Source organism: Pungitius pungitius, chromosome 20 (genome assembly GCF_949316345.1).
Source record: "Pungitius pungitius chromosome 20, fPunPun2.1, whole genome shotgun sequence".
Lineage (NCBI taxonomy): Eukaryota > Metazoa > Chordata > Actinopteri > Perciformes > Gasterosteidae > Pungitius > Pungitius pungitius.
In genome coordinates, this window is record NC_084919.1 from 9633612 (window position 1) to 9742217 (window position 108606).

Consider the following 108606-nt stretch of genomic DNA (forward strand, 5'->3'; position numbering starts at 1 on the left):
AGTAGGTGCTTTTATATTTGTCATTTCATGTTTGCTTTGGTAAACTCTCAACGTATATGTTGAATTGTCTGTTTGGTCATGTTGTGAGAAGAGGCCACATTTGTTAGCTAGTCCTGAGAGCCCTCTCTCTGCTTCCCCAATACGATATAATAGCCTAATGAACTAATTTCACTATAATGTCTGACACTTTGTTGTATTTTAGTATGTGTGTGCTACTCATAGCTCTGTATTTAGTCTTCTTCATGTCACAACCAACTTGTCATCCAACCTGTCATTATGAGTCAGCGGCTTCACATCCTCAGGTCTGGTCGGGCGTAGTCGGTTTTCTTGTTTCTTGTTATCAATGCCTTTTGTTGTGTTTAATACAAGGTTTGGTCTCCGGCTGTTTGTACCTTTTATTTATGGCTTAACTCAGGAGGTCCATCAGTAAATAGACTTGGATTAGAAGACATGACCATCAGACAGTGGAAATATGCGTTTGCCATTGTTAGTTTGCACATAAATGCTAAACAACTTTACTCAACACAAAAGGTTCCAAGCAATCTGACGACTAGAGCCCATCGATACTGGCTTTACTGATCAATACAGGATTTACTGCAAGCTGACGCCAATATCAATAGCTGAGAATGAAAAAAGAAATCCAATAACAATATATGACCCAATATAGTATACAGCACTGCAATTGTATTTTATTGGCTTACGCACACCACTTAATTGACACCAGCAGTAAGCTAGTATCGGTTGACACACACGGTTTGCCGTGTAAGGCCAGGCGCCGAGTAACTGGTGTCTGTTTAGTGTCTAGTTATTACCGCGACTTCTTCTCCCGTCAGGTGATTGAACACCTACTTCTGTGGTCACGCATCCGTCATAAAGGGTGAAACTGTGACTCAGTCCTGGACCACGTGACAGAATACGTCACCACGCGACCTACGGCGCGTTGCATTGTTCGCCTGATTATAGAAGTCTGAATCACTGCACATAACTCTTGTTTCGCGTGTCAAACGCTTCTGGTGTTGTGCGTCTGTCCCTCTAACAGGTGGCAATTATCCAACAAAGGTTAGAAGGGAGGATGGAGAAATCCCTAATTCATGAAGTCACGTGACTGGGAGATTGCTTTGCTTCGAAAAATCCAAACAACAAACAAGACATAAAAAAACGTTCTGGTTCTGATTCGATGGTCATGCTGCAGTACACAAAATGACACAACGCTACCATGTCCTGCATGCACACAGAACCGGTGTCCGTGCTTCATGAGTTCCAGGGTCTCTGAAGTATTTTAGTGTGAGTCAGCTGCATGCACGTGATGCAGGTGGAGTGATGACTACTGATACTACACAGTGTGTGCTATGAACAATAAATAAAACCCACTGAAATGGAATAAGGCGCAGGCGAATAAAACAATAAAATGCGAGTGCAGATGAAGACAGCGGGCGAACAAATAGAAAAAGTTAACCTCGACATGGCAGGAAACCTGCGGGCGCGGCAGCAAGCCGAATGCAGGGGGCTTATTTCACCGACTGTAAAACAAAATGACCGTATCAAATGTAAAGTGACAATTGGAAAGCAGCATTTAGTTTTATGTCAACTTAAAGTTAAAAATAATGCATATGATTTACCCGGCCGTTGGCTCAAACTCACTGTATTTTGAATCTGGATGTAGTTGCTCTAAAATGGAAGAGTTCAGAAGAGTTTCCAGCCGACCAGTGACCTCAGTGAACCCACATGGACTAACGTGACTGCAGCCAGACCAGACAAGTCACGGCTATTGAAGTGCGGGTTTGGTTGTAGTTCCTTCAGTCATGAGGCATGTTTGTTGATTTTGGAGTCTGCAGTCGACTCGGAGCTTGTGCAAACGTCTGTTTGGGGGAGACATTTTCATTTCTAAATGATCTTTACATAAAAAGAGTGCTTGAAGATACCAAGTAAACAGAGATGACATTTTGTTTGTTTGAGGCTCTTTTGTGTATTTGGGAGAAAAATGAAGCGGTTGACCTAAAATACCTGATACATGTCGTGGGTTTGGAAACAATGACAAACAATGTGGTTAGGAATGTAACATACTGCATACGACGTCACACAAATCATTCAGGCTTTTCTTTTTGCACTGACAAAGTGAATCAGAGGACTGTTTCAGCGCACCAGAGTTGCTAGGCAACCCTTTGGGTCCATGTTTATTTCCTATCAGGTGATGTCATTCACAAACAATGCAACACGGAATATCTAAAAGAAGGAATTACATCAACCCAATTTTGCATACGGTACGTGCTAGACTTTGATGCTTGAGTTCTGTTGGCCTCTGCTCGAACGAGGCCATTCTGTACCTATGATAACAAAAACGCCTCGTCTCTGGAACTAATTTGTCCATCTGGACGAATGTTGCTGTCAGGATAACGGGGAACATCTGTGAGTGTGATCTGATGTGATACATGTTACTGGTTAAGAAATAAATGAAGATGGGACACAAAAATAAAATTTCCCAAAACACACCCATCTAAGTGTGTGGACAGTATTTGTGTAACGTTTTACTTAGTAGAGGGATGACGGGCTCTGATCTACTGTTTGTGTAGGCGTCAGCCATTGTTTTATTTGTTCGTGGTGAGTGTCACTGAGAAATGCCTCTTCCACGTAGAAAATATTCAAACCATTATCTGACAGATAACAATTATAACCAGATAAATGTACTATTGGTTTTGATTATTACAGGATCATCTGGCCCAATGTCTTCATGATAACAGGCCTGACCTGTGGCAGAAGGGAAAGTGACCTCTTGGCTCTGCTCAGCAGGCGGGAGGTAAGAGGAGCGGCCTCGTCCGGGTCTGAGTTACAATCTTAGACATCCGAGTGACCCCCATCTATGGCTGTTCCCCCTCTCCCTTTTGTCTCTAATGTTTCGCAACAACCGGAGAAAAGGCCCCCGGCCTGGTGTCGGGTGTCAGGAGGGTTGCTGTACGTCTGCTGTGGTTTAATGCAGCCTCACACAAAACAAACGTTGTGCAAGAGGACTTCCAGGAACTTGAGAGGAACACAGAGTTGTTTTGATGTTTGGATCCCTCCAGACAAGGAGATTTATCTCCTGGGGGGAGGGTGAGGCTACATTTGCTCACGCTCACGTGCTCACACACTTCTGGAAGACACTAGGCAAGATAACTAGGGAATTGACGTCACATGTAAGGCAGGCGAGAGCTGTAACGCGTTCTTTACGGGGCTGAACATCTGTCTCGCACTCGTAAAAATGACGTGGCTCTAATACCTCCATATCTAAATAACGCAAAAAAATCATTTCACAAGCACATGGAATGGGTGTGGAGCCTCACCAAGCTTTATTTACATGCGCACCATTTCTTATACAAACTAGATTACAATTAAAAATGGAATACACAGGAAAAATACCAACTAACATCAAGTTGAGAAGAAGCAAGATTAATAAAGGAAAAAGTTCAGAGGACGTAAGGAGGGGAGCTGGCCTGGGCCTCTAGAGAATTATGAAAAGTTCCAAGAGAAGTTAATGAAAAGGGAACATCGAAGGTGATTAAGGTAACTAGTGGTATGTTTCTTCTACTTTTTTTTTGCTGTTCTTCGCTTTAAATTAGCACGTGACGTGCTGCAGGTGTGTGTGTCTCTGTGTGTGTGTGTGTGTGTGTGTGTGTGTCGAGCACGATAGGAGATAATCTGTGCATCAATGAAGCAGTAGCACTGAGTGGTTGTGTGGAAGGCCTGCTCCACTATGACGAAGTGTAAACTATCTCCCCGAAAGAGCCGAAACATACAAAATGTCTGGAACACCTTCCCGCGATTGAGATTTGTTTTTATCAGTGATCAATAACCCCTCTTTCAATAGAACGGAATACAGGGTTTTACGTTGTCAGTCCTGTTCACAGGAGTAGTTAAGTGCTCCTCGTATTTAGTCCTGTCACTGCGGATAAATCCAAATGCCTAGCGGTCCAAGTGACGGCTCGGGGGGGTTTTCCCATGCCAAGACGTGTTATAAATGCTTTGCAGGGTGAAGGAACCTCCAGCTCGTTGTCAGATGAGGCTTCTACCACATCAAAAATCACGACCAGACACTCTGCGAGCACCGGGACGTTGACCTGCTGTACTCCACGTGGAATAAAACAAGTGTGAAGCCGAGGAACGTCCGTTAAGGAGGCTTTCCCTGTGTCTGCCTTGATGTCCACACACTGGTAACAATAAACCCTTTAATGCGGGAGGACGCAGCTCTGTTAGCCCTGATTAAAAAAAAAAGAAAATAGAAAGTGTGTCTGTGTGTGCTTAAGTGCAAAAGACACAGGGTTCCTCTGTGATTTACAATTTCTGTCGCAGGACGGCACCATTGGAAGGATCTAGGGGTACGGCCAGGTCATGCACTAAGCCTCAGATAGCACGGTAGATCATTCCAGTCAAGCGTGCACAACACACACTCCTCGGCCTCAAAGGGATATACACACATCTGTACACTATTATACACAGCGGGGCATACGCTTCATGTTGCTACCCCAGACAGAGAGAAGGGATACCAGGGTGCCCAGATGCTACAACAACGGTGCTTTCCACCATTTAAAAAAAAAAAAGAAAATCTGGTTCAACAAGTAAATCGCTGGTAACAGTGTTCCCTCCTACGGGGCGTGTAACTTTGTTCATTACTTCTTCAACTTTACCTTCAGAGGCATCATAAAATCCAAAGGGGTCAAGTACTACATGAGTATATAAGGACATACAGCGAGTATATATGCATTTCACACGTTTTCATAATGCATAAACACATGCGTGCATACAGTCGGCTGTGCTGTTTGCACCATGAGGGGTAGTGAGGGATTACACATCCTTGTGAGATTAATTCAACAGAATTAAATTCCACAGATAATCACGTACACACACACGCACATAAACATGTACTCAGGAGAAAGGGGGAAATCACCTGGAGGAGCACCAGGCGTGTCCACGAGAGGGGTGTGTGTGTGTGTGTGTGTGTGTGTGTGTGTGTGTGTGTGTGTGTGTATGCGTGTCACAAGTCCGACAAGGTGGACAAAAATAAAAGCCATGACAGCGAAAAATAACGGGCCGCGTGATGTCTTAATCCGGACGTCTTTCTTTGCCTCCTTCATCTTGACGGCCAGAGTTCACAGGTTACAAGTTCACGAGCACAAAGCATTGCTGTTTTCTATGAAGAAAAATGTTAAAATACCATTAGAATGTGACTTGATGTTACTTAAAATGGGAAGCCTCCCTTTCCCCCCTGAGTGATTCTATATATGCATAAGAAGCCTCACACGCCCGCAGAGCGTAACACAGATCCCTGGTATTATTTCTTCTATGTGTGTGCAACAAACGTGTGTGTGTGCTTGTGTGTGTGTGTGTGTGTGTGTGTGTCGTGATTTGGCTGCCAGCATATCCTACTGTTTGTTTCAAGTAATTTGGCAATATACAGAGATAGCTTATTATTCTTGTACTCAAGAAACAAATGGCTTCTAGAGGAATGAGCCGGAAACCCTGTCCCCGCTTCCCACCCAACCCCACCCGCCACCCACCCGCCACCGTCTGCAGGTTGAGCTACAAATGGCTGCAGCTTTGGGCTTCTGCAGAACGAGGGTAGAGACAGAAACGAAAAGGAACAAACGAAATGCACGGCTTGCTCTGTGGGTCGGGCTCAACACTGTTTACATAGCACCTGTAATGGTGTGGAAATGTTCACAACCCTAGGACACAGGTAATCATTTTGGCTACATCATATGCAGTGATAAACAACCCCAAGTAATCTGACAAAAAGACAGACAACATCTTTACCTGTCTTTTTTTTTTTTTTTAACTTTACACCACTCTGGACTGTACAAATATCCATGACAGAGATTCTCGTTCTCTTGTCTTTTTTCATTTTTTTTTACAGTTAGATTACAGATTTACAGATATTTCCTTTCTTTTTTTTATTTATTTTTACAAATGATAGCAAATACTATTTTAAATATTCAGCTAATGGTGATTATAGCCCTCAGTATGCAACTTAATTTGATTGAAGCAACAGATTTGGAAGTGCATGGCATTGATTGAGCAGTTTTGACTTGTAAGGGTCCTGGCGACTTGCAAACTGGGGCAAAGAGTCGGTCTGTTGGTGTGTTTGCATGTGCTGTCTGCGTGGCCACTCAGCGAGTAAAGATGAGTCAAGACTCCATGTTCATCTTTCCATTTCATCAACACAACCGAAGACATGTATGATGCGGAAAAAAATGATAAGACAGAAAATCCCCAAAACAAACACTGAACATTTAAAACACCAAAAGAGAACAGAGGGATATTGTTTTTTTCCCAGGAAACCCCTGGATCGGATTTACACCACGTCACCTCTGGATTTTTCACTCTACACTTTGTTTTTGTCTTTTTTTTACTTTTTGTTTTCAAAGGAAACAACTCCTTCAAACTTTGCTTCATATTAAATCCTTGAATATCACCTGAGACCCCTTCTGATGAATCTGTGTCTCTTTGATGTCAACAGACCGGGCGTCAAAGGAGAATTGCATAATTTGTGAGTTTGACATAGCCTTCTCCTTGTTGTTGTTGTTGTTGTGGTTTCACGGGAGGCTTCGGAGGATGACGTGCAGTGTCTCTGGAGTTTTTGTTTCGGATCGTTCATGGTTCGTCAGTGTGGGAGCCGAGGTAAAGCTCTCGTGAGAAAATCTTCTTCTGTAAACACAGGGTTCGTATTTTTACGTTGTGCTGATGGCAGGTTTGGCAAAGAGGATGTTGTGTGTCTGATCTTCTTTTGCACTACATAGTTCCGACCTGGAGACATAAAGAATGATATTATTACGACTTCATTTCCATGCTGTACTAACCGAAAGCAAGAAAAAAAATCTTTTCTGTTGCAAAGTCACATGTTTATTAACCAAATGTCACCAATCCAGCTTTTTTTTGTTGGGTCTGCTCACACGCTGCAATAGTCTGCTGAAAGCTACCACTGGAACTTTCCTCATGTCCCTCACAATATATGCATTTTTAGGAACTTTACTGTGAAACCATGAGTGTTTAAATGAACTGTTGCAGTTTCCATAAACAGTACGCACATTTTGTGGGAGAAGCTTTGTTGTTTAGCAAGTCGGTTATGGTTTAAGGAAACAGTTGAAGTGGTTTCGGGGAAAAGACTCAGAGTCATGTAATTATGCAGAGAGAACTGTTTCCATGTGGATTTACAGCACAATGAGTGTAAGCATTGACTCTCATTAAGGTTTATGACAGTAGTTCAGAGCTTTTTTTAAGGTCTGTATCTGTTTGCACCACCAGTAATTGAAATCAACACAGATAATATAGATACCATTTTCACCTCCAGAAAGCTTGTTGGTGCACTTACAGATATGTCATTTTTTTTTTTTTTAAAGGCATCGAATCTCTTGGGATACTTGGGATTAGTTTAAGTTTCGTAATTCAATGAAAAAAAAAGTGCATCGCCAGTAAAAGGCTGCCACGAGTTTCGCCCCTTGCACACACACACACGACACCCGGGCGTACACACCTGCTCTGCTCGCCCCCGGGCCCGAGCCTCTCAGCCGGGCACCCCGCTCTGAGAGGTCTGCTTGGTGCCCACTGCGTTCATGTTGACCGGAGAGTCAAAGTTAAAGTCCAGGCCGTCTGGCTCCATCAGCTCCTCCCTGATGATGGAGTCCATATCACACTCCAGGCTGCTGCTGCTACATGTGAACATGTCCAGGTCCAGGTCCGTGGGGAAACGGTCCTGGCACATCCCTCCGCCGCTAATTGTCCCGTTTAGGAAGATTGAAGTGTCGATCTGCATGGAAGAGGAACCATTTCCTCCCAGCGGGGAAAGCAGGAAGTGCTGCTTGGCATTAGCCAGAGCGTTAGCCTCGTTGACTAGGTTCAAGCCTCCGTTTAGAGACCTCAGGGAGCCGTGGTTGTGGTTGTTACTCTGGAGAATTTCCACTTGGCTACGTTGAAGTCCGCAAGTTATGCCGAAGGTCATGACGGGATCATTACGGAGCAGGGGGCCCCGGCGGGAGTTCTGCGAAATGACGGCGGCGGCGCTGGCCTGCGACATCAGCGGGTCGGACTGGGTCATCATGACGTCGCTTCGGCTGTGGCTGTCCGAGTTGAGCAGGTCTTGTAGCGTCTGATTGCCGAAGCGAGCGAGGCTGATGCCCGAGAAGGACGTCTGCTTGTTCTCCTGGATGGTCTGCATGGGGGCCGGACGCAGCAAAGAGCCTGCTGTGAGGGGGCCAAAGATGGAGTTGGTGAAGCCATTACCTCCACCGTTAGTAGACGAGTTGGTGGAGGGAGAGGAGTGGGTGGAAGGCGAGCCCAGCCCGTTGGGTTTAGACACAAAGTTGAAGACGGAGGAACCGCTTGGAGCCGCCGGCCCCGTCACGGTTGGCACCAGGTCGATGTCATCCAGCAACTCGTCCATCAGGTCGTCCTTGAGCCCGTCGTTCAGGTTCATCGTACCTGCCAGGTCGGCGAGGCGCGGGAGCTCGGCCGGCGCGGGCTTGGCGCCGGCCGCGGCGTTGCCGGGAGACAGCGCCCTGCCGGGGCTGGAGTACAGCATGGGCGACAGAGGCGGCTCCTCGTCGGGCACCTCGTCCAGCTCCGGGTTGGCCAGAATGGGCGACAGGCGACCGCTCACCGTGCTGGCGTTGGAATTGGTGCGGGAGCGGAAGTCGGTCCAGGCGTCCAGCTCCTCGCTGCTGCGCGACGTGGGGCTACCAGGCCACTTGGAGAGGCCCGACGGACTGTCCCCGACGCCCCCGCCGTCGCCGCCGGCGGCAGCGGCCTGCAGAGCCGCCTTCTTCTTGGCGGCGCGGCCGCGGGCCGACTTGGTGTACTTGTTGCTGTTGTCCATGGAGACGGCGCGGCGGCGCGGAGCCTTGCCCCCCTTGCCCCCCTCCGGGTTGATCATCCACCAGGAGCTCTTCCCCGTTCCCTCGTTCTGTACCCGGATGAAGCGGCTGTGGAGGGAGAGATTGTGCCGGATGGAGTTCTGTAGCGCAGAAAGAGAGAAAGAGAAGAGACTGCGTCAAGTGATGTGTTTGAAATGACTTTAAAAGCAATCTCTTTAAAAAAAATGACTTGAGTATTGATTTGTTTCTGTTATTCTTTCCTTTTAAAGACACAATATTCAAAGAATACTCTCATTAACACCAATCCATAAACAACCCACCACTGTAGATTCTGCAGCAGTGTAAACAGTTGCTCTAGTGATTAAACACATGCAAGTTTGAATTGTTCATCCCCTGAATAGACAGGAACACGTTAACGAATTGCAGCACTTGGCACCGATGTCCGCGTTGCTCCCCTGTCGCTTTTGTGTGGCGCTTATAAAGGAGACGGTGGTCTATAATCAAGCGTCTCCTCGATCATGAATGACACGCACAAAGAGCCCTTCTGTGGCTTAAGGAGCTCGTTCTGTGTTGCATCACGTGTGTTTGCGTGCAAGTCTTGTCTGGTTTGCATTGATCAACTCGGAGCTCCTTGCTTGTGTGAGGCCCCAGAGGCTCACAACGCAGATCCCTTGCTAAAGAAGGCGAGAGGCGAAGAGGTGGCAATGTCTGTTGATCGCACCACCACTACAAACTGTTTGTTGTTCCCAGATGATTGAGCTTAATGCAATACTTGGTTTATTAACATCGTAAATGTATTTGATGCATGCAAAGTGAGTTCAACATCAGCATGTTAGCCTTATCATTGTGAGCAAGCTTACGTTAACATCACCAGTAGCGTGGCCGTAGTCTCTTGTTGACTTATGGTGAAGGGATTTTTATAAGGCCTATTTCCATAGGAAAATATTTTGAATGTGAAATTGCCTCTATTTGGATGTAACCTGTATAACCGTTTCAGTCTCACAAATGACTGCAGTGCTAATATACGACGTGAAAAGAGCTGGACTTCATTAATGAACCAACAGGGATTTGAGATTATTTTAGTAGTACGTTTTATTGTTGAGGGCCTTTATTGGTTCCTATCTGCACAATAGAAAGCAACTCTGTCAATACTGTTCTTTACTAATCAATTAGTGTGGGTTCAGTGGCAGATGTACAATGTAAGCTGTGGCTTTGCAGTTATTCAAGATTCAAAACCACATTTAACCACATTTAGTCTTGATCTTTAAATTAGACTCGTGCACATGATCATCCAGACAACCCTCCGTTAATTAATTATGTGACAGCAGAATGATGATACAAAAATATTGACACAAATACACACATTCATTAGACATAATTATGAACCGTTTGTCAATTTTAAGAATGTTTTTTTTTTTTTTATCTCAGCCTCCTCTCTTCATACCTCATTTGCAGTTTCTGTTGTTTCACGAACACGTTGCTCTTGTGAGCCCCGAGGTACTGTGGGGCGATGCTATATCCTCCCATATTAACAACCCAACCGCCATCCACAACACGCAACGCATTTTTCCCTCTGTTTTCCTCCCTTGTATATTTTCACTCCCTGAAATGGAAAAGATTTCTGGGTTCCAAATGACGAAGGCCAAAATGGTTGAGCTGTTTTGTGGGAATCACAAGGTTGTTTGGCATGAAGCGGCCCTGTCTCTCCTGAGCAACGCGCTGCTGATAGTTTACTGACTGTTTTTTCTGGTCAAAGGCAGTTCAATCAGAGAGGAGAAAGAGAAGCTTAAGTTACTGTTGTGAACGCTGCGTTGGCAGAGTAAAAACTCTGATCTCTGGGGCCCAACTGAACCTACGACCCTGTGTGAGTGCTCATATTTCAGCGCGCATCCGTGGCGTTCTGATGGTTATTTGGACATGCCTGGGTTGTCCATTTGCAAAGTGTTTTGAGGGACGTCGTGCTTTTTCGGACCATTAGCAAACCCATGAAAGTTTGCACGTCACCATGAATGGTTTGTGCATGTGTGAATGTGCATTCCCCAACTGTTTGTGTGCATTCTGTGCAATGAGGTAGAAGAAGAGACACCAGGGGGACCCGTGTTTATCCTCTGCCTGCATCTCTGGAGGCTTGACGCGATGTCGCTATATTACGGGACATTTTACACACAGACGTGCACGCAGCACACACACACACACACCGGCTAAACTGTTTCCAGCTGCCAGAGAGAGAGATGTAAATACAGGCAGTAGATATTTTGTTAAAGAAAAAGAGAACTTTTGGAGGGATGAGTGGGAGCGGAATGAATGGAATGTGAGTTTCCTTCTCACGCTGCTGTAAACATTTACCTGCAAGCTGCTGACACTTCATCAATCGTTCTCCCGTGCTTCATCCGTCACCACCTTAATCCGTGCACCCCCCCCCCTCCCCCCACACCCACCCACTCCCTCCACCCAACAAAGCCACTTGTTTAATGTTTCTCTTTTCCGTGCCACTGATCGTATCTTTCAAATGTCAGGGAGGATATTTCTAACTCGGTTTGATGGAGCGGCAAAGAAGGAACCGGGACATCTGCAACCGAAGGTAGTGATGAATAGAAGAAAACAAAATGCGAGAGCAAGTGAAAATGTGTGAGTGATGGTGAGGCAGAGGGGGGAGAGGACGATGGCTGCAGATGACAGAAAGAAAACTGTCCCTGGTATAAGTGACTCGAGTACATGGTAATATTAGATCCTCACACACACACACACACACACACACACTCATCCTCACAAACCGTGTGATTGTAAATCCAGACATTTCCAAGATATGATTTCTGTAAAAGAACATTTAATAAAATGTAATTCTCACAGGGCTTGAGCACCATGAACTAAAATGTGTTTACCTAAATGTAATTGGGATAAAGCACAAGATGTTGCCAAAGCGAACAAACACACTTGTGGTTTCGTGAGTTGAGCTTTATTATTTCAGTGGCCCGGGCTGTTGATCTTTCGTGTTTTGACTTTTCCTTTGCTTCACATTTCATGGAGACATTCAGGCTCTCCTGCAGACCACAATGTCTACTTTCTGGCTGTTCTGACTAATGACAAAGCCAAACATATTATTCACATTCTAGGAGTTCACTGAACTGTGTGCGGTCATAATTAGCGTTACGGTAAGAAACTCAACATTCCTAATTACTGATTAATTAACTTTGCACCGCCTGGCACGCTTACCGACACGCCCAACATGTACCAGACCCATTGAGACGGGTCCCGCTGCTCAGTGCTGTCATGTTTGTAGATCCCCTGTTACCACACATTGAAAGCAGCGTCCATACTTAACTGTAGTTTACTTTACTAAAATGTGCGTGTCTCAGAGGTAGAAGAGTCTCTCTGTGTACAAAATATTTGGTCTCGTCTCGTAACTGAAGTAGATGTAACATCTTCTGCCGCAAACTAAAGACACACCTTCAGACTGTACCTCGACTAAAAACACTAACAAATCGTAGCACTTACCGTATTTTTGCGACTATACGGCGCACTGAATTACAAGGCGCACCTTCAATAAATCGCCAATTTTAGAACTATTTTCATATATAGAGCGCACCGGATCACAAGGCGCATAGAAGTAACTGCAGTAAAACGTTTGACTGGGGCTGCGTTATGCATCCACTAGATCGGGCTGTGCTAAATCAAACGTTATTAAGCGTTCTGAAAACTCTTCACTCCCATGGTAACGTTGTTCAAACGTTAATGTGGATATTAACAATATCTCTTTCGTTATTGGTTAATGAAAACATTCTTGGCAAATGCTTTGGTGCATCTTGCACCGAGAGGCAGCGCTGGAACAGACGGTGGACCGTCAGCGCGATCCCAACATCCAACTACGAGCTTTAATGCACTGTAGCGACTCTCGCTAATGAATCTCTGGACAATGTGCTTATCTTCTGCTTTTATTGTCGAGAAACAGGCTCCTGTCGGCCGTAGCCTACGCCGAACAAAAACACACCATCGCTCTCCAAAACGACAACAATTCCCGCGTCCCCATAGGTGGCACTAAGATGAGTGACGTCACATTGTGCGCCCTTCACTGACCATCCCAAAACTCTGTAAAGTGCAACGCCGCTCCAGAACATGAAAACACAGTCCGTTACAATACGCTGTTGGAGCTGGAATTACCGCGGCTGCTGGCACCAGACTTTCCCTCCAATGGATCCTCGTTAACCAGTATGGATCAACCAATTGAGCCATATAAACGGCGCTCCGGATTACAAGGCGCACGTGCCGTTTTTTTAGGAAAAAAAGGATTTTAAGTGCGCCTTATAGTCGCGAAAATACGGTAAATTGTACTTATAATGGCTCTTGTCTATAACATGTTTATTTGATGAAATTGCACTTTCTTGTTTCTTGCTCTTCTGAGTTTGTATCCCTATGGCTGAAATGAACTTATTGTGAGTCGCTTTGGATAAAAGCATCGGCTAAATGACATGTAACGTAATGTAATAGCTGAGATAAAAAACAATATTATCTGGAGAAGTGCTGGAGGTAATTGAAGTTGTCTTATGTTTGGTTATTTGGCAGAATATATGCTCTCTATGGGTTTGTGTTTGTTCTCGTCACGTCTCAGTGCGAGAGGGATGCTTAGTGCTTACTGCTCCACTGGAATACTCCCGAAGCACCGCGACTCTCAATCATTACTCCTTCCATGCTGCAACAGGAGCTCAGTAACACCTTTTTTTCCCTTTATGACCTAATTAGTCACTTAATCTTCCTGTTTCGTCCTCACTCTCGCCCAGTTGAGCATTTACCTGCCCTGTCTCACTGTATGTCAGTGAACTACTAGTTGCATGGCAGGCTCACAGCAACAGAACAGAATACAAGGCCTAACTGAGCTTGGCCATCAAATGTTTTTTCTACCAAATAAAATAATCAAGAAATAACATGTCAATTAGAGGTGGATTTTGTTACATTTATACAGTTGGAAAAAATGTTTTCTTTCCGGATTTTGTGCAAAAGGTAACTCGCTGCAGCTGTAGCTACGTATTGAGTGTACACAAATTAAAGTGATTTTCTCATTGAGTTCCCGGCATGAAAGCAAACACACGAGTTTCCCAAAATGTCAAATGAATTCTTTGTTGGGTCTGGAAAAGCAGTGTAAAGAGTCAACTGATCAGGTTGTGCAGCTTCACCAGCGTAACATTTTTGAAGCAAACACACTGAGAGAAAGCCAGTCAAAGCTAAACTTCTAGAGACAGTCCCCAGCTCTATGTGTGTGTGTGTGTGTGTGTGTGTGTGTGTGTGTGTGTGCGCGCCCCAGCTGCAGCCTAAGCTCAGGAGCACAGAGGCCTTTTTGTCCGTCAGCAACATGTGGGAACAACTAATCACTGTCAGCAACCACGCTAGGAATCTCTCCCTCCTTTCCCTCATTATTTTCATATTTGAAGGTGCGTTGGCGGGAACTCATAACACTCATGACACTCATTGGGTCAATCTAAAGGAAGAAAATGTGTTTGTGTGTGCGTTGACTTTTTTGTAAGAGAGTCTTAACAAGATTCTAAAGTGATGTGAGGGAACGATATATACCCCGTATGCATGTTTAAAATGAATAGGGATGAATACCTCAGACCCCTGAGGTTACTAGAGCAGGTTCCTCTGATTGGAGGAGATGATTTTCAGGATGCTTCCTAATTGGTTGTAGCTGTCCTCGCTCCGTCAGTGCTGATTGGTGGAGTGAAATTGGCTTGCGTAGCCAGGCAGCACAGAGAAGGGAGGGTCTGCACAGTGTTGCAAGTGTATTTCATCACCCACCTACAGCATGTACATGTACGGTGTGGGTCAATCTCCCTTTGCCTGGTTCCTGTTCTCTGTGTGTGCCCGAGAGAATATTTGTACTGGTCAGACCAACCCAGAGACAAATGCAGAGAAAAACACACAACACACACAAACACACGCACACACACACACACACACACACCATTACAGCTCTAGTGTTGTGCTCCAGGAAAGCGCTGGGTCAGAGGTTACAGTTTCACAGAGCCAGGAGACAGCAATGTGTCAAAGGTCAAAATACTTTGAAGTTGCATCCCTCGCCTCAAACATGTTAGCCCCGCCCCCCTTGACCCTGCTTCTACTGCTGTGATTGGACCCACTGTGGGACCTGAGCCTCACACTTGGTGTATTTAACCATCCACTGACTGTGTTTAGTGTGAGGCAGGGCCAGACGTAACCACACTTTCAGCCATTATGTAAACCAGCTCTAATCTGATTCTAATGTCAACAGAGACCTGCTGCTGGGTCACGTTGACACCTTGTGCAACATTAGTTACCATTTAAGTGAAAAAAAAAATGATTATGAATGCTGAAAACGTTTTTCTCTTTCTTTAAAGAATGTAAAAAAAAGTGATGATTAATTTGTGAGGGGAAGCATTTGAAGCAGACACACCATGACTTGGAAATGTCCAAAAGAGCAGTTTCCAATGTACTTTTCTCTGGCTACGGATGTGTGTTGCACGTTCCCCCGGCGGCCACGAGGCGTACGCCGCGGAGCAGAGCGGTGGAAGGGTAACGAGGTGGTGTGAGGAAGAGCTGTAGACTTCTTTGACACGTATGAGGCGGTTTATAAATCAACTGCACCGGCTGGTCTGGGCGAATGAGGCCGACAGAGGATGGTTATTTATACTGTGACCCAACACTAACACACAAATGCACACAAAAGCACGGAAACACACACATACAGGTCCAGGTTCCAGAAACCCTGAGCTCGGGACTGCAGACAGAACATTCCATTCTCTTCTATCATATGTGCTTAAGTTTAATTCATGCACGTGTGTGCGTGTGCGTGTGTGTGTGTGTGTGTGTGCGTGTGTGCGCACTGGCTGGCGATCTGGAGCTCGCTAGAAGCAATCCTTTTCCTCTCATTCTGCTCTACTCTCATTGCCCCTCCGCTCAGGCTTTTTTTTGTGAATAGATTAAGGTCTTCATTGGATAGCAGACCCCCCCCTCCCCCCCCCCCCCCCACACCACACACGCACGCACGCACACAAATCAAATCAATTCAGGAAATGCATCTCCATTTTCTGTTATGAAAAGGATATATCCAATCTAAGATGCCTTGTTGAGACTGATAAATCCACTGCTATGGTGTGAAGTTGCGCTTAGGATCAAGGGAAACGCACACAGACAAATATGCACACTGCTTACCAAGAGTCGTGACCTTGTTCAAAAACAAACAAAAAAAAACTGGTCACCGAGAACTTATTACTGCAATGTCAACCTCTACTTTTTTTTTCTCCATCCCTCCCATCTGTCTCCCTCCCTCTCTTCTCCGTCCTGCATGCGGCGTGTCTGGTGTTGTGTAAGGCCACATGCTACAAGAACTCAATGTTTACCCTTAAGTATCCTCCAATCAGTTGGCCTGAGGTGGGGTAGCCAGCCAACCCAGCCCCCCTAAAACAGCCAATCGGTGCAGGCCCGGTGAAAAGGCACGGCTGGTCACGTTACCCGAGTAACCATGGCAACGTGACCGGCGTCCGCGCCGGGCAGTCCCCCTCTGCTCCGATGGAGCATTGGTTCACGGTCACGGTGGAAAGTTAAGCACACAGACCCACTGGAAGGAAAATCAAGGACACAAAAGCAAGAAGAAGGAGCAAGAAAATTAACTACCGGCCGAAAGAAAAGTGTCAGCGGTTGTTCACATGCACACTGTTCGTTACGCCTCAGCACGGGACGTGCACAGTTTACTTTGGAACAATACAGGACATCCCCGCTGGATTTTATCAACCAGAGTTCCAGGACACGGCGTCCTTAAGCTGTGGAACGACTGTGCCTGCCAAGAACACACACACACACACACACACACACACACACACACACACACACACACACACACACACGACAACAGACACTTTTCAGCAGAGACAAAGACGACGTATTCAGACGGAGAAACAGAAGGAGACACAAGCTTGCAAGAGCTGAGCCGCAGTGAGGGAAGTAACTTCCAACGTGTCCAAACACAACAACAATGCTTTCATGTTTGTGTATTCCCTTTTTTTAATTGTTTTACCAAACACAAGTGCTGGGGAGGAGGAGAGGACTCGCTGGCATCACTGGCAGTATAGAAATGGGATTTTGTGTTTTTTTTCCTGGTCACAATTCTTTCCCACATTGCTCCTATACAAGTACACTATATATATATATATATATATATATATATATATATATATATATATATGCAATGGGGCCCACAATGAAATGACCATGAAAAAGAAAAACAATTATCTTTAATCTAGAGGGGCGTTCTGCACATTTATGAGGCAAAATGCCTTAGATGTATTTTTCTCGTCACTTTCGATCTGTTATGAAAACAAAAACAGCCTCTAGAGTACAGTACTGAAAGGAAACCATGTGCCACTCAATAAATAGACTTTTGGTTATAAACCGCAGGTGGACTTGCTGTGTGACATTAACGTTGCTTGAGTTTGACCGATCCTTTGCCTCTTCATGAGGATGCCGCATGTGGCTTGCAGCCTGCCCTTTTAAAGAACTTCAACTATTTCAACATCTGACGTCTAAAAATAGCCGGGGACCAAAGAGCAAGTCTGCTAGCGACGGTTATCATATTCATCCCGGCGTGGGGGCGTGGCAATGACAGATAGTACACAACGTGCATGAGCATATAGAGACAAGGGTAAACAAGACGTGGGGGAGGCCAACCATCAAATGATCCCAACGGTGTGCATTACAGAGCTTTTTAATGGACACAAGTGATTAATGAGACCTTCGCACTGTGTGTATGTGTGTGTGTGTGTGTGTGTGTGTGTGTGTGTGAGCGGCATTGAGGGAGATAGAGTGAGATAAATACTACAGGGGGAAGAGAGAGAGAGAGAACAAGAGGGCACCCTCTGTATTAAGTATAGCCGTGTGTCTCAATGATTAATTACATCTCTGGACGATACGAGCAGCCCAGAGGAGTGGAGGCAGAAAGGGACGAATCATTCACAATTATCGGGAAGAGGAATCTTGCTATTCCCGCGGGACGGGGCGGTGCGGGTGACGAGAAATACCTTTGGGAAATGAGCCAGCCGTCTACACCTCAAACCCACAGAGCTATTTCCATAGCAGTAGTGGGAGCATTGGTTTTGGGAGGTTTTTCAGATTAAAATGTTTGTTTTCTATGTGGACACAGAATGCCTTGCTTTTTGCCACTATTGGTGCCTGGCTATTTGGGGTAGAGGGCATCTCTATACCTCCTCCAGCCTAGAAAGCTCTGATTGGTTGGTTGATTGCTTCCTCAACCAGAATAAATAGCCATCCAGGAGCTCAACAAAACAACCAGTTTGATTCCCTTACTTGTGGATTCTGGACCACTCGCTAAATCAAATCGAAACTCGTAAAAAGTTCAAACATATTTCCACTCTGTAACTGCACTGGATGAAGCAAAAGTGAAAACTTTGTACGGAGGGAGAGATGATTTATTTAATTAGTGTAAAAGGAGAAGCGGGAGATGGGGAGGTCAGAGGACAGAGGGAGGAAATGAGAGAGGACAAAGTGGTGTTTTATGTGCGTAGCTTGGGTGAGGGGTTGGTGAGGTCATTGGCCTCCATTAATGCCACTCTGCCCTTGGTGCATACTTTTAGGACCGGCGTGAGTTCAGCACAAGCTGGTCCTTGATAGTGTATTGATTCTTATTAAATATCCCCCAAAGTAAGTATACTTTTACAAAAGGTTTCAGGGCCCACTGCCTTACATGCAGTACCAGACCAAACTGTGGACACATTTTCTCATTTCAATTCAATTCAATGAGAAAGAGCGTTGTGTACACCTTCAATGGAAAGAGAACTAGTTCATACATGTGGAGCCACAAATCTGCCTCTGGCGATAGAGGTGTTGATTTCAGGCATGGTGTCACGGTTAATGACACAACTTAAAGCCAAGGAAATGTCCTTCGCTTTATGTAACGTGTGCAAACCTCCAGCAGCGTACTCGCGCCTGTCTCTTGAACTTTTATGGGACACACTGACACTAAAAGACACATACACCTTTGTCACTGACTTTCCCGCTTTGCATTTCTGTGTGTCCAAATGTAATCCAATGGTCTACTAGATGTACCTTTGCTCTGGAGTGTGTGTGTTGGCATCTGTGTGTGTGTGTGTGTGTGTGTGTGTGTGCTGTCCCTTTGACCCTGTGTTTCCACAACACAGCCTTCTCAAAGCCCCGAAGGCTCTACCCTGGTCACGCCCACAGGACTTATTTTGGCACGCAAAGGCGTTGTCTCGTCCGTCCACGTACGCGGTTTAATGACCTATCAAACCCTCACTTAGCTTTGCTGAAGGTGAGCTATGATCTCATTGAAACAGATTACAGCGATAATAGCATTACGCATAATCGCGTTGGCCGGCTAAACAGTGGGAAACAGATCTAGTTGGAATTTGAGTGTTTGGAACCCAAGGGTGACCGTTCTTGTTTGTAATGAGGGCATTTGTGCGTGTCGTGTGTGTGTGTGTGTGCGTGTCGTGTGTGTGTGTGTGTGTTTTGAGTTCTGGTGCAGCGGTGGAGTTCACATCTGGGCCGGATTAGTGTCGGAGCCCCGCTGGTGTTCATGGGGCTCTTTGCTCTAATAGTGCTGGAGACAGAAACACTAAAACAGGACACACCATGACACGGACACACACGCATACACACACAGGCTTTGCTAATTCTTACCGCATGTTGCACCATGACACATATTAAAAAGATAATTCCTGTTTATTACAACTTGGGATGATTTTCTTAGTGCTGGCCATTATTACCAGTTGTGCACGCCAGGTTAATTTCTGACATATAAGAAATCTGACTTTCCTAAACATACACGGGAAATACAATGAGACAGTTTAGACAAACTTAATTTGGACTGAAATCCAAGGCATTTATTTTTTTTCCCCAAACTGTCCACTTTAAACATTGGTCTTAGTTTAGTCAGCCTTCTCGTTCAACTTTACCTGTAGTTGTGGGATGAGGAATTATTTTGAGTTCACTTTCCATCCAAATTAGTAGTAAAGTTGGTTAAATTTCTATAAAACAGAAATGTTCCTTTTTCACTTTCAAACTGAACCGTAAGTGCTAAGTGATACTCACTGTAGAGCTGTCTGTGAGTTTGAGTTAATTCAATACTCAGCTATTAGTGCAAGCGAGAGCACCTGTGTAACAATAAAATAAAATTGGACTTTGTTTCCATTCAACCATCTCTCAGAATCTATAGGTCAGTTTAACTTGATTGACCTTAATACCCACATATCTGAACTAGAAAGTGTAGCTGTTTGACCCTGTATTTGTCTGGTGTTTATGTATGTATGTATGTATGTATGTATGTATGTATGTATGTATGTGTGTGTGTGTGTGTATGTATGTGTGTGTGCACCTCATTCTTAGCTGATGTCAGCACTTCCAGGCCTGTCAGCCCGAGCAGCTGGAGAAAGGGAGGGAAGTGGTGGTGGGGATTTTTGACACACATACCTTCACTCAGTGTAGCCGTGTCCCAGAGTGTTTATTTTATGTGTGCTTTAGCATGGGGCGAGAGCCTAACCTTTGCAAGGAAAACACTCAATGGCTGACACACACACACACACACACACACACACACACACACAAAGCCAGATAGAAAGCCAGACAGACATTGAAGACACACACAAACGCTCACACTTTAGGAGTTTTCTCCCAGCAACAGCGAGCCTCTTCCTCTCCAGGGTCCGCCCCTTGAGGAGTCACATGACCTCCTGCTTTGAGATAAAAAGGAAGGAGAGCAGCAGGATAGTTGTCCTTCTCTCTGCTTTCTTCTATTGTTATTCTCACCTGGGATTGGACATATCTTTTGTAGTTAGTAGTTTGTCTTCGGACTGGTTTTCTCACGTCTCACTGTGAAACTAACCCGGGCTGTGTGCCTGCTTGTGTTTGCTTGTCTCTCCATTATGAATATGCTTGATTGATTGACATCTTTGGAGCTTGTGTGTGTGTGTGTGTTAGCTGAGTCCAAGCTTTAGTTTATACATGTCCACCTGCGTGTGTGGAGTACGCTTCTGTTAAGCTTTTTAATGACTGCCAAAGGAGACGATGATGACGTAGCCTCCGCCCTGCTTGTGTCATCTTATATCTGCACACACGCCTCGCCTTAATTCAGCCATTGTTGTGTATGCGTTGGTCGGTGTGACAGGTCTCTGATCACAATATAGGACTTTTCATCTCCATGTATCATGTTTTCATGTGAGGTAAATATGTAGTTCTCAGCATGCATTGTTTTGCACAATTTATACTTTGATTGAAAAAAAAATGTCATACCAAAACACCAATGCCAATGTTGACAGAAGTTGTGAGTGTCCCCAGAAGGTGTACTAAACGCTGATATCATATGTAAATGTGGTTGGTCAAAACAGGATTACAAACAGGGATATTAAGCCAAAGCAGAGGGTGCAGTGCTGAGCAGCACATAACAGAAGCTTACATCGTTATGTTGAGGAATAGAAAGGTCCAGTTTTTGGGATTCTTTGTATGCCACCTCTCCTTTGAAATATTTATCCGTCATAAAGACCTTCTAGTGCGCAATATATCTGCATGAATGCTACATGTTGAGATTATTTACTGGAAAGGTTATGAGCAAGATTGCAATGAATTTTTAAATAAGCATCTTTGTCCAAGGGGCCCATTACTTCTTCTAATTTCTCATTCGCCCACTCTATCTTCCCCTTCGCAGAATGTTCAGCCAACCACTTCACCACTTGGAAACGAAGCGGTTTGTTCTCTGAAAAAAAGCATTTAAGCAAAACCCTTGTGTTTTTGTTTATATTCTGGATTTCATAGCAGTTTTATCCCATGGGTAAATTCATACTCCACACACCTCTTTTCTGTCCCCGTTGCTTGAAGTGAACTTCAATGCCATGGGGACAGTGTTGGAATTTCATTAGTCGAGCAGACTGTACATTGTTATCAGCTCCCAGTATTTATTTCAGGCCCAAGGGCGGAGTGAACCTAAATACCCCCATGCTATAGGGGGCTATTTGGGGGCACGGCTATGGGCATCTGGGCCCCAGTTTAGCTTGAGCACAAGGGGTTCAGTGGGGACACAAGAGGCCCTCCTGTGCCCTCCATCATCCGTCTCTTTGTCTCGGCTCTGTCAGGCGCTCACAGCTTAGAGCTCGGCTTCATACATGACGACGCACACACAAGCCCACTTACTACTGTTCCCAGGTCAGGCTGCTATTTCCTTACAGCCTCTAGCATGTTATGCACATCCACGAGGATACGCAAACACACAGACAAACGCACACCCACGCTCTCCCACACACTCACAGACCGTCAGTGGCCTCTGCTGAATCAGTGTGCCCTCCCTCCAGCTGAGCTCTTTTCCCCACATGCAGCACTTTGTATTTATATTACCCAGCTATAATTAGACCACTGGCAACCACACTGCTACCCCTTCAGTCTCCTGTGTTTGTGAGTATTTTTATTTTGCATGTGCGGCCACACACACCAGTTCCTCCTTTTACATTTTTTTTTTTTTTACCCAGGCCCATGTTTAAGTTTGGTTCTGAAGGCTGGTCTCTGTGAGATGTGCGTACATGACTTTTCTGTTGGCATGGCAGGATCAGGGTACTTCCTCTGACCTGAACTGGGAAAATAAAACAAGAGTGTGTGAAGGCCAAAGGACAATGTAAGTGCAAGTGTTTCTTCGTGAGATTTTCTTCGTGAGACTAGACTGAGTTTGGGGAGGGAGGGAGTGATGGAAGGATTTAGCTGTGGTCTGATCTCTTTAATCTACTGGACAGGCTCATGAATTAGTTTTTTCTGCTTCTCTTCCTTTCTTCCCATTCCTAAATTCTCATTATTTGTCTTTCCTGTCCCTTACAGGTGCCCTTTGTGATTATTTCTCCTCCTCTCTCGGACTTCATCTCATCGCCCTGTGTCTGTACTTTTCTGTCATCTCCCACTCTTTTCTCTCCCTGCCTGGAAGCTCCTCTTTAAGTCAACCCTCTGCACAAAAGCTGCACGGTGGCCAAAACGCAGCTCTCTTCTCCTCTTCTGTGTTGGAGAGCAGCAATCACAACTTCTTTCTCTCCTCTTTCCCTTCTCGCTTGTTTTTTCTTTTTTTCGCTTCCACTTTCTTTTCTTGAATGCTCAAATGTTCACTTTCAAACACACACACAAACTGTGCGGCGAGTGAGGAGCTGTAAGGCTTGGTCCTTCTAAGAGGGTGTGCCTGGTAATCTTTTGTAGCTTCTGAACGTCGGCCTTTAAAACTGGAGAACGGAGGCAAAAAACAAACGGGAATAAAGAAGGAAGATTGGAGGGAAAAAACAAGGGAGGGAAAGAAATCACTGACAGGCCTCTCAGCCGAGAGGGCCTCTTACTGATAGTAAGCTCAGCGCCGCTGCTCACATGCTAAAAAAAAAAAGAAAGGAAAAAGCACTCATGTGTTCACACAAGACGCTGACCTTAGAGTGTGTGAACCTTTCTCGGAGGAAAACCAAGCATACAGCGAGGCCTGCACAAGCGCCGGGGTGGCTGGTGACCAATGTGCAACGTCGGCGCAAAATTCAACTTTTCAACTTTTTCCGGTCACTGCATTGGGGCACGAGCAGCGGGAAGCCTCGAGCCTCAAACTGACTGAAATAACCCGAGGAAAGGGGAAGTGGTGGCGTTACATCGGGGCATCGTTCCGCCGCTCGCTCCACTTGTCACAAGATTGAGCTGCAAAAAAGAGGCGATAGCTGTGGCCCCTGTGCCGATTTTAGTCAGAGGTCCCTTTGCCGTTTAAGTTAAACATTCTGTGCTATGGGGAACATACGCATTGCATCGTACTCAGTGTGCTACATAATGACCACAGAGTGTTCAAAGTTTCAAGGTGTGGTTTAAATGATTTGCTTTAGGGTGTGTTTGTTTTTGTGTGTTGCTAATTTCTGATCTTTCCAAAGAAGTAGTGAGAAATTAAACAAATAGTCATTTTGAGGACTGCTCTTACTCACTTTCTTGCAGAGAACAAGAGGGGTAGATTGCTACCACTCGTACTTCTTTGTGTTCAATATTGAGTCAGCGGCAGGTTAGCTTAGCTTAGCCATGAACTGGAAACAGCAAGCGTGGCTGAGTAGAGGTAACTAAATTTGTCAACCAGCACATCCAGAGCTTATTAATTAACATGTAAGGCAATGAATAAGTGTATTTCCCAAGATGTTGAACTATTCATTTAAAAGAAGGGCACACGGCAGGAAGCAGGGACTAGGTCATATTTAATAAGGCTCCTTGCATTAGTAATGTAGTTTACCGACAGTCTGCATGTATGGGTGTTGCTGATGTGTCTGGTGATGACGTCAGTGGGCCAATCAGTATGCAACTTTACCTGATGGCACCAGAGCGTGCGTTCCATCCGTCTGCATCACCAGACCTGCAGTGAACTCGTCCTTTGTGTGCATGCGAGTGTTCATGTGAGCATCCATGGGAATCTTTCGTAGATTTTAGCTTTGTTTTCCAAGACTGCCCCCGGAGTAAAAAGCCTGCTGTCTGTCTGGTGTTCTGTACCTCGCTAAGTGGGTCAGTGGCTGGCTGAGTAAGAGGGTAAAGTCAGACTGAACCCACCCACCCACCCACCCAGTGTGTGTGTGTGTGTGTGCAGCACGTACTTGTGTAATTGTGGATAAAGCCACCTACATCCACCAAAATCAATTTCAAAGGTAGTGAAGAGTGAGAAGAAAACCGACAAAAACTATTAAGGATATTTAAGGAAATCAAGAAAGCCAGACTTCCAGGAATGTACATTTACCTCATGTTTGCAAGGCTGCCTTTAGAATGCACTGCACGAACATTTCTTTTTTATTTTTAAATGCAGGAGGGTTTAAAAGGGCAAGATGTTTACATATCGAGACAAACATTCAAAGGGAGGGCTGCAGAGAACACAAATTGCTGCGGGGCGCTATTATTGTGAAGCATGCAGACAGATACTGCTGCACAGGGAGCAGTAGAGTGAAGAGCACGAGACTTTATTTTGTCTGTTCCACAGTCTGCTCGTCTGGGTTAGACTACTATGGGCAACGCCTCGGGAGCACCACTCGCAGTGGGTGCTCGGGTACGTGTGTGTGTGTGTTTTCTGCGTATGCGTGGGAGCACTTAGGGGGTAGAGTAAGCACTGTAGAAGGAATTTGGGTTAGCGTGAATTATTCACTCGTGCAGCCGGGTACGGCAGTGCGGAGCGAGCTTCTCCTCGGGGCGGCACACTCAACTTTAAAAAGCCGCAACAGCGGCGCGGCTCTGCTGCGCGCATCAGTGGCTTCGCCGTGTGTCCACGGTCACAATCCTGCAAACTAGTTAATCAGTCAATCTTCTGTCTACTTGGTTTGGGGTCTGCAAGTCCTGCGAGGACACCCGGTGACGATCGGCGTCTTGGGGGGGGGGGGGGGGGGACGGAGCCAGCAGAGGAGCTAGGAGACGAGGAAGCACCAAGGTGTTTGAGGTGGTGGAGGAGTCAACAATAGAAACCGTTTCGGCCTTTATTCATTTACCCATTGCCTCGCCACCACATCTCTCTGTTTGAATGTACAGGGAGAAAATAAAAATCCTGCAGTGCTTTAATAGCAGCACACACTCACACACACTGTACTATTGCACTGTTGAGTGCAACAAGGCGCCCCGTGTTAAGTCATTCCCCCCCGCCTACGCTCCTCTGCCCTCTTCTATCTCCTCCCCCTCGCCTCTTCAACTTCCCTTCCTCTTTTAACCTCCCTGCTTTACTCCCCCCTTTCCTCTCTTTCCTCGGGTCTCGCTGGGTTTCAAAGTTGGATCATGGCCAATTAACACAACAGCCGGCTGAGGTGGTGGAGGAGGGGAACAGAGAGAGAGAAGGCTCACATCGCTACACACTGACCTACATACACTTCCACCCAGCTGATTGAATCTTACGTTGAGGCCCGCGGCCAATCACGAGTGGGGGTGGAGTGCCAGCCAGCCAATGGCATCCGCCGCTCTCCGCCAAGCTCTTGCACTGTCTCCATACAGTTTTCAGTAATCACACAGGGGCAGAGAGAACGAGGGACACGTGGAGGGAAAAGGGCGCACTCCACGGGTGAGAATCGCAAGGAAAATGAGCGGAGGAAACGGACAGACAGGAGTTTTTTGGAGGCTGAGAGACAAAATAAATAATTCAAGTCTGGAGACAAAATGTAGCTCGAGAAAGACAAATATAAACCTTGTTTTCTTCCTCGTCTGCTCTCAGCAACAGGGTCTTGTGGCGCTACAAGAGTAGACGGATGAAGGCTAATACTGGCTAATGTAAAACAGTGGATTAGTGCCCTGTATTTGCTTCTTTCCCAGCCCGAGGCCCAGGCCGGCCTTTTGGGAGCCTGAGAATTCTAAAAACACCCCCCGGAACGTCAACGAGAGGCGCACAAAAATATCTAAAAGGGCAGAATGTTTCGCTGCTGTTTCTCAAAAACCTTGTGACTAAAGGCTTTGGTGATTACCGTAGCTCAACTCGGTTTCATGGCCCTTTGGCTTGAATTAAAAGTCAGTCAAAACATTCTCGAGAGTCAACTTCTTCCACTAGGGTTGTCACCTCTTAGTCGATTAGTGGAGTAATCCTCGTGGTCTCGGTCCACGCCGCTCTCTGCAGTCAATTAGGTCTCTGTTGTGTGAACTCACAAGCACATTTGTGGAAATCACAAGATTCAAATTTGTGCATTAGCATGAAAAAAGTTTTTTTCAGATCTGTCTGTCACATCACCTCAATGATTAGTCGATAAAGTTTGTTTGAGTGTTTGTCGAGTAAGAATTGACAGGACAACCTTGGTGTTTGTTCAGAACCGGTTGTCCACGTTTAGTATACACCGGATACTGCATTTGATTTTGCAAATGATCTGTACTATATTGTTACTCTTGCACAGAGAAATCCCGCATGTACTGCAGGTGGACTTATAAAAAGGTGCACATCATTTACTGTGGATGTCTGCGACTAACAAAAGGAACCCTGAGCTCATCCAAACACCGCCTGAAGACAACGATACAGAAATAACTCTTGCCCACAAACGCGCACACACAGACAACAAACGAGCACTTGCACACTACTCATGTACAGACACACACACCTTTGACAGCATGATGCCATGACAGAGAAAATGAGGGCATCCCTGGGACCAAGCGAATTGGAAAAATCAACCCGCAGCCAAGTGACCGCAGGCTCCGAGAGAAAACCTTACGGGAGCGATTTCACGTAAGTCGCCTTCACATCCTTGTTCGTCCTATGTTTCTCGGCTTTGCCGTTGGGGCAAACAGACTGCAGATGGAAAAAGGGTTTGTAAAGCGAGACGATAAAAAAGCCGAGAAAACTAAACCAGGGCCAGCGGGGGGAGGAGGAGGAGGAGGGTGGGGGGGTGTGCAGAGAAGCAGTGTGAGGCACACTAACCCATATTTACAGAGATGGAGGCTTATACAGCCCCCACAACAGAGCCGACTCACTGGAAATGATGGATCAGGAGAAGAAGAGGGAAGACAAAAAGCTATAATGTGGGGCAAGGGGGACAAAAGGCAGAGATGGGATTTGAATCATTAGGTGCATGTGCAAAAATAAACACATTCAAGCATGCAGACATTCATGCACTAAGCTGAACAATATGTATAGGCGCTCACATACATTCACATTTAAAAACGTGTATCTGGTTAGCACACGCACACCTTTGAAAAAAACACACATGCAAACACACACTGTACAATTATCAGACTAAAAGCCTTTCAAGCTCACAGTGATGTCACTGCTCGGCGATAATCCATCCCAGAGGATACAGCGGTCAGCACAGGTCTCGCTCAGGTCTCGCCCCCCCCCTCCCTCTTTTTAGCAGAGAGACGGGTCTTCATGAATAATTTGACTCCGTTGCTCGTATGAAAATGGATTCGTGACCAATATTGACCCGTCTACTTGAAACCAGAAGAAGACGAGCAGCACTTTAAGGCGTCTCCAGAGGGAGGTGTCCAGGATAATTGGACTGTGTAGTGAAAGTGAGAGGCCTGGTGTGGCCGTCCAGTTGTAATGCCCCGCCACCAGAGAGCACCCTCACAGTGATGCGAGGCGGTGGCCCCCCGTAGTGGTTCGACTGTCCGCGTCGACGGCCCTTTTTCTCATTCTTAAAAGACGCTGACTCAGGGCCGTGATCACCTCTGCTGCCGCCTCAGCGGCTGAACAAGAGAATAGCGGAATAATGGCAGAATATTCCCACCTTGAGCAGGCTTTGTAAAAGTGGCCTTCACATGTGGCCAAATAGACCAGCTATAAATACTTTGATGACATTTATAAAATCGACTTCATTTAAAACATATCCAGGGCTTACAAGAAGAGGATGCTGAGAATGTAGCTCCATAGCTGTGGGTCAGCAACAACAAGCAGGCAGATATCAGCTCTTTGCAGACATGTTTTTTCAAGCATTGCCCATAATGTACGGTTATTGCTGATAAAGCAAAACGAGAGGAGACCTTAGTCTGCAAATGCATTACTTTTTCTGGCTTCTATGCATTCTGTTCCACTAAGCTGCCTCCAATGACCTCCTTCTATGTGATTGTTAAACACAAACCTTCAAATTACTAAGCAGTTATGCTTCAAAACCACCTTTAAAAATGCCCTTTAGAGATCAACAATTTGCTTAAGACCGTGTTGAACCTTCAGATGACTCCCTTTATCAGTGTAATTACACTCGGTTGCAAGTGTACCAGGGTGGGACCACTTGCTTGACTCTCCAGCCAGATCACATGAGCCCCAGCACTGTACACACCCATCCCCCAACACCAATATGCTGTGGGAACGACTAGAAGAAATGGAGGGAGATAGACAAAGAGGAGGAGAAGGCGAGAGGCCCACTTTCTTTTTCTCAACTCCGTTGCTCGAAGTCCTCACACATGGAGGTGACATGAAGGCTTCCTTCAGAATGGAAAGCAGGAGAGAAAGTTGGCTGTGGGGGGGAAAGTAAAGATATCAGGGGGGGGGGGGAGGGAATGTACAGGACAGGGCTTTTCCCTGCATTAGCCAAACCCCCTTTACATGCACATGTGCCTATATCATCACAATGCACACAAAGCCCTTCTATACTCAAACGCCTGCAGCAGTGAAAAAAGGGGGAAAAAAAGAAACTTGAACTAAGGAATATTTCCCTGGCAAGCTGCTTAGTGTATTACTCCACTTATGCACGCGTGTTAGATATGTATAATATTTTCATGCTTGCTTCCCTCCAAATGCACGTGTGCTTCTGTGTGTATATTTCGGCTACCCTCGTTGTGGAGACATTTTGAGACCATTCTCGTCTCGTCCTCAGCATCACAGAAGGACTAAGTGATTGATAGACAGATGGTCCGTCGGTTGGGACGAAGGTCACCGTGGTAACAGAGGGGTGAGCTACAAGTTGAGAGGAATCACACATGCATTCACCCATAATGCCCACAAACACACAACGAAGACGCGGGAAGGGCTGAGGGAGAGTGTCTAAAGCAGAGAGGAAGCCTCTGTGTCTGGGCAGAGCGGTACTCAATGTGCCTTTAGGGGTTTTGGAACGATTTCATGCCCCCATAAGCAATGAAACGCTAAGTTACAGACACAAACCACAAACACACACACACGCACACACATGCAAACACCCACCCACTGCAGGGCATTCTCTCTGCCCAGCTACCCGCATCAGATCAGTAGAAAAAAAGAAGAAAAAAAAAAAAGCATTGGCACGTGGTCAGAGGTGAAGACAGAAGAACAAAGATAAGCAAAGATGGAAGTCTGCTACAACACGCCTTCACTAATGGGTGCACCAGAGTGCTCAGACTATCCACACAGCATTTTACCTTCAAAGTTATTAAAATAAAGTAATTCAGCAGTCTCAGTCAACATGACGAGTCTCCAGTTTAGATCTGGACATCCGATGCGACACTGATGTTGAATTTCTACAGAGGAGAATACATGGTAGGAGCTGAAAGAGGATCATTGCTCTCGGGGAGAGGTCCTAAAGAAACAGTTCTCTCCGCCTAAGGTAAATATGCCCCTGCATTCAACCCCGGAGTCACACCTTACTAACTCCCAAACCCCACCTCAAATTCATCTGCTCAAATCAGCAATGTTAGGTTATTTTCTTTCCCAATTAAAAAAAAAAACTAAAAGGTCAAGTCCGTTTGTGCACTGTCAGCAAACGCATAGGTGCATGCTAATTAGATCCACCCAGGTCTGCTGCTGCTGTTCTCTGCAGGCATATCTGCTGATCCTTATAGACTCCCCCACCTCCCCCCCACTCTCTCTTATAAAACCCAGGTGTGCAAACACAAAGGTTTACCTAGGCCTCATAAACTATAACAGATCACAAGAGAGGGGGGGGAAAGAGGTCCAGCTCCTCGGGCAGAAAGGCAGAAAAAATCCTTGCACAGATGCAGACTGAATGTCCCAAATGTCTCCAACCAATACTGTTAAAAGAGGTGACTGAATGATGTTATCTATTTGGTAATAGGAGAGACAAGACATAGAGGCTGCATCTTTGCAAATCAACAGTGGGGCTTCAAGCTAAAGTTAAAATGTTGACCTGGTTAACACTCCATCAGGTAGATGTTGAGATATTATACAGAAAATGTGAAGTTATAATGTTGAAAATAACGTGGAGGAGATGGATCTCGGATCCAGTCTCCCCGAGCAGATGGTATCCACCTTTTAAAGGGCGGCTTAAGAAAGATAAATAGTCTCATTGAAATTCTTTGCCTTGCGTGTTTACCTCTCTTGCAATAACATCTTTGCATTTGATCCACGTGGAAAAAAACACAGATTTTCTGCATACTTAAACAGAAATGAACACATATTGACACACCGACACACACACACACGCACAACTCTTTGTAACTTCAGCTGCTGCAATCAGCCTCGTCTTTCTGTTTTGGTGTTCAGTGGCTAAAGCAAGCTCAACAATGGCTTGCCTTCTTCCCACAGCAACCCGCCTATATATGCACACGCACACGCACGCACGCACACACACACACACACACAATCTGAGAAGTCCAGGGCCACAGTCAGTAGTGACTTCATGAAGAGAAGGATTAGTACTAAGAGGCTGCTGTGTGTGGGACCTTGAGGCAGTCTAACACAAAGGACTACAAATTGCCAGCTACATGCAACCATTGCGTGTAGCACACACACACACACACAACGCTGCAATAATTTAGTTTTGGACAAATCACCACAAGGAAATGATGGAAGCAATTATCAGATGTCCAGAAAGAACTGAAAACATCATTCCGTTGTTTTAATGGTGCATGGAGGATGTGGAACATTGGAGCCCAGCTGTGTACAGCAACAACATCTCAAGCCGTGTAATTCATACCAGAAAACTGACACGGTTTGCACGTATTACTCCGACCTATAGGATTTCACAGAGACAAGAGCATCCAAAGTGTGTCCACACAGAAAGCTGAACCGCTGGCTCGATGGCGCTCTCATACTTTGCTTATCAAATCTGGGAGTGTCGTCTCTGTGGTTGGAAAGCTTCCACCACAGTAGTTGTATGGGAGTCAAAGGTTAAAAAATGTGATAGGAATACTTATATCGTAAGGATTAGACTTGTTGTTTAGACAAAGGAGAAAAAAAAGCGGTGTGTTGAGTCGTTTTGGGGATATTTGTTGATGGCAGATTCTCAAATGTGAGGATTTACTCCCCAGAAACCAACTGTCAATCAAGCAGCGTGTTGAGGATTACATCACCATGTCTTCATCCCTTCTCACTGCCACTACAGTTCTTTGTGTTTTTTTAGAAACATAAAATGCACCATTCCTGTGTGGTTTACAGTATTTTTCCGTGGAAAGGCCACCTGGCATTAGAAGTTAGACATTAGAGAAGCCCTGTTTTGACAAGCTAGGAGTTAAATGCTAACCATGTAGCCCCCCTTTCCCATCTCCGTCTTTAGCTCTACCTTTAACTAGCTAATAAATGCAAAAATGGATAATAAAAGCATTTTCAATGTGCATTTGGTGTACAGATAAGACGTGAAGGAGCTTGTTTTCCATCAAGATATGTCAGTAGCACATCTCTCACTACCGACCCCCATTCCCCAGCTTTCACTCCCTCCTCTGACACAGAAAGCTTTATTAAATGTTAATCAGGAACAGTAGCTCAGCCCGTCCTTTGCAGACTCAGCGATGCCAGACAGGTGGAGTGGTGCAATAGAAAGAGACAGGCTCTCCAGAAAACAAATTAAAGTTTGAAAGCCCAGAGTCGCAGTGTTGAGCCAAATTCAGAGATGATCTCTTCAAATCAGCCATACGCTGATGACTGCTGATAGAATTCAGAAGATGACAGAGGACAGAGAGGGAGACGCTCAGATCTTCACCCCCCAAAGTACTTTTAAACAACATCTTATTAACATATACACACAATCATTAACTAAAAATATGACCGTGGCTGTGTGGTGGGGTGGTGGGGAGAGTCAATGACTTGGCCCAGAGGCAAGGGGCCCACTTTAGCAATGTGGTTATCAGAGAAACTGAGAAGCAAGGCCAGAGAAGGGAGGTACGTGCATTCAGACCATGTGTGTGTGTGTGTGTTAGAGCAAAAGGCATGGAAAGATGTGCGTTACTCTGTTATCAGCTGTCACACAAACTGCAAGTCCTCCCCCCCACCTGCTTAACAAGTTATCCGTTGCCATGGAGAAATACAAGTAACAACCCCCCCCCTCACCCCCCTCCCCGGCCTCCACCACGCCTGTTGACACAAGTATGCATTACCCTATGCATGTATGTACACATGTTGAGCTGAGAAAACAGCAGTTAGTGATAGTCACTCTATCTCTATGGAAGACTACCTCTCTACCCAGTGAGACTACCGCTGCTCCACTGCTCATTTTCCTTTAGGGTATAAAACAGAACCATTTCCTCCATTGAATTCCAGCAGACTGTTCTGTGCGCTGTATCAGTACATAAATGGGTTGGATGACAAGAAGGTGGAGGAGGAAGATGAGATAAAGAAGAAGGGAAGAACGTAGACGACACAGTTAATGAGGTGACAATTACGTGTCATCTGTCAACGTCCCACCAGGTAGACAGACTCACTTAAGGAACCCTTTGACGTTTTGGGAAAGGCAATTATTTGCTTTCTTGCCAAGACTTAGAAGAGCAAATCAATATCAATCTCACTTAATACATTGTTAGCTAGCAGACAGTTAGCTAAGAGACTGGAGACAGCTTAGAGACTGTGCCAAAATTATTATCAGATTATATTTAGGTCGCTCTACCCACTATTTCTTATAATCTTTAACCACACTGTGTGCAAAGATAAACCAAAAAAAGATCTATTGGTTGCAGTTCTGGTTATCTCTGGACAGCGGTTTTTATCTGATTGTTGTTTGAAAGGGAGGCAAGTTCACCAAAATGTCATATTATTCTTTTAACATTTATTGTAGGACAGACAGACAACATACTACAGTAGTATAAACTCTTCAGTCCTCTCTGTGGATGGTGCTAACATCTGGACAGTGGTTGTTCCTGCAGTGGTGCTGTCATTATTAGTAGCAATAACATGCTCTTGCTGACACCATTAGTACTTTTGTTATCATTGTTAGTCCACTGACTAAGATCCTCCTTGAGGTTTCTTCCCTTTTCTCCCTACTGAAGGGTTTTTATTTTGAGGGGAGTTTTTCCTGTAATGTGATGTGAGGGTTCTGGGACAGAGAGGCACGTGTACAGATTGCACAAGCCCTCTGAGGCAGAATTTGTTATTTTGGTTCTGTACAAATTTAATTGAATCACTGTTGAAGCTGCTTGTAATTCATAAAATAATAATCCATTGTGCAGACGCATTAATGAAATGCTAAAAAAGAAATCACTTTGAGGAATTGTCTGTAAGCATGTGCTTGGTTAATAAACATTGGTGCTGTTTTGGCAGGATGATTGAGACAGAAATACATTTCAAGTCCAAGTTATGTTTTTGGTCAACATTTTTGTCTTTTTTCATTCCTGTTTTTGGAGGTTTTATGAATATACCGGATTAAAAGCATGACATGCAATTACAAAATGTTCCTCGAAGTTTTATTTATGGTTCCAGGGGTGGACAGACTAAGTATTCGCAGCATGCTTTTCCAGTCAGACGGTATTTCTGTATTCTCTCTCACATAAACAAAACTTTTCTGCCACTTTCAATTTGACTGCTGGAGAAAGTGGTTCTTTAATGGACCCTTCTCCAGAGAGTTCAAAGGTCGCGCTCATCTACAATAAAGAAAGCTTGGAGCTGGGAGGATTATCCCTGGTGCTTCAAGTAAAGACCGGTTTCAAACCACAGGACAAACCACCGTCCTCCTCTGCTCTGGAACACTGAGCTGGCGCGTTGTGTGTTTGTCCTAATGTTAGTAACTTCCTGTATCCCCTTTGTGTTTCCAGGGAATTCACTGCATGTCTTGTTTACCTACCAGTTTTTCGATGAATTCTTGTGACTTCAAAATGCGTCCTTTGCTACGTTATCTGGCACCAACAGATCAGTGTAGTCGGATGTTGTGTAAACTACTGAACAATTGTTTCGTAGCGTGAGGGTCATGTGATATCAGGATAAGATGTGTTGGTGATTCAACGACTCTGATGGAGAACTAAAATGTGATGTTATGCTCTAGTTTTATACTATAATTAACTATTTTAAGTAGATTTTTGAGAGGGCTAAGCATTGTATTTAGGCTGGAAACTAAGCTTGCTGTACACCATGTACAGCAATTCTTACATGTAAGCAGCTGGGCCATATCAGGGTTTTATAACTTATTATACAATCTGCATATTTTCACAGCAACAACAACAACAACAAAAGAATGGCCATAACCTCTCAAGTGTCTGCTAACGCTGCAGTGTTACCATGACGGCCACAAAAATACAAGTAGGCAGAATGGCCCCCAACAAGAGCACAGGCCCCAGATTCAACTTCATTAAAGCCCACCACTGATTTCAAGAGCAGGGATTCAGAGGAGTAAGCTACAGGGGGACAGCTCACCGCAGTGTTTCACATGCAGACAAATGAGGGAGCTGGCAGGAAACGAAATGAGGGATGTGAGAGAGAGAGAGAGAGGAGTTAGAGCAATGAAAGAGAGTTCGAAAGAGGGTTAAGCTCTAAAAAATTAATACAGTCATCTGAATTCATCCCGAGCACATTGAATAATTGAGAAGTGTCTTTGAAGGGAACAGATATTGCGGAGTGTGACATGGTGGGTTGGTGAGGACACAGAAATTACTGGGAAAACCTGTTACGGTTTGTCTGCAAGTTTCAACAAATTTATGACGGAAAATATGACGCGTCACATGCTTCCCGATGCAAACAGAAGGACCAGACAGTGAGATAGTAGAAAGTGGACAGATATAAAGACAAAAAAAAAAAAAATAGAGGAGCATATGTGTGAAGAAAAATATTTGTTAATTGATTGAAAATGGAACTAGAACAGCTCCTGGGGGTTTGACTGCTCAGTGTAACACTATCAAGACTTCCAGGGGTGTCTGGAGCTGGTGTTTTCCCATAACCCAGCGACCCTTCAGCCTCACACAACCACAGGCCCCTCCATTGGGAGTCAAAGCCACAGGGCAGTTGTAATAAACCAATTTAGAGCAGACGTTGTTTATTTACCCCTCACCTCCCCCTCCCTTCTGCTGCTATTCTGTCTTCTAACCCCCCCCCCCCCCCCCCCATCACTCTCCCTTTTATTGCCTACTTTTCTTCAGTTCCTTAGGTTTTATCTGAGGGGCCCCTGATTGCGTTCCGATTACTTGACTGTACACACATTCTCAAAGACAGTCCATATTTCTTCAGCATATCTTTTTAGGTTTTTCTTGAGTATTATAGGATTGTGCTTAATGGTTAGGTATCTCATGCTCCTAGATAATTAGCAGAGGTTAGAACTTTATCCACTGGTAGCCGTGGCTTGCAGGGATATTAACGGCTGACCACTCTGCGTTGGGGGACGGCCATGAAAGGATTTTGCCGGCCTCTTTTCTTCTCTCAACCTCGTCCCGCTTTGATTCGGAACAATAAATCACTGCAGCCCCAAAGAATCAACACTTTCACCATGCTAGGCTTTAAAAAAATACGATTATCAACATGGAGCCTATACCTTCACACGGCGACAGATGGGGGAGAGCAGAGGGGTTTGATGGTTGTGCAATGTATGCAGCACTTTTTCTATTTGACTTGTGTTTAACACGTACGGTTGTCGTGAGTCACTTTTGGGGATTGTACTGCATGGGAAGTACCTGCAAATACCCATCTGTCAAACAATATAACACATAGTGACTAATTATCTACACATATTTAACCACCGAACTTAATTTTGACTGTTGTTACTCGTTGTTGCGACCAGACGGGAATCTTTGATTCTGACAAGTGAAGCAATGCGGAAATCTCTCAAAACTCTAATTCTCCCAATTCTCTACCAAGGCGCGGCTCAAAAAGAAGTCTGATGGCATACCAGTCAATAAGAAAAGCATTTCTCACTTGATTTATTACCTAAGGAGACATTGTAAACTGTAACTTTATTGTGTAAATTATTAGTTGTGTTCAATGCAGCCTCATGTTCATTTAGATGAGAATCCCATTTAGAGTATAATAGGCCATAAAGTGGGGTATACTCTGGGGAGGGGGGGCTTAGAGTGATTGACAGGTCCCCGCTGCTACCAAAGCCATTAACAGTGTCTCTGCTTCACTCCCACAAATTCCAAACATGGTCATTCCCTGTTTGCAAAAGAAAAAGGATGGCGACAGGCAGACAAATCGCCCAAATTCAGAGCCTTAAAACATCGACTGGTTGCAAACCTCGGGGTCTTAAAGATTAAAGTAATCTCACGAATGAGTTCTAATGAGGTAAACTCTGCAGCGGAGGCTCAATGTCACAAACCCTGGTGATAAGCCTGAACATGACCGGGCAGACGCACTGTACATGTCTGGGCGCGTCTGTCTGTGAGGCAAAAGTAGAACACGTTTAAAAAAAACGTCAACGCTCAACTTCATCCAGGTAGACAGAACTCTATGTACCCGTAAATGTGAGTGTGAGCCGAGTCCGCATAACCTTAAATGAGAATATCAGACGTGTGTGAGTGTGTGTCCGTGTGTGTGTGTGTGTGTGTTTATGTGGAGTGTCACCGTGACATAACTCGGTCTGGGATGTGCAGCTGCTGGGAACAGGGAGCCTGTTACAACAGGGTTAAGTAACACCGGAGCCCAAGGTTCACTGCTGCTGGAAATATTTACACACACGCACACACAAATACACCTGCCTGACACGCAGATAAGACACAAGTGCACCTAATCTCTCGATTATGCAAAGACACACCGGGGGAAAGACGCGGAGGCACTTACAGGCATGTTTACGGGGGCTATTTTGAGTTGCAGCTCGTCGGTCCCTCGCCATACCAAAGCTTCCCTTACTGCACATTTCACAAGCTCTTGCTACCATTTGTTCGCACCAGCTTATATGTTGTCCACTCCAGTCAAAATTTAAATCTAGAAATAACTCGTTCCAAAAAAAGAATTGTAAGCGTTGACAGCACTGAGGTTTGGTAAATAGCCATAAAAGAGATTTAAAGAAAGTAAAAGCAATGTTAAATTATTGTTGATTTAATTATGTAAGAACAAGTAAATGACCAAACATTGTGTTACTTTAGTCAATGGCGACCTAAGGTGAAATATTGCCCAATGTTGCACTTGGCGGTCTAACTTTCACCAGTTTTAATGGCTGACGGACAAATATATGAAAAATAATGACCCGAGTGGGAACCGGGGAGAGAAACCACGGAGGGATTACTTGGATTTGCTCAGCAAATCTCCTCCACAGAGGAGCCCTGGCTGCATGAAGCTGTAGGCGTTCAAACCAGGCTCCCTGTGAGGGTGAAACGCAGGAACCTCTCACAGTGACATGAAGAAAGCACCTCTACGGAGGTAGTCCTCCGAACACCTGGCTGTGCAAATGTCTTTTTTCTTCTTTTTTTTTTTTAAACAAAACCGAGCTGCCGCTTCTAGCAGGCTCGATCCTCCACGCGGAGGGGTTCGCCTCGTCGGTTTGGAGCTGTGGAGAGCTGTCATCCTGGGTATGTATGCCTCGCCTGAAGAGCATTAACACGTGACACGCCGCGTCTCCACGACTGCGAAGACCAAACAACTACAGTCTGTGATGAAGAGTCTCTTGTAAGGAAGAAAAAAAAAGGCCGCGCGCTGCAGCAGAGATTTATTGACAGACTTTGGGTAACACTAAACCACTGACAGCTTGGCCCTCATGCCCGAAATTCCAGGAGTAACAGCCCTGAACAGGGACAGTGAACCCGGCCTTGACTTATACCACCCCCCCCCTCTCCCCCGCCCCCTCTTGGCTGCTCACTGAAGCATATCGCGTCGCAAAACTTGAGAAGCACTTACAAAATATGACCTATAGGCTCCACGCCCCATGAAACTGGTCCTTTAGCCTCTGATGGGTGTTAATCGCTGCTCTCCGACCCTCTGCACCTCCACTCCTCCCCCCCGGTCCCTTATGCTTCACGGGTGACCGGATAGCTGCTTTTAACAAAAAAAATTAAAATGAAAAGCATTTGCCTTTACCGCCCGCCTCTCAGCATCCAGGTAGGTCTGTGATACACACCCCTCCCTCCCTCCAGCAGCATGACCGGCAACCTTGACCCTGAGAGATAGGTCCCTGCCAAGGGTTACATAACAAATGGCCCACTGTGGATACAGTAGCAAGATGGAAATGTAGCCTCTAAATATTAGAACAAAAAAACATGGTGCGACTATAACCTCTGTGTTCACGACCTCAAAAACACAGCGTATCACATGGATTTATTTGTATTTTTTACTGGAGGGGTCATGTCTTTGGCAGAACTATTTAACCACACACTCATGCAGAGAGCATGTTAAATCGTGTTGTTTACATCCAGTTCCTCGTCGTATTAATGGATTAGCTGGAGTTCAGTAAACTGTCTTATGTAATTGTATCGTTCTCTTAGCTCTTAAACAGGGTTGCATCACTCAAAATAGCCTTCTGTGTTTCCAGACAAACTGGTTACAACCTTCCCCGCTTGCTCTAAATTCCAGCCGTATGACATGTGACTGTGGCCTCAGAGGAATATCATGCATTTACCGAAACGCCAAATGAAGAAAAGACAAAGGACATGCATTGGATGCAATTTCAATCCCCAACTCCACAGCCTAATTTGTCTATTTAATGTCTGGGATTATGTGCAGGGTGTCACATTTCGGTCAATTTATGAGATAAGTATGTGTAAGGTCACCAAACCTCACGCTGCTTAAAGAGATTACTGATCCTGATGATGTGATCCCCTCACCCTCCCACATTTGCTCAACGTTTTCAGACGGACTTCCATCCGAATGATAATGAGAGGTACAATGAGGGGCAGGCTTTCCAAATAAAACGCGACTGCGCAGCAATGTGTCTGCCTGTGTGTGTGTGTGTGTGCGTCACTGGGTTTACAAGCCACATGCTTTTTTTGTTTTTGTTTTGATGGAGGAAGGAGGGGGCCCTGGTGGGTGAGCGGGGGGGGGGGGGCTCTTACCTTCCATCCTGCGGAGCTGTTGCTGTCGCCTTTGTCTTTGAAGTAAGGGATGGATCTCACCATCCAGTCATAAATCTGAGACAGTGTCAGCCGCTTGTCCGGCGCGCTCTCGATAGCTTTGGTTATCAGGTCGGCGTAGGACAGATTCCCCCACGCGTTACGGCGAGATGACACTTTCCTCGGGGCCTGCTGGGCGGCCAAGCCGCCGGGGTTCAGCGCGCCGGAGGTGGCCGTCGGCGAGTGCGCGGAGAACGGGGAGCCCGCGCTGTCCTGGCCGGAGGAGGAGAGCGCGCCATCGGCCGCGGGGCTGTTGCTGCTCTGGTCCTCGGCGGCCAAGCCCGACGCGTTGGCGCTGATGGACGCGGGGTTGGCACCGTCGTCTTCGTCGTCCTCTTCCTCGGGTATAATATCGGCGTCATTTCTCTCCGGTTTCGCCGCGTTGGAGTCCGGTCGCGGCAGCGGCCAGGTGCACGACCTGGGCCGCGTCTGGGGCTCGAAGTCCGGGTCAATGACCACGTCCAAATCCGGAGGCGGGTCAGGGTGGGAAGCCTCAGCCATTCTCTCCGATAACAACCTCACCCCCGCTGCCAGGCAATAAAGTTAAAAGACGAAAGATGGGGAGCTGTCAAAGTCGGGTCCCATGAATGCGCGCTCCCGTCCTTTGTTGCTATTCCACAACAGCGAAGTCGCGAACGGGCCACGAGCAACTTAGTTCTGATCGCCTGTTGAAGACATAAAGACAGAAGAATGAGCCCCGTGAGAACACAGCGCTGCGCAGGCGATTAATGACTTCTTGAAAATAACGTGGATTCAAATCGAGGCAATTCGCCTCCCTGCGCGTGGAGTTATTCTTAAACACTATAGGTTTACGATTAGAAGCCCTACGCAAAAAACAACAACAACCCGTCCTGGTGCAAGCGTCTGAATCCACCCACTGGAGTCCGATGGCTGAGGAGAAAGTGCTCAAAGCTCATCACCATCCCTCTTGGGAAATAAATCCCCCTCTCAATGCTTTAAATGACATACCTACCACGGCCAGTTATGTGCTGCGTGGAGCCGACAACAATATAAAAAGAAAAGAAAAAGAAGAGAAAAAAAAGCCCCCGAAGAGAGATCAGACCCCGGGTCGTTCACAGACACGTCCAGATGCCATCTTGACTCTTTCCTCCTTCGCTCCGCGATGCCGGGACGCGCACAAAGTACGCAGCGCGAGTCAGTGTCGATGCAGAATAAAAAAGGCTGCCACCTCACTCCGGGTTACTACTGTATCTCCGCGCAGCGTGCGCGCGCGCACACATTCATACACTCACGCGCACACGTTCACACGCGTGCAGACACGTACATGCATACGCAAACACGCGCATGGAAGTCTAATGAAGGGCCAGCCCCCTGGATACTGCGCATGGGATCGCCTTTTAAAGAGACACTACAGTCCAACAGGACGGAGCTGGGACACGTCTTGACATGTTGGTGACATTTAGTTTTTTTCATTATTTTTATTTCAGAAAGTTTTTTTTTTTTTTACCGAGGGGGCACAATGAACCACTGATGTTGTGTTACACATTTGCTGTGCTATACTTTATACTTTAAGAATCCATTTAGTACTTTTTTAAGCTACTAAGAAAGTAAGAGGTAAGTAAGAACACCTGCCATTATCAATTAATCAATAAAAAAAAGGAAATGTTCATAACCGTTTCCGAGAGGCCAAGTTGAGCTATTTTATTCTGAAAGGCCATAATGTAATTTCTTAATGACTAAATTTGTATCTGTGCGTGTATGTGTATTAAAATATGTTTCATGTATTTGTTACTGACATGACGGTGCTTTAAAACATGTGATAGCATCACCTGCTCTGACTTTAGCTTTAACCTGCAGTGCCACTCAGACGTTTGGACACATTTTCTCATTCAATTCATTGACCACGTGTGTCCCCCACGTTGTATGATCGCGTCACCCTCTTGTTGATTGATGATGGTGCCTTTTAATCAGCGCACCAGTTTGTCAATCAGGACCTTCACGGTGCCCAGACCCCGCCCCCCTTTCTGAAGCCTTTCCCACCTAGATCAGCATGACGTCATCCCCTTCATTAACCAGAGCTGAGGGGAGAAATCCTAGATGCTCCTCCATCCTGTAAGTGATGTTCCGGACCCCCCCCCCCCCCTCTCCCACTCCCCGTCCCACTGATCTAAAGAGCCTCCTCCAGGTCTCCTTTGTTTCGAGGGCTGCCATGCAAGGTGCGCGTGTAGCATGCGCGCGCTCGTGATATATGTGCTGGAATGCGCGTTCGCAGCTGATCGTGTTAAAATATCCCTTCTAAATGACTTCATGGATTTATTTTATGTGTATGATACTTCTATGCATGTGGTCTTTGCGTCTGGACCATTTGACATCACAACGATATATAATATAAATTCAGGATAACATAGTGGTTATAGTTAGTTGACAATTATTGCAGTTTTATTTCCTTTTGTCCTTATTTCCATGATCTCTCAAATAGTCGCACATTCTTGTGTTCAGTGACTTCCATTCAACCAGGGAGACTGGCCCAGAACACACACGCTCATGCACAGAGTCTGGAGCCATGTGCACGGTACAGGATTACAGCCAGAGAGTCAGTGGCTGTGCCACATAGTGCGTGCTGCTTTTTGTTCCCCTTCACATCAAAGAGAATACCTGATGCAGCAGTTTGTCTCCCACAGAGAACTATAGAGTTAACCGCTCACTGCATGTACAGCGGGAGGTTATGGTGTCTGAGAATGTGTGTGTGTGTGCAGAAATCTGTTGTGTAGCCAACTGTATCCGCCCCAAGATTATTTTAAGTGTTTTTTTAATATATTGTTTTTAGTAATTATTCAGAAAAGAATTGGATTTGTTTTATTTCCTTTTAAACAAAAAATAAGCAGACCTGTAGAGTTTGAAACTATTTTTAAATCTGTCTGTAAAAAATCCCATTGCTATTGTTTCTGTACATGGGGCTGCCTGCAGTATTCTTTTTGAAGAGTTCAACCCCTTTACTTCAAGAGCACCGGCTTTTGATTGTTGAGTGCATCCCGTCGAGCGCCCCCTCATTGTCTCAACTCTGTTGGGATATTCTTAGTTTCGTACCTGCACATTTAAGTTCGTAGGCTTGTTATAACTGTTTTTTCGAGCTGTTCGTGGTCACATGAAGCCAGACGTGCACCATCGATACCCTGCTGCAGTGTCCCTGGCATTTGACCACTATATTTCACACCAAGGTAAGATGGCACCACCTTAGATACCACTTTAAGAGCCATAGCGTAGTGTTGCTGCAGGACCCATTCATATGCAGACATGTGCATGCATCCGTGCACACACCCACACACTGAGCCAATTGCTGTCCCTTAAATGTAATAAGATGTAATCTTTACTCTGGGGTGCTGCTTGGTGTAAACCCAATATCTTCTATAATGCGCATGGTTTTGAATGATGTAGGTGTTGCTGGCTGTTGTGACTGTAGTTATCATGGGCTGGACCAGGCTAGAATGGTGCACTATAATGACCTCATCCTTAGATGGACGCAATAACAAACCTCGTAGCAATTGGTTGCGCTCTGCTGCCACCTACAGTCAATCAGCAGGAATCTCCACAACGACACACACAAAGTATCTGCCCATTGTAACCATAGATGAAAAATTCAGATGTTCCAATGTAAATGTTGTTTGTCATATATATTTAGAATCCTAAAACACAGAAACAGAAATTCTTTTACCTTAATAAAATTGTGAAGTATCAAATACGTCTGTAAGGCTCCAGTATATATACACACACACACATTTCTTTTGTAGCATTACAAAAAACAAATAGGAAAGGCTCCTCCAATATGGAATCATTTAATATGAATACCAATTTTCTTATTCCACAATCCTCACATCTTTTACACTTAAAAGAAACATCTACATTTTGTAACTGTGGTGAAGTTTGTGTCTGTCTTACGTTTTAAAATCACGGACCAGAGAACAAAATGGATCTGAAAAACAATTCCCACATTTGTCCACTAGAGGGAGGTAGCCAACTGCTTTGAGGGACACTGTCCCAGTGAAGCGAGAACACCCGTTTCCCTTGTAGTTTGAACATGTCGGGGAAATATTCCACAAGGGGGAGAGAGCACTCCTCTTAGAAGGGGACCAAACAGTAAAACGCTACAACACACATGCATGAGATCAGGGGAAGTCGGATCTAAATCCAAAACAGGAATCATTTTTTTGTTGTTGCAATATTTAGTGCGGATATCAAGTCTTTTTTTTCCCCCCTGCTGATTCTGAACTTCTCTTGAGTAGCATTCAGAGTCGGTGAGGCACTGCGTTGTCCGGAGGTGTATGTGATTACGAGGCGGTCAGCCGTGGGTGTTGCTGGGTTTCTTGCTGTGACTGCGGTCTCCCGTCATCCAGTAGGACTCACTTTGCATCTCCGTCAGTCTGGAGACGGTCCGTTGGAAGGCAAAGATCTCCTCCTCGGCTGTGAACAGTGTGAGGCGCTCGGCGGCCTCCTGAGGAGAGGAGCAAACACCAGTGTGAATGGCTGACACACTCAAAATCAAACTCAAAATCAAAGTCATTTCGGTTAGAGGAACGGGATAGGGGTGAGTCAATCTTCAGACCCCCAACGTTATGTGTTTGTATGACCTTTATTCAAATTAAAGTGCAGCTAACTATGACGGCAAGTGAACTGAAAAGTAGGAACTGAAAGGAGGTCTATGTACTTTACGTATGCATTTCATTCTATTTAATGTCATCTGCGACCATCAGTCTGAAATAAACCTATATATCGTTTAAACAGGGAAGTGATTTACAGATGTTGTGGTTTTTATCGTTGGTGATGGGAAGTGATGGTTCTAGTTTTACCCCGCTGAGGCCCAGGTCATCCAGTAGTTGTCTGTCCCTCTCATCGTCCCCTCCGGTGTGGACAAACAGCCGCTCTAGAGGCGAAGCTGCCAGCAGCACCACTCTCACCTGGGGCCATGCAGGGGGATAACGGAGCCAGAGCAATGTCCCACTTATTGATCATTTCTCTATTATTAATGATTAAAACAAAGACACATGCAGCACATAGGTGGCTCCTAAACATATGTGCATCCGTGCGATGACCTTACTGTGCTGCATTTTGGCTGATCCAAAACCACACACACTTTCAATTGGATGGAGCACCTTGTTGTCGTAGAAGTTGTCGATGAGGGTGGTGAAGCGCCTGGCCTGGTCCTTCAGGGTCAGCGTCAGGACCGGAACGTGGCGAATGAATACGGTGTCAAAGAGCCGCGCCATTTCCAGGTAGTCACCGGCCCCCAGAGGCTGAGGAACAAGTGAGCGCGTTACAAGCGCTTCTGAACCACATCGCGGGTACGGCACAACGGGTGTTGCAGTACGGCTGCATCAACTGTATGATGGGGCACCGTGTGCAAACAGCCCTCGGGCCGATGTTCAGACCCCGTCCTTGGTGCTGTGCCATTCAGGATGAGTGCTCTCAAAATGAAAGTGGAGATGCCAACGGGCGGCATGTCGTCGGATGGAGGAGGAAGCCTTGAAGCTTAGATGCCTGCAAAAGCTCACCGCTGTCCATCAGGCTTGAGACTTGAACGCGCACAGGCAGATTGATGTACCGCGCTGCTTTATTTGAGACACAACAGGCCGAACCATTCACTAAATCGTCAATAGACTGCTTTTTGACATTGAGCAGAAAATGGGACTGGGATTGAGGGAAGGTGATTCATTTTAAGAGCACTGGCTCGGACAATAAGTACACACAGGCGGGAAGAAACGGCATAATAAAGTGGCAAGAGAAGTGCTTTGAATTTGAGCAGTTTTGATTAGTGGATCTTGTCTGTGAGAATGAACTGTGTCGGTGTGTCTGTGTGTGGGAGTGTGCGTGTAAGTAAACTCTGTGCGCCCTTCCTGCGTTGGAACTGCACCTTTACTGCAATTACTCATGTATGTCTTTTTCTTGTAACAGGACAAATGTTGAGGACAACTATGCTAATTATCAGTTTTGTTTTACGATTAGAGAATTCTGAGAAACCAGGACGAAAGACTCACTTTGCCACACAGCTCATCAAAACTACAGTCAGCGATGGAGCCACAGGTCTTTTCCAAAGTCACGTCTCTCCCCAGAACTGTGAGCAACCGAGGGCCTGTAACTATGGAAACACACACCCAATAATATAAATATCGTCAAATTGTACAGCTTTTTTCATCACATTAACAGTTGGATCCTACTAAGAAATTAATAAATCTAAAACATGGGTCAAATCCTCCTCATTTCCTCCCTCTTTTATTAACTCAATAGGCAGGTTTCACAGGTTTCCTACAGAGTTTTTAGATGTATCAGTACACGAAAAAACAGTTGTAGTCAATTTGTAAAATTAAAATGTATCCGGAAAAAAACTAAGAAATGGATGATTTGTTACGTTTCGGAGAAATTGGCTGTAGAGATGACTACCTTTCTCCACTTACTGCGTTCAAATTGGCGTTACACCCGGCAACCATATCGCAGTGCAGACAGAAGCTCCATCTACTCTGGTCTCTAGTAGCTCCCCCTGAGCTGGCCAACCATTCAGCTCGCCCGTTAACGCAGACTTCTGCTGTTAGGAGCGCGATCCTCTCGCTTATGAGTCCATGCGTCAACTTTTATGTTTAAAAGCCTTTTTTTCAAATAATCCCACTTTGCATCAAGTCATTTGTCTGCCATCACTGAACAAGGTGTGTTCAAAGAGTGTTATCGATTTGGCATAAGAGACAGTTACTGACGGACACACACACAGACACACACACAGTATGAAGGTGGCGCTCCTCGTTAACTTCCCTACCGCTCTTTTGACTCGAGGCCAGCTCCTCAAACAGCGCATCCAGGCAGGCCGCCGCACCAGGCTCCCCCGAGCTGAACAAGACACACACGCGGCACAACGGAGAAGACAAAAAGGAAAGGAAATTAATAATGTTGAAGTGGCCACATCAAACGATGGCGGAAAAGAGTGCGCTGGAGGATGGGTACTTAGCTTTTCACTCCATCGGTTAAAAAAAATAGGATGTCGGGGCTCTAAACCTGAGCATTAGCCTGTGAATACACGTCAAATGAGATTGTATAGAGCGCGTGTTTGTGTCTGTTATCGGGATTGTGTTTTAACTCAATGTAAAAATGCGTGTTGTGCTCTATTTACATACAGTGAAAAGACGAAAGCACTTGAAAGCTCCAATACAGCGATGAGCCACAGCAGTGCCATTCATACCTCGTTCCTAACAGCGTGCGTGTAATGACGGAGATAGAAAGCTACCTTTTAAATCTCTACCTTTTTCTCGTGTTCTATTGATTCCTCTTTCCTCTTTTCATGGATCTCTTGTGGTAATGAAGGTCTTTATACATCTCAGAGATTGTTTCTCCCCATTTATCTATCTGTTTGCCTTCTCTTTCTGCCCTTAAAAAAAAAAAATCTCGATGATGTGCTAAAACATTTTGTGTGTGTGTCTGTGTGTGTGTGTGTGTGTGAATGCGTGTGTGCATGTTGTGGATGCAAGTTAATGTTGACTCTTTACCAGACCTCGGCTCAGGTTTAGAGTTGAGCTGGATGCATTATGAGTGTGTGTGTGTGTGTGTGTGTGTCGTACAGGTAGTAGAGTTTTCTGGCTGCAGCCCTGTTCAGCCTCCTGTAGTCGGTACCCGAGTCGAGGCGGACGGTGTGGCAGTGCTCCTGCACACGCACACACATCAAAACAAAACACGAGACATACAGTGGGACATATGAAAAGTCACTCATATTCATAGTAAATATTAAAAGTAAGCCAGTCTATATTTAAAAGCAATGCTTGAAGGAAAGACTTTTCTACATTCTGTATTTTTATTGTAGCAAAGTATAAATAACAGAACATACATAAGTTTACAATACACTTGTTTTGTATAGTTAATTTGATTTTTTTTTCATTTAAATTATAAATACTCTTTATAATGTTCTGTTTTTTCTCCACACACCCACCTGCATTTATTGAAATGGTCTATTTTACATTTTTTCTCAAAAAATACAATCCAACAATGCTTTTGGTTTTCCTCAACACTTCCCTTCCTTCAGTCAGAAGACCAGAGACCCATACACCCATTGGCTCCCCCTGATGATGAAAATCATAAATAACGGGAGTTTTTATATCCGGCTTTGGTAACAGACCATTTTTTATTATTATATCATATCATATGATCATGGAATATGCAATACCACCAACTTGTGCCTCTAAGTACTTCTGTTATTTCAGTGTGGCATCGAATTTCACTCAAATTCAGTGATTTGGGTGATTGTGATTGGGTTTCATGTTTGGACTTTTTTGTGTGATTAATTTCTTGTAGTAATATATATTAAAAACTTAGTAATCTAACTTAAGGCAATTTGTTGTTGGGAGTATTGAACATATGGAAAAAAAAATAGTGAAAATGTGCACGATTTGAAGGAAATAAACCCTGGAGGTTAAATGCTGTTTTCCCGTTCCGATCGATCACCTCGTGGAAATCAGTATGTGCAGAGGTGTCCATTTGTTATTCTTAACATGGCAAACTTTAGTCCGCGACGGCATTATAAAAACACTTCTCTACTGCTCATCTGTCGAGGACAAAGAGCAAATAAGAAAAAAAAAAAGTTAACAGATTCAACAGCAAGTCACTACCATGACGCTTCTTTGTGGTTTATTGAGCCGATCTATTGTTCCTGCAGCCATTCAAGTGCGGCTTGAACTTGTGATGCAGAGTTCAAACTTTTCCACATAGTGTAAAACGTCAACAGGATTCATGTCAGGGAGTGCACCACAAACTATAATCATCATCTCCGCCATTCTATCAAAGAGAAGAAAGGAATTGAATATCATCCCATCAAAGCCGGCTGACTGAGTAACGACAGCTCAGGGAAATTATGAAATCAGCGAATTTTACCACGGGCCCTCTTAAGCTGCAGGATAATTAGCAATCATCACAAAGCAAGGGGACGGAAATACTCTATTCTTCTCCGCTGTCAACTTTTTATCTCCGTGTCCGCTCACACAAACGGGGTTCCCACTCTGAGCCAATTGGCTGAATCAGGCTTAATAACAACCTGACAAACCCGCCCTCCCCCACGCACAATAGGGAGGTGTCATTTCATCAACCTGCCGTGACCCCGCCAACGGGTAAATAGTCCCTCAGAGTCGGCGGAAAAGAAAAAGAAGAAGAAGAAGAAAAAAAAAACTTGTCACTATCGCAGCCACATCATTAGAGTCTCAGTTTGTCTTTTTCTTCCGACCATCTCCACGGACGTCTCCACCGGCCGTAGAAGGCGGCGGATGCATTTCGCCTCGACGGCGAAGACGAGGCGCAAATACGATACGAGAGGGGGAAAGACGGGAGGAAACACAATCAGCGGTGATGATTCCATTGGTTATTAATCAGATAGGGCCGAGGCCTCGCAGGTCATTACTTGATTATCCGTCTTGAGGGGATTGTCAAGTTCTCACTCCTCCAAGATTTCATCCGCCTACGCATTGTGATCCCCCCCACCCCCTCTCACCCCCTCCCCCATCACGCTCCTCTCACAGACTCACTCAGTCTAGTTGGCCACTTAGTGTCTCCCACTCGGCTTATTCTGTATATATCGTGCTGTACAGCAGGAGAGCAACAATGGGATGTGTAGCTATCTATCTACCCTTTCATATACGCTGTAGTTGAAGTCACTTTACCAACATCAAATCTAAATGATGCTCAGTGAATTCACTTTCTCCAATACGCTAAAGCCTGTGTTGACTTTTGTCATTCTAAGGATGTCGCTAGTGGCTCAAGATGAATAATAAATAATGAAAGTTGAAGTGAAGTCCAACTGAATTGAACTCACAAATAAATTGTTGAGTTGATCAACAAAACCTGATTTGACAGAAACTTCATAATGGACCGATTGCCCCTCCAAAAAGTAACTGCATCGAAACTGGCTAATTTACTTTTTTTACCTTCTCAAAAGATAATGTAATATTTTCATAGCAAATGGAATATTTGGGGGTTTTGAACCACTGGTAGCACGATAAAAGCAATCTGTAGTAGTCCCATTGAGCATTTTTCAAGGGCATTTCTCAATTATTTCAACGCTAATTAAAAAATGAAAAAATTGGTACAGAAATAAACCAACGGTCCCTTCTTTTTGTACGAGTGGTGTGAAAACAAGTCCCGTACGCAGCCGGCCCACTGAAAAGCAGCGTGGAAGAATTAAGAGTTCCACCATGCTCGCCCGACTGCGTTATCACAAACTCACGGACACAAGAGGGGCTGAAGAGAGAGAGAGATGACAGACATGAGAATCACAGTCTCTTTGGAAGAAAGTCACCCAAACACATGTAGCTCCAATCATGTCATTGTCCAAGCTGTCCACTGCTCTCTGTGGACAGCCGCTTAGCATAAAAACAGAGTGGCTTTTTCTTTTTTTTCTTCTTGTCACTGCCCCCCCCCCGCTGCGCCTGCTCCCTCTACACGCCATATCTTTCTCTGTCCTTTACTCCTCAAAAAGTTGCTTTTGAGTTTTTCAAAGAGCGCGGTGCTATTGAGCTGCAACAAAAGCCAAGGATAGCTGACTATTGGGCCCTGATGAGGTCCACTCCCTCATTACCCGGCAGCAGAAAACATTTGATGCTTTTTTTTGTTTGGCCCAGAGAATTGACCAGGCCTCAAAGAAATGCGGGGTGGGAAGGCTGAAAAAGAGACGAAGGGGGTGGGGGTGGGGGGTGGAGGGTGGAGGGGGAGGAGGGGAAAGGTTGTCGTCCATTCAACCATGTGTGTCTTACAGCCTTGTGTGGAAGGACAGAAGAAAAGAGGGAGGGAGGGAGGGATGGAGGGGTCGAGAGAGAGACGGGGGAGAAAAGAGAGAAAGCTTAAAACACTGCCTTTATGCCGGCAAGTTCTGGACGACTCTTCTGACATCAAAGTGTTTTCAGTAACTCGGGAGCTGCTGTGTGTGTGTGTGTGTGGTTGTGTGTGCGAGTGGTGGGGGTATCTAGTGATTTTATTCATTTTTGGGCAGCCGGGGTGGAGGGAGGGGAGAGGGTGGGGGGGAGGGGGGTACGTGACAATGTGAACACCCTAATTACACCTAATGATCTATTCCCTTAAAGTGTGACCGCCTTGGGCCAGCCACGGTTTGTTCTGAGAGGTCGTTCTCACAACCTCCCCCTGCCTCGGCTGCTCCTCTTGGGGAAACATCTTTTGAGTTGTAGGCCCCACCTTTGGTGACCCAGGACCCCACTGGACCCCCCACCCTCAACCCCTCTCTCCAGCTCCAATGGGGCCCGAAACCAGACCGCCCCGATTCTGTGTGGAGTCGTCGCCACCTGCACCGGGCCAACGGAGGCGAAAACTACCTTCGCCGCCTGAGGGGGAAACGCCTCAGGCGCTGAACTACGCCAATGGCTACTGGACTCTAGTGCGGCATCGACTCGATCAACCTTCAGAGGAGCTCTTCACAAACTCGCGTCCCTTTCCATAAGCGGTCCGATTAGCGATGGACTGTTGAGAAATACAGCAGTACTCGAGACACCCTCGACTGTCGTCTTCCTTCCGTCCAAATAGCCCCCCTTTCTGTTGGAAATGAAAGAGCAGCGGGCTGATTTAGAGCCGCTGGCCTCAAGCAGAGACCTCAGATGCTTTATGAGTTTCAATCTGCAACAAAACGGTGAAACTGTGTTATTGTATGTTAAGTATTCCCAACAACTCCAACAGAGTGACACATCTTGCATCTTAATTAGGTGATTCATTTTTACTACTGTTTTAATAATCCACACTTTAAATTACCAATCTCTTTTCTTTATTTTGATTTATTTGTTTTTGCCCGCCACTAAAATTCATTTCACTTCATTTCAGTCGTCTTATGCGAGTACTAATATCACCAACAATCTATTACAGACATAAAAAACCCTGCTTGTGCTCCTGTAAACGAGTTTATCTTCACAAAAAGAGAATCTCTTTCCATTCACAACATCTGGAAAGCATTTGTCTATTTTCATAATATTACAAATGTGACAACAAGGCAGAACCTGGAGACGAGCGGGCTGATCAGGAGTCGGACAGACTCCGCATGTGGAAACGGTTTTAAATACACATGCTAATGAGGCCCAGCGATGGCGACGTCTCTGAATTAAGCGTTGCCTTCACATTGCAGGTGGTCTGCTTCACAAATGAACACATACTGGAGCGGGTGAAGCACCTCGTGCTGGATCAAACACACGTGCACATGCACACACTTAGAGTAAAACATCAGTTATGTGGCAGGTAAACGGATCGATCCCAAATCAAGCGATAAATACAGAGCCGGAATTAATTCATTGTGATCAAACGGAGAAAAACTGGATTTGCCCAACTGTTCAGTTTTGCAGAGGCGAGGCACTAATATGAAAGAGTGAGGTACGCCCTCGAGGCATAATGAGAGTGGCACTGCCCCGCCATTAAACGCTGTGGAAGACAACGAGAGTCATCAAATATCAACATTCATTTGATTTGAACTGGCAGGCTCTTTACAGGCAGTCCTTCTCACCAAGGTCTTCATTGGAGGACCACAGCCCTCTCAGTCTTCACTTTCCTTTCTTTATCATCCCGCTTTTATTTATATATTTTTTATCTCATCAGCAACCGCAGAGCACACAGCAATTATTAACAATGACACAAAAAAAGGGGAAGGAGAGCGGATCAAAAGAAAGGTTAAAAACAGCCGGAAACACAGATACTCGAAATGGCCTCAGGGTTGTTGTCATGTTTTCCTCCCCTCGGTAGCATTGTAAAGTCACTATTCTGCTACCAAAATACAGAGACCTGACCTTGGGTAAGTAAAGCCAGCAAGCAGGGATAGTAATAGAATAAAGAGCGGGGATGGAGGGCTAGAGAGAGGATGGGCGGCGAGAAGTGGAGTGGAGAGGGAGGACAGTTTGTGAGAGAGAAAGAGTGTCTTAGTTACAATACTCGCGGTATCCATTAAAAAAAAGCCCTTAAACCCTGTTTTTTGCCGAACTCTGAGGTTTGCCATGGCTACAAAGAAGAAAAAAAAGCCTCAACAACTGAATAGGTTTTTCTGATGTAGTCTACACAGAGACACTAAAAGGACAAGAAATGACAAATGACTGAGTGGATGGACAAACTAGAAAAGGTACTAAAAATCGAAGAAGCAGTCAGAGACTTTTAGGTTTAGGAAGAACATTTCTACTCGATTGAACTATTTCCTATTGCTAAGGTAAAGGAAACTAGATAACTTAGGGGGATGGGGGATTTGAGAGGAAAGGGGGTCCAAACTACCCAGAAGTCAATAGTTAAACAGAGACGTCAACCCAGGCGGACACAAGCAGCAGATTAACCTCTCGCACTCCAGCTCAGGTGATAGGGAGGAGAGGTCAGAGGCTATTTTTTTACTCTTTTTTTTTTTTTAAACACCCTCATTCACTCCGTCGCCCCGCTATAGAAGCACACATACGAGCGCGGCATCGTGGAGGAGGACCCGCACCGCCGGGCCCTGCGAGCATTAATTCAATCCATCAAGGGTCAGCTAGTTAGCGGCGTGACCTCGCTAAAACACGCTTTAACTTCACAGGACCGGTCCGCGCACCCCCAAAAAAACCCCAGACCCCCAAAAACCAGATGGCCTCACAAAGGGGAACATGGAACCCTGAAAGAGAGGAGGTGGTTCGGGGCAGAAAGGGACAACAGGCATTCAGGACCTTGATAAGGGTGGATTAGAGAGGGCAAGGGTGCTGCCGGAAGGGTGGGTGGGGAGCAGCGTGACTCCAAGTCCCCCCCCCCCCCCTCAGTTATAGTGCGCTTACGTTGGTGTGTGTGTGTGTGTGTGTGTGTGTGTGTTTGAAGATAAAGTGGAGCTCTGATGACCATGAAACTGGCACAGTTCAACTATGGTGTTGTTGTCAAAGCATTAGTGCTTCACTATTATTATTTAAATGTTAAAATCATGTAGCGGTCATATTTTATTTTTGGGAAAAATCTAATCCAAAAACCAAAATAACAAAACATATTGGTAGAGGTGTAATCCTTGTGTTTATTGTAATGACATGTTTTTATTGTTTAATAAGTCATTCGTCTGAAATGAAAGTAGCACATTATCATTTTTAACTTCAGTAACAACAGATGGTTTTTCTACTGTATTATATTGGTGTAATTCAGCGAGACCTTTGCTGAAAACGTGCATGTCTGTAAAGAGAATGTCTTTACACACATTATAGATTACCTTGCTTTGCTTTAAGTCAGTATTTCTAACATACAGTCTAAGAATATACGGTACGTTTGTGGCCTGATACACTTCACATGGATATTGCTTGCCATTACTATTTAGACTAAATACCAATAAAAGGTGCAAGAATGCTGCCCTCATCTGTTGCAAAATGCATGACAAGAAATTATTATGCAATTATTTATGATCATGATCACTCCAAACACATCAATGATCATCTGAGATGCAGGCGGGATAATGGTGCTACCTGCTTAAATTGCAAAGTAGATTTTTTGCTGGAAATGCTAACCACTGCCTCGCTCATCCCCCCCCCCCCCCCTTTACTTTTGAAATGCAAGCAGTCTGGGTCAGTCACTCAGCCCATCCGCCTGTCCCTCTTTCACATTACCTGTGCTCCCTCACTCCCTTTCCATCTTCCTCTACCTTTCTCCCCGAGTCTTTCAGCGTGCCCTGGTATGATCAAAGACAGCTTTGTGACACTGCGCGAGGCGCACAACATCAAACCACTAAACACCAACTTGCAAGACGGAAACAGAGGGATGAGGCGCACATGCAACGGTGTGTGTGCGCGCGCGTGTGTGTGTGTGTGTGTTTGTGATAGACAAATGAATTAATCAACCAGACAAGAGAGAGGGGTGACTTTGTCTCTACCTTTAGCACGTCGATGAAAGGTAGGAAGGTGTCCCTCTGAAGTCCGTTTTTGTACAGATCTGAAAGAGGAGGGAGGGCTTGTATTAGAGCTGCTGTTTAGCCTCCTAATAATGTCATTCCCCCGCCGCAGATTGGCAGATAAAGTGGCTTTTGATGAACTGAAGGATGGGTGGGGAGGCACGACAAAAGGACTGGGACCAGGAGAGAAAAATGGATTTCTCTACCGGCAGCGGCAGCAACATAAAATTCATTACATTCCCAAACAATGGTGGCGGGAGAAAGGACTGTCGCCTTTTCAGCGCGGACAATGTCCACAGCAGCTCCCTGAATAGATGTTTCAATTAGCTCGGCTGGAACAAATTACATCTGAAGTAGCATCCCTGATAGACGGATAAAACAGATAGGGATTCACAGACTCACAAACACACACAGCGCGCACAAAGACACACACGCCCACGGACACACGGCGAGGCTTAAGCTTTCTCCGACTGAGACCGTAAACAAGCACTTGATGTTGATGTTTGGGCTCAAGCTTATTACAGACAGTAGACCCGGAGCCGAAGCACTCGTGGAAAACTCCGATTTTGCGGTGGACCCGGCTGTCCACGACACACGCGACTATTGCCAGGAAATAGTTCAAAACTTTCAGAAACCCCACCCCCCCCTTGTTTTTCCTTCCCGGTAAGAGTTCTTTCAGGAGACGCTCTGATGTCTGGGCAGTAAATGGGCAGCTGGAGACAGAGGACAGAAGCACAAACACTGGACAAAGCTTGCCAGCAAATTCACAGATGAATATCTTATATAGTGTGTGATGATCATCACTCAAAGTGTTGAATTGGTCAGTTGCTTTGTTTCCTGGAGCAGGGAGCTAGAGCCACATCCTGTCAATTTACACTTAGAGGTATAAAGCATAGCATATAAGCACATTTTCCAAAATGTCAAACTTTAATCTTTAATACAGTAAAAGGTGTAAGCTAAATAAAGCAGCCATGTTGTGTTTTAAAAGACTATCATGATAACCCCAGAGCGGGCGATGATGTGGACAAAGACACTTATTATTGGTTAAATGACTCAATGATTGAACCGCCTTTAATGTAAACTACATGTGATCCACTGCACCGAGGGTGTTCTACTCCAAAAAAACATACCATTCATTAATCTAACCCTACTAAAACTAATTAATCTCCTTTATCGTATAAGAACAATAAAATTCTACTTTAGCCGTTTTTTCCTAAATATCCCCTCCAAACACATCCAGGGCCGTTTGATACCGGGATCTCCACATCAATAAAGATGGGAAATGTATGCCTTTCATGTCCAGTTGTCTCCATTAACCATGTAATTAATACCAAGTAGCCTCTCTATCAAGTTTGCGTGGTTTTGGCGCTTTGTTCTTAATAGCTGGTAAGTATCAGAGCCGGCGTCTTTGTCCCACAGAGCCATCTTGCTGCCATCCACTTCTACCCACTCAAGACTTTGAGACAACAACAAGAAACAAAGACCTGAGATAGCACATTGTGCATTTACCTCCACCTTGATCACCGCCTTGCTCATTCTTCCTCCGGCCTTGCTGCACTGGCAGTAAATGCAACATCAAAGCTTGTTTAAGGGTTGTTGTGATGCCTCTAAAAGTGAGCGCTGTATCAAATGCTCAGAGCCTTTTTCCCTCGGCGTGTGGGCTGTTAACAGGACGTAGCTGGCGTGGTCTTGTGAAACTCAATTGATCCTTGCTGGAGCCAAGCACTTTGGAATAAATGAATTAAGTGAACATTAAGTGAATAATGTAGATGTATGCAAAGTAGCTGAATAATGTGCCGGCTTAAGAGGAGGCGAGGCCAACGTTGATTTTCCAGGAATATGAACTTGGTGTTTCAGCTGCAGGTAGATGGGGAGTGTCATCGCTAAAAGGACCTTCAGGATGAGGCATCGTTACTTCCTCCAAGGCTCCAAAGTTCATGCTTATATTAGTCGGAAAACGACTGTCTGGATCTTTTACCAATAATGTCGGGAGGGCGGCCCACGAACCGACGATACACCATTTTGGAGCAGATTGACCTTGCTGGGGGCCTGACCTCTTCTAGCCTGACAATGTTTCACTGCTGACATCAACCAAGATTTCCATAGATTTCCATTATTGAACTGGTAAAAGTCTTGACAGTAAGTAGTCTGTTGTTGCAAAAACAAATTTCATTTTGATTTTAAGCTAAAATCTGTACGTGCTTTCAAAAACGTATTTTTTTATTAACATTATTTTAACTTAATAGGGGGGAAATACCCTGCAGCTATAATTTGGTTTGTTACTTTTTCTGGCATAGACAGTCACGATAAAAAAAGGATAAGTGGACAATTGCCTTCATTTTCCCAATTCAGTATATTAATGGCATGAATTTGGCTGATCTGCATGCAAAAGAGAAAATAACCTTCTGTTCCATTATAACTCATTTTTATTATTAATGATTTGACAAATGAGTTGAAGGGCGTCTTTATGCATTTAAATTGTTACTTGGTGCTTGATTGTTAGTCAGCAACATATCAACAGATTAAAGAAGGTGTGAGTAATCAAGGCTGAAGGTCAGAGTTGGAGCGGGTTGCCCACTATGAACCGTCCGCATGTCAAAGCGTCGAGATACTGAATCCCAAAATGCTTCCGAAAGGCTCTGGCCGTGTGAAGGATTATTAGTTTACGTCCTGATGACGTACGCACGGATTGGAAGGCGACTAAAAAAACTCCCTGCAAGTCCATTCAACAATTCTAAGTGTCGTATTTGGTCAAAATGTACCTTATTTATTTGTAAGAATATCTTCAGATGTCGTCATTGAACTACTTAAGATTCTGCACCGTTATGTAAATGTCTTATAAGTTGGACTATGTGTTTGGTAACAAGAAAAGAATTCATTAGCAGTGCTGCTTTGATGCGCTTTGGGCACCAGTGGTCCTACCATCAGGGGGTCTGTTGGAGGTGGCCACCACCACCACTCCGGTCTTTAACAGCGTCTCAAACAGCTGCTTCAGGATCATGGCGTCGGCGATGTCGGTCACCTGGCAGAGTGGAACCAGAGAAGAAGAGAGACATTCATAAACTGTATAATTTACATAGTTACTGTGCAGCTAAGGTCAAACCGCGCCATCAATGCTCCACGTTGATTAGGGTCGTTCAGGTGTGCTCACTCCATCCTTTGTGTCTGGTCACGGCCCTTCACGCTGGCACGCATCCACACACACACCTACACACACATGCACACACCTACACACGCCCAAACCACTTGAATTGACTGCAAATGGTCACGAAGCGGCTTTTCTACTGAGGACAAGTAGCTGATGCATGGCAGCGGCCAGTGAGCTAATAAACTGAGGGGACGTGACGAGGTTTGAACGCAAGAAAACCAGTGGAAGAATAGGGATGAAAACTCTGTGATTCCAGATCAGGGGTCACGATGGCTGCTGAGGCCTCTATGCAAGTGACCGTACGAACTGCACACGGCTATTATACACAAATCCAATTCAACTTTTTCCATTGACATTATTTCCACGAGTCCACAATGAAAAATGGTCGTTGACAACACTGAGGCCGCTAAATGAAGAGCTCTGACCTTTGTAGTAGTGATCCGGTGCTCTCCCTTTTGTTGGTTATCACTCATCTCTCTGTTGTTCTTTTGCACAGTAGTCAAAGCAGTATGTACACGCCTGATTGAGCAGGATGTATGTTACGAGATGGGTGCATTGAAAAAGAATAGAATTATTTCTATTTCTATTTTTGCCCACAGCCCCCGTGCTAATTGTCATCTATACATACATCAATGTCACATTTCTCTTTCAATATGACACACACACATAGACTATATAACCTTCCCTTAGAAAGCATTATTTATTTTAGGAGAAATATTTCACAGAACACCATCCACATTTCCAGTTCCTTGGCTATTATCTTAATAACTGGGATGTCTTGAATAAAGGGAAGACGTGTGTCCCGCCCTCTCCTCTAACCCACTCTCCTGTATATAACAGGTACTTCTGATGGCTATACTCACGCCATATGCCTCTTTTCATACTGTGGAGAGTCTTCTGCTTTTGCATATTAGCCCCACTGCCCTTGCCAATACTTGATTAACATTTGTGTTAAAGCCTTGATTTTGCTGGGAGGAGGTGGCTAGGGGCATGAAATTAGTGTGTGTGTTGGTAATGAGAATCAACAGAAAGCCAAGGCTCGGTGTTGCTCTGAAGGGGCCCCCATTTCCTCCGACCGCAGGATTTTTATTTTCATTTCAAAAGAATCATTTAAAAAATGACCTTTTATACAACCTGGATTTGTTTATTCATGTGCCCTCAACATGGGCATAGTATGAGGGGCAATATTGATTGCTGAATGAGTTGGGGGAGAGGGGAAGAGAATGGGTACCCACAGAATGAGGAAGGTGGAGGGGACTGATGTAGCACTTGTGGAACACAAAAAATAATGGCGCAATCTCCGTCGGCCAATGCCGATATTTAAATGAGCATCCAATTACTCAAGCGGCTGTCAGTTTACAGCGAGGCACACGGGTGCCAAATTAAACCTCTTTTGATGTTACACCTCTTTATGTACACAACCTATGAGCAATTTGCCAGAGGTTGCACAGTGACCGAGGCCCTGAGACAATGACGCTCAAGCGGTTTCTTCTCACTCTCTCGCGTCTTACTTCCTCGCTCTCTTCCCGTCTTTCCATCTCGGACCTCTCAATGGCGAGTATTCATTAGGGGAGCAGGTTGGGGGCTGTAAAAGAAGGGGGGGGGGGGGCTACAAATTACTGATAATGGCACGGCGCTAATGAAGAGAATGGAGAAATGTCATTAGCATTTAAGAGGATAAGATCCATCTGACCCGCCGCCGCCGCCAGTCGCTTTCTAGCTCCACTCACTTAAGGAAGCGGGAGAGAGCGACTGATACCCAGAGCCTCATTTGCATGGCTGAGTGGACGAGGATGCTGATTGGTATAGACCCCCCCCACCCCCCCCACCGCCCCCCCCAAACACACCAACTCTCCCAACCTCGCCAGCCTCTTGTTTATGCATCACAAACAACGTGCACATGGCCGCTTGTTTCCCCTCCATTCACCGGCAGCAACAGTCGGCACGCGAGAAAAACAGCAAAGCCGGCGACGGCAAACAAAACAAATCAATGCGAACGCACAAACAGCGCGGCGGTTTAAAATGAGAAAGACGAGTGGATGAAAGGAGCAGCTCTTGATCCTTACAGATGCATAGAGAGTGATTAGAGAGAGCAAGCGCACCTTCTGTGACCTCTGACCTGCTGGCATTAACTGTAATGATGTCAGTGAGAGGAAGAACATTGTGCCGCTAACAGATGTGTTTGGCTGGGTAATAATGATGGAGCCCCGAAGCACACATCTGTCTCCCCTCAGTGAATGACCAGCTATCGGCTCTCTCTCCTTTTGACACCGGCGAGTGAAATAAGGACATGTCCTGCAACGCTAATGGCTGACGGTGCCTTGCATTTCTCTGAATGCTATTTTTAAAAACTACTGGCGACTCTGTTTTGACGGTTCGGGAGCATAAACTCGACGGAGTGCTGCGGTTACACCGTCATGACCAGGATGTGTTGTTCATCAATAATTGCATTAATCATATATTTACCAAATCACTATTTCACTTCATACTAAAGGAGAGAGAATGTTTTAACGTTACTTGAGGCCGTTTGCAATTTCTTAACATTGTTACATCCAAAAAGGCCACTAGGTGTCCCCAGTCCTGTTTTTGTGGGGTTATCGCCCAGTTGTTCAGACACTGGCTTTCATTTAATTAAAAACACTCAAACTCAGAATACAAGGAGGGCAAAATTCATTATTCTGATGCATCAAGAAAGAAAGGAAAGCGATAGAGCAGTTAATACTTTCCACGAGGAGACAAAATATTAAAAATCTAACTTCAGAATGATTCAATCTGTTATTTATATATGCCGCAATTCCTGTGGCATTCGACTAATTCTGGCTTTGTGTTCTAATCTCATATAATTTAATCAATATATTTAAAATAATGTTCATTATAACATTCTAAGCATTACCATTTATTTTCAATATAGATTTTTACTAGCAGTATATTTACCAGTATCACTTACATAGCACCAGTGTCAGAGTAGAACAGTTTAATAAACTGTATGCCTGTATGATGATGTGGTTTGCTACTCGCAACTAAAGAGCAGGTTTTAAGAACACACACAAAAACACACAGACACACACACACAGTAACAAACTCGCTCACCTGAAACTCATCAAAACACAACAGGCAAACTTCATTGCTGATCTCCATGGCAACCGGTAGTATGGGGTCAGAGGTGAACCTTTCCCCTAGCCTTCTTTTTGGCAGGCTTTGTTTCCTCCGATGTATCCCTTTAAGCAGTACACAAGTGTCAGGCACATCTTCAAGCACACCTGCATTGGCAACCCAGACCCAATGACAATACTGAATAAAGAGGTAATTTCAGTTGTATACATAATGGTAGACAATTAGCAGCGGGCTTCAGGACAAACAGAGGGATATAAATATAGGATTTGCGGCGCGCGAGGAGTCATTAACTTCTACGAAGTCAAGCTGGCAAATCTTCAGCAGTTAGAGCTGTGGAGGGGGGAGGATAATACTCACTTTTGTGGATCTCCAACATGAAGCCATTGAAGTGGACTCTCTTTTTACGAGTGCTTTCCACGTGGGAATAAAACATATCCATGAGCATGGTCTTCCCTGTGCCTGAGAGGGATTAAAGAAAAAGCAATTGTTCATCCTCCTTGTAGAATTTCGAGAACACCATGGTAATATGTATCTCTTTTGTGATCCTACCAACATCTCCATAGATGTAGAAGCCTTTGGGAGGTGGTGGTGGTGGAGAGGGTTCCTCCTTTGGGGAAAAAGATGGAAAAGAGAACTTGACGAAAGTATTTTTAAATTAAATATTTTAACAGCTGCTTGTCATCACAAACAATAGTGTAACGCAGTTTAATATAAATCACCCTGGTTATACAAAATAAATTCCTGATTTAAAGGACCAACCACTATAGCCGGTGACCTACATAAACTACGTCAGATTAATTTACATATAAGGCTGATCCATGGTTTAATAAACAAAGTATGCAGAGGCATTAAGCCACCACTACAGTGTGAGGTTTCACATTCTCCAGACTAGCCCACTGCAGGGGAGGAAGACAAAGGGGATCTAATCAACAAGACAAGCCAGGGTTCCCACGAAAGAAAAGCATCATCAGAGGAACAATGGGGGGATTTGTCAGACAAAACGGAGAGGACTGGATGAGGCTCCATACGAGATGGAGTGGACTTGTCTGTGCAGCCTGTTTAGCGCTGCTAATTGTGATACGGTACTGTTGCATTGAGGTGCTGCTGGAAGTCATTGTGCTGCCTGCCTCGTATGATCAAAAGGTCCCCGCTTTAAAAAAAAAAACCCGTCTTCTCTGTGACCAAGCTGAGAATATCAAGTATAGTGAAATATCTCTAAGCCATGAAAACACATGTGCACTCAGTTTAATCATGACATGCAATGCTAACTTGGAACATATTTGTATATAAGAGAAGAAATGATAATTGTTAAACACGGGGTCTATCAACAGTGCGGTCGAGAGGTGTCCATCTGTGTAACCGGGCAACGGTAAATAGCTTTGGAATTAACTAAGCACCAGATAGAAAGGTTTGTCCTCTTAAAATTCAATTTAGAAACTATTTTATGGAGACGGTAACCAGTGTCCACCGCTCAAGGAGCACTTGACTCTGGTAAATGCAGACAAAAGCCAATTGAAAACCAAATGAAAAAAAACAAACTTGTTACCCATCCTCGCTTTCTCGCTCTCCCTCTCGCTCTCCCTGCTCCTCCTCCCCCCCCCCCCCCCCCCCCTCCGCGTCGCCTGTCCTGTGCCGGAGTGAAATCCTGGAAGAGCAACAAGCCTTTCCTGTCTGCTCTGGCATAACAGTGTGTGACTTCTCCCTGACTTCCCAAGCTGCCCTCTGTCATGGCGGGGTAATTGTCAGCGGTTGCTGGAAGCCATTCTGCCACGGAAGAGTGGAGAAGGACAAGACTGTCCCACAGCCACTCTGTCTAGCTGAGCTCTGTGGCCTCGTCTGGCCTCCTGGAGGAGTATATAGACTGGCACGTGAGCGGAAAGTTCACAACTAGGACCATGATAAGTCACTTTTAGCTTTGAAATGACTTTAGGAAAACTTAGCTTAAACGTCTACAGCCAGAGACGTGATGTCTCTCAGTGAAACAGTCTCAGTGTCTCAGTGTCACGACCATCCCGCCAGTGTACAGGAGGACTCTGTGATGCAGGTCTGACTTGTAGAGAGCGGCTCCCTCCAAACAATGGCCCATTGTTAGCCGACCATCCGCAAAAACACGCCACGTCGGGTCAATATTAAGTCAATTGTATTCTCCTTACGGCCTTGGTCAGTTAGCGAGGACAATGGCGGCGCAACCAAAGGGAGAGCAGACACCAAAAGGACATTGGCATGACCTGATTCAAACCAGATGAATTGCATAAGTCCTCCAGTCAGAGTCTATGTGTGTGTGTGTGTGTGTGTGTGTGTGTGTGTGTGTGTGTGTGTGTGTGTGTGTGTGTGAGAGCGAATGAGGTGGAGAGGGGGGCGGTGGTGTTGATAGCCTGACACCAAAGTATTTGTCAGAGTCCCGAATCAAAAGCAAAAAGGACAAGAATGGCCCAGACAATGGGGATCCCCTCATTACTGCATGGAGATGGTGAGAGACTGAGAGGAGCGCCGGGACGGGCCCAGCGGGAGGTCTGCCCTGCTGCCTTCCAAAATCTCTGCCTAACCCTATTTGTCTGTGCCAGCCAACCAACAAAACAACTCCCACCACCGAATACTAGACAGTCAGTTCCCCTGACCTAAAAACTAACAGCAGCCCCGTACACTACGCCCTCCCAAAACTCACGTGCACAATACACTTCCCAGACCCCTACCCTCCCTTTGACCCGAGCCCCGTGGCCGCAGTCAGTGAGACGACTGGAGTGCAGCGGAGTGGACTCTGAGAAGACCTGCGTTAGACGTCAACAAGACTTTAGAACAGAAAGAGAGTCATGAAAGAGGACCTGGACCAAATCGATGCATCGCTCAAATGGTTAACATATAATCACTCACTATTTTCCAGTATTTTCACCTGTCAATTGTTTTACTGTGGGAGACTTCTTATCAAAAAGAAATCCCTTAACGCTAGAAAAAAAATGTTTCCACATCAGGGACACTATTTTTGTTTTGATATGCCAAATATCAATGATTTAAAAGAGCACAACATTTTAAGTGATCACTTTTGCTGAGTGTATATTATGTAGAGAATAGTGAGAGAGTGAATGGGTGCATGATTTCAAAAATTGGTTCAGTCAAGAGCACGAAAATTCATTGAACAGGATATAGTAGATTGACAAACTTTCTGTCTTTTTCTTGTAATTCCAACCAGAGTTTTCTCGTTGGTCACAGAGATGAAGCTGTTGGCCTACAGGTCCAGTGCCTCTCTGTGAGAACTGAGCAGACTCCGCCCACGAATTAAGACTTTTGCAGAAAACGAGCTGTTATGTGTACGGATGGTTTGGTCAAGGCTTTGATCTCGATTATGTAGGCCTGGTGGTCATGTAATGCTCGGTTTAATCTACAGATTGAAGATGAAAATAATCCCTTTCCCACACAAACGAGGACACTGTTGATTTTTTTTTCCAGAATTGTGCAACTTCATTGTACTTGTTTTGAAGACCAGTATCATGTAAAATATCTATCAATAAGGACTATTCAAAATCACAAGGTTAATTAAGCAAGTAACAATTGGTCGGCTCTATTACTGTGTTTCTATTGTAGAGTGTTAAAGATTTAATGATCAGATCAGAACACTTCCTTGTCTATAATGCATCTTAAAGATACTCCTGATGTGTTATAATCTCCTTATAACACTGTACGAGAAGAGTTATAACGCCTAATACCAAGTTTTATAACACATCACAATGCATTGTATCATGACTTATAGGGTAAAGTGGCATACAATTTTGTGATTGCTGCTCACTTACTGAGCAAGGATCATTGTCTATTATTCCCATTGTAGCTTTAAGTTAACTAAAGATGAATTGTACAACAATATGGGACTTGTTCTTGCATAGATTTAATGCCATTTATACTTGAACAAGGCTCACTCAGTGTAACTCTAATGGTATTATGATTATGATGCATGATCGGTGTGTGTAGAGTGGTTTATAGACATTGCAGCGTCATAGAAAGCGTTACCATACCTCCTTTACCTCAGTAGCAGATCCCTTGTTTTCAGCTGCTGTTACGTGGGACCCTTCCTCATCCGTCAACTGATCTTTGGAGCTCGGCCCGGGTGGAGGTGAATTTAAGTAGATGCTGTTGCTGTAGTTCTCCATGGTGTGCTGCAGCTGAGCCAGGCGTTGGAGAACATGTTTCTGCTGAGCATCTTTCCTCAGCGACCCACACTTCACAAGGAGACCATAGTGTCCCCTGAAGGCACAGGTATCTGCTGTGGGGGGCTCCGAGGAGGAACTGGATGATGTCCTCCAACTAGTATAACCTTGAGGCATTATAGCAAAAGCACGCTGTTAAATATGACACAAAGCTTACACCAATCCTCATTCGACACACAGTGAGAGGCAATTAAACAGCTGATTGGAAATAGAAGTCGATTCCAAAAGGTTATGGACGATGTAACTTCGAGTCAGTTACCCAGGAAGAGGGTTTAATAGACGATATCCCCCCCAACCTGAAACCTATTGACCCCTAATATAACGGAAAGCCACGAACCGTTTCCAGAAGAAATAGATGACAGTCGGTAAATGGTCCTCGGGGACAGAAAACTGTCTCTGAGAAAAATAAACAGTGAGTATCTGGAGGCTGCGGGGAGCATGCACGCCGCCATGATGTTTCAAAATGCCCAAAACTTTATTGACAATCCTTTGACCAAAATGAATCACATGACAAGCATGACAGTCTTGAACACAGTTTAAATCCAATATTATCGTATTTTCTATCAATATATTTAAATAAAATAGTGTAATTAACGGGGAATTCTAAGGAAAACAAACGGTTGCACATTTTGGCCGAAAATCTCTGTTGTTTATTTTGTAATATAAAATATGTATTAATCCAATACCTATTCTGCTTGTCGTTTTCCACGTTAAGTGTCTTTAAATAAATAATATATGAGTATTAAATTAAATTTAACGGCAGGTGAGCTGTGTTCTTATATCTTAGCAGCATGTATTGTACATTGTGAAGCACACTTGGTCCGATCAGACTTAAAACGATTAAATATGTATATGTATGTACTGCGTGAACCAACAAGTTGATTATGGCCAATGTGCCAACTGGCAGGTTGTAAACAAACCCGGAGGCTGTTCGCCGACCAGCGTCAGCTGAGCTTCAGCTGATCGGAAGTGCAGCGCGCTGGCCTTTCAAGCTAGCTATAGTGAGATACGGAGCACTGTCGGAAGTTGCAAAATTTGCCTTCAACATTAAAGTTACTGTTAAACCTTTCACACGGGTTAGCGTTTTTTTAATTTGAAACGTACGTATTCTAATATATATCACTTATAAATTATGATAATTCTTTGATATAATGTGCATCTTCGTTTTTGTTTGTTATTACGCGCAATTCAAATTTACGGAATGTTTTATTTTGAAGAACATCAACGGGACGTAACTTTTTCTATTCTGGCCGATTTAACTGACTTTTCCTGCTGCTCGAAGGACAGGGGAGAAATGGCTGATACCGTAGCTGACACAAGAAGGCTCTTTTCTAAGCCTCAGAACTTAAATGATGCTTATGGACCTCCAAGTAATTTTCTAGAGATTGATGTGAGCAACCCTGAGACCATCTGGGTTGGCAGGACCAAATATACCACGTATGAAGTGAGACTGAAGGTGAGCATGCAGTAACAAGTGCTAATGACGTTAGCTTTGAGCTAGCTTTTTTGAGCTAACGTTACCTAACGTTTTTCCTGTAGTCAAAGAAGGTGATTACCTCTTGACATCAGGATTGGTACTGTCAAAAAGACGTAAACATAATAATGATGTTGATCTTTAAATCTCGGAATGATGCTTATTTAAAAAGTGTAGGCGTTTAGTGCAAAACGAGTTGGCCAACAAGCGGGCTAGTAGCTAGCATCTCGTTACCCTAGCTAACACTGGTTAGCTCGCTGGCATTAAGCGTTCATTACTGACGTTAATTATAGGTCGACGTTATTTAACTAAACGTTTTAGGCAATCGAGAGATTTGGACAACAGTATCAACAAGTACAAACACTTCATTATCGTATTGTTTACTGGCAACAGACATGTTGCTACTGCCTGGCTAGTGAAGAGAAGTTGTTTACATTAGCCTCAAGTATTGTTTTCCCCCCAACAGTGTCGTGACAGTGCATCTGTTTTACATCAAACAAGTCACATGTCTTCAAATAAAAGTTATAAAGCCCATGCAGCAAGCTAAATAAACCGTGATGTAATAAGCCTTCCTGAACAGTTTAGAGTTGAACTGCAGCCACACCCCATTGTCTGACTGGAAAGAATAGATAAGAGGATTTGTGAAACTTAACTTGATGACCAGCGTAAAAGGTCTGTTTAGCTGGTGTATATGGAAGGAGCAAGAAGAGCATTTGGCCAATGTTATATCAGTGAAGATGTTTGTAGGTTTAATGAATGTTTTATTTTGCCCTGACTCTACTGGTTATTCATCAGAATTCCTCCAAAGGGGAACATAACTCGGCAAGTCAGCTTTTCTGCAACTGTCGACAGGATGTATTATGCTGCCTGGTCCTTTCCAGTCTCTCCCACCCCCCTTAACTCATTTCCTTCCTCCTACTCTTCTGAAGAACTTGTACTGGAGAACACATGCAGATGCCCATGCAGCACTTCTTTGCTACCATCATCTATAGGTTGTAGTTGATCAATATGTCGATTCAACTCCAGATATATACATTTCTATTTGAAACTTTATTTTGTACAGTGGACATACATTTTTTTTAAATTTATAACATACATACAAAAAATGAGAGAAACTGCCACATCTACTTAAAGAAGCCATGGTAAAAGCGAGTAAGAATTGAATGTGTATTATGTTTTACAGGGCATTTCTGCAGGTGACTGCATGTACATTCCTGTTAAGAAGCATGTGGATCCTGTTTTACCCGCTAGGTTTTGCCTCATGCTATCCAGATGTTTGAGATTATTGAGCAATCGGGAAGGGGAATAGCAGTTAGACAATCTTGGTTATTGCAAAACCCGGACCCTGTGTTTTTTTGGGTTGTTCCATCTGTGAATGATCATACTAAATGATTGCCCCGCAAAAACAAACATTTCAAGTTCCACTTTCCCATTTAGCCCTATCTCAGTCTTTATCAGCAGATAAGTTTTGCTGAGTTGTCATCTAACTGTAGTTGTCAAATTACACGGAAACCTGTCATCCTGTTGTATATGACCATCAAAGTTTAAACATCTGCAGTTTAATGACAAAAAAGCAAACTGAATTTGTTGAAGCTGTACGGTTGAAGTCTCCAGAGCAATGTCACTTTGAGAAACTTGGACTGAACATTTTTTTGACCCGCTGTTCTAAGATCAAGAACGATATTCAAGCTTGAATGAGGGCCTTCAGTTTTCAACTATAAAGATCCGCTATAAGAGTCTTTATTCTATCCGTGGCCACTACAAATCTACAAGAAAGTATGATTGTTTCATATTTTGCATTATCAGGACTTGACAGATAGAGATCTGGATTCAATTTTAATCAAATATAATCTTGCATAAATTAAGCTATTCCAGTACTCTGCAGTATGTACTTTTAATGTGCAGGCGGCATTGAGTCTGAAATTGCCAGACAGTTACTAATCACATTTGATTGCCCAATCTCTTATCTTTTAAAGTGTCATTTCAGTTGATTGACACCCCTGTAGTTAGTGGCCTGACGTATTTAGATTGGTGAACATCTCTTCAGTATTTATAGTTTCGCTTTACCTTAAAGAAATGGGTTGAGGCAAGAGAAACCGTCTCCAGGCATTATTCTCGAATATAAGGCTACTGTACGTGATTAGCGTGTAATAATTAGCATATGCGTGTAATCACCATTATTGTGCACCTCATAGCCCTGTGTGACCCTACTTTGCATAAAACCACAGAAGAAGCGGCGCATCCCTCACTTCTCAACAAACATGGTGTCAACTTAGCTTTGCATCTCTCCTTGTTCTTTCTTTGGGTTTCTTTAGAAGCACTTTACCCCGTCTCCAGCATGTTAAGAGCGTTAGCCACAATGGCTCGACCTGGAATGCATAGACTACGCTTTGTTTTTGTCTGTCTACATTGTACTTACAATATTTATTTAGATTTTAAAAATGAATCCCTGGTTTATGCGGGACAGTTTCTGTTTGTAACGTGTCCCCTTGTCTCTTGTTCCCATTGCTGTCCTGCTATCGGCTTCGAAATCGAGAGAGCCCTTGTGGCGGCACGGAGAGAGTCTGCCTAATCCCCTCATTGAGAAAAGAGAAGAATGAAGCGGGCCAGGGTGTGTGGGGGAGCCAGAGTTTATTCCCCATCCTTACCCCCACACCCCCCGCCCACCCCCACCCATGGGGGGGCAGAAAGCCACCCCCTCACCAGCCTTCGTCCCATTTCCCACTCATCCCGTCTCCCTCCCAGCTGTGTGCAGTCAGTTTCCTGGTTCGTAATGTGTTACCGAAGCCCCTTTTGATAACTATGTATAGTGGAAACACCCCAGCTGAGGCCTGTTCCTGCTGGGAAACTATATTTAACTAAATGTCACCTTATGCATTTTGCCTCTCACTCATTAGCAGCGTTTGAATCTTCCTCAAGTTTAGTGGTGAAACAAAAGCGTATAACGATTGGCTCGTCGTGTGAGGGGGCCCAACTAGTTGCACCCGGCCTTCCGTTGGTGTGTTTAAAATCAATGGGACAAATGTACTTATTTTTGCCGGGCTTTTAAAGAAGTGGAAGCTAAGTTCTTAGTGAAAGGAGGCGGATATCTCATTCTGCCTGAGCGGACTCGTAATCTCCAGAGTCGTCGTGCTGAAACAATGGATTTTTGTTCTCACCCCAAACCCTTTGTTTTTAAGGGTTTGTGAAATGGTTTATAGACCACAGGATGCCGGTGGCTTTGCTGTTCTTTCTTTTCTGCCTTTGCAGGTTTGTCATGTTTCTAATGGACTGAGTTGTCACATCACTTTTGGTGATGCTTTCTGGGTTGAGAGGACCCCCTCAAGCAGCATACTGTATTTGTTTGGACTTTCAGCAAAAGGAGGGAGGGGGGGTTGCAGTTGATGTGTGGGAGGTGGGAGACGGGGTTGTTGGGTATTGTCAACATTTTCTTGTCTTTAGTTGGTTCCCATCTCCTCCAGAGAGCACTCTTCTACCCCTCCTCTTCTCATCTCCCATTGCATCTCTCTCTCTCTCTTTCTTTCTCTTTTCCATTTAGGCTGTGGGGCGGGCGTCTTTGGTCATTAATAAAATGGGCAGAGATGGGGGGGGGGGGGCGCTTGTCAGGCACAGTCAAGTGTAATCCAAAGTCTACAGCATCCTCTTCGACAACTATTTTAATGGAAATAGGGAACATATTGTATCAAGGCTACCATATCGTACTTGAAATGACAGTATCAAAAGTGGGAGTTGATACTATGGTAACAAAGCGGCTTTTTGCCAGCTAGGCGAGTCGGAGAGAGGGTAGGCTGTCAGGCCGCCGGAGCCGGCGAGCGAGTGAACCAGTGAGAGGGTATATGGAAAGGCGAGAGCAAAAGACCAAGCCCCGACGCTTTTGTTCCCTGCCTTTTTTTCTCCCCCATTTTGGAATATGATGCAATGAGACGGTATTATGATGCCATTTTTTTATGCCATTATTCTGAAAGAGTATATGGGAGCGGTGGGAAGAGGGCACGGGGGAGGTTTAGGATGCACACACTCAAACTTGACTTGATCCATCTTGCTAAAAGCTAATGCATGGTGGCCTTGAACCGTTCTCTCAGCATATGAGTGATCTTTGTACCATCTCTCCCGCTCGTTCTGTCTTGCTGTTTTTAAGGGTTTCTTTTCAGCCCGTTTTCAATGAGCCAAAGGTATTGTATCCCACACATTGTGAATAACATGCTCTTCCTATGGAGTGTAGATCGCACCATGTTCACCCCTAATGGAAAGTGACACTAGAAGGTTTTACACTGAGGTACATGGCTTTATGGTCTTTTTATAAAAAAAAAAATAAAAATAAAAAAAACGTGTTTTTAACATGACCATTCGCTCCTTATTTTATGGTGGACATTGCATTTTTGTCCCTTCAGCTATCTTGGTTTTATTTAACTGCCCTGTCCTTCCGTCCTCTTATTTCTTACCTCGCGTAGTAAGTGAGAAAAGCAAAGTGTGTCTTTTTAGACGATTACGGAAAGGCTGAGACGCGCCTAGATGTGGGCTGGTCCCACCTCCCAGTCACTGCAGGGGCCAGTAAGTTGAGACAACAGGGCCCTAACCTTTAACCAGCCGTGTAGAAAAAAGAAATACCAGGGAAATCTTATATTTGACTCGTAGAGCTCTCACGCACCGCCTCTTTCAGTTGGTGTGTGTTTGTGAGAAAGAGAGAGTGAGTGAGACTTCTCATTTTTCCAGTCCTGTCGTTTTTTTTGTTCCTCCCCTTGTCCTGCAAGGCCGATCTCTTAATCACAGGGTTTGAGTGGGCGAGGGGATTGAAAGGCCAGGTGACTTTCTTTCCTTACACTCTCACCGCTCGCTTCATTGTGCGGGGAAGAGCGTAAATAAGACTTGAACGCCCTGGGCTATTATGTTTACATTGTCAACTGTGTGACTGGTCAAACCTCATACTTAACACCTGTGCGTGCATTCTTCATGTACGCCAGTGTGTGCTCGCGTGTGGTTAAGTGTTTTTTCCGTGTGCACATGATGGGATTAGAGTCACGGCGGTGGCAGATTACCTGTAACTGTGATCTGTTGTTGGTGGGGGATTAACTCCATGCTGTGAGGTAACATGACGCAGCGGGCACTGGAGGAGAGTGGAGTGGAGTTAATGCTAGAGCACCGCGGTGATAAAGCTAAGATAATCCACTTCTCCCGGGACCCGACAAAAAAAAAAGAAAAAGGGAAGGAGTGAGGGGCTCATTTGAACGCTTCACCTGGGGTGAAGCTGAAAAAGGTGGGAAAGGGACGTGTCCAGCGCCGGATAGTCACATGGTGGGGAAGGAGGGTGTGCGCACGCACCGCGAGGTTCACTAAAAGGATCACAAATGGGAAACGGTGAGTTTGTTTGAGGAACCGCTGTGAGGTCAGTGGCGGTGGTTAAAGACCAGGCTTGTGTCACGGGGTCAGAGAGTGTGGAGCGGCTCACTGACGTCAAGAGCAATTTTGAAATCAGGTGGTATGGCAGACGAGTGTAATGTAATCATCAGCTTACAAAACGCACACCAAGAAGAAATATGAACCCACGGGAGTTCTAATGAGACGGGATAACCACACTTCACAGACCCGTTTGTTAGGAACATCTAACCTTTATCAAGATTTGTTTTGCAGTCAATCATTGCAGTCTCATTTTCATTATCTAAATTTGATCAAATCCGTTTGCTCCGTCTAATCAAATCCGGGTAGCATCCGTCATTATTTGAATTTCTGGAGGGAGGACAGAGCAAAGAGGGGAAAAAAACAAATGCCTGCATTTTGCCCATTGAAGCCTCACAAGAGGAGTCTCAAGGGCATAAAATCTGACTTATTATCGCAGAGCAAGGGAAATAAAGAGGAAAAAGACTGAATGGGAGAGACCATGAGAGTGAAAAGACCACTCCTGCTCTCCCTCCTCCTCAATTAGTCCTGCACAGACTAGATGAAGCTCCCGAACCCCCTCTAGTTTCCCTGCTCTTCCCTGCCTCGCTCTCTTTTGTTGGGGCCGTTTACTCAGCCTTCTAGTTAACTCTGCGTCCCTGTTTCACTCTGCACATCACGCCGTTTCCATGCTGCACCTTACTTGCTCAATCACTTTGCTCTTCTGCTTCCTTCTTGCCTGAATTCTGACCTTCTGTGAATGTGGCCTGCCAATGAAATGCTCATTCGCCCCCCCCCCCCCCCCCCCCCTCCTCCTCGTTGGGGCATTGTCATGGGATGGCCATGTGCTGTCGGGACTATTGAAGAGGTTTGGCATTGTGCTGCAATGTGCCGTTTGCTCAATGTCGAAACATCTTGCCCTTCTAATATGAAATTCACTCTCAAGTGCTTGTCAGCAGCAGCTTAGAACGGCGCGCACATCTGCGCTCTGGCGTGCACGCTGGAACGGCAAAACAACGGAGTGCGTTCGACCGTGGCGAGCGAGACGCCGGTGAACGTTTGCATTTCTTGCTCAATTTGGATGATTTTTTCACTCAACAGCAGGATTGAGAAAGTGGGAACAACTGATGTGGAATAAGATGACTTGGACATTGAATGGATGATCGAAAAATACTTCTTTGTGGATGTTAGAAGCTTACATTAAAAAAAAAAAAACAAGTACACTACATAGTTGGAGGCTGACCTATTTCTCAATTAGTCAAACATAAAAGTTAAAAGCAATTTTGATTTATTTATCTTAATAAAAAGACCCAGCTGGCTTCTACATTCCTTTTTGAGCAGATTTGCTGTTTTCTTTTTGTCAAATATTTGGGTCAGACAAAACAAGCAAACATTATGTATTCGGGTTGAAACAATAAGTAGTTATGCCTTAATAGTTTCATCGGAGCCATACATACATACATACACTCTTTGTTAATGGGGGGGGGGCGGGAATTAGGCCTTATTATTAGCAAGTTGCTAACGTGTGTGTGTGTGTGTCCAAAGACCAACCTGCCAATCTTCAAACTGAAGGAGTCCAGCGTACGGAGGCGGTACAGTGACTTTGAGTGGCTCCGGGCCGAGCTGGAGAGGGAAAGCAAGGTGAGCCACTGAGGTGAACTCCACACAAGTGCTTGACTTATAAATTCAGCATATGATGTTGATCACATGTGCATTGCTTTTACATGTGAGAAGTTGTTTGGAAATGACACATAAAAAAAGTTCTCCCAAGGCTTACATTACCTGATCACTGCATGCCCCGTAGTTTAGTGAGCTGTTTTTTTTTTCTTCCAAAAAGGTTGTTTTAAGCACTAACATTCCCCCAAATCAGACTGTTTGACTGCGGTTTTATGATTTTCTGCGGATCCGTATTATCGCAGGTCGTCGTCCCACCTCTCCCTGGAAAAGCTCTCTTCCGGCAGCTTCCATTTCGAGGGGACGATGGCATATTTGACGACTCTTTCATAGAAGAGCGACGACAGGCTCTGGAGCAGTTTCTTAACAAGTAAGACTTTCCACATCTTCTCAGTCTTCCTCCAAATACTTTCCCATGAGCTTAAGAAAATTCATTCTTTAGTTTCCTTTCACAGTTGTTTGCAGCTCTTGCCTTATTGAGACGTTATTCTAACTCTCAAAAACAATAAAACACTTTTTCACGTCTCTGTATTGTTAACAAACTGAACCAGGCAGAGACAGGCAGGTCTTCATCCTCAGTTTTCTTCTTAATTCTCTGTTTTTAATTACCTTGCCAAGAACAAGAACAACCAAAAAGGACTCAAGTGTTCGCCCCCACAACATCATCATTTTTCCCCACATTTGTTTTATTGTTGATGTGTAATTTATGATAATTGCGGCTCAAATTACAGCGCGGCGTTCCGTTGGATCTTGTGTGTACCTCTGCTTATTTCGGATCCAGCATGTCCTCGTTTTCAGCTGCAGAACAATAAAAGTTACAGTGTGATTGTAATTATTTGCTTTGATTGCAGACTTGGCCATTATCTTTGTTTCATGTGCAAATGCATCAATGTTTCCTTTTGGAATATTAAGTGCTCAAAGACAGTTTAGAAAATTAAAATCCATAAATATGTTTTTAAAAGAAGACGAGAATGTGTTAGTAATTAAGATTTCCCCCCTGCTTCTTCTGAATGAAACCCTGCTGTTGATCATATCATTGTTCAGTGGTGATAGCCCCCCATGTGGCTGGCAGCATTGTTTAATCTGTGATTGAGAGCATTGTGAAGAGGAAATCTTTTGGAATGGTAAACATGATTGTCGCTGTGAAACAAGTGAGAGGGAGGAGAGAGGATAACCATCAGTTTTTTGATTAGGGTAGTCAAACATAATTCATGCTTCAGGTTCAGAGGAAGGTCTTTACGTCCCTACTTTAAAAAAAAAAAGGAAAAAAAAGGCAAGCGATGCCGTGACATTTTAACGTGCAATGTCAACGTCTCCGCTTTGAAAACCCATTAAACAGAGTATGTGGGGGCGCAGGCATGGTTTCTCCAGTGACTGCCTTGCTATTAGACCCCAGCCAATGCTCTCCCCCCCCCCCCCCCCCCCCTCCCACAGCTGTTTAATTTGTCTGAAATATTTCCCGTTAGAGGTTAAGATGGATGCATATGTACAATGTTTTCAGGGTCTCAGGTGCGCTGGCTTGTTCTCGTTAAGCTCCTCTTGCATCATATGAAGGGTCATTCGTGGGCGTCTAATGTCAAAGTGACTTTAACGGAGGGAAACCGTCTTACAGTAGATATGTCTTGTTGGTAATGAAGGGGAAAGAAAGTGCAGATATCTTTAGATAAATCATCAAATAATAAACAGAGATGTGGGAAAGACACGTTCGCCTCAAGATGATCTCCCTGTAAGTTGTGAGCATGTTTTTACGCCGTGTATGGCTCAGCATGTTCACTCAAAGTAAAGTCAGGGAGTTTTTCTTACTTCTTGTTCATGTGATGGTAGAGCTAGTAGAGTGACGCCAGGATACAAGAGGAAGTTGCGCAGCAAAGGTCCCTTCTCAGCTCGGCCATAAACCTGCCGCACATCCTTTCATTTCTAAGTGTGACGTTATGCTCCCACAATGCTTTGCAGCAAAGCAAATGGTGAATATTGAATAGTTGTTGCTGGTGACATGGCAGAAACACCGCGGATAACCAAGCAATTATTGGCAGTATTGTTTCCTGTTTGTGTAGCATGCTGTAAAGAAGTATACAGTACTAACTGTTAACTGTGATATTAACAAGGGCGTGAGTATGTTTTTCCTTTATGTCAGGAAGACCCTAAACCTGAATTGGACCTTTTATTCACACGTTGTGCCGTTAAGTGTATCCATCGTGTTGTCATCTGAATCTTTGGAAGACGTTTGAGATGGTTGTGTGTGCGTTGTTGACGTCGCCCGATCAGATGTTTGTCCCCGTGTCCATAGGTCCAGGCCTTGTCTGGGAACTTGTTGACTCGTCTCACACCTGCCTTTTTGCTCTTGTGTGTGTGTGTGTGTTGCAGAGTGGCAGGACACCCTCTGGCTCAGAACGAACGATGCCTGCACATGTTTCTACAGGACGAGTCTGTGGACAAGACCTACACCCCGTCCAAAATCCGACAAGCCTGAAGAAGAAAAAAAAGAACGCGGCCCGGTCCGACTCGGCCCTTCAACCCAAAGCTCTCGTCACGGTTCCAGGTTTCTCTCAGACAATAAACATTTCCCTCACAACTCCCCCCTCCCCCTCCCCGCGCCCTCCAAAATTATACCGTTGGCTTCCTTCAGTTTAATAAGTGACCCGTGTTGCCGTATGTTTTCACTTTCTAATTGGAGTAAAGAATGTTCGACACATAACTGTGGTTGACAGTAATTTATAGTCATTTCCTTTCATGTCTTGAATTGCCACTAACACATTATGTATTTATCATTTAGCTAGGTCTTCAATATATTCATTTATATAGAAACATTTAATGAGCATTCTGTGTATGCAAAGCTCTTAAGTAAAACTCACTGTCCTGTCATATATATATATATATCCATCACCTGGCATGTTGTGCAGCATAATTAGACACACGCACACACATGCGCATATATCTGATGGGCCTTTGCTTTCCAACCCCACTTGATGCTCTTTCAAAAAGGAATTGTGTGTGTATATCGACCATTACCCGCCCCGTTGTCACAATGATTTTCTAGTATCTAAGAAGTAATTTTCACAGAGGGAACTGCAGTATTTCTACTGGCTATATGCATTTTGAGATTTGTATACTGCTGTGCCATTTTTGTTTTATTTTCAAGATTTTCCAATAAAATAGGTGAAATGTCTGCATAATTACATTTGTTGGTTTGGACTGTTGACCTTTCAAACAAGCAAGCTGCCACAACTGTTACAGCTAAACCCCCAAAATGTCATGATCTGATGTTTCCATCACAAACAACTATGCCCAATAGAAGTTAATAAAGTTTTTTTTTTTTTTTTTTAAAAGGCTAATTCTAAAGGAGTTTCAACAGATTAATGTAATATGAATGATGATGAAGTCTTTATGGAAAATAAGTAGTGATGGTTAATGTTGAATTAGCTTGTATCCCGATGGTCTGATTAGCCTCCTAGTTGCATAAACTAATAGCATTGACCATTTCTTATACATGATATATTTTAGTGTCATTACATGTACCACTCTTAAATAGTGTTAATGGTCAATCTTTTTAAATTATGTTTATGTTGATAACAGAATTTAGATCTGTGAGAAGCATCTTTGTTATTAACCCTCATGTTTCAGCTGGTGGTTTACACCTATGTTATTTGAAAGCAGTTGAATTCAATGTTTTTTTTTTATTATCTTGTTAACTCTAAATAGTTATAACTCCAAATATTTACAACATAATAAAAACATCACAGTTCACAAAAACATTTCCAAGTGCTGAACATTATTATCCAGTGTTAGTGGCTAACTTCAAAAAGTCGACCTAAAACAACCTCAAACAGGACGCACCGACACAAAAAGGACATTTACCACATAAATACAAACACCCTCCTTAGATGAGTGCTGCTTGACAGTCTGCAGGCAAAGCCTTTAAAAGTATTCTCACTCTATTTCTTCATGGAGTTGGCGCCTCTTCTTGTCCGCCCCGTGCGTTTGGTTTCAGCACCGGATCGAGGGACAGCGATTCACACTCCTATCGCAGCATGCGTCATCTTTTTTTCTTTTGGTTCCCTCCACTGGGATTGATCACAGCAATAAAAGACCGACTTGGTTGTCAAGCTCATTGGTCTAACTGACACTTGAAAAAAAAAGTCTTATTATACAAGATCTCTTTATCAGACCTACTTGGCAGATGCTCTCCGGGGTAGACGATATTAAAACTCTGGTGTTGCCCGTGTCCCTACCAGCTGTTCACTGGTAATTCTAATCAAAGTTACAGGCTATTCTTCAACTAGAGCGACTGTTAACGGGCTACTGGCTGAATTCCGGCTGTGCTGCAGTCAGAGCTTAGGCCTCAATAGGCCATTTTGAGAGCCGAAGGGAGTCTGTGCTCGGCAATAACCCGCTGTTACACCTGCTAAGTTTTGACATTCGGTTGAATGCCGCGAGGGTCTCTGGGCCTTCAGCTCAAGTCTTCTCCACGTGGCGAGAGTTCATATATCGCTGGACTTGTACATGTCGGAGAGGAGCCTGGTGATGGGGACGTTGCCGATGGTCTTTTTGAAGAACACCTCCTCTATGGTGGACGGGCCCACCGAGCGGAGCGCCGGCAGCAGCAGGAGCAGCTTCCCGAAGCGGCACGGCTGGGTCGGGTATCTGAAACACACCACCGGGGGGGGGGTCAAGAAAGGCCTCTCTGTGCGCTCTATGCTCCGTTTGCACGCTCTGTGACGAGGCCTGTCCAATCAACGCACACCTGTGATACAAATGAGTGGCTCACTGCCTCATTTGCTTTATAATCGGGCTGCGGATACATGCAGGAAAAAGGGTTGTTTTTTTTTACCTGGTGTGTATGTAGCTGTTGAGGGTTAGCTGTGCCTCGTCCTGTAGCGCTGCAATGGCGCTTGCGTTGCGGAAGCTTCTTAACTCGGTGTTGCCGTGGGTTGGAACTACAAGACGGAGGAAGTGATTTTAGAAAAAAAATCCCTTACATGCATTCAATAGTTTATATTTTGCTCTTATTTGTCTCCCCTCTCCAGAGTTGAGTTTGGACAGAAGAAGCTTCAGTGGACTTTGATGGAAGAAGTAACGTCCAGTAAAATCCTTTTAACCCCTTAGTTCACTTAAATGAATAAAACAAATCAATAGGACAGCAGCACTCACCTGCTTTAAATGTCACGATGCATTTCAAACAGGCGAACTCCGTCGCATCGAGGCGCATCTGTCGAAATCTGGTCACCACCTCTTGGAGTGCTTGTATCTCGGATATGATCTTATTCATCCTCTGAGACTCTGTGTTTTCCGTGTTCATTCCTACGAAATGAATGAGGAGAACTTGTCGTCATGCAGGACGACCTCGAATATCCAGTCCCTGATCGTCACACAGCTAACACATGCAGCCGATCAGGCCTGTCAGTGGTCTGTAGTGAGATGAGCTTTCTGGGGCCTCGTTAACGTACCGGAAACAGCGAGGAGTGTGGTAGAGTCCACTGGAATGGCCCATTGCGCGATGCCAAGTACAAACAATTCCCTCCAAGCGTCCTCCAACAGAATCAGCTGCAAAGAGGGACGGTCGTGTTAAACTGCACACCACAATAAAGAAACTGATTGATTGGATTTCAAGCACGTGTGGATCTTATTGGCAGCTTATTAACAAAAATACTTTGAAATGGTATCAAATCCAAATATCTTGGACATTTCCTGTGGACCGAATTGACCGCTGGCCGTTTTTCTTGGCTGTTCATACATTCAGGGTCATTTTTGGGCTCCAAAGCGTACCTGATCGGATAAGGGGAGGGTGGAGAATGCGGGAACACTCTTTGCCCACTTGATGCTCATGAAAAGGAGGCGCGCCGCCGACTCGCACACAGACTCCGTCGCCACCTCGTAGAGGTACAGAGGGGTGCCGCTGACTTCATGGGGATACTGCAAGCGAAAGTGAATTTAAATTAAACATAGTTTGTAGAGTGGTGAAAAACAAAGGTCAAATTCCAAGCCCCAGCACCTGGTTTTATAATCATTAGTGTTACTTGTGGTGGATTTACAGTAAGAAATAGGAGGATTTGCTGCTAAAGCAGGACAAGAATTTCAACTTCTAACTCTTTCGGAGAACATTGTAATCCCATAATAACATTTTAGAAGGCTGTAATAAAAATACCCAACTAGTATCAAAATATATTGCATATTCAGATATTTCTAAAAAAAAAAGTAATTCAAAATTTTAAAAAAATCAATCTACAATGGTCACTAATTATTTAAAGGTAGAAAACTACTTACAAGATGATAGATATTAGAAAAGAAACAAAACGTACAAAATATACCTTCGGGGTGGGCTGTGCCAGACCCACGATGGCCTGCCTTTCCGGTGTGGTGGCCACTGCGCTCATCTCCAGGTTGTGAGGCTCCAGCTGCGTGACCGTGGTGAAGAATGGGGGGCCGGACAGAGAGGATCCCGGGAAATGGGTCGATGATCCGTTCACCTCTTTATGACCTCGGAAATATAGGGCGACTTGTTTGCGGATGGTGGAGGTCCGGGGTCCCCTCTCGTGCTGAACGGCTGTGAAGCGGCAGATTTAGGAGGGGGGGGGGAGTTAAGGAACCGACTCTGCTGGAGTGAACGGCTTGTTTCAATTGTATATTATATATACTCAAATATGTTATTGAGCTGAATATCAGTGTACCTGAAGTCACAATGAATATTGTTCTACCCCCATTAAAAAATTAATTAAAAAATAACGTAGCCTATTATCAACCTCTTATTAATGCAAACCAAACGCCACTGAATGGAGACTCAATGGCCAAAGTGATGATTCAATTAGAGCCATTTACCGTCTTTATTCATGTTCACTTCTAGACACTTTTTCAAACGGCACGCTCGGCACTGGTTTCTGTGGGTTTTGTCCACGGGGCAGCCACCCTGTGTGTGTGTGTGAGAGAGAGAGAGAGGGAGAGAGATTAAGAATAAATGTAACTTCCTGTCATCTTGCACAACCGAAGGTTGCTATTATCTAAGGGAGGAGGTGAAGTCTCCAGGAGAGAGAGATGGAGCCATTATCGTGGAGTTATTGAGCTGCTCCCCTGCGGCTCTGGTGCGGCCTCCTCTCGGAGCACAAGTACTCTATCCCGCCCTCTGCTGCCTAAAGCCTCGCTTCCCAGTCATCACAGCACATTGGATTACATCTGGTGTTTATTACAGCAGATCAGTGTTACGTAGCCGGAAACGTAATGGTGCACGCATGAGACAATAAGGCTCATCAAATTAAACACGGTGCATAACGAAAGAAAAAACAAATCTGCGTATTCCATGCATAAAGCTGGTCTTTTTGTTGTTGTTGACGACCAGCAACGCCGTGCGCCTAGACGCCTTTTTTTTTGGTGCAATCATTGCAATTTCCCGAATGGATGTAACGTTTCCTCTGCTACTTGCTGGATTCTCACCCAAAAATAATGCACAACGGTCTGCTACACGCACCTGTGTTGGAAAGCATACATGAGTACATTTAGGATATACCACCAATAAGAAGAGGGGCCTCACCTGGGAACCAGATTTACAGACGTACGTCCTGTTCCTGCGGATGCTCCTCTTGAAGAATCCCGAGCAGCCGTCACAGGCGTAAACACCGTAGTGTTTCCCCGAGCTGCGGTCTCCGCACACTTTGCACGGGATGTCCAGAATCCGACCTGAGAACGGCCCAAACGACAATTAGATTTATTCACTGAATAAAATGACCATATTTGATACAGTTCATATATTTAACACCTGGATACACTGTAAGCGCAATTTACAAAGTTGATACAAAACTTTACTGAGTTTCTCAGTTGAGTTCTGTAGCTCAGTAAAGTCAGAACAGTTTAAATTGACAGTAATCCCCCCCTAAATGAACTCGTTTTACACGCTGTGGAGCTTTAGAAAAACGGTCCTACAAATTAATTATTTCTCGTCAAACAACCCCGCAAAACACAGGTGCACACACACACACACACACGCGCGCGCGCACACTGGACAGACTCCCGCGCTTCGGCGGAGCATGGGAATTCAAGGCGCACATTTCAAGGATAAAGTCCGGTGGGAAGCGTCATATCTGAGCTTTCTAAAACAATGACCCGAGGCGGCACAATGGAGACATTAGGGGAAAGTGTTAACTTAATGATTTTCCCCCATTGAACCTCGTCTGACTGCCTGGATCTCGACAAGCTGCCAACTCCCCTTCATAATGGGACTCGACAGCTGCTTTATTCCGCAGGTCTATAGGCCCCAGGATTAGGGAGTGACACTGCACCAGGAGAATAATGCGCACCAACTCGTTTCACCAACTCAAATGAAGTGTATGTAAATCGACCCCAGTATAGATGAAAAAATGTGATTTTTTTTTGTGGGAAGATTTTGTATTCAAATCTATTAAAAAAAAAGAAGTATATTTGTATGTAAATTAGAGTCTTTTTTTATTCTGGAGGGAAAAGCCGTCTATGTAATTACACTGACGTTTTGCCACCTGCTCATTGATTCACCAGTGACCCGTCAAAAAGGGTAGCATGGGAATAACTACTCAGAGGCAAAAACAATGGCTTCAGGAGGAGACTTAAAGGGCTTCAATTGCCAGATTATTAAGAATCGGGAGGCCATGTTGGCTATTTAAGTGTTGGCCACAGCCGTGTAATTGCAGTAAAATAGGGAGAGAACCAACTTTTTAGCGTTTGTGTCTTGAACAAGTTTGTTTGGCCTGTTAAAAGTCACCTTTTCATCACAGCAGTGGTTATAAAAACAAACTCCTGTAGGCCTGAATACATTATATCCCCACGTTTAATTATCTGCGGAGTCCATCATTTTTTTAATGAATGATAAAAATCGGACTGCAGTTATTGAAGTAAATGAAACATACATATTAATCAACTGACGCTCGACAAGTCAAGTTCATTTGCGCGCGCCCCAAATCCAAAGTTTTCATAGTATTTAAAATGCGGATGAAAGAAAATGCCCAAAATGTTAACTCAAAGATTTTATTTTATTTAAGAAGTAGTTTGATGAGGGTCAATTAAATAAAATGGCGCATGATTTTGTTGTGAAGGGGGGAAATGTATTTAATTCCCCGCTGTGGGGGTCCAATTCGTCTCCATTGTGTTGGGTAATTGGTAGAAGATATATGGCATTTTCTATTAACGTAATCACCATCATTGCCAGAAGAACTGGAAGTAAAGTTTGATGGAAATGTTTTTACTGACCACCCATGATGTGTGTATATGAGAACTAAGATGACAGGAGTTGTAATTCTGTGGTGTTTTTATTTGTATTGTTATTATTATTTTTGATTATTATCTCATCATATGTAGGCACTTAAGAGGATAAAAACCACAAGAGCAACAGTTTGACGTGAATGAAACGTGTGAATGAGGTAAAAGAAACACACGGGCAAATGCACAATTAATAGAAATATTCTACATTTGTAACACAACTATAAGCTATTCTTTAGGCTTTTATCTTACTGAGATTTAGATAAAAAATGATTGTTAGGTGTAGCAAAGATAACTACTAAGCTTAATACAAATCTAATTTCCAACCTAAACCACTTGAATATTTGATACGTCAAATAAAAATACTAAACAACTTAATTTAAAACCATTGAACAATTAGTGAATTGAATTGAAGTATTTCTTTCATCTTTCCAAAGTTGTACCCAAATAAACGGTAGTGGACAGATGAATTCTTAATTTTAATTAGTCTAATTTAGCAATGCAGTAACATACCAATATCTTAAAAACTCTCTCAAATGGTTTGTCATGAAATGATTGCATGCAGATACTCATATAAAAGTTGCCGAAAAATAGGTTACAGGCAACGTGTTGCATCTCGCAGCGTAGCTATCATTTATGTTCCTTTTGTAAAACTTGGTCAACATCCCAAAAAAAGTACGCATCAAATGTGAGGGATGTCACAGCGAGGCCGCTTTAACAATCGGTCCCGGACACGCGTTGGCGCAGCTCCCGGTGGGTGTAGTCGGGGAAAGGACCAGCTTTTTGCCCCCACGGATCGCCACTCGCATCTCTGCGAGACCAGGAGGAACGAACCCACTTCAATAATGAAGATCGGGCGCCGCATGCTTTATCTTCCGTGTTTTTACATCCCATGTCACACAGAAAGGCCCCATTACGCACCACTTGTTCTACCTCCCCGGGCCACTCAATATTCTCCAGGAAGCATCAGGAAAATGAACACTTACTTGATTTCACATTCAGAATATCCAGACAGCCACTTGTTGAGCCGGTGGGTTTGCTCATCGTGGACACTCGACTTAATAGCAAAGTAAAAAAAAAAAGTCCTCTTTCTCTTCTTGTTCTCGCCGACAAAAAACAATCAAACTCGTGCCACGGCAACGCTTTCCTTTCTTTTTTTTCTTTTTTTTACCGGTGGCGATGAGATCGGAAAGTCAACGTCCCGATCTGGCCCAACTTGATGGACAAGACCGCCGAGCGACGAGCCCCAATTAACGCACGCTGACGAGCATTTTACCGACGTGCAGGCCGGGTCTCTGTGCGGAAGGTGGACCGGTGTGTGGCGACCGGCAGCCCCGCAGCTCTGCAAGCAACAGCCCGCTGTTAAAAGTTGGGAGTTGAAAAAAAAAAACACGCAGCCTGGAGCGCATCCGACGGTGCCAAACCGGTGCAAACAGAGAATAGTCTTATTTCGGATATTCTGACAGGTGCAAAAAAAAAAAACAGGACACGACGTGACTTTGTGGTGCGAGATCCTCGGATACGCCGTGGTAATATTTATGAGATGTGTCAGGAGGAGGCTGGAGGGTGGAGATCTCCACTTCCTTCATCCACTTGGCTTTCTACTCCAAACTCCAGCCTGACGTCACCGGCGTGTGAGCGAGTGGGGTTGTGTGTGTGTGCGTGTGTGTGTGTGATCGTGTGAATGTGTGTGTGTGCAAGTGATGGGCAGTGGCTTGCTCATGCACCAAGAGGCGTTGCAAGCAAAAGAAGAAGAAGAAAAAACACGTGTTGCGCGCATACTTTCTGTTACATTTAGACTTTTTTAAACGTATTTATTTTTAAATTTATTTCGGCCGCAATTCTCCCAATTTCCAATTAAAAAGCCTTAAGCATTAAAAACGCGAAACTGCCGATTGCTTATGACCATAAACAATACCAGGTTCGCCTGTTTACATTGTTTGAACTAGAGGGTTGGAGTGTTTATGGGGCTCAGTCAATGCTCCTCGTTTTACGTCTGTCTGGGTGCCCGTGCAGTCAATCACATGAATTGATAAGTGCTCTGAATGTGGAGAGTCGGAGACACTCAGTCACAACTGTCAATAAAGTGTTTTTTTTCTTCTTTTGGCCACATTAGGGATTTATTGGATGTTTGTTATACTATAACATGAAAACGGTTAAATAATCCATTTTGATTCAAAATGTCTACGTTGTTGCTCGTCAGCAATTTCTCTTTTCTTTTGTCAATGTGTTAATTTAAAGCTCATTTTAATGCTCCGCTAATCACTGTGCTTTTCAAACTGTTGCATGTGTTAAGCCTGTTATTTGGGGTAATTTAAGAGTGTCTGTTTAAAGGATTTGCCTTCAAATTATGAGGTTAGTTGGTTAGAGTTCTTTCATATGACAGACACACATACAAACACACACTGTGAGGCTCCTGTGATGTAAATAACAAGCTTTTTTTTTTGCATGAAAGACACAATTTTAGACAATATGGTTATAAAAAAGAACAACAATCTATACATTTTGACTATATATGACTTTAAGAAACGTTGACTAAAATAAATAAACAAAAAAATAGGAGCCAATTAGTACATTCATACACATACAATCTGAAAAAAAATCACATCGATACATACAATATGAAATTAACAAAGTAGATCATTAGATACAAATATATTTTTTGCAAAGCCTTCACATCCAGTAATCAATTTACCAACTGTCTTGGTCACAGTTACTGACGGTGCACACCTCCCATGCCCGTGCCCGGCGGTCCAGAGGGCCGGGCTGCAGGGCCCCGCTCACTGACACCCTGACCTTGACAGCTTGCTGTGCTTTCGCCGCGTAACTCCAGAAATCCATATTCTGCTTTTAATTGTGTTCATTCCCACGGTACACTAAAGGCCATATGGACTCACAAAGTGTCGATTTAAGCGGACAGGGGCGAGGCGGAGAGGCGTAGTTAATTGCAATCAGCTATTGTTGTGTCTTTCAGGCTTCCCTTGAACAGCCGAGGCTGGAGACTAACAAGCCTGAGGAGAAATCACTATAATATTCCTTTGATTTCCCTGGACTCACAGAAAGCTGCGTCCTCCATTGAAGGTTTATGGCCACATATTGTGTTTTTTTGTTTTACTTTCTATAAATAGTTCAGACAATAATGGCTAAAATACACCTTTATAATGGGGCCACAAAAAAGCAACCTGTTAAAAGTCTAATGACCCACCGTTGGTAATAAAAAGCAATTGGAGAGGACAGTGTGTTTTTTAGAGTCATTTAAAAGAATCTTTTGTCATTGGTAATTCAAGAAGCAGAATCCACGTATCTTAAACTCAAACCCTAGAAACCGTGTGTACATTCTCACAGCTCCATGACATTTCCAGTCATTTTTAAGTGTGTGCGCATGTGTGTGGGTGGCTGCCGGGGTGGGGTGAGTGGTGAATGTGTGACATAATCTCCTTAACTCGTCCTAATCCTCCTCATTCACTGATAGCCTTTACACAAATATAACCAACATCATGGTTGCCGGGGTTGCCTTCTTTCACTTTTTTTGTATTAGTGACTCTCTTCTCCTCCAACAGTCAATGAAATGACGTTTACAAAGGCGCCAGTGGATTGTGTATCTGTTTTTTGGGGGGAGCTCAGCATCAGTATGCAGATACTTGACATGCCAAGGGACAGACTTAAGCAAGGAGAAGCGAGTGAGAGTCCAACAAGTCACTCCCAAACAATACGTGGCCTCCAAATGTCTTGAAAATGAATTGAAGTCCTTGAACAACGAAACCCAACTCTGGTGTAGCATTTCGATCATGGTTAAAATATAATAATAATACACTCGTTAATTGCGAGGGCTGTTTTGCTATTCACAGCAAGCATCATGCATGTCCCCAAATGGATGCCAGAGTTTAACCATCTTTTTATGCCCCGCTATCAGGCCCCCCCCCCCCCCCCCTAACCCACCGGGCGTAAAACAATTGGCTTTACGGAGAAGTCACAAAGCTCCAGAGAGCAAACAACGGGGGGAATTCAAGGCGGCCAAAGACCCACGATACCATGTGTCCTTCGAACCTGACCCGGGAGGTCAGAGTCGTCCCATGGCCCTCAGACACTCAGGAGGTGATCGTCTCAAGAATCATTCTGTAGGCTCTTTTGACGATAGATGGACAAATGTGAGTGGACCCAATCTAAAAACATCTCATGAATAATGCTTGAGATGGTCAAAACATTTTTTTTATTATACTTTTAAAAAAAGTGGAAAATTGGCAGCTTGATTTCAGCACCACGGAGAGTTCTACGACAGGAGTGTTTGAGGGTCACCTGTGCGCCTCCCTATTCAAAATGTCTTCATCTAAAAGTAATCAGAGAAGTTGCAGTTGGAATTCTATTACGTTTGTTTGAGTTTAAATGTCAAATTGTTGTATTTAAATCAATTAATCTTTACCGCATGCAGTGTTTCAGAACTGATAAATCGATTGAACCTTTATTATTTGTCGTGGGTGTGATCTCAACTGATCTTTATTCAGTAATCACAGCTCAAAGCTTTCCCATGAGATGGTGTGAGCCTTTTCCTTTATAATAACTTTAAAATGAACTGTCCTTAATTAAAGCCCTTGAAAGAATCATGAACCTATAACAACAGAAATTTGTTCTACTAGGAAACAAAGGTTTCTCCTGGCTTTTCAGATGGAACCTGAAATCTTATTTTTTATGTGTTTCTTTTGTTATGTTAACCGAGGACCCAATGGAAAGCAGTATTGGCTGAGGATTGACCTTGTGGAATGAAATAATTAGACTTTTATTGGATCCAGTAATAAAAAAAGATATAGGAGGGTGTGCCTTTTTCATCTTAACAACTTGGCTTTAGTGAATAAACAAACCTGTTTCTTTTCATACTCATTGTTTGTTAGCCATAGCAGCAGCAGTCACAACAGATGATAACACGTCTGATTACATGCTTTTACTGATGAATGGCGGTTCATGTTTTTTTCTTGTGGCAAGTGGTGGTATAGGGTCAAACAGTTGATTGTTCTTTTCAAATGTTAGAATTCATGACTGCTTTTAACTATTTAAATTCTGATCTATTCTTGGTCGTTTTGAGGTTTTGGACTATTGGTTGGATAAAAAAAAAGTGTTGTCAAGGTGAGACTCGGTGCACTTTCCACTATGTTCAGATTTCTTTACAAAGAAAAAAATGAATAAACTAATTACTGAATCATCCATATTGAAAATAATCTGCAGTCCAAAACACAAAGCTCTACTTTAAGCAGCTATATCTGCTATTTGCATTCAATATCATCATAAATCGTCATTCGACAATAATCTATACCATTATCCATCTCACACTTTCTGCATTGATTACTTTTACATACAATACTTAAATACTTTAATACAATACAAAATTCTCCTGGTTACACTTAGGAACTTGGGATTTTACGTGGATGATTTCTCAGGGCGAATCATTACGTTGCAATTTTATAACTTTTTTAAAGATCAGAAGAATTTCTGATTCCGTTGGTGGCCCAGCAGTTTACAGAGGTGTCCTCAGGAATCACCCAGTGAGGAGAGCTCCCAGTCCCTCAGGGACAGCACACCATGTGACTTTAACCCCAGCCCTACCAGCTCCTCCACTGGTGCGTAATCCACACCCAGACACACCTCTGCACGCACACACGCAGACTTGTGCACGCGTGCACACGCGCGAAAGGCCTCCGAGAGGAAGAATGCCACCAAGAAAACCTGCACCCAGAACCCAGACCCAGAGACCCACAAGTCGGTGCGGTGCAGTTGGACGCTCTGACAAATCTATTTGGGGCAAATTGTCAGTGAGAAACTTCCGCTCGAACTGTCGTGGACAAAACTGGCTGTTGGGGAGAGCAAATCCCGCTGCATGAGGGTGGGGGACAATGGGGGGCGAATGTGTTGATGTGCGGCCGGTGGCTGGGGAGGGACAATGGACGGATTAGTCAGTCCTCTGGCTGACTGATTTGAGATGGCTCCTCTCAGCCTCTCACTGTGGGGAGTCCCATTGTCCCGCTTCTGATTCCCACTTCTCACAAACTCCAAACAAAAGTCAATCTCTTTCTCAAGGGGTGGGGGGAATATTGACCGGTGTTTCAGCTGGGGAAAGTGACTCAAAAACTTGTTTGCAAGAGATGCCCGACTCTCTCCCTCCACTTATAAAAAAAGAAGAAGGTATTTTTCCCTCCTCTTTGCCGGGATCCTCCTCTATTGCCCGGTGGTGGTGGTGGTGGTGGCGGATAGTGGGGTGTTGAATGATCCCAGTTTTTCAGACTCGAGTGCGACTGGGGCACCTGTTGGAGGCTTAGAGGCGGCTTTGCGGCCCGGGATCATTAATATTAAAATATACAGAGATGCCATCACGGGCTGGTCTGAAATCGGTCTGATGTCGCCCCTGGGTTCCCTCTGGATGGACCTCAGCTTTCAGTCACTCGTGAGGAGCCTTCTTTTCTTTTTTTTCTGTCTTCTCTTTTTCTTTTTTCCCTCCCTGAAAAGACTCGTTAACAAATTATGACAGCTGAGTAGAGGGGCTTAGTCTTTTCACACTGCAAAGACAAACTTGTGAGAGCCAAGGAGCATGCAATGTGATCAATGTATCTACAGTTCATTTAATATTCTCCCTGCAAGTGGTGGGTGAAAATGCCAGGATTAGCAACAGTTAAAAAAACAGGTTTCATTCATGCAGATGTGACTGTGTTTACTATTTCCGTAGGTGAAATGTGTGTAAGGTGGCTGGAAGCGTGCATTTTCATTCATTATCAAGTTGACAGAAACATTTACTCCCGGTGATTAGGTGAGAGTTTATACATTGCGTAAGGTGTCACTTACTGTGGCCATGAATCTTCGTTTTTTATTTTGAATGAGTATATTTTCACTGATAGTTTGAGTTTTAAGACCACGCGTCAATTTCCCCATGGCAATTGTTTTGAATATTGTTTTCATCACACCCGAATAATAAGTAATAATAATGAGACTATTTCCAAAAAACAACAAAAAACTACTAACATTTAAATAATAATGCATTAACAGTATGACATGGTCTATAAATGATCAGTAGATGATGGACAGTCATTAAGTTCTTTGAGTAACTTCAAAACTCAAATCACATGATATTTTACATCTTGATGAAGAAAATGTATTCTTTTAGATGTTTTAGATACATACCTCACATTTATCATTGTTATTTGTTGGTTAAAGCTCAGTTTGTGTAGATATCTGATCTTCTCATTAACAACTGATTAGTTGGGACTAAACATTGTTGTCAGATGTTCATTCATTATGACAAAGATTCAAATACATTAGAGATATTTTTATAATATTTTGTCTATAAAAGTAATATCTACTCCCTTTAAAAAAAAAAAAATCCTATTTTGAAAAATGTTTGTAAAGCCTATAAGTATTTTTTCCACTGGAGGTTTCGTCATATGTGGCACATTCAACGTCGATCTCACTGAGTTCACGTCTTATTGTCAGATTTAATGTGACGTCCCTCTTCAGTGGCCGAATGGAAAGATCTCACTGTAAAACTCATCCACAGTCAAACGTCAAACAACCAATCGGAAATAAGCTAATGAAAACTTGAACAGTTGCCCCCCTGCCAGTGGCATGTTGCAAAAACAAACTTTCATCTCATGTGCCTTCCATACACACACACACACACACACACACACACACACACACACACACACACACACACACACACACACACACACACACACACACACACACACACACACACACACAGAGTTTCTAAATGCCCTTTAAAAAGCAGAGGCAGTGTGAACAGTGGTCTCGGGCCGTCAGACGGATCAGCAGCGCTTCACCTGGAGCCAGCCTGACAGGGTTAGGGTTAGATGACAGTCCTTGGGCTGTTTGCTCCCGCTCTGTTCAGCAGTCAGTCTTGCTTTTGCCCCGCTTCCCCTGATGTGATTCCGCCGGCTCCACCGGTCAGGTTCAACGGTCACAGTCTGGGGTCACGGTTTCCGCTCGTCATTAACCTTCGGGGACCCCCGCAGCACAGGGGCTGTCATTAGGAGGCTCACACTCACCTCACAGGTCTTAATAAACACCCAGACACACTGGGGACTGGTGCGGTAATGAAAGAATCAGGGGCATGTGACCTCGCCTGTTTTCAGACTGGGGCGTAATGTCTGTGATGAGGCTCTTTGCAGGGCAGATCTAGGTCAGTGGACAAGTGTGTGTCAGCTGAAATGATAAAAATATTAATGAGCATGTGGTATTTGTATGGTCCTGACATATACTTTTGTAGATAGCCCCGTACACCCGTTGATTGGCACTGTGGGATCTGTAGTCATGTTAGTTGAGCCTAATATCATGTTGGACAATTCCTCTGCGATTGTGCTGTTTTCAGTGGGAAGTCCAAGAAGATTAGTACTCTAAAGTTCTCCATGTAGCGTAAGGCTGATAATGTGTGTATTCAAATTCACTCCAAAGTGGCAAACAATGGAAGAAGCTTTAATTGGCTTTAAGCTGAGTCCAATGTAAAGCACACAGGGTACGAGTGTGTGAGAAACTGAAATCATGTGGGGGACCATATTGAATTATAACAAACTCGACAGAACTGATTAAGTTGGGAGACCTTCATCAGGTCACTACAGAGTTTTAAAAGTAAGGATCAAACACACACAAACAAGAGAAAAAAAGTTAAATGTTCAATCCCAAGACAGAATTATGTCATGCAACCTTTAGCCCCCTAAACACACTTTACTAATGAACTTTGTCTAAAAGGTAATGGTGGTTCAAACATGTGGACATTTCTCCTCTTCTTTCCTTTTAATCCCTATAATATTCTTATTCACCTATTTGTTGTCTACAATGCTATCTTACATCTAAGGTTTCAAGGAGCAGACTGTGGCACAGACAAAAGCCAGATGAGGACCCCGTAGATGGGCCTTCATGCAAAAAAAACAACTACTATGACTGCAATTTTTTTGATTGAGTGTTAATTCATTTAATAGTTTTAGGTGTAATGAGAGAGAAAGAATGATGCAAAAGTTCACACATGTGTGATTTAAGGTTGCTACCCTTTGCACACATCAATAGCTACCAACACTACCACAAAATTGCAAATATTCTTCTTTAATAATTATTATACATAATACGTATGTAAACATGTAAATCTAAAGCAGTTCATTGTTTTTGTTTGTACCAGTAAAAGTGTTTTGCTTGAAACTGCAGTTATAACTAACAAAAAAAACATATTTAAAACAAAATATGAAGGGACATTGCATGATGTCTGTCTCTGTGCAGATTTAAGTAATGAAAGGAAGTTATGTGAAGATATTTCATATGTAGGCCGGTTTCAATGTGACACTTTTTTTTCTTCTTTTAACTTTGAAAGATAAAGATGAAGAGTGATGAAAGCGTCTGGGAGACATGTGGTCCTTTAGAAACACCCAAACAATGATGAGGGCAAAGAGGCACTTGTTTCTTTCTCCCTCATATTCACCACGTTTTACTGAATCATCCAACCCCACCTCACGGGGAGCTCAGTGCTTTCCCATCCTCAAATTCCCTTAAAGTTTCAGATGCTCACAATTCCACAATGCCCAGATGCTGTCCTTTGGCCCTTTACCCCCCTCAACCCAGAGCTATCATTCATAACCTTTCTGTGGAGCTGGGAGTGAAAGAGGTGGGATAAGGGAGAAAGAGGGGGAGCGGAGAGCAACATGGCAGCTTATTTAGAAGACTTCCTTTATTGGAACATGTGCAAGCAGTTCACTCACAAAGGACTTAAATAGGATATTTTCTGTTCCCTATAGTTGCTTTCCCCTTTTAAGTGCCGAGGCAAAAAAAGTAAGTTTACAACTCCCTCCTCAATGGGGGCTCTTCACTCTCAGGTTGCGGGGACCTGAGTGACCTAGGAAAGTTAATTAGGAGGCGAACAAAGAGCGAGTTGGAGCAGAATGCCTAGCCTCTCCTCCAGCCAAAGATGTCATCCATTAATTAGGAAAATCTTTAAGGTGGCCTTATTGAATTTACAGAAAGCCCTGCGGTTGGCGGGCAACAGTTTTTTGATCAAGCCCTGACTCAAACAATGCCTTTCTGGGGGTTAAAAAAGAAGAAGAAGGGAGGAGATTGGTAGTAGAAGAAGAGAGGGGAAGGGGCGGGGGTGTGTGTGGGTGCGGGGGGGGGGGGGGGGGCGTATGGGTTCGTGGCGCAGTACAGTTTAACGTGTGTGGGTGGGGGGGGGGTAGCTGGCGATTGTGACAGCTCAGATTCACATGGGTATGGGGGGGCATAGTTTGGGGATGATGTCATGCAAAGGCAACCTGGGGGCTCGGGAAGTAAGAAGGAGGGGGGGCACTGAGCTTGAGCCACAGGGGCCACTCAAAGTTAACATCGCTGCGTGCATCTGGGCCAAAGCCCTTTCTTCGGGCCCAGGAGAGGCTTCCCTCCAGCACTCCTCCCACTCGCTCGTTCACAAATCAGGGCTCGCTTTAAAGCTAACAGACAAGCTAACTGCCTTTTCTGCCCAGTGTAACTGCCTGTTCATCCACGGGCCCACAATGAATCATATAACTGGATGACACAGAGCTTCAATGCAGCGTCTCTGCTTTTGCAAAGTTACCAAACAAGCTTTTCTTTCAGTGTTGACACAATACTTGTTGACATTACCTTGTTTTTGAAAAACAAAATTAATTCCATGTAGGTTTTAAATGACTCGTTTATAATTAACTATATATTTAACTATACATGTAACAGAAAAAGGTTTTGGCAATTAGTACATTACTTTCTTCATTTTGTACCTTTAAAACCTCAATTTGGCCGAACACTTTGTCTTTTCTTGAGAAGGACCACAGTAAATAATTCTTTGTTCTATTTTGTAATCCCTCTAACTTTTCATACAAATTATACGTAATAAAATATACATTTTAAGGAAGTACCTATAGTTGAATTTTACTTCCCTTTTTGTTTATTTCCAGTGCTTTAAGTGAAATGTTGTTCAAATAATCTCTTTAGCACGCTATTGCATTCTGATTGCTAATGAACAAAGATGCTTTTGCTGGGGTCTTACTCCAAGAAGGTTTGAAGCGTTGAATCTTAAAACTATGCAATTTCATGTAATTTTAGACCACTATCATTATGATAAATAACGCCCCAAAAGTGTTGAGACTACATAAATATTGATAATTAGGTATCATACCATTATTTAAATTAAACAATTCAAATGAGCTTACTTTTACTTAAAACAAATATCATGACAAACATTAAAAATAATGTTTTGAGAGATATGTCTTCCTCTTGATGTTGTGTAAGTGGGTTAGCAGTGACAAATAAATTAAAAAAACAGTGTACTTTTAAAAAAAAATATATATATTTTTTAATTACTTTCAGTGCTACGGAATTTAAAAAAAAAATCTTATTTTTTTCAGCAGCGGCTGCATACGGTTGTAAAAGTAGTTTCATTTTAGTTTGGAAAGACACATTTAAGGTAGAACACTTGAATTAACTTAGCTTAATTTTATTTTTACAACCCACCGGGGTCAGTGGAAGAAAGCCACCGGCGTGGGTCTGGATGCTGGAAGTCACATGCATGCTCATGCTCTACTGGCATGCTGTCTGCCGATGCGTCTCCTGGGACATGAACCCCTCACCCCACCCCCTCCTGGGGGACTAATTTGAGGGGAGGGCGATGTGTTTTGTTGCTTGTCAGAAACAATCACTCCCGGCCCATTACATTTACAGCACGTCGTGCTTTCAATGCCGCAACACGCTGAGCTCTGAGAGAGATAGATGGCTCTGAGAGGACCGTGGAAGGAGTCATTCATTTACTCAGAAAAAGTTGACAAACACTCCGTGAAAAGAGGCCCGAAACCGTCAAAATGCAAATGTTGCACCGTTGGTCTTTAGGAAGTCGATGGGCCAACATTAGTTTTTTGAACTAGAGTAGCTTCGGTGTGGTTTTCCCCTTCGAGATGTAAGATTAAAGAGAATAACAACTTTATTCAGCGTGCCCTCTGCCGCCCCCGCCCCTCTCTTGTCCTCTGTCCCGGCCCACCCGTCCTCTCCCTGTTCTGTTTGGGCACTGGAGGTTGTCAGTCGGGGTTTATGTCCAGTTCACTGGAGCTGAAAGAAGTCAGTTTCATGTCTTGTTATGGAACAAGACGTCTCGGCCTCTCGGGAGTGATGAGAAGTGGTCCGGGGGCGAGCCGGGAGTGGGACCATCCCCTCGGGGCGACCAGCAGTGAGGAAGTCAAAGCGCCTTTTGTGTCGCTGCGGTCGGCTGCGTGTTCGGTAATTATCCCCCTCTATACCAGCACCGACCCGGCTTCCCACCAGTGGTCCCAACCCAACCGGCCCACGGAAGAGTGCACAACACCGTGTCAACTGCGATTAACTTCTCACCGTGCTGCAGAGACAGTCTGATGGAAGGGAGGCGCAGCAGATACAGAGAGCTTCTCACGGGGTGACGAGCTGTGTATGTGACACCTGTAGAGCAGATGGATCGCAACACCTGTGACACAGCTAAAGTGAGCACACCCATCCCTCTTTTCTGCTTCTTTCTTACTCGTATTGAAGGAAAAATTCAGTACCTTCACTGAAGTAAAACTGTAAAAAGCCAGTTAGGGCCTTATGCTGGTCCCAAGACAGGAGTCTACGTCTTAAGGGTTGTGGGATAAACAATGGGAGAGGAAAGTTCTGATGAACATGATTCAGACCCATCTCTAATCTTTGCTTATTAGTTTTATCTTAGTTTTTTTTTTTATCTTGGAGGCTGCAAGCAGTTATCAAACTGAAATCATCCGAGATGTTTAGGAGAAATCTGTTTGGTGGAAACTACTGAAACTCAGACAACTGAAACAGGGGCCTAAAACAACCCTTTTGTTTAAAACGGGTCATAAGTAAAAAAGGACAGTACTTCTCTCATGAAAATGCATTTGTTGTTCATATTCAACAGCCTTAAACCTAATAAATATGTGTTAATAGCTTTAACAAACTACCTAAATATGACCAATAAAGCTGATTCTTATTCGGATCTTATTTTCAGCATCACCATCTTCATTTTCCTCACTGATCACAGTCATCATCCTTTTCTGCATTCTCAACCTCATCAGCGGCATCCTCACTCCAATATATCACCATCATCTTCATCAGCATCTATATACTTAATATCATCATGATGATGGCATCACCGTCATTCTAAGCAAAACTTGATCATAGTAATATTCTTCTTCTTCCCCATCACCAGCACTTCCAACGTTCTACATACGTATTACTCACAATAACTGTCCAACTGTTAGCCTCATCACAATCTTCATCATCCTCGTCATGCAGTCTGAAGGTTTGTTGCCTACAGCGATCTCCATAAAATGAAAATAAACTGCTTATTATTAAAACAGAAGTGTTTGTCAATACCTTTCCCCCCAGAAAACCCCCACTAACAATTCATTTGTGGGAAGCAAACTGAGTTGCATCCATTTCTTCCATTAAAACTCCCTCATTTTAACCCAGCTCAGCTCAGTCCTTTTGAAAGGCGCAGAATAGGTCTCCCTTGATCTGCATCAATTGTCATCCCCGAAGGCTCAGGGGCACTTCGGCGGCCAGTATAGCGGCCGAAGTCAGGGCTAATCCCCGGAGAGGGGAGAATCACGGGAGAGGAGAAAAGCAACAATAACCAAGTCAAGCGTATAAAATGAAAGCGAAATCTCTATTATCACTCCCTGCAATTCCCAGCAAAGTGGTGAAAATCAGGGTTAGTTTGTGATTCGAGTCAGACGCGGAGGGAAGAATATGGGGGTCCCCCCGGGTTGGGAGACTCACACGACGAAAAGGGCAATATTCTGGAGAAAAGGGGAAGAAGAAAGCCCCTCTCCCATCCCGACATAACCATTAAATGCAGTCTGACTTTATGTTGTATAGAGAGGGGGGAACAAGAAAGGAGGCACAGTTCTCCGATGAAAGAATGAGGTTTTTGGCGGATTAGGGACGGCCCGAAGGATGAAGAATAACTTCTGCATAACTTTACAGCTTGCCTATTTTATCTCCCCACGCCAAGAGCCAAGTTTAAGGCTCAACCGGTTTGCGTTAACCCCTTTGTGATTGTCCAGTTAGAAACTTTCACATGGAAGGAAAGGAATTAAATCTCAATCTCAGATCCCAAAATTCAACAAACTTTACCGTATAGCCTCTTTTTGGGCTAAAAAAACACACAAAAAAACAGTTTTTCCTATGGTTGTAAAATATTTGACGATACCCAATGGTATGAATCTAATTTATACTTTTTGTATTGCTCATAGTTCTTCATAAGCTCTTAAATTCTATATTAAATGCAATACTTTAACTTGTATATGAACTGTTTTTTCTTTATTTTTCTTTATTTATTTTGTACGTTTATCTGAGAATAATTCCCGTGCTCTTTTTTAATGGTCAAATGAATGATTGATATTTAGGCATACCAAGATCTACAGTTAGTTAGTTGTTGATTTTTTCCATTTCCCTAAGTTATAAGATACTTTCTTTTGACCATTATTTTCATTGCATGGTCATGCTGTATATGGTGGCAAAATCATGACGAGCCTCTTGGACTGCGTCTTGCCTCCGTCTCTGAAGGGCTCTCATCATCACCGTCTCTAATTTATGGGCCTAATTAGTGATTTTTGTCCTCTTGGTTTTGCTATCTATCACATGCTAATGAAGACATTTTCTGCCATCTGACAATAACGGTCATCTCAAATAATAATGATATGCCGATTATACTTGATGCTCTGCTGATTAGCCCGCAGACGAAAGACATCCAAAACTTAGTGAATAATGTGAGTGCAGACTCACTATACATTTTATTTGCATCGGATATTGATACTAATGCTTATTTGGACGATTAAACCAACAATCACTTTACTAAAAATACTATACTCAAACTATAAAATACATGTTTGTATTGTATTCTTTGTGTAAAGAAAGAAAAGCAGTATCGTTAGGGTAATTTATTCTCTCCGAGAACTAGGCTAGAATATGACTAATAAAGGAAAGGGAAACATCTGAACAATTATGTGATCCCTGGACAGGAGAAGGAGAGCTAATAGTGCCACGTGCAGTGAGAGGAGCATTAGAGGCCAGAATCCATATTTACCACTCGAGTTGTGCGCAGGCATCAGAATAGGCCGCTAATGCCGAGCGCTTTCTCTCCCCCCTTATTTTCATTAGGCTCTGATGACTGAGGAATTGATGCGGCCTGCAAGTTATCAAGAGCCACTAATTTCACATTAACGACCATTGACTGCAGTTGCTTGATTCGAGAGGGTTTTTGACAATTATCACAATCAGGATTGGAGCCCAAATCGTTTATCTTGACTTTGTGATTATTTTCCCCGAGCCGAGCGCACATTGCAAAATTGTATGGTGTCAAAAACCCCTAAATAATGAGGAGACCAGAAGGAGCGGCTATCGCTTTCCAACTCACACGCACGTGGTCGCACGCACACTCCTTATACAAAATGTAGGCAGAGACCTATACTATGTATGTGTGAACAGCTTCAATTCGTCCTTTTCTTTTATGATTCACTTGTATTAGACATCAATACTGTAGTTTATATCATTTACATAGGCCTAAATAAATATTCTTATAATTTTATTTTTAATCAGCTAGAAAGTGTTTTTTTTTGTTGTCAATGAAAAATATGTTGTCTTCACAGTTTAAGTAACCAAAGTATTATACATAATAGTCTTTGTGAGAGAAAATTTAGGATTGGAGTGAACTTATATATGTATTTCTAATGTGAAGTCACAGTTGCATTTACTCCGTAAAGATAATTTAGTCTCGCGAGATTTAGGAACGTCACATGATCACGTTGGGAGACAACAAGGAAGTCATGGGTTGTGTACGGTGAAAGAGGAACAGATCCCTTAATCTCCGTTTTCGACGATGTCTCTTTACAAAAACAGCTCGTTTTGGGGTTTGCTAGTGTTAATATGCATCTATACTCTCGTGTCTAGTGGCGAAGAAAACTTCCCCGCGACAGATTCAACGGACACCATGAGACAAACTCCGTCTTTCAGCCCTGCTGCTGCTGCTGTTGTCATGGGCGACTCGCCAGTCTTTAAACCCGGTGTGGAGTCTCTATTCTCCCTCAATCTATTCCCAGAAGACCTGGAGATCACCAAATACTGCAGCGAGCTGCTCCTAATTTTCGGCCAGAGATATGTCGCCTACGTCAACTGCCTGGTGACTGCTGCCCGGCCCGTTCAGGTCTGCCAGAAGTGTTACTCCAGCTACGGAAGCCTCGTTGACACCTACGTCAACATCTCGTCAGACCAGGTGTGTTCACAGTTACAAAGTTCTTGTTCTGGGGTTTTTTAGTTTACGAATAAACCGTCTGCCCGGGTGAAGGGGACAAGCCTGTATTGGGATCTCTCAAGAGTCACGGGTCTTGTGACTTGCGACTGGCTGCTGGTGACAAATTAGAGGAAACGCGAATTCTTCTGCATGACTTGCCTTCAATAGCAAGCCGAGGGACACATTCTGTTTTAGCTGATCTGACCAAAGGGAATCCAGACATCCGAGGGATCTGTCCTGATGAATTGTGCCTGTGTGTCCCCAGATGGGTCCTGGTAATGACAGCTGCCGGGACAGCCTCCTGCGTAGTGACCGGCTGATGCTGGTTTACCTGCTGTACAGCAACATGGAGGACCTTTGGTCAAAGTCTGACTGTGACAGTGAGTCCTCTGCATTTACTTGGATGTCTCTTAATGACGGTGGTTTCTATGCGTGTAATTGGGATCTTCTGCCTTTGTCCAAGCTTCTGACTCACACACACTTACGGGTATGTGTTTGACCACAAAGGTCAGAGTGCAGGGTCAAGTAGAGGCAGCATTCAGTTCACTTCAGTGATTTGGGTTTTAATTAGAGCGGGCACTGCATGTGGAAACCGAGATCGGACATTTCTATAGACCTTTGGCCCATTATCTGTCCAGTATCCCCCATAAGAGCTTGTGACTGTGTGTGGTTTGTTACAATTATTTTCATTATTTATTAATTGATTATTCCTGTGGTTAATAGACTTTTATTAAATATCTACAGTCAACTTTCCCAAAGCCCGGGTGATGTCATCAATAGCTTGTTCTATATCTCATATATTAATACCTTTTGAATTAACACTCTGGTTAATTCAAAGTATTGCGTTTACCATCACATGCAACAAAGAAATAAATCCTCACAAACGACAAGGTGGAATCTTTTAAGCAAACCTGTGTTATAAATAATGGTGTTTAATAACCTCATTTACTAATTATTTCAATGTAAGATTGTTTATGCAGACGTTTTCTTTGCTGACATTAAACAATAACCAAAGACTTATCCAACAATTGTAATGTTAAACTTGTTTCAAATCTTTGATGAAATAGGGGGATGTCATTTATTTGTTATGAAGATGAAACCATTATCTGATTTCATTGGTCCACTTCTGTTGAGTAAATCGACCTCACTGATGTACTTACTTCCTGTTGTGTAGAGTGTATCACTAAAGGATTCGGGAGCCCAACCAATGACACGCTGTACTTCATGAACACTCACAACCAAACTGTCACCTGCTTCAATAAATATCAACAGGTACGCCATAAGTTAGACGACGATTGATCTCTGACCCTTTGTTCTTTATGAGTTTATGTTCGGAAGTTAAAAAGAGGTCTGCCTTTTGCAGGGGAACTATACCGAGCTATGCAAAGACTGTAAGAGCTCATACAAAAGCCTGAATGAGCTGTACAGCAGGATGGAGACCAACCAGACTATGTGCATTGACATAGAGGATACGGTATGTATGTCCAGGATTTATAGAACTCCTCTTTAAATGAGCAGCATAATAGCTGCAACCTAAAGTACAATCGTATGGTTCCACACGTGCTTTAAACTTGTGTCGAGAATAATTCAGGGAATGCATGTGTCATGCCCGACAATGTGTTTAAAAGGAAGGACAAAAAAGTCAGAGACAGGAAGTGGGATTTTCTTGGACCTTTTTCAACTGTCAGAGCAGATGTTTTAGCCTTGATTATGAAATGACATACAATTTTGAAAATACATTTCACTTTGGTCTTCCAATATCTCAATGGGTGCTTATTTGATATTAGAGGGCGTTGATGAAAAAAAAAAAACCTGACAGAAATGGAAAATATAGCTTGGATCTTTGATTCAGGAATTTGATTTGAAATGCGAGATAATAAACAACAATCTGAAAACTAATTTCCTTTTTAAATGACTGAAAGATGTTTGTTGTGGTTCGTGGTCTGCTATTCTTTCAATAAGATTGGAAGCATGTAAAATCCCTGAGTACAGTAAACATTTGAGAGTCGAATTAATAGCGTCCTATAATTATGTGCTCAACTGAAGCTTGTGTTGCATTTGGCACTTTGCCTCGTTTCAGATGAATATGACTCGCAGACTGTGGAGTAGGAAATACAATTGTTCCTTCCCCCGCGAGGAGACGGTGCCTGTCATCGCCGTGTCCAGCTTCATGCTCTTTCTGCCCATCATCTTCTACTTGAGCAGCTTCCTTCACTCTGAACAAAAGAAACGCAAGCTCATACACCGTGAGTAACCAGCTTAATTCACTCTTTGTCGCACGGAGAGATTTTTTGACAGGGTTTTTGAGGGGTTTGGGGTCTTTGTGGAGGAAGGGGGGGTTGACTGACTGATACAGGGGGTTTGGTGGTAAGGAGGTAGTTACAGGTTGATAAAAAAAATAAATTCAAAGAGATTTGTTTTTAAGAGAACAAGGTAACTTGTAATGTTGGAATTATAGCAAAACATTAAAGTTATTCAGGCCTGCCGTATAGATGTCATGTACAGATGCTGCTTATTTTAAATGAATTGCTAATTTGAATAAATTTGGAGTTGAAATAGGTTTCATGAAGTCAAATAGAGATAAATAAGTAGAATAAACCTGAAACATATTAATGAATTAATTACTGATAATCTAAATATTGTGGCGAACACAGCTCACTGGGATCATCCTCCCATCAAACCTAACAGTGTAACATACTGTATGGACTCATTTTCCAACATCTCCATGACTTTGTATCCTCACGACTGCTTCCCGTCTATCGGCTAACTTCAGTTCAGACGATTCCCTCTTCATTCATTCATCACACGTCTCTGTTCTGGGTACGAGTCATTGGATGGCAATTCCCTCTTAAACCTGTTATTTTTTTATTTTACATTATTTTACAAAAGGACTACAAATTCTCTGTGGTGCAGGCTTCCTGTTTTTCTCTTTGTGGGGAAATGTTTATGCCTTGTCTATGACAAGAGACTTTATCTGTTCAGTTGTACGCCTGCCTTGGCGGTTTATTGCTTTTGAATGCAATACTTGAGGAACACCGCACGCATTTTCCTCTAAATTGACCCAAACGTCCACCTGGACTCAAGGAGGAATTGATTTCTTTTTTTTTTATGTAAGGGGTCACTGTGAACTCATATCTGTTCAAGTCTTGTGAATGTGAATTTGAGGGAATTTCTTCAAATTCAGCACAAACACGTTGTTGGCCATGACTCACTACCTCGTATCCTAATTATGAAATTGAATAAAATTCTCCCATAAATGGAGCGGATCAGGAAGCTTTATTTGTTAATTACGGGATAATGACTTTTCAAGAAGTCACAATGTTCTTGAACAAGGAACCTTGATTTATCTTCAGCTCTTCAAGATTCCTATGACTTTATTATTTTCCTACAGGTTGATTATTTATTTATCTTTAACTAATTAACGCACATTTAAAAAAAAGAAAAATCTTGCAGTTTAATTTCAACAAATTGTATTTAACTGTATTTTTTTTCTTCTCATTTTCAGCCAAAAGGGCAAAGTCATACTCCAGTCTGATGAACATTCAGAGCAAATTGAGCTGAAGAGGAGACCGGTGATGAAGACTAAACTCAGAAGGTACATCACGGGAGAAGATTGGACTCCTCACCATCTTGTGCGGGAGGTTTGAACTTAGCAGACTCAACAGCAGCATCCTGTTTGTTTCTAGAGCCTGTGATGAGTATTCAGAGAACTTCAAGAGGCTAGATACGAGGAGTAAATGCTCTGGGCACCTTTTTTATTTTTTGTGCATACCTGTGCCTTCACTTTCTCAAACAATCTCTTCACAACATGTCAAACAATGTGTTTAAAACAGAAAACAAAACCCTGCATTATAAATATCTTTAAAACCCAGCAAAATTAATGAATGACATGATGAGCTTTAATTTGTGAATTTATTTTGATCCATATTAAAGGAGCTGTTTGTTTGAGTCAAATCATATCTAACATCATAAACCACCGATCAGATTATTCTTCATCTTGCTGCACAGATGCACCAGCCTCTTCTTCCTTTCAACTCGTTAACAATCTTCACGTTCTACAGTGCATCCTGTAGCCTGATACACGCACAACTAGCACCACAAAAAATGAGTGGCTTGTGCGTGCAGGAGTGAGTGTGTGTGAGCTCTACTTATGGGTTGAAAAAATGGGTTTTCTGTCTCTAATGTATGTCCAGAAGAGAGCTGCAGAAAAGGAAGCACTTGATGTCCATTAGTGGTGACATGGATCTGCTGTAAGAAGAGTGAGGGTGCACATCAGTGGGGCGGGGGGAGTAGATAAAGACATTACACACATAATATTAGCACACTCCAGAGTACCACACTGGGATGTTACCTGTTATCCAGTCAGAGTTTTTTTGTGGCTGCATAAAGCTTTTAATGTGCTTTGTTGTCGTTTTCCACTGATGTTTAACTTAATTTGTTAAAAGGCTTCTGACCGCTCATGAGAGCGAAGTCTAATTTATGTCTCCTGAGTGTTCAATTGAATCATCCTATTAAACAGGATTTTGCTGTGTAGTAATGTAAACCTTAATTTTGAATGCATAAGCCTAAATAAATACTTTTACGTCAGAAGACACTTGCATGTGCTGTAATTTAACCATGTCGACTCCTTTCTGCGGTTCAATTGAATTAGTGGTGAAAAGACTTGATGAGGTAAAATATCACATTGTACATTACTACCATTGCATATGACAACTTAAGCTACATTTCAGATCAACATTTGTACAAATTATGACGTCACTGAACATAGAATGCAATTTAATGAAATGACCCCCAACCTTCTATACATTTGAAATAATGTGAACTTCACTCACTTTTACTTTCATATTATATTTATAGTTATAGGGGCCGATCTGCACAATTATCACTTCTCCTTTTTATACTTTGAAATAGTAATTTCATTTATTTAATACTAAATAAATACCTTTTCTCTTTACTGTTCCATACTTGTAGGGTACAAATATTCCTGCATTTATACCCCTAAAAGGCCCATGTGTTGAGGTTAAATCTGTTTTTTTTTCACACAGTACGGGCCCTTGTTCTCCGGTTACATGGCGGTTGCAGGTTTTTCCCCCTCCGTCATTAGCAGCTAATCTAGATGTGGGATAAAGATACTTGGCCAAATAATCGCAGCAACGCATCCGCTAAACTCCTTTTGGCTTTTTGGTCTTGTGGAGCGCAAGCCACCGCTGGCCATCAGCAGCTTTTTAAGAGCATTACGGAAAATGCCGAGTCATATGATCCGGTTGCGGCCAGCCGAGCGGCTAAAGACACGCGCTTTTGTCATTTGCGCGCTCCCGCCGCCCCGTTGTGGTGTGTGTTGGTCGGCTCGCGTGTGGCGCGGCCCCGCGAGCCTCCAGAATGACAGCTTTGATTCCCGTTAAGCCCTCGGTGCTTTTCTGCACCCGGACGGGTCCTTAAGCGGGGACGGCGGCTGAAAGTCATTACAAAGGGACCTGAGGGCGTCACGTGACTCCGAGAAAGAGATGGATAAAGGTGTGTGGTCACTCAACGGGGACCCAAAACCAAACTGTGTGCTACAATGAAATGTTCACACATTGGGCAGAAAGCTGTGGCCTACGTAGGCCTCGTAAGGGAAACTAAGCTATTTTATTATTATTAGGTTATAAATACTTTTGCATATAAGCAGACTATAATGAGTTGGAACCAATCTCTAACCCCGCTCCACTCTTTTTTTTCCTTTAACTTCTCCCTGCATATTGATGTGTAAAATTCGTCACAGAAGCCCGCTGAAGAGAGCAGAGTGCTTGTTGTGCACCACTGTCACTTATAGCCAATCGTGGATCAATATGCAACCAACACAAGCGTGGTGTGGGAACTTGATACAGAAAAGTGAGGGGCATGTTGTGTCTAGAGAGCTATAGCTAGGATTTAGAAGATAGGAACATTTGTATATCGGCTGGGATTTTACAAAAAATCAAATGTTACCTCTAAAATCAAATGTAGCAGCATCTTAAAGAACTCAAGTTCCGCCAGAGTGCACTGTGTAAATGTACTGCTTTCAGCTGAGGCGTATCTCAACTTTACATATAGAATAGTTCACCCAAAACCTTCCTCAGACCATGTCTGATGAGAAATAAGGACTGAGACAATGGCGAGTGGGCATCGCCTGATATAATACACCTTGATATAATTGTATTTACTACAACTCTCTCTATGTGTAAAGGTTTAAGTTGGGCATCCGAGCACGGGGAGAAGCTGCGTGCCTGTTCGCTGCTCCTGTTGATGGCTGAACATGCTTCCCTTTGCACGAGTCACCTTGAGATGAGGCCGGTCCGTTTTTCTATTTGATAGAGGAGCGCGGTGGGGGGGGACACTCGTCATGTTGTTCCTGAATCTGGCCTTCTCTTGTATATTAAATATAATTCCTGCTAAATGCATGATTTGTTCTTTGACAAGGTCACGGCCTCCGCTGGCCTCTGAATTATTTTCTCTCCTCCGCTGCCGCCCCCCACTCTTCGGTATTCTGTCCGGTACACCTTGTCTTAGGTCTCATTCGTTATTGCAATATTAAGAAGCTGTTAGTCAGGAGTTGTTATGCAACCCCCTCCTCTAAGCTGTCAGTTAGTTAACTGGCTGAAGGTCAGGCTTAGATTTTGCACCTCTCAACCCCTGAGCAATGAATATGATGCTTTGTTGAAGAAGGAGTAAACATTTGCCCCCGGGGCTTGGAATTAGCAGACACACACTCATGCAACCTCACTCCCCGAGCATATGCAGGGTGAATGGGGCTTATTATACACCTGGGAGTGGGGGTCAAAGTCTGTCAATCCCTAGCTTACGGTATTATAATAGATTACGGAATCACTCTTTAATGGCAGTCATTCAGTTTGTAATCTCCGGAGCTTGATGCGAAAGCACTCAGCGTTCCAGCTAAGGGTCTGTTGAAAATAAGGCCTTCTCCTCATTCATCCCTTACCCCCCCCACCCCCACATTTCACAAAGGTCTCATGACACAAGTCAGCTGTTGGTGACATCACAGATGCTGGATCATATGTCAGAAACCTTCGCTGGCTGACTTACATCCCTCGTGGCTCAGTAGCAACTGAGGCCACTTGAGGCCAAAGGAGCGGTGAGGTGCCCCCATGGAGGGAGGGTGGGGTGCATGAGAGAGGCCGGGGATGGTAGGGGGGCACTTCTGAGGGCAGGAACATGTGACCCATGTCAGGATTTGTTTGTCTCAACATCCAGTGGGCCCATCTTGCCATCAGCTTGAGACGACACCATTTGTGTGGAGTGTGCGGATGAATTATAAAGTCTGAATTTTAAGCGGGCGAGTGACCGGATTTGGTTTTGAACGCTGCACATGAGGCGGATACGGCTACTTCATTTGCATGTGTTTGAAATATGCATCTTGTCTAAAATAATACGTTTCAAGTCTTTTAGTTTGTGCAACCAAAGAAGAATTTTGATCACAAGGCCGTAGCGCCATCTCCAGTCAGCTGCTGAGTATAACACCCAAGGCTCATTTCACTTTTTCCCTTCAAATGATCAAAATTAAGAATGTTTTCGTGAACATTAAAGCTGTTGAATATTTAGGGCCTGAGCCGACTGAAAGTCGGGCGAAGCCCTATTGAGTTTCGAAGAATTCTTCTTATTTAATGATTGTTTTTCTTCACTGCCAAAACCTTCAATCAATATTGTGCCGTTATTAATCACATTTAAATGTATTAACTAGTCAATACCACATATACCATGTTTTGGATTGATTTTGTTAGGATTTTTTAGATGCTAAATATTTTACATAGGTTTTATTCTAACGCTACTGATATTTTGGTTTTGTGGTTATATGATTAAAAAAAAGTATGTCTTTTTAAAAGCAACCTAGCAGAGCTTATTTGAAAGGATTGTTAGTATTCAGCCAAATATGAGCTGCATGTTTGATGCTGACAAAACACTTTTCCAACCAGCTCTAAGTAAAGCTTTCTGTTGAATACATACCTCTCCTGTAGAAATGCCATGAATCAAGGACCCTTTTGATTTTAATTGCCTAAATGGTCACATAGCTCCTTGCCAATAAAATAAGTGCCCAAACTGTATGCTTGGATAAAACAGATAATATGTGTGTGGTGCAGCTCACCTCAAACCTGCCTTGGGTTGTATTAGAGAAGTTTGAAAATGCTGGTGAATGCTTGATGCTGCCACTAGATGACAGCATCAAGCAACTTACGATGTATCAATGATCCCAGACTCCGTGGTTCACTGCATTGCTGCATACTCTACTGTGAAAACTATTATCTATATGTACAATGCATATTTGCAATAGTCTATAATAAAACAAATGGAACTCCATCATTTGAAAATACATCATTTGTTGAATTATTTCATGACATTAATGAGGTTTCCTACATACGTTAAAATTACTTCGTAACGACCTACTATTCTTTGTCATTTAAATGAAAAAATATGAAATGTCTTTTGTATGACATACTCTGCACTTATACTACTTCTAAGATACTCTCCTTTTTCCTGACATACAATACATTCTGTTCTTATACCATGTATTAGATTTTTAGGAGATGCTGTACGACAACATTTTTATTAAGATGTATACTATGGAAATAACTGTCTTTTTATGAACTAAAATGTTCTGACATATATTACCAAAAACACTTTACACACTATACTGTGACTAATGAAACAGACTGCAGATGACCCGTCATAGTCAGGTCCATGGAATTCAGTTTATTTTAAATTGCAGAGAGACAAAAAAAAAAATATTGCACACATATCATACCAGATATATAAACACCAATTGTAAAAACAGGCAAGTTTAGTGCAATCGATAAGTCTGTGATCCGTGAAGACAGAATTACAAACAAGGAATTCAACACGAATGAGGTCAGGAGCAGGGAAACCTGAACAGACACGACAAACATGGAGCCCAGACCCCATTTCCCACTTATTCCAATGAAATCGTCTTTACACCATCGGTGAAGTTAAAGATATGAAGGTCGGTGATTCGGAGAGAAAGAGAAAGTCATGCTTACACACATGACCCTCGAGGTCAATTGTTACAAAGCTGCATGCATTTTGACAAGACATTTTGGTAGAAAACTGTTTTTGTTTCTTTTACGTTTCTCAAATGCAATTCACAAACAATGTATCTTATTTAAATCATATATGGCTTAATTGCTTTGATCCAAATGAAAACATTGTAACATTGAAGGATTAACCCTGTCGAATCACTTTTGGAGTCATCTCATGCGATCTCATTAGATCTGATCAGTAACAATAGTTTCTACATTATTAGTGAAGTGTGCAAAAACTGCAAGAGCTACAACAGTTTAACTTTAATCCCCTTACTGAGCATTTATGAAAAGTCAACATTAAATCAGTAGAAAGATGCATTATCTGTGTTTATTGATGTATTTGTCAACAATTATACCTCCCCATGTGGCCACCCATAAGGAGAATGTTGTATAAACACATAATAAATGATAATGTAGTAAAATATAGATGTAATAATATAAAATGTCTTCAAAAGGGAAATTATAATTGTTGACAATAACTGTACATAATAAACTCTTTAATGTCCTTATTCCTGGTCATATATATATATATATGTCATACAGCTAAATGTTATTTTATTGAATATACTGCTGGTAAATGCTCAAAAGAGGGTTTAGAGCATAGAGTTATCAAACATAATGATAATGTTGTGCCTATTATCTTAAAACAACACCAGACATTGTAGCAGTAATGGGATCTAAAGTTCAAGAGCATCACCTGAAATAAATGTCCATGCGATCTGATTTTCTTCAATGAAGGAATTAAAAGTTGAACAGACAAAGACACATTCATTGTCATATATCAGTGGTTACGACACCTTGTGAAAAACGATTGC

At 43.8% G+C, this 108606-nt stretch overlaps 5 protein-coding genes across 8 annotated transcripts; 2 read left to right on the top strand and 3 right to left on the bottom strand.

Moving 5' to 3' along the window:
• Positions 1 to 3300: 3300 nt before the first annotated feature.
• On the bottom strand, positions 3301 to 40715 carry foxo3b (forkhead box O3b). Of its 2 annotated transcripts, none has more exons than XM_037448657.2 (4): positions 40375 to 40715; positions 39345 to 40066; positions 7502 to 8977; positions 3301 to 6774 (listed from the first exon to the last, which is right to left on the bottom strand). In XM_037448657.2, exons 2-3 carry the CDS (start codon positions 39900 to 39902, stop codon positions 7532 to 7534), a joined length of 2004 nt encoding a protein of 667 aa, XP_037304554.2. In that variant the 5' UTR covers positions 39903 to 40066; positions 40375 to 40715; the 3' UTR covers positions 3301 to 6774; positions 7502 to 7531. The 2 variants fall into 2 exon arrangements, with proteins under 2 accessions (XP_037304554.2, XP_037304555.2); XM_037448658.2 differs by having other exon boundaries at positions 40371 to 40715.
• A 2464-nt stretch (positions 40716 to 43179) lies between these two features.
• Positions 43180 to 65153, bottom strand: afg1lb (AFG1 like ATPase b). Of its 2 annotated transcripts, none has more exons than XM_062559560.1 (13): positions 65030 to 65153; positions 64510 to 64799; positions 61046 to 61103; positions 60854 to 60955; positions 60473 to 60600; positions 57157 to 57256; positions 54217 to 54275; positions 46958 to 47040; positions 46162 to 46232; positions 45392 to 45492; positions 44510 to 44650; positions 44207 to 44314; positions 43180 to 43851 (listed from the first exon to the last, which is right to left on the bottom strand). In XM_062559560.1, the coding sequence occupies exons 1-13, from the start codon at positions 65142 to 65144 to the stop codon at positions 43699 to 43701; spliced, it is 1509 nt and encodes a 502-aa protein (XP_062415544.1). In that variant the 5' UTR covers positions 65145 to 65153; the 3' UTR covers positions 43180 to 43698. The 2 variants fall into 2 exon arrangements, with proteins under 2 accessions (XP_062415544.1, XP_037304736.2); XM_037448839.2 differs by having other exon boundaries at positions 64501 to 64799.
• Positions 65154 to 65950: 797 nt separating this feature from the next.
• snx3 (sorting nexin 3) lies at positions 65951 to 76386 on the top strand. Its single transcript, XM_037448843.2, has 4 exons — positions 65951 to 66148; positions 73085 to 73180; positions 73459 to 73583; positions 75578 to 76386. Exons 1-4 carry the CDS (start codon positions 65987 to 65989, stop codon positions 75681 to 75683), a joined length of 489 nt encoding a protein of 162 aa, XP_037304740.1. The 5' UTR covers positions 65951 to 65986; the 3' UTR covers positions 75684 to 76386.
• Positions 76387 to 76771: 385 nt separating this feature from the next.
• nr2e1 (nuclear receptor subfamily 2, group E, member 1) lies at positions 76772 to 84018 on the bottom strand. Of its 2 annotated transcripts, none has more exons than XM_037448842.2 (9): positions 83413 to 84018; positions 80733 to 80878; positions 80027 to 80114; positions 79519 to 79754; positions 78977 to 79123; positions 78658 to 78754; positions 78362 to 78511; positions 78042 to 78147; positions 76772 to 77854 (listed from the first exon to the last, which is right to left on the bottom strand). In XM_037448842.2, the coding sequence occupies exons 1-9, from the start codon at positions 83468 to 83470 to the stop codon at positions 77692 to 77694; spliced, it is 1191 nt and encodes a 396-aa protein (XP_037304739.1). In that variant the 5' UTR covers positions 83471 to 84018; the 3' UTR covers positions 76772 to 77691. The 2 variants fall into 2 exon arrangements, with proteins under 2 accessions (XP_037304739.1, XP_037304738.1); XM_037448841.2 differs by having other exon boundaries at positions 79510 to 79754.
• Positions 84019 to 98227: 14209 nt separating this feature from the next.
• ostm1 (osteoclastogenesis associated transmembrane protein 1) lies at positions 98228 to 103310 on the top strand. Its single transcript, XM_037449961.2, has 6 exons — positions 98228 to 98702; positions 98986 to 99100; positions 99895 to 99992; positions 100084 to 100194; positions 100801 to 100966; positions 102226 to 103310. Exons 1-6 carry the CDS (start codon positions 98310 to 98312, stop codon positions 102279 to 102281), a joined length of 939 nt encoding a protein of 312 aa, XP_037305858.1. The 5' UTR covers positions 98228 to 98309; the 3' UTR covers positions 102282 to 103310.
• Positions 103311 to 108606: the final 5296 nt, after the last annotated feature.

Excerpts from the sequence above, each read along its gene's own strand:
- ostm1 (XM_037449961.2), top strand. The coding sequence starts at position 98,310 with ATGTCTCTTTACAAAAACAGCTCGTTTTGGGGTTTGCTAGTGTTAATA. Across the intron at positions 98,703-98,985 it reads TCAACATCTCGTCAGACCAG|ATGGGTCCTGGTAATGACAG; the intron begins GTGTGTTCACAG and ends GTGTGTCCCCAG. Across the intron at positions 99,993-100,083 it reads GCTTCAATAAATATCAACAG|GGGAACTATACCGAGCTATG; the intron begins GTACGCCATAAG and ends TGCCTTTTGCAG.
- nr2e1 (XM_037448841.2), bottom strand. The coding sequence starts at position 83,470 with ATGAGCAAACCCACCGGCTCAACAAGTGGCTGTCTGGATATTCTGAAT. Across the intron at positions 80,115-80,732 it reads TCTGTAAATCTGGTTCCCAG|GGTGGCTGCCCCGTGGACAA; the intron begins GTGAGGCCCCTC and ends ACACACACACAG. Across the intron at positions 78,755-78,976 it reads CCCTCCCCTTATCCGATCAG|CTGATTCTGTTGGAGGACGC; the intron begins GTACGCTTTGGA and ends CCCTCTTTGCAG.
- snx3 (XM_037448843.2), top strand. The coding sequence starts at position 65,987 with ATGGCTGATACCGTAGCTGACACAAGAAGGCTCTTTTCTAAGCCTCAG. Across the intron at positions 73,181-73,458 it reads AGCTGGAGAGGGAAAGCAAG|GTCGTCGTCCCACCTCTCCC; the intron begins GTGAGCCACTGA and ends GTATTATCGCAG. Across the intron at positions 73,584-75,577 it reads CTGGAGCAGTTTCTTAACAA|AGTGGCAGGACACCCTCTGG; the intron begins GTAAGACTTTCC and ends TGTGTGTTGCAG.
- afg1lb (XM_037448839.2), bottom strand. The coding sequence starts at position 65,144 with ATGGCGGCGTGCATGCTCCCCGCAGCCTCCAGATACTCACTGTTTATT. Across the intron at positions 60,956-61,045 it reads CTACATCTATGGAGATGTTG|GCACAGGGAAGACCATGCTC; the intron begins GTAGGATCACAA and ends AATCCCTCTCAG. Across the intron at positions 60,601-60,853 it reads CATGTTGGAGATCCACAAAA|GGATACATCGGAGGAAACAA; the intron begins GTGAGTATTATC and ends TACTGCTTAAAG.
- foxo3b (XM_037448657.2), bottom strand. The coding sequence starts at position 39,902 with ATGGCTGAGGCTTCCCACCCTGACCCGCCTCCGGATTTGGACGTGGTC. Across the intron at positions 8,978-39,344 it reads ACAGCTCCGCAGGATGGAAG|AACTCCATCCGGCACAATCT; the intron begins GTAAGAGCCCCC and ends TCTGCGCTACAG.